Raw genomic sequence first — 144179 nt, 5'->3', positions numbered from 1 at the left:
TTGGCTATTCCTGTCACTTGTGTCATCTGCAGATTTGATGATCTCCCCATCTATTATCCAAATCATTCATGAAAATGTTGAAGAGAACTGGGCCTAAAATGGAACCTTGGTGTTGCCAACTGCTTGTTTCCCTCAATGCAGACCTAGTTCCATTGAGGACCACAGACTGACTCCATCTGGGGGGTGATGCTGTCTCTCCCACATATTTTCAGCTTCCCGAGAAATTGGTTGTGGTTTACTTTGTCAAAGCCTTTCTGAAATCCAAGTACTGTATACTACATGCACTGCATTTCACTGGTCCACTAATTTAGTCAGTTTTGTCAAAGAATGAAATAACGTTTATTTATGATCTGATTTTGGATCCTTCATTAGTTGAAGTAAGTCATTCATATCTAGACCTAATAATAAGGGTTCAAATATGCACCTTTCCCTTTCCCCTTGGTAAGCATAGATCCTTCTTCTCAAGGCTCCATTGAGCCCAAACCTCCCTCTCAAACAAGGGCTTGGATCAGGGCCAACAGGCTGAGCTCCATTTTGAGGGCCATCCATTTTCCATATAATATTGCTCTGTTAATTGTGACAAATGCCGCACTAACTTCTAGAAAGCCTGCAAACCTTGTTTTACTTCACTGATATAGATTAGATATTTCAAGACAAATTTGTTACTAATATTAGATTATTAATTTATGCATTATTTCTTTTAAAATCTTTATAACTTTTCACTCTACCTAAAACCTTCTGGGTCTTCTGCAAGGAATGCATTTTCCTCAAATTTAACTAAGAGGATCATGGCATAAATTTTAGCCACAATATCTGCTAGTCTATTTGGACTATAATGGCTAAAGTCCTTTTCATTCCACTTTTTAGATGGATAAAATGCTTCTATTGCCAACTTCAGTCTGACTGGATAGGGCAGGCATCGTTTATGTGTGAAAACGAAGATGCCAATAGAGGCCCCAACAACCAGGGATGCTTTTTGATCAGTTAAATAGTTGTTAGAATATCTTCTCCAGGGAATGTATTGCTTACATTTCAGGCCTTTTATGATTAATCTCAACATGAACATAATTGGGTAAAATATTGACGTTTTTGCTAAGAAAAGCAGCTCTTGAATTCCATGAAGAAGACATGATTGCATCTATTGCTCACCCACCACCACCCACCCCTCACTTTACCAGAAGGAGAAAGACACACACAAACCTGTGGGACTTTGTAGGTGCCTCCTAAAGTTGACATCTGGATGGAGATGCCCCTTCTAGTTCCATCAAGAAGAACCAGGAGGTTCTCCTTCCTTCCACAAGCATAGTTGGGGACATTGGCTTCTCCAATGGAGAGAATGTCCAGCAAGGCATCTGAAGTGCAGAAAGTGCTCCAATAGTTGTTATAGATGTTGTAGCCAAGCGTGAGATTGTGCAGGAGATGGGAATTCTTGTTGACCATTTGAATGGCGAAAATTAATCCTAAGCCATATAAAAAACCATAAGAATTCCTATTGTAAAAAAAATATTATAATCAATAGCAACAACAAATAATATTTTTAATATATAATCCTCCAGAAGCCTACTGAGCCTTAAGACAACATTGATCCAAAAGCAAAGATCAGTTACACAAATATGGGAATGGGCTGAGGTACAGCAACTACAACTGATTCCACCACTACTTTAAATACAATTCATTCAAATGATAAATTAAGGATTAGACTGAGAAATGAAAACAATCTGCAACCCTTTCAGCTTTTTTTCAGACCCATTTTTGGATGTGAGTCTCTTTCACAAAATCAGAGAAAAGAGAGAAGCCATGGAAATCTAAATCATCCAGGAAATTAGACATATTCCCCAATATAGGAATAAATGAAAAAAAGCAGAAAAGAAGGAGAGTGTTAGAATGGAGGGAGTGCAACTCCATCACCCTGAATGACTTACGGATCATAGAAAACAAACTGAAGAGAAGGAGCCATGTTGAAAAGCAACTTTATATACAATATTTTATTTCCAGTGGTGATTATACTAACAAGATGGTCTCCTGGCCTGTAAAAGCTCTGTGGTTGTTTTTCATTCTGGTGCTCTGAACTCAGCGGGCATTTCTTTCTCAGCTTCCCAGAGACTGGATGGGACAAAAGCAGCATCAGAATCAGAAGCAGGAGATCCATAATTCATGGGGTGAATCAATCAATCCTTTTCCTGTTTCTAAAGAAGAATTAGAAGAATTCAAAGGACTCTCACTAGGTGGAATCTCCAGTTGCTTTTCTTCTTCAAACACAGAGACACACTCAGTTTCATCTGGAAAGGAGAGAGATGGACATTCAAGAGCTGAGACTCTGCCTGTCCCAAAATTTCATATTTCTTTGCCCAAAGCCTCTCCTGGAGGATTCAACAAAAGAGTAGAGCTGAAACATTTATCATAATTCTCCCTCTCAGGAGGGATCCCTGGATAATTCAACTAGTTCTTGGATGCAAAGATTGTTGGGAAATTCTCTGGAGAGAAGTGAAAGGGAAATAATCCCCATATGGCACATAATGAGAGGGACAGAGATTGAATTAAATCTGTCATCTAGAATCGAGAGGTTTGGGAGCTCCATCCTTGAAATTGGTCTCAGAGACAATATACAGCATTTGTGGCTGAAAATAAAAGGAAATGTGACATTTGTTGACATTGTGGTTAAAGAGAAAATCCCAGGGGCCAGTTAATGCCTGTGACATTAACATGTCACATAGCTGCCTGCTGAGTTGGAGGCAAAATTTACTTTATTTTGAAAGTTAATGTTCAAGGGCATCACCACAAAAGTACAGCCATTCTCTATGAAAAAAATCAAGTTTAGTTTAAAACTAGTTACAAGAATTTAGCAGTTACAAAAAAACAGAGAGAGAGAGAGAGAGAGGGAAAGAGAGAGAGAGGGGGGGGGAGAGAGAGGGAGAGAGAGAGAGAGAGGGAGAGAGAGAGAGAGAGGGAGGGAGGGAGGGAGGGAGGGAGAGAGAGAGAGAGAGAGAGGGAGAGAGAGAGAGGGAGAGAGAGAGAGATATTTCTGCCAGTGTCTATCAAGCTTTGTCCAGAGATTGTGGGAAATCCCTGACCCCCCTCCATCCATCCACAAAGCTTCATTTCTGTCCCCCTCCATTCATATTAAAGTTTGAAAAACACTGATGCATGCCAACAACTCTCCACATGTTGCCTCCATTTTGGAAAACAACTAACAGACCTGAAGAGACCACAAGTCATTGGCCGTGTAGGGAAACAATAATAAGGATAGAATATAAAATATTGATATACTAGATTTAGTAAAAACTTGTTATTCTGTAACCATTAGGTTCCTGTAACATATATATTGTGCCTTCATATTTGTATCACATATATTATTCCTTTATATTTGTATCTCCTGTTACAAACATATTGTTATTAGGCCTCTGTAATATATCTGGTATTTGTCAAACATATGTCCCTACCATTTGACCTGAACTCATATCAATATTCTTCCTGTTTTTCTTGTGCCATTTAAGAGCATGGTACCTATCTCAGTTGGAACTGCAAACATCAGCCAAGGGGTAATTTACACCTCAGCCCTAATTTATACCTTTGATCTGGATAAGCTCGTGCCTTGCAGAACCACGGGGTCAAATGGACAATTGAGAAAACAAAGGAATGCTCAAGGACGAGATAAGACTAATTGGGAAGTTTCTATTCCCTTGCAGGGCAACAAGGAATACACAAACATAAATTAGGGGGGCAGAATTGGGGATTAAACTGGTGTTTTAAGGGTATAAAAAGAGGTCACATCTTCTCTGAAGTTGTTGGCCCTTCCATATACATGTCTCTTTGTATGTGTTTGGAATGGTTTTACCCAGCCTTTTGCTTTTGATCAAAAATTAAATGCTGATTCTTATTCAAGCCTCCATTTAAGTCCTTCTTTTTGGCTCACTGTGGGCTTAAGCGTACAGCCGGACCTTTCATTTCTGGTGCCCAACATGGGGCTTGAAGGCACCATTTTCCTTCAAGGTTGCTACATTTGGCTCCCCCTACAGCCAACCCCCTTGTGGTTTGGCGGCCTTCACCAACGCGGACAGAAAAAACCGGCAAGGACCAGGGATGACGTCAAGAGCACTCCCGGCAAGTTTAAACTGGTGACTTTGACCTGGTCGGACGTCAGCAGATTCTGTTTCCAGCTGAACCTGAACACCCTAATTGAGGCTTGAACTGGGTATTGGGGAAGATTGTACTCTGCTAGGTCAGTAGAGACTTTTTCTTTTGGGTAGGGTCGGGAGTGTTGCTTTGTGAGTGTGTGAATGAGACGAGGGAAATTCCTCAGAGGTTTGCCCTCGAAGCAACATGCGGAGATCCAATCTGCATTTCTAATTATCCAAGAGGAGATCAGCCAGAGACGAACACTTTGAAAGGCATGTGTCTGGTGGAATATTAAAAGTGTGTAGTGTAGGAGAGGGCTCAAACTTCAGACCGGCATGGGAGGTCTAGGAAATCTCTTAGAGTTTGGTCATGCTGGTGGCTCAGCAGACTAATAGCATTGTGATTAACACCATCTGTCTGCAATTACTGTAAGTTCGAATCTCACCAGGCTCAAGTTTGACTCAGCCTCCATCCTTTCTAAGGTAGGTAAATTGAGGACCCAGTTTGTGGGGGCAATAAGCTGACTTTGTATAAATATACAAAAGTATGAAGGCTATTGCTTAACGCATTGTAAGCCACCCTGAGTCTCCAGAGAAGGACGGCATATATACAAAAGTATGAAGGCTATTGCTTAACGCATTGTAAGCCGCCCTGAGTCTTCAGAGAAGGACGGCATATAAATAAAATTCACTGCCCTGAGTCCTTCAGGAGTAGGGCGGTATATAAAGTCAATAAATAAAATAAAATAAAATAATGCTTCACACCGACGGAAAGGTGTGGGAAATCTCCTCAGGAGACAGAGAAAGTCTAGTCAGGCTTTGAGCTGACAGAAAGGAATCCCCTAGAAAATGGGCAACCATGCTGGTAGCCCATTCGGAATAAGTACCTTTGTAAGAAAAACAGAGCCGTGTTCCCCTCTGGACTGCATGTTAGCCCATTGGGACACAGTAAAGCCTATTGCAGGAAAAAAGATTGTTCTTAAAAAAAAAAGCTGAAAGCCCTCTGCATATCCATCTGGCCAACCTACTTAATTGGTCCTAACGTAGGAACCTGGCCTCCAGAAGGCAGCCTTGATTTAGATTTTGTCAACAAATTTGCTGAATTTCTGGCTGTCATCGGATGAACTGAAGAGAAGCTCTACATTAGCTTCTTCTCCAATCTCCTTTGTCGCCCAGACATCCAGAAAGCATGTGGGCTCACTCCAACACCCTCTTCTAAAATTTGCCCCATTGTCACTTTTGCAAAAAAGAAAAAGCTACCCAAAGTGACTGAAGAAGAAGAGGAGTTTCCCCCACCATATTATGTTGCTCCCCCTTCCCCTGATGTAAACGCTGTGCCTTTAATGGCTCAGGTACCTCAGGCAACAGCACAAACTGCTGTGCGGGATCAGGTGCGTCCAACTGCCCCTCAGATTAATCCACAAGCTCAGGTGCTCCCAACAACATCACAGCCATCCCAGGCTAATCCACAAAGTTCAACATCCCAAGCAGCCCAAGCTCTGTATCCAGATCTGACGGCTTTAAGTCCTCCTCACACTAGGACGGGACAGACTTACGCACCTGCTGATCAACCGGGTCCCTCAGTCCTAGCCCACCTTCGACAAGTTCCTATGAAAGATGAATTGGTGTTTGTTCACACACCTTTTACTACCAATGATCTTTTCAATTGGAAAGCAGGACTTCCCTCTTACAGGGAATCCCCCCAAAGTTATGTTGAACTCGTTCAACGTGTGATGGCCACTCATAGACCTAATGTGCTTGATATTTTTACTCTCTTATCGGCACTCCTGTCTACTGAGGAAAAACAACAAGTTCTTAAAGCCACCACAGCACACTACAAAGCTGCTAGAGAACATGGCATTCAAACTAATAACGATGCCCCAGCTTTATGGCCTGAACCCCTGATTCTTTTTAGCCCCAGCTATGAGGTTGATCCCAACACAGATCAGGGTGCCCTCATCCTCCAGAGAGCCAGGGATGCTATCCTTCAAGGACTGAGGCTCGGTGTTCCAAAAACGGTGAACTTTCACCGAGTTCATCAGATCCTTCAAAATCCAAAGGAATCCCCCACTGATTTTTTGAACCGTTTGAAAGATGGATTTCGGAGGTTTACTGACCTCGACCCTGATAGCCCAGCTAATGATGTTTTGCTGAAAATGACCTTTGTGGGACAAAGTGCTCCTGATATAAGAAGGAAATTGCAAAAACTAGAGACCCCTACTGCTAAGGACTTAGAGGCCCTCATTCAAACAGCTTTCACTGTCTATTCCCAAAGGGAGGAAGAGGAAGAAAAGAAAGAAGATAGGAAAATGAGAAAGCAAGCTGCTCTTTTAGCAGCGGCTTTGAGCCCCCAAAATAAAGGCAGGGGGAGACCCCTCCCGAAAAATCAATGTGCCCGGTGTCATCAAACTGGCCATTGGTGGAGAGAATGCCCCAACGAACCACAACGGCCCAATAGGGGACGTGGACAAATGAGGGGAAGGGGAGGATACAGACCTCATCCCCCGCAAGCCCCCCTCATGTCAGCTCAGGCTCCTGAGTTTTATCCAGAAACCTACTGAAGGGGCTCTGGAGGGCCAATTGCTTCCCCAGACCCTCTGATGGAGCTCAAAGTGGGGAACAAATCTTATTCCTTTTTGATTGATACAGGAGCTACCTTTAGCGTCCTGAACAATAAATCCATTCCTTGCCTCTCTTCTAAAACCACCCCCATTGTTGGAGCAACCGGGATAGAAGAGAATGCCCCGATCAGTCACCCAATGGCGGTTGAACCAACCAAGGGACCATCACTCCAGCATTCCTTTCTAATATTGCCACAATGTCCTATCAATCTTTTGGGGAGGGATCTGCTAGGAAAATTGGGGGCAGTTATACAATGCTCCCAGCAGGGAGTTTCCCTTGAAATTCCCCCAGAAAGAGCTTATCTTTGCTTCCTAGAGAAAGAAACAATCCTTAGAGGACCTGATTCAAATAAAATAAATCCCCAAGTTTGGTATCAAGGAATCCCTGGGTTTGCAAAATTTGCTACACCCCACATGGCTCAGCTCCTCCCAGGTGCCCAACCTATCTCTATTCGCCAATACCCTATCAAACGGGAAGCCCGGCTTGGCATTAAAGCACAGATTGAACTTTTTCTGAAAACTGGGCTCCTTGTCCATACACAATCATATTGGTCAACGCCAATTTTTCCCGTTCCTAAGCCTGATGGGACTTGGAGATTTGTGCAGGACTTAAGGGAGGCGAACCGTAGGCTCCGCCCACTTCATTCAGTAGTGTCCAATCCATATACGTTACTGACTACACTCTCTAGTGACCAGAATTGGTATACGGTCATAGATTTAAAAGACGCCTTCTTCTGTATCCCTCTGGCTAAAGAGTGTCAGTCATACTTTGCTTTTGAGTGGGAAGATCCTTCTGATGGTTCCAAGTGCCAGCTGACTTGGACTCGCCTACCACAGGGCTACCGTAACAGTCCAACTGCTTTCGCTGCAGCCCTTGCCCAGGATCTCAAAGACTTTGACACCCAACAAACTTCCCTCTTACAATATGTGGATGATTTATTAATAGCTGGCAAAGACCAGAAAGATGTTGAGGATACTTCAATCGCCCTCCTCAATCACTTGGCTGAAAAGGGCTACACAGTATCTAGGAAGAAAGTCCAATGGGCCACTCAGGAAGTACAGTATCTGGGTTTTGTTCTGCGCAAAGGCTGTCGGCTCCTACATGAGAGCCGCCTACAGGCTATTTCAGCCTTACCTACACCCACTAACGTTAAACAGCTACAGACCTTTTTAGGCATCACTGGCTATGCCCAGCTGTGGATTCCAATGTATTCTGTCATTGCTAAACCCCTTTATCAATTAACTCAAAAGGACATGGCCTGGGAGTGGACAGGGGAACATCAGAAAGCATGGCAGGACTTGAAAGATGCATTGGGCCGTGCCTCTGCCTTGGCTTTACCCGATCAAATGAAAGGCTTTGAACTCTTTGTTTCTGAAATGAAGGGTTGTGCCCTGGGCGTTTTATTGCAAAAACTGGGCCCCGAAAGAGTTCCTGTGGCTTACCTTTCAAAAATCCTGGATCCAGTGGCCAGAGGCTGGCCAGCCTGTCTCCGATCTGTTGCAGCCACAGCCATCCTCATCCAGGAGACTCATAAAATAACTTTGGGGGCTCCCCTTAACATTTATACGCCTCATTCTGTTCAAGCTCTCCTCGAACAGAAACTCCCAGCATGGGCCACCTCATGCCGGATTTCTAAATATGCAAGCCAGATTTTAGAATCAGACTCTGTTCAGCTTCATAGATGTGAAAGGCTGAATCCAGCTACCCTTTTGCCTTGCCCCCCCGAGGATGGTCCACAGCATGACTGTTTAGCCGTCTTGGAATCCGTGGTAGGCATTCGTGCAGATCTTAGGACTGAACCTTTTGACAATCCTGAGTCCCAACTCTGGACTGATGGCTCTTCTTTTGTAAAAAATGGGAAAAGATACACAGGACTGGCTGTAGTTTGCAGAGATGGCCCCCTCCTCCTACGACAACTCCCCTCTCACTGGTCCGCTCAAGCAGCCGAGCTTTTAGCCCTGATCGAGGCATGCCATCTGTCAGCTGGACTGCGCACTAATATCTATACTGACAGTCGTTATGCATTTTTGGCTGCACACACTCATGCCGCTCTATGGAAGGCTCGTGGCTTTACTGGTGCAGATGGGAAAAGTCTAAAGATGAAGCCCTTGCTAGAAAAACTTGTCACAGCTGTCAGACAGCCATCCCAGCTAGCTATCATTCATTGTCGAGGACACCAGACAGACCACAGTGAAATGTCTCGTGGGAACCGGGCTGCTGACTATTGGGCCCGCCAAGCTGCTGAATCAGGCCCTGCTGTCAATCCCAAGAATCTCTCAGCTTTGCTTCCCTGTGACCCCACGCAACACCTTCCTGCCCTATATGATACTAGGGACCAGCTACACCCTGATGGCAAGTGGTGCGATGGGTGGTGGGTTGTTCAAAACAGAATCCAGCTCCCTCAACAAATGGTGTGGAAACTTGTTCAACGAGCTCATCGCATGTCTCACAGCAGTCCTCGCCCACTCCAGAAGTGGCTCACATCCCGCTATTGCAATCCAAACTTGCGTGGCCTTTGCAAGACTGTTGTTTCTCAATGTGACATCTGCCAAAGGAACAACCCCCGAGGGGGCAGTCCGCTTCCTCTCGGTCGTCTTCGAACTGCCCGATACCCAGGGGAGGCTTGGCAAGTAGACTTTACTGAACTCCCAAAAAGGGGAGCAAAATCTAATCTTCTTGTATTTGTGGATTTATTCACTGGATGGCCAGAAGCCATCCCTACCTCCACCCAAAAAGCCAGAGAGGTGGTGAATGCCTTAGTTGATCACATTATCCCAAGATTTGGGGTCCCTAAGGGTCTTGAGTCTGACAATGGCAGGCATTTCACCTCACAGGTTACTCAGGATGTCAGTAAGTTTTTAGGCATCCCTTGGCACCTCCACTCTGTTTACAGACCACAGGCTTCATCAAAAGTGGAACGTTTGAACAGAACCCTGAAAACACACTTGTCTAAATTATGCCAAGAAACCCAACTCCCCTGGCCTAAGGTACTACCACTAGCCTTAGCAAGAATTAGAGCCCTGCCTTCAGGGAAATTAGGATTGTCACCCTTTGAAATGATGTATGGGAGACCCTTTGTTGCTTCTGCCCTGCCAGATTCTAGTGAAGGGGAAAGAAATATCACCTCATATTTGCATAATCTGGCGCAGGTTTTGTCCTCTATCTCTAAACAGGTCCAATCCGCTTTACCTCCAGCTGCTGACGTGCCACCATTGGCTGAACCGGGCCAGTGGGTAAGGATCAAAGAACTCTCTCCCACCTGCACTCAGCCCAAGTGGTCTACACCCCATCAGGTTCTTCTGAGCACCCCCACGGCTGTGAAAGTGGATGGCGTCAAAGTGTGGGTCCACGCATCACGAGTCAAGCACGTCCCCGAGCCCCCTGAGCAGTGGCAAGTCCAACAGCTGGAAGGACTCAAGCTGAAACTTCACCGCTCCCCAGCATCGCCTGCTGACCTGTTCACTGATGAACTGGATAGACTGGACACCCATTGAATATATTTGGTTTGCTGTTTTTGTTGTCTTTGCTGTTTTTCTGCTCTGTTGCTGCTGGTTTCCCCGCACATTCTTTGGAAAAGGTGACAATGACTCTGCTCTTTATTTTGGTTCCACAACTTGTCTCAATGTTTTTGATCCTCGGGACTTTTATACCCGCAGCCAAACTCTTCCAGTCCCAGTGTGAACAATGTTTGGTTACCACTCGCCATGGCAATCAAGTTACCAGAACTCTTGTCTATCACTCTCATTATGATTGTCAGGACAGCAATAACACATTTTGTGTCCACAACACTACTACCTATGAGATCTGTCCTAATAACAGAAACCCCATATGTTTTAACCCCCAGGGTTCCCGTTTCATCCTGAACATTAAAGTTACTGGTTATCGAGGTAGTAAAAAATCTGGTGTCTCTCTTGGGAGGAATCAGAGTACTTCTCAGAATCCTCAGGTTCAAATCTGTTTTGATGCCTGTTATGCTATTGAATGTGGTTCTTTAGATTGGCACAAGTCATATCGTACCTTAGAAAAATACCTCTATGAGTTCTGTTACAACCCTCCTGCTATCTCATATGGTGTTTCTTCTCAGTCTTATACATACTGGCACACTAAGAAATCCCAACCTCAACCAGGACCACCCCTAAGTGGTTGTTATGGTTCTAGCTTCTTTAATATCTCCCGGGGAGAGGCCACATCAACTTGTCATCTTTATAAATGCAACCCTATGTGCCTACTTTTCAATGCTCCCCCTCCAGGCACGATAAATGTGGGTCTTGGGATAAACAGACGGGGAACTGACCCCTTTGGCCAGATTGAAATTAAGGTTACCAGAACAGTGCATCAGCCTGAGCGCTTCACAATTTTCCATTCCTTTTATGAGGAAATGGAGAAGAAAGTAGAAATTCCTCCAATAACAAAAAACCTTTTCATAGACTTAGCTGAGAGGATTGCATCATCCCTCAATGTGACTAATTGCTACGTCTGTGGAGGCACGAATATGGGGGAACGATGGCCATGGGAGTCCAGGGAACTAAACCTGAACACTCTTCCCCAACTGAACCTCACATGGTCCTCTCTAGACCGACCCTGAGAATGGATCCTACAAACTTCCATTATTGGAGATATATGTTTTCAAAGACCTGTCTCCCGACTTTTTACAATCCCTTTAGGGGATTTAGTCTGTCAAAACCTTATTGTAGCTGCTAATGCAAGCACCACTTGGTGGTCTGGTGTGAATGCTACTCAACCAACAAACCCCTTTTCTGAGTACAAACAGCTCTCCTCCCTCTGGGATCGTCTCCATGATGCCTCTTCATCTTGGCCTGCCCCAGATGGACTCTTTTGGATTTGTGGAAGAAAAGCTTATGTGTCCCTTCCACGTAAATGGAGTGGTACTTGTGCCTTAGGGACCGTTAAACCTAGTTTCTTTCTTTTACCCATCACTCAAGGAGAGAGACTTGGTGTCCCAGTTTATGATGAAGTAGGACACAGGGATAAAAGATCCGTTACATTTGGGGATCTCAAGATCACAGATCAGAAAACTTGGCATGATGAAGACTGGCCTCCTGAAAGGATTATTCAGGTATATGGCCCAGCCACGTGGGCTGAGGATGGGATGTGGGGTTACCGCACACCAATTTATTTACTCAATCGTTTAATCCGGTTGCAAGCGATTGTTGAACTCATTACCAATACTACAAGCACTTCCCTTACTCTGCTTGCTCAAACTAACACCAAGATTCGCACTGCTGTCTATCAGAATCGTCTTGCCCTCGATTATTTACTTGCTCAAGAAGGAGGAGTTTGTGGAAAATTCAATCTCACTAATTGTTGTTTAGAAATTGATGATAATGGTAAGGTCATAGAGGAGCTTACTGCCAGGATGAGAAAACTCGCACACGTCCCTGTCCAGAAATGGACTGGAGCGGTAGATTTTAACTGGTTCGGCAGTATCTTCTCTGACTGGAAACGAATTGGGTTCATGGTGCTATTGGCTTTTGGGAGTCTCCTTTTTCTCCCTTGCCTCATTCCTTTAATCCAAAAAATAGTCACATCGACTATCTCTGGGATTACAGTCTTAGCATCCTCAGTGCCAACAAGTTCTCGTCAAAAGCCTGCAAATCTCATGATTCTTAAAACCATCCCTACTAAATATGTACCCCTCTTACAGCATGATGGAAAGCATTCCATCGTTTAAATAAAAAGAGTGAAATGTAGGGAAACAATAATATAGAATATAAAATACTGATATACTAGATTTAGTAAAAGCTTGTTATTCTGTAATCATTAGGTTCCTGTAACATATATATTGTGCTTTTGTATCACATATATTATTCCTTTCTATTTGTATCTCCTGTTACAAACATATTGTCATTAGGCCTCTGAAATGTATCTGGTATTTGTCAGACGTATGTCCCTGCCATTTGACCTGCTCATATCAATCTCTTTCTGTGCCACCTAAAAACATGGTACGTTTCTGTTGGAACTCCAGCCATCAACAAAGGGGTAATTTACATCTCAATCCTAATTTATGTCTGATGTGGATAAGATCTGGTCTTCAGGAGCCAGGCGCTAAGTGGCCAAGTAAGTAAACAAAGATAAGACTAATTGGAAGTTTAGATTCCTTTGCAGGGCAACAAAGAATACACAAACATAAATTAAGGGGCCAGAATTGGGGATCTAACTGATGCTTTAAAGGTATAAAACGTGGTTACATCTTCTCTGAAGGTGTGAACCCTCCCATATACATATCTCTTTGTATGTGTTTGGAATGGTTTTACCCAGCCTTTTGTCTTTGATCAAAGATTAAATGTTGATTCTTATTCAAGCCTCCGTTTAAGTCTTTCTTTTTGGTTCACTGAGAGCTTAAGCGTATAGCCGGACCTTACAAGCCGAACCGGTCCGAACCGGTAGCATTTCACCCCTGGTTCAGAAGATTAACTGGTGACTTTGATGCTCTTTCTCCTGCTTGGAACCTCACAGATGCTTTTGGATGCTGGTTTCCAGACTTCCCAGTTAGGCCAGGTCTAAGAATACTGGAGTTTCTCACCACAGCAGAAAGGCTGGGTGTTTATGAAGCCAAATTTAAAAGGGGAATGTGGTTATTACCCTCACTGGGTTCAGCTCTCTCTCCTGCCAAGCGTTGGAAGAAATCATGGGCGCTGCTTGCTTTAAAGAATCTTTTTCCAAGTCCAAGTTCCAGGTTTCTCATAATCCTCAGCCACAGCTATGCAGTTAGCAGAGACAGTTAGATTTTTTTTAACTCTGCAAAGTTCAAAGAACTAGTTTTTCATTAAAGTTGATTTTGTTCTTGGAGTCTGGCCACACTATTGCATCAACCCTTTTGTGCGGTGCCCTTGAGCATTAGCTTTCAAAATAAAGTAAATTTTGGTTCCAACTCAGCTGGCAGCTATTTCAGATCTGTGGCAGGCTCTGGCATTAACTGGCCCCTGGGATTTTCTCTTTAATCACTATGCAAACAAATCTCAGATTTATTTGTTTCTTCAGCCACAGGTGCCGTGTATTTTCCCCAGGGCCACTTTCAAGCATGGAGACCCCAAACCTCTCAATTCTAGATGACTGATTTAATTCCATCTCTGCCCCTGTTATTATGAATCACATGAGGATTATTTCACTTTCATTTCTCTCCAGAGAATTTTCCAATAATCTTTGAATCCAAGAACTACTTGAATTATCCAGGGATCCCTCCTGAAAGGGAGAATTATGATAAAAGTTTTAGCTCTGCTGTTGGGCCGAATCCTCCAGGGGAGACTTTGGGCAGAGAAATATGGAGGTTTAGGACAGGCAGAGTCTGTGCTCTTGAATGTACATCTCTCTCCTTTCCAGATGAAGCTGAGTGTTTCTCTGTGTTTGAAGAAGGAAAGCAACTGGATCATATTCCACCTTATGAGAGTCCTTTGAATTCTTCTAATTCATCTTTAGAAACAGGAAAGGGATTCACTGATTCATGCCATGAATGATGGACCTCCTGCTTCTGCTTCTGATGCTGCTTTTGTCCCATCCAGTCTCTGGGAAGCTGAGGATGAAATGCCCACTGAGTACGGAGAACCAGGATGGAAAACAACCACAGAGCTTTTACAGACCAGGAGACCATCTCATTGGTCTAGTCATCAGTGGAGATGAAAGATTGCATATAAAGTTGCCTTTCAACGTGGCTCCTCCTCTTCAGTTTGTTTTCCGTGATCTGTAAGTCACTCCATTCTAACACGCTCCTTCTTTTCTCTTTTTTATTTTTCATTTATTCCTATATTGGGGGATATGTCTAATTTCCTGAATGATTTAGATTTCCATGGCTTCTCTCTTTCGTCTGATTTTGTGAAAGAGACTCACATCTAAAAATGGGTCTGAAAAAAAGTTGAAAGGACTCCAGATTATTTTCTTATCTCAGTCCAATCCTTAATTTATCACTTGAATAATGGATTTACTTAAAGTAGTCGTGGAATCAGTTGTAGTTGCTGTACCTCAGCCCGTTTCCATATTTGTGTAACTGATCACTGGTTTTGGATCAAAGTTATCTTAAGTCTCAGTAGGCTTCTGAAGGATTATATAATAAAAACAGTATTTATTGTTGCTTTTGATTATAATAATATGTTTTAACAATAGGAACGTTTATGGTTTTTCACATGGCATACGGTTCATTTTCGCCATTCAAATGGTCAACAAGAATTCCCAGCTCCTGCACAATCTCACACTGGGCTACAACATCCATAACAACTATATGAGCACTTTCCACTCTTCAGATGCCTTGCTGGACATTCTCTCCACTGGAGAAGCCAATGTCCCCAACTACGGCTGTGGAAGGAAGGAGAACCTCCTGGCTCTTCTTGATGCAGCTGACAGGGCCATCTCCATCCAGATGTCAACATTAGGAGGCACCTACAAAGTTCCGCAGGTTTGTGTGTGTTTTTCTCCATCTGGTAAAGTGAGGGGTGGGTGGTGGTGGGTGAGCAATAGATGCAATCATGTCTTCTCCATGGAATTCAATAGCTGCTTTTCTCCATATTCTCAATATTTTACCCCATTATGTTCATGTTGAGATTAATCATAAAAGGCCTTAAATGCAAGCAATACATTCCCTGGAGAAGACATTCTACCAACTACTTAACTGATCAAAAAATATCCCTGGTTGTTGGGGCCTCTATTGGCATCTTCATTTTCACAGATAAATAATGTCTGCCATATCCACTGGGTTAGAAGTTGGCAATAGTAGCATTTTATCCATCTAAAAAGTGGAATAAAAATTACTCTAGCAATTATAGTCCAAATAGACTAGCAGAAATTGTGGCTAAAATTTATACCATGATCCTCTTAGTTAAATTTAAGAAAAATGCATTCTTTGCAGAAGAACCAGAAGGTTTTAGGTAGAGTGAAAAGCCATATAGATTTTATCAGAAATAATGGATAAGTTAATAATCTAATATTGGCAACAAGTTTGTCTTGAAATATCTCATCTATATCAGTCAGGTAAAACGAGGTTTGCTGCTTTCTAGATGTTAGTGCAGCATTTGACTCAATAAACAGAGAAATATGATGGAGAAAATGTTTTGCCCTCAAAATGGAGCTCAGCCTGTTGGCCCTGATCCAAGCCCTTGTTTGAGAGGGAGATTTGGGCTCAATGGAGCCATGAGAAGAAGGATCTATGCTTAGCAAGGGGGAAGGGAAAGATGCATATTTGAACCCTTGTTCTTCAGTCGAGATATGAATGACCTACTAGGACTAATGCAGGGTCAAAAAACAGATCATAAATAAATGTTATTTTGTTTTTTGACAAAAGTGACTAAATTAGTGGACCAGTGAAATGCAGTGCATGTAGTATACAGTACTTGGATTTCAGAAAGGCTTTGACAATGTAAACCATCATCTACTTCTTGGTAAGCTAAAAATATATGGGATAGACAGCATCGGCCCCAGATGGGCTCAGCCTGTGATCCTCAGTGGAACTACGTCTGCATGGAGGGAAACAAACAATTGGGGACCACAAGGTTCCATTTTAGGCCCAGTTCTCTTCAACGCCTTCATGAATGATTTGGATGAGGGGAGAAATGGGAAAATCAACAAATTTGCACGTGACACTAAAGTGGCAGGAACAGCCAACATCAAAATAGGCTCAAGATCCAGATAGATCTAGATAGACTTGAATCCTGGGCTTATTTAACTAAATGAAATTCATTGTAGAGAAAAGTAATATTTTACATTTAGGCTAGAAAAACCAAATGTACACTTACAGATTAGGTGAAACCTGGCTCCATAGCAGTAACTGTGAGAGGGATCTTGGAGTACTAGTGGACAATCACTTAAATATGAGCCAGGAATATGTGGCTGTAGAAAATCAGAGGCCAGACATTTGCTCTGAACAAAGATGTCTCTCCCGCTCTTGCAGAGAGCTTTATTTTTTATACAGTTTTACACAGGCAGATAAAAGGCAGGACAGCAACAGCGTTCTAATTGGAAAATCCTCCTCCCTATTCCCCCACTCAGAAGGAAGGTCAGATAACACAGACCAGAGCCAGAATGAGATCATCCAGGAAGAAGATACATGACACCAGAAACGGAAGCAGTTTGCTGCATTCTGTCCAAATTAATTCTTCCATCCCTACATGTGGTAGCAGCCAAAAAAGCTAATTCAGTCCTAGGCTGCGTTAACAGAGGGATAAAATCAAGATCACATGAAGTATTGGTACCGCTTTATAATGCCTTGGCAAGACCACACTTGGAATAGTGCATTCAGTTTTTGGCCACCATATTATAAAAAAGATGTAGAGACTCTGGAAAGAGTGCAGAAAAGATGATTAAGGGCCTGGAGACTAAAACATATGAGGAACAGTTGCAGGAATATCTAGTGTAGTGAAAAGGACTGGGATGTAATAATAGCAATGTATCAAAAAAAAAAATTGGAAAAGTTTTTCTGTTTTATTTTTTATACACATAATATAAAATGTACATTTTCTTATACATAATTAATCCTACATATACATGTTTTCCTTAAAGAAAGCATTAAAATAAGGCATTTTAATTACATTTGGAGTTGCTCTTCTACCTTTTCTTCCCTCAACCCTTCTTCTTCTCCTCCTCTTTCCCTTCCCTCCCTCCCCTCCCCTCCTACTTTCTCCTTCCTTCTCTCCTACCTCATCCTACTTCCCCTTCCTTTCCCCCATTTCTCTCTTCTTTCCGCCCTACTCACCTTGTCTCCTACTCCTATCCCCTCCCCTTCCTTCCTCTCCTTTTCTCTTTCTTCCATTCCTCTCCCTCCCTCTCCTCTTCCTACCCTCTACTCCTCTCTCCTTTCTATCTTCTTTGCTGTGGAATATTCTCCTTCTTTGGTATCCGAACAACTCCTGTATTCTAATACTATATACTTTCTTTCAATTTCTTTTCAGATTTATTCTCTCTATCAGTATTATCATCATAATTGTACACTTATTCTTATTATCTTCTTTCTTCCCCCCCCTCCCATCCCCCTTTTTCATTTACTCTGGTGTCATCTGGGTTTCTTTTTTATCCTCTCCCTCGTTTAACTTTCTATTATCTAAATCCTTTATCTATCCTCTTATCTTCATATTTCTTTTCTAACCATATATAAATGTCTTGAAATACACTGATTCCTCTTTATCTCTTATTCTTAGAGTTAATCTATTCATTTCCGCACAGTCTAAAATCTTTTTTATTACTTCACCTTCTGACAGAATTTTTTCTGTCTTCCAATTTTGTGCAAACACAATTCTTGCTGCTGTTATTATATGTATAGTTAAATACACATCTTCTTTACTATATCTCTCTGGGAGAATACCCAATAAAAAAACCTCTGGTTTTAATTCTATAGATTTATGTAATATTTCTTCCAACCATTTCTGTATTCTAGACCAATAATTTTTTGCTTCTAAACATGACCACCACAAATGATAGTATGATCCTGGTAAATGCAAACATTTCCAACGTTTGGCTGATTTATCCTTAAACATCTTTGCTAATCTTTCTGGTGGCATATGCCACCTATAAAACAGATTTTCTTTATATGCAGTTGCCATTGTCAATTTATAATTCCTTTCCCATAGTTTTTGCCATTTCTCTAATTCTATTGCATATCCAAAATTTTTCACCCATGTTATCATTGTCTCTTTTACCTCATCACCTTCCAATCTAATTTGCAACAAATAATTATGCAGTCTTTTAATCATTTTTTCATCTTTTCCAGTCATTATCTGATCCAACTCTGATTCCCCCAAATTAAAACCATATTGTTTCAAGTCTTTATCATATCTTGATTGTATCTGCAGCCGTGTATACCAGTCAGTCTCAATCCCTTGTTTTTCTAAGTCTTGTTTCTGTTTTAATTCTCCCTTCTCTGTTAAAATGTCTTTATATCTTACAATCTTGTCCATGTTAATCATATTTGGATGTGTCAACGCTTCTATTGTTGAAAGCCACATTGGTACTTCCATATAATGTTTTTCTTTCACTCTTTCCCAAACTACCAACAAGCCATTCCTTACACAATGTCTCTGGAAATATCCATGAATCTGATTTTTTCCATACCATAAGAAAGCATGCCATCCTAGTTGTAGGTCATGTCCTTCCAAAGTCAATAGTTTTGTATTTCTCAATAAGATCCATTCTTTAATCCATGTTAACATCGCCGCTTGATGATACAATTCCCAATTTGGTAGACCAAATCCTCCTCTAAACCTGGAGTCTTGAAGCAATTTAAGGTTAATTCTCGCTTTTTTCCCTTGCCGTATGTATTTCCATCATTTTATTCAAACTTTCAAAGTATTTTTTCTCCAACTTTATCGGAATTGTTTGAAAAAGAAACAACAATCTTGGCAATACATTCATTTTGATTAACGCTATTCTCCCCATTAAAGATAATTGTAAATTTTTCCATTTTTCCAAATCTTTTCAACCAATTTTCCAAAGTACTAGAAAGCAAGACAAGAAACAAAGGATGGAAACTAATCAAGGAGAGAAACAACCTAGAACTAAGGAGAAATTTCCTAATGGTGAGGAATGGAACGTCTACCCTTCAGAAATTGTGGGTGGTCCATCACTGGAGGCTTTGAAGAAGAGACTGGACAGCCACTTGTCTTGAATAGTATAGATAGATACAGATTAACAGAGTTGGAAGGGACCTTGTAGGTCATCTAGTCCAAGCAGACCCTACACCATTTCTGGCAGAGGGCGGTCCAGTCTCTTCTTGAAAGCTTCCAGTGATGAAGCTCCCACAACTTCTGAAGGTAACTTTATCTCTTTATTTCCAGGTTGAATCTCTCCTTGTTCAGTTTCCATCCATTATTCCTTGTCCGGCCTTTGGGTGCTTTGGAAAACAGCTTTACCCCCTTCCTCTCTGTGGCAGCCCCTCAAATATTGGAAAACTGCTATCATGTCTCCCCTGGTCCTTCTCTTCACTAGACCAGCCATGCCCAGTTCCTGCAACCGTTCATTGTATGTTTTAGCCTCCAGTCCAGTAGTGGGTTCCTCCCGGTTCGGCCCAGTTCCCGCGAGCTGGTAGTGGTGACAATATGATGTCACCGAACCGGTTCTCCCCCCCCACCCGTCCACCCCCCACCCCCGCATTATTCTTACCTTTTATTTGGCCCCACTCCCAATCTATTGCTGCCTCCTGAGTCCCAGCTGATGGCTAGAGGGAAAAAACTGTTTAAACTCTTGCCCCGGGGCTTCAAAGGGCTGCCCTACAGCTGATCAGTGTTAAAAGAAGACAAATGAGTAGACCGGTGTCTTCAAAAATAAATGGGTAGACCCAGTGGTGGGATTCTACTTCGGTAGAACCGTAGTTAAGTAGTTAAGCCAGTGGTTCCCAAAATGGGCGGTACCATGCCTTGGGGGGGGCGAAAAGAGGCAAGGGGGCGGCAGGGGGGCGCTAGAGGCAAAAGGGGGCGGCAGGGGGGCGCTAAGTGGCAAGTAGGGTGGCCCCCACCCTTTGGCCTGTGCCTCACAGCAGTTACCTCCTTGCAAGCAAACAGCAAGAAAAAACAACTCCTTTCAGCTTCAGCATAGGCTAATTAGCCCATTGATTAGATCGGCCTCCTGACTCTCAGCTGATTTGCTCTCAGCTGTTTTGCGCAGGGCTCAGCTGCTTGCTACAAAGAGCTAAATTGCGGAAGCAGATTTTTTTTTCTCCTTATGCAAATCAAGCTGAAAACAAAATTGAAAGTAAAGCAGGGTGTTGGCTGTTAGGTTGGAAAATTAGGCAGAGGCAGATTTCTTTTCTTTTTCCTCACCAAAAAAGGTAGGTGCAAACAATGGGAAATTTAGGGCAAAAGAGGTGAGTTCAAGATTTTAAAACACAAAAGAAAAAAAGCTCTATTTAACTAGGGAATTGTAATAATTGAGATATGATTAATTGTATATTGTGTTGAAAGCAGGAATGGTTAAGTTGTGGTTTGGAGGAATATATGGGGGAAATTATTTGGTTTATTATTATTGGTAAATATAATTAATTGATTTGTAAGAAATTGGATTGCATGGAAATAATTGGAATATTCATATTCATATTGATTAATATACAAAAAAGATAGTTATATAACTAATTGATTTATATTAAAATGTTGAATTTGTATTAAACAACTGTATTACATAATTACATAATTAACCAATGTGAAGATGGATATAAAAATAGAAGGGGTATAATATAGAATAGAAGGGAAAAAATGAATTTGATTAAGATTAGAGATGAGGATGAAGGGTAATATTGGTTTTTTAAAAAAATACATGAGGAATAAATATGGCAAAAAGGAAATATAGAAATTGTAAATTTAATTGAAATGACTAAACACTGTTTAAATTTGTGAACCGGCCAAATACTCTGTTCAAAGAAAATACATTGTATGTTTGTATGTGTGTTTCTAATTATTGCTCTTTATTCATATTTGTTCTCTTTTATTCTTTAAAGTTTAACAATTCATCCTTTATCTTAATATCTTTATATTTGTTTGGGGTTGGCTTTCTTCCCTTTTGTTGTGTATGTATCTATTTTGTGCGGGAAATTCAAATGCTCTGTGAATTGTGATTGGTTAACGGTTGCCCCTGAAAAGTATATAAAGAAGGCTGTTGCCTGTGTTCCTTTGCTGAAGTCTCACCCTGAATTAAAGAGCTGTTGTCACTTGCTTGCTTGTGCCTCTCGTTATTCCCATGCTACAACATTGGCGACAAAGGTGGGATTGAGGCCACAAGAAGCAAATCAAAAAGAGCTCTGAGTTTCAGCCAGGGTGACGAGCGAACACGGAGACACGGCAATGTCTGCCTACGTTCTGCCAAAACCCTTCGATCCGACCCGAGAGAAGTGGGGATCGTATCTGACCAGGTTCGAATGTTCCCTGGAAGCAAGCGAGATGCAAGGGCTCTCCGCGAACCAAAAAAGAGCCCTATTCTTAAGCCACTGTGGGCCTGACATATTCGAGATGGCTGAGTCCCTCTGCGAGCCAACCCCAGTACAGACGGTCCCCTGGGACGTTCTTCAAGCAAACCTGAGAGCCCACTACGCTCCAGTTCCTTCAAAATTTGTACAGCGCTACGAGCTCTGGCAACGTGTACAAAGAGAAGGAGAACTGGTCAGCACATATGTGGCCGCCCTTCGAAAAGCCACAACACATTGCGACTATCGAGATCTGGACGATGTGCTACTCGAGCAATTGATTTGTGGCGTTAGAGACACTCGCTTACAGAGGCGCCTTTTGGCGAAGCCAGATCTAATGTTAGCCGGCGCGCTCGATGAAGCCAGAGCACACAAAGCATCCACGAAGGCTTCTGAAGTGCTACAACGGCCACTGCCAAGCAAAGACGGCCCTAAAACAGCCCCCGTTCACAGAGAGGAGGCACAAACCAGCATGGAGGAAGAGTCAGACAAAGACGTCTTCCACACGGAAAAGAAAAAAGCGAACAAAGCCGCCGCCATGAGAACTGTCCTAGCTGTGGCGGGGATCACGAGAGACAATCCTGCAAATACAGAGATGCCATTTGCAGGCGCTGTGAGAAGAAGGGCCACCTAGCAAGAGTCTGTAGAGCTCAATTTCTGTGTAGTCGCAAGCCACGTGACTACCGTGACCAACCAGAACTGGCACGTTCAAAACAGCCAACCAGGGATGACGGCGCAAGAAAACGGCGTGAGATTCAAAAGCGGGAGACTTACAGCACGAGAATCGGCCAAGCCAGCACGACTGACGAAGAGAAAGTCTATACGAAAGTAGAAATCGAAGGGAGACCATGCGAAATGGAAATCGACACCGGGTCTACCCTGTCCATCATGTCCTGGACTACACTCAAGGCGCTCCTGCCAAAGATCCAGAAAACCCAGCTGTCACGACAAAGAGTTTGCCTCCTCGACTACCAAGGAAACCGAGTTCCTGTGGAAGGCGTGGGCACGTTCTGGGTCACCTATGGCGAGTTCCAGAAAGAGCTTCCCCTGACCATCGTCAGCAAGCCGCTACCAAGTCTCCTGGGCATGGCGTGGTTCCGAGCCCTCGGCATGGGCTTCACGGGCGTCCACAGCATCGGCGGGCCATCACTCAAAGAAAACCTCCTTCACGAATTTCGGGACGTTTTTGAGGAGACACTAGGCAAGTACGTGGGGACCCCTATTTCCTTTAATTTAGACCCCAACGTGGCCCAAATCAGACTAAAAGCAAGACGGGTTCCATTTGCTTTAAAGCCCAAAATTGACGCTGAGCTCGACAAGCTAATCAGACAGGGGGTGTTAGTTCCCGTAGATCACGCTAAGTGGGAAACTCCAATAGTCACGCCAGTAAAATCAGACGGATCAATTAGAATTTGCTCTGACTATAAATGTACAATCAACAAGGCGTTGCAACAGAGCGCCTATCCCGTTCCGATCGTCCACCATCTACTACATTCCCTGGGCCCTGGCAAGCTATTCGCCAAATTAGACCTTGCGCAGACGTACCAGCAGCTGTCAGTAGATGACGCTATGGCAGAATCACAGACCATAGTAACTCACAGAGGTGCGTTTAAATGCACTAGACTACAGTTTGGGGTTAGCATTGCCCCAGGGCTCTTCCAGAGTACCATGGAGCGCCTTCTACAAGGCCTCCCAGGAGTCGTCCCCTATTTCGACGACGTCCTCATTAGTGGCCAGAACGAGGCACAGCTTGGGGATAGGGTTAGACAAGTCCTAACCAGGTTCAGAGAAGCGGGACTTAAACTTAAAAAGTCCAAATGCAAGATAGCGGTACCCTCCATAGAATTTTTGGGATTGACGGAACGGGTATTCACCCCATGGAAAGCAAAGTCAGGGCCATTCAGAATGCGCCCACTCCCAAACTGAAGTCCGAACTGCAGGCATTCTTGGGACTCCTCAATTTTTACACAATGTTTTTAAAGGACAAAGCCACCATTGCAGAGCCTCTGCATAGACTCTTAGGAAAAAAACGTTCCCTGGGTGTGGGGCAAACCAGAAGCGGCTGCATTTAGGGCAGTTAAAAGACTTTTGTCCGAGGACAGTTTCTTAATACAGTACAACTCTGAACTGCCGCTCGTACTCGTGTGCGACGCGTCCCCTTTTGGTGTGGGCGCTGTGTTGAGCCATAGACTACCGAATGGGCTAGAGGCGCCCATTGCATATTACTCTCGCACTTTGTCTAGTGCAGAAAGAAATTACAGCCAGCTGGACAGGGAGGCATTAGCGGCTGTAACTGGGGTCAAAAAATTTCACGAGTACTTGTTTGGCCGGACTTTTGAACTTATTACAGACCATCAGCCTCTTTTGGGACTTTTGGCTGGTGACAAACCGACCCCGGCTGCACTCTCCCCCCGGATGACTAGATGGTCCATTTTCCTGGCTGCATATTCATACAAACTGCTCCACCGACCGGGCCGAACCCTCAGCCAATGCCCCTTGCCTGAAATATTAGAAAACCCGACTCCGGAAGTGTCCCCGGGCCCCATTTCTTCTGGCGAAGTGGCGAAGGCTTCTGCCAAAGACTCTGTATTGCGCACTGTAATGGGCTGGGTAATGCGGGGTTGGCCTACCAAGGTGGACGGTGGGGATTTTCAATTGTATTTTACTAAGAAAAATGAACTGTCAATGTTGGGGGGTTGCTTACTGTGGGGAGACAGGGTGGTCATTCCTTCTCGGTTAAAGCATAGAGTTTTGGAAATGCTGCATGAAGGCCACCCTGGTATTATTCGAATGAAAGGCCTAGCTCGAAGCTATGTGTGGTGGCCACATCTCGACCAAGATGTCACTGAGTGGGTGGGGAAGTGCAGGCCCTGCCAGGAGTCCCGCCCGGATCCCCTATAGCTCCCGTTAGGGAATGGGAAAAACCAAACGGACCATGGGGGAGGATCCATATTGATTTCGCAGGCCCGTTCCATGGCCAGAATTTCCTCATAATAGTAGATGCCTTTTCTAAGTGGCTAGAGATCACTTTGATGCCCTCGACAACTTCTGAGGCCGTAATTAAAGTCCTCAGGAAACTTTTTGCAACTCATGGATTACCAGAAACTTGGTTTCGGATAATGGGCCCCAATTCACAGCAACCCAATTCAAGGGATATCTGGCCGAATTAGGCATACAACACACATTATCTGCTCCTTTTCATCCGGCTTCGAATGGCCTTGTAGAGAGATTTGTACGAACGGCCAAGGAAGCTCTGTCCCGGCTTGATGCAGGAGATTGGCAAGCTAGGATAGATCAATTCTTAGCAATACAACATGCAACCCCGTTCTCTTCCACAGGGCGCAGCCCAGCCGAGCTATTAATGGGCCGAAAGCTCAGGTGCATTCTTGATCGTTTACACCCCAATTACTCCTCAGATAATTACAAGGGGGAAGGGGGAGGATTAAGACAATTTCAAATCGGAACCCCGGTATTCGCCAGAAACTATGCCAATTTCCTGAGGGAATTATCGTAGGAATCACCGGTCCAAAATCATACACGGTAGATGTAGGGCATGGTAAAATTTGGAGAAGACACATAGACCAATTGCGTAAACGTTTGCATTACGAAAACCCCAACACGGTAAATCCTAACTTCCTAAAGTTTCCCTGAAAGAGCTATCTCAAGCCCGAGTAAGCCGGAATACTTATCAGGCAAGCCAGAGTTCCAGCACCGCCCCAGCGAGCCGACACTCCCAGCCGGGGATAACCCCGCCTCTGGAGAAATCCAGGAGGTTCCATTGGCGGAGCCAGGAGAGACGGGAGGTCCCTCTGACTGGCTCGACGCCTCTCCAGCAACTGAACTGCGCAGGTCAACCAGAGTAAAGACACGCCCTGGTCACCTGCGTGATTTTGTATGTAAATATGTAAATAGATAGGATAAGTGCCTTCTGGGAGTGGAGGGGTGTTGTGTATGTATCTATTTTGTGTGGGAAATTCAAATGCTCTGTGAATTGTGATTGGTTAACGGTTGCCCCTGAAAAGTATATAAAGAGGGCTGTTGCCTGTATTCCTTTGCTGAAGTCTCACGCTGAAGTAAAGAGCTGTTGTCACTAGCCTGCTTGTGCCTCTCGTTATTCCCGCGCTACAACACCTTTCATCTTTTTTATTGTACAGCAATCTTTCTCCTCAAACCTACCACCTCTCTCTTTTCTTTCCTTCTTACTTTCTCTTCCCCCACTCTTCTTCTCCTCCCTACTTCCTCTTCCTTTCTCCTTCTCCTCCTCTTTTCCTCCCTCTCTTACCCTCCCTCCTACTCTAATTTCCCTTCCCTTCCTTCCTCCCTTCTCTTCCTTCCCTCTCTCTCCTTCCTTCTTCCATCTCTCTTCTCCTTCCTTCATCCCTCTCTATTGCTGTATTCTTTTGTGCATATGCATTACTCAGAGGGCTGAAAAAGTTATTTTTGACTGGTCTTCGCACTTTTGACCAGTCCTCGAACTTACGACTGTCCTTACATGTTATGTTTTTTGCCCTATCTTGTCACCATGGTGAAGAGAAGCAGTTGTGAAATGAATGACATGGTTGTTAAGAATGCTGCACGGGCATAAATGTGAGGATGGTCATAGGTGTGAGGACCAGTCAAAAGTGCGAGGACCTGTCAGAAATGACTTTTTTCAGCGTAGTAGACTTTTTTCTGAGTAGTCCCTATACACATAGCCATGGCCACCCGGTCACATGACCAGATAGCCACGCCCACCCAGTCACATGACCCCCAAGCCACGCCCACAAAATAAGCCGCGCCCACAGAACCAATAGTAAAAATATTTAGAACCCACCCCTGCTCCAGTCCCCTAATCCTCTTGGTTGCTCTTCTCTGCACTTTTTCTAGAGTCTCAACATCTTTTTTATAGTGTGGTGACCAAAACTGGATGCAGAATTCTAGGTGTGGTCTTACTAAGGCTTTATAGGGTGGTATTAATATCTCTCTTGATCTTGATTGTATCCCTCTGTTAATGCAATTTAGGATTCCATTGGCTTTTTTGGCTGCCGCTGCACACTCTTGACTCATATTTAATTGGTTGTCCACTAAGACTCCAGGATCCCTCTCACAGTTACTGCTATTATGCCTGGTTTCCTGCTTGAACAGGGGGTTGGACTAGAGGATCTCCAAGGTCCCTTCCAACCCTTTTATTTTGTTATAAGTTCTGTTATAGGTACACATGTTTAGCCTGCTAAATTCCTATTGGAATAGACTGATTTATACAGATAATGTGATTTTATCATACTTACACATTGGATTGTATAGACTTGGATTGTTTTGTCTTAATAATTATCTGATAATTTATAAAGCAAGTTGAGGAGTGAAAGTGGTGCTTAAATGAAAACCTCACAGCTCTCCAGCTTCCTCAGCCCCAATTATTAAAGTATCTGAGGCCCAGTTTTCCCCCATGTTCTTACATCAATCTGATGTTTGGGGCTCCAGAGAGAAACCACCAGCAGAACTAACCCAATCTCAGCCTCTGAGGAGGATCTTGGGGTGGGTAAAAGGACTCCAGCTGCTGCCCTCAGAGCTGATTTGGGAATTTCCACAATTTCTGCTTTGTCTAAATTCAGAAAATATGGGCATTGGCACAAAATTTAATCTATGGGAACTGAGAGTCTCTGAAAATTGTAGCTGTTGGAACAGAGAAAAGTTCAATTAAAGACCAAACTTGGATTATGCAACTGACAAATCTTATTAGTCTTTGAGGTCTGCCTGTTTCTTGTATAACTGGAGAAAGAAGTTAAAAAATTTCCTCCAGAAAGAATCTGAGATAGAGAAGCAAAAAAAGATGCAGCAATCTTCGAAATTTATAATAAGCCCTTTATTGGAATAGAATACTCCAGTTGGCATTTGCACGTGTTAATCTAATTGTGATTAATTGTAGGGGTGATACAGTAATATGATTTACATTTTTATTGTTTTTTAATTTGCTTATTATTTTCCATTATTACGATACAATCTTGCTAATATTCTGTCTTTAATATTTTAAACAATGTCTGATTAACAAACTATTCTAATACATTCATGAGAATCAGGTTGGATTTATTAAAATCTAATATTTTGGACTTGATCTGATCCCAAATGTAACACAGCATTCTTCATTGCTTTTTCAGATCAGTCATGAGATTGTTTCAGAGGCTCTGAGTGATAAAAGTCAATTCCCCTTTTTTCACCAGGTGGAGCCCAAAGAAGGATTCAACTACCCAGCAATTGTCCACCTGCTCCTCCATTTCAGATGGACCCTGATTGGTCTCTTTGCTTCAGACACAGAAAATGGAGAGAATTTCATGAGGATTTTTCCTCCTGTGCTTGTCAGGAGTGGAATTTGTGTGGTTATATCACAACTGTTCTCAACAAATGGATACACAACAGCCCTCAGGGATTCCCTCTCTGAGTGGAGACAAGTCAACGTCTTTGTTCATTTCATGGAACTTGATTCCATTTGGGGCAGAATTCTTCCTTTCCATTTGACATTTATGCGTCTGCCAGGACCCATTGAAGGGAAAGTCTGGATCCTCACAAATTTTGCAGGGTATCCAATGAACAAGCGCAGACTTCTCAAATACATCCATAGTATTTGGAACTTTGGTTATCTGTTAAAAAAAAGGCCAAGGGATTCTGCCTATAAACCCAATTTCTTTGTGGAAGAAAAGTTTCAAGATCCTTATTTCCGCTGTTCTCTTTCAAAGAACGTTTTTTCTGTCAAAGGCCGCAGAATATGCACCCAGAAAGCCCCACTGGGGACCCAGAAGAAAAGGGACAGGATCTGGGTCCCAAATGACTATCAGTATTACAGTCTCATGAAAACTCTGGCCCAGGCCTTGAATGCCGCTTATTCCTCCAGATCGAGGAGAAGGAAGGAGGGAGAAAAGAGTTTGGGGTCTCCAAGGCTGCAGCCGTGGCAGGTATGGGGGTCCCAATATGGATCCATTAATCTGAGATCCTTTGGAGGAGGAATCGAGAGAAGGAGGGGAACCATCTCAACAGATCTGTCCAATTCAATTACTCAGGAAATAATGGTTCCAAAGAGTAGATACCATGGCATTTTGTTTTTGTTTTTTGTTTTAAAATTAATTTTTATTCAACATTTATATCTTTAACATCCTTGTTACATTTTTACAGCTTTCCGATACCGGCATCTGTAATAATATGTATAGATATTCTTGGTAATTATCTTTGTTTTCTTTTTATTTATTTTCAGGCCTGCTACTATTCCCAATTTCTCTATTTCTAGTAGGAGTTTCTCTCCTGTTTCCAAAGGGTCTTCTAATATAAATGCCATGTCATCTGCAAAGGCCCAGTTTTGTATTCTCCTCTTTTAATTTTTAACCCTTTTATTTCCTTACTTCCCCTTACCTGTGCCAATAATATTTCCAATGAAAGGATGGATAAGAGGGGGGACAATGGACAGCCTTGTCTAAGCTCTTTGTTTATGTCGACTTTTTCAGTAAGATCTCCACTGACCATAATTTGTCTGTTTGCTTAGAATAAATTGTCTTCATCATTTCTATAAATTTTTCACCAAATTTCATCCCAATTAATGGCTTGCAAATACTTGACAATTAAAAACCGCCAATTCAAGTTGTCAAACGCCTTTTGTGCATCTATCATTATTACTGCCAATTGTTTTTCTGGATGAGCCTCATAGTATTCTAGAATATTCATGATAATCCGTGTATTGTTCTTAATTTGTCATTTGGGTAAAAACCCGTTTTGATCCCAATGAATTATTTTATTTAATATCTTTTTTAGTCTTTCTGCTATTGTTGCCAGGATTTTGTAGTCGGCATTTAACAGTGAGATTGGCCTATAGTTTTGAATGAATTGATTGTCTGTACTTTCCTTTGGAATTAATGCTATATATGCCTCCATCCATGAATTTGGCATTTTGGATTTCTCTAATACCTTGTTATATATATCCAACATAATTTCTTCCAAAACTTCCTGAAATTTTTTATATACTTCCGCCGGAATTCCATCTGTCCCTGGTGTTTTGTTATTTTTCTGTTTTTTAATTGCCTCTCTTAACTCTGTTAATGTAATTTCCCCATTCAACATTTCCCTATCTTCATCTGTTATACTTGGCAGGTTCCTCTCCTGTAGGTAATTTATAATATTTTCTTCTTTAATGTTTTCTTGACTATACAGTATTTGAAAATAATTTTGAATAATATTTTTTCCCCTCAATTCAATGGAGCAAATTTCCTTGCTCGTCTCGTAAATATTGTACCAATTTTTTAGCTTTTTCTTTTTTCAATTTGTGGCCGAGCCATCTCCCTGGTTTATTTGCTGATTCAAAATAGTTTTGTTTTGCCAATTTTCTATTCCTTATCATTTCTTCCTGTTCTAGTATATTAATTTTATGTTTCATTAACTCCATTTCCTTTCTGATTTCCCTGTTTTGGGGATCTTTCTGAAGTGATAATTCTAATTTTTTCAGCTTCTCCAATGTTGACATTCACTGTTCCTTCTTCTCTTTGTTTCTCCTCACCATATACGCAACAGTTATCCCCCTTATTCATCACCTTCAGGTTTCATAGGAAAGATTAAAAAGGGTTAAAAACTATTTCAGTATCATTTTGAAGACAGTTTTTATCCACTTATTATCCAGGCCTCAGGTTTCTAATCACATCACACACTTGTTTGTGAGTCCTTTACTGAAATCCAGTGATACCACCAGAGTTCCCATAATCTATTTAGGAAGTGTGATGATGTGTGAGAATGACTTTTTGGATGAGGGGAAGAGAGGCTGCCTAGGGAAGGATCAGAGAAGAGGGGAGAATCCTGCAGCTGCATAATGGGAGAGAAAGAAACTCAGAAAGGATCCTGGCTAACTTTTCAGGCTGAGAAAAGAGTTGGTGGGAGATTTGTTCTTTGAGATCTGCAACATTTTATTAATGTTGCATTACAATTAATTAGAATTAGCACATCTGGATTTGTTTTCCATCAGGATGACCAGGTAGAAGATTAGCCTTACAACTTTCTTCTGGATAATCCCATGCTTTCTGGGAATCAACCTATTGTTTTCAAAGAGTTTGTGAATAATCTGTTTTTTCCTCTGTTCGTTTTATTTGTCATCTGCTCTAGAATGTTCCCTATAATTGACCAATTGTGTCAATTATCTCTATATTTTGTCAGTATATGATTGATAAATCTTTCTCAAACTTTTTCATTCAATTATGAAGATGATGGCAGTATTTGTATCCTAATTAAGCATATTTGGAGATGAGACAATTGTAGAACAAAGTTTCAATGTGGGATAAGAAGCAAAGTTCCCTGTTTTTCAAATTCCTTGGTGTTCCCATTCTAGTTTCATCCCTTTCTGGAGAAGAACGAATTTTGGAATATTTCTCAAAGAAAACTGTACTTGGACCAAAATGGAGAGATAACAGCAGATCTGAGCATTGACAGCTTCTTGGTTCTCCCCAAGAAGGATGTCACAGAAGAGATTCTGGCGTATTTTGAAAGACAGAGACTTACTATCAACCAAGAGGCTCTTTCACAGCTAAAGTTGCTCAATAAGGTGAGAGAAATGTTGGTGTCTTTTCTCTGTTTTCCAAAGGTCCCATTTCAAATGGGCAAAGCCTAGAGTCTCCAGGGTGGTTGGCCTCCCATGCCAGGTGGTGTCATCTCATGGAAGTTCTTCAAGAGACGGGACCTAAGTGGAGTGACTTTGCCATGTTTTATGGAAACCTTTCAAGATCTTACTGGTCAGAGGTTTCTTTCTTTCTTTCTTTCTTTCTTTCTTTCTTTCTTTCTTTCTTTCTTTCTTTCTTTTTTTATTGTAAAAGTTTTACAATTACATTTTCACCCCATTTTCACCCCCCTAACCCACCCCAAACTCCCCAACCCCCCTCCCTAACCCCCCCTAACCCTCCCCTCCCCCCCGGACTTCCATAGAATATACCCCATCATTATCCCCTTTATATAAAAACCTTGAACCCCCCAACCCCCATATCATTTTTCATCTTCACATAGTTCAAATATTTCTATCTTAATATAATATAATACTATCAATGAAAAGCTATTTGATACTTCCTAGTTTGATATTTGTTCTGCACATAAGCTATCCACTTTTTCCATTCACATTCATAAGTCTCTTGTGAGCGATCTTTTAAGTATGCTGAAATCTTCGCCATCTCAGCGAAACTGGCCATCTTCAAAGTCCATTCTTCTACAGTGGGCAAAGCTTCATTTTTCCAATATTTGCCTATCAACAATCTCACTGCTGTAATCATATACAAAATCAACTTTGTTTCATCCACTGTAAAACCCTTAGCTATACCCAATAGAAACAATTGTGGAGAAAATTGAATTTTTTTCTTTAAAACATTCTGCATGACCCACCAGATTTTTATCCAAAAAGCCTTAACTTTCTTACAGGTCCACCAAATATGATAATACGTAGCATCCAAACATTCACATCTCCAACATTTTGGCTGAACATTAGGGTACATACATGACAACTTTTTGGGATCTAAATGCCATCTATAAAACATTTTGTAAAAGTTTTCCCTCAAATTCTGCGACTGTGTAAATTTAACATTCTGAACCCAAATTTTTTCCCATGTTTCCAACATCACTGGTTCTTCAAAATTTTGAGCCCACTTAATCATACAATCTTTGACCAATTCAGTTTCTGAATCCCTTTCTAACAAAACATTATAAAGCCTTTTGATATGCATTGGACCTTTCTCTTTTATATGTCTAACCAGTTCTTCCTCGTGCAACATAATACCAGTTTTTTGGTCCTCTTTCCATCTCAATTGTAATTGATTATATTGAAACCAAGTTAAGTTAATCCCTTCATCCAACAGTGTCTGTAATGTCTTCAACTGCCATCTGCCCGCATCTGTAAAAAGAACCTCTTTGTATAAAAACCCCCCGAGTGACATTATATTTGTATTCCACATAATATGACCAAGATCCAGCCATAGCGGTATTTTATAATCCCATTTGAATCGGTGCTTCTTCCAAACTCTCATCAAAGAGTCTCTAAGTATATGGCTTTTGAATACTTTATCCACTTTGTTGTCATAAAATAAGTAAGTATGCCATCCAAATTCAAGATCAAAACTTTCTATATTCAGTATTCCAGTCTTTTTCCTTCCAAACCAATCGCTTGCTTGAGTCAAAGCTGCTGCTTCATAATATAACTGTAGGTTTGGAAGTTTAAGACCTCCCCTTTCTGGAACATCTTGCATAATTTTCAATTTCACTCTCGGTTTTTTCTCGTTCCAGACAAACTTATTCACTCCAGTTTGCCAGACTTTCAGTTGTTTATCACTTTTAAGCACCGGAATCATTTGAAACAAAAAAAGAAATCTTGGCAAAATGTTCATCTTAACTGCTGCTATTCTCCCAAGTAAAGACAGCTGCAGTTTTTTCCACGTCTCCATATCTTTCTGTACAACTCACCACAGTACTTCGTAGTTATTTTGAAACAATTTAATATTTGATTCTGCAACCTGAACTCCTAGATATTTAACCTTTGGTACGATCTCAAAACCTGCCTTGTTTTCAAGTTTATGTCGTCGATCTTGTGTCATATTTTTAACTATCATCTTAGTTTTTTTCTGATTCAATCTAAAACCTGATACTGTACCATAATCTTGTATAATGTCTTTCATCTGGATTATTGATTCCATCGGCTGTGTTAGGGTAACAACCAGATCATCTGCAAATGCCCTTATTCTGTAATCCTCTTGCCTTATCACTATACCTTTCAAGTTATTCGAATCCCGTATTGTATTCAACAAGACTTCTAGTGTTAAAATAAATAACAATGGGGATAACGGACAGCCTTGTCTGGTCCCTTTTTCAATATTAAACTCTGATGTCAAACTTCCATTAATAATAATCTGTGCCTTTTGCTCTTGGTAAATTGCTGAGACCGCCTGTATAAATTGGTCTCCAAATCCCATTTTTCTTAAAGTCTTTAGTAGAAAATTCCAGTCCACTCTATCAAAGGCCTTCTCCGCATCCAAAAAAACCAGCACTGCAGAGATCTGTTTATTCTTCTCAAGATATTCCAATAAATCTATAACTTGCCTTACATTGTCCTTCATGTATCTGCCCTCTATAAATCCCACTTGGTCATCATGAATCACCTCTTGAATTACTGGCATCAATCTGTTAGCTAATACTTTTGCATAAATTTTATAATCATTATTTAAAAGAGATATTGGTCTGTAATTTTCCGGTTTTTTAGGACCTACTTGTTCTTTTGGTATCAAAGTAATATATGCTGATTTCCATGATGGGGGTATTTTACCCCCTTGTTGTATATTGCAAAATAAATCTCTAAGTTGTTCCACCATTTCTGCTTGTAAAGTTTTATAATACACTGCAGTCAATCCATCTGTTCCAGGAGCTTTAGCTGTTTTCAGTTGTTTAATTGCTGCGATTATTTCCTCGACTGTTATAGGGTAATTCATTCTTTCTTTTTGTTGGCTAGTAATTTTTGAGACTCTTTTCTCTTCTAAATATTTTTCTATAAGTCCATTCTGTATATCATCTTTAGCATATAATTTAGCATAGTAATCTACAAAGACTTCTTTAATCAGTTTTTGTTGAGAAATTTCTTTCCCTCCAATATCAATACTCTCAATAGTCCGTATACTCTGCTTCTTCCTTAAGGTGTAAGCCAACCATCTCCCCGGTTTGTTAGCATTACAAAACGTATTATGCTTCGCATATTGTAGATTTGTTGCAGCTTGCTCCACCAAGAACATTTGAAATTGATCTTTCAAAAGTTTTATAGCACCACGTATTCTTTCATCTGTTGGGTTTTTAATGAGTAACTGTTCCTTATTCTTTATTTCTGCTTCCAATTCGAGTCTTTTCTTTTGTCGGTTCTGTTTATGTTTAGAGTTCATATAAATGAGTACCCCTCTCATATACGCTTTGCTCGCATCCCAAACAATTTCAATTGGGGTACCCTTATTCAAGTTCATTTCAAAAAATTCTTTCATCTGTTTTTTAAGTTCTGTTATATTTTTTTCATATCTGAACAAATTTTCATTTAATCTCCATGACCTTCTCTCAGTCTTTCCCATCTCAATTTCTATCCATACAGAACTATGATCAGTTAAAGTTCTTGGAAATATCTTTGTTCTTTTTGTTTTAACAAGTAAATCATCTGATAACAAGATAAAGTCAATCCTGGAAAAAGATCTATGTCTATCAGAGAAAAAAGTATAGTCCAGTTCTTTTGGGTTATGAATTCTCCAGATATCTTTTAATTCCAAATCTTCTTTCATATCAAAAAAGGTCTGTGGTAGTCTAATCCTTAATTTCGCCAAACTCTTCTTATCTAGTTTAGAATCAATTACTCCATTCCAATCTCCCATTATTAAAATAGATCTGTAATCCCATTGCAATATTTTATTATGTAGTCTTATAAAAATGATCCTGTTGTTGGTTCGGAGCATAAATTCCAATCAAAAGAATTTGGCCATTTGCTGTGTGCAATTTAATTGCGATAAACCTACCACCTTCATCTGCTTCTATAATTTTAGCGGACAATCTTTTATTTACATAAATAACCACACCATTCTTTTTTTCCGAGGTTGAAGCTATAAAATGTGTTCCTAATTTAGAGTTTATCAGGTATTTGTGATCTTGAGTTCGAATATGAGTTTCTTGTAGACAAATTATGTCATTATTAAATTGTCTCAGATATGTAAATAACTTCTTCCTTTTTTGTGGTGAATTTAATCCGTTAACATTCCAAGATAAGAGCCTAATTGTCATCTTGACCTTTCTGAAGCGATGAGCTGCCTTGCCTAGCTTCTTCTGAGGTCTTCGGCCTTGCTCCCCCCATGGCTTCACTTTGTGTGGTGCTTTTAGCTCCCCTTTTATATTGACTTTCTTGTTGTTGTTTTTCTTTTATTTGCTTGGAAATTGCACGAGTTATACGCTGGTCTTTAACTTCAGGCATCTGAGCTAGATCCAAAGCAGCATCTCTTGTTGACAGAATTGGGGAAGGTTCTAACAGGGATTCCTCCATAAGGCCTCCTCCTCCTACAGCACCCTGCATTTCCACTAATTCCATCTGCTTGGACTGTTGTTCCCTCTCATGCTGAGGTTGCTTTTCTTATCACTTTTTATCTCCAACAATGTAGATGTACGTGGGGATGATGATCTTTCTTTAAGAATATTATAATAAAAATATTCCGCCTTCTGAAAAGTATTCAATCGGTGTCTCTCTCCATTATATTTCAAAATTATACCAGTTGGGGCATCCCACCGAAATGGTATTTTTTGCTTTTGCAATTCATTCACTAAAAACCTATACTCTTTTCGGTCTTTTAACATCTTAGGTGGTAATTCCTTGTAAACTCCAATTTGAGCTCCCTCCACTTGCACAGAGAAAAGAAAGGATCTTTGCAAAATATCATTTCTTATTCTTCTGTCAGTAAAGTAAAGTCTGCCACCGGCGAAGATGGTCGCTTTTGAAGGACCGCCAGCCCCGCCGCCTGTAGAGCCGCTCCGAGTGAGGGGAGCGGCTTGAAAACTCCAAAATCCTGAGGATTTGAGGAGAAGAGTGAAGCAAGAGGCAGGTCGAGCCCCCGTGAACCCCCAGAAGTCTGCTACTGGGGAGGAAATGGGCGCAGCTCCCTTTCAACTTGCGGAGACTCCGGACGGCATGGGACGACTCTGCTTGTCAGAGCAAGCCAGCTGCAGCAAACATTTAAACTGATGGGAAAATAACTTTGCTACAAAACAACCTCAACCCCTAAACCAAGAAACTGCAAGTATTTCTCTTCTTTAGAACTTCTGATTTGGGAAAAAGCTAGAACGAGCGGAAACGGCTTGAAAAAATGGCGCCGTTCCAGCGTTAACGAGCTGAAAGGGAGAGTGATCTCGCAAAGCTATTTCAATAAGTTACATTGTAGCACTGCTTGTAGCAAGCGAACAGAGAAGAGTGGAAGAAAAATTCCTTTTAAAATAAACCTGAGCTTGCTTCAGCTTATTTAATTTTTAATTTGATTAAATCTGGGGGACTTTTTCAAAGGACTTTGTGGAGGTGCAAAGGAAAAAAAAAATTCCTTTTTTTCAGAAAAGTTAATTTACGTGGTAGAATGGCTTCAAAGAAACAGGAAGGAAAGGTTGCAGGGGAGGGATCTCCCACTCACAAACCGGAACAGCAGCCCCCTCCCAGTCAGCAGAGTGAGGGAAAGGACTTTGATGTTCAAAGTTTAAAAGATTTTATTACCCAGGCTCTGGATGATAAATTTCAAAAATCACAACAGGAAATGAAGAAGGAAATTAATGAATTTAAAGAGGCAATGAAAGAGAATTATGATAAGGTGTCTGATAAATTGTCAAATGTGGTTTCTGATTTGGCAGAAACCATTACTAAAGTGGATTCCAAATTGGAAGAATTTAAATCAGAAGTTAATGTTAAAATGAAGGATACTGATTTTAAAATTGCTGATGTGGATAATAAAGTGCAGAGAGTTGAAAATGAAATTACAATGATAAAGTTTCGATCCATGGAATTCGCTATTAGGCTTCGAGGAATAAAAGAGAATGATAGGCAAGATTTGAGATAGATTTGTTCTGATGCCCTGGCTGTATTGCTAAAAATTGATCCAGCAGATGTGGTCTATAAAATAGACAAAATTTACAGAGTGAACTCATGGGTAGCTAGACAAAGAAAATTGCCCAGAGATGTGGTGATATACTTTACTGACAGAGGTTTCTTTCTTCATTGCAGTTTAATTTCATATTAAAAAACCTAATAGAATAAAATTTCCTAAATCTTTTACTGTAAACTTCATTATCAGTTTTAATAAGAATATATCATCATATTTAAATCTTTTTTCAATTCCATCCCTCTAGACTACATTAAATAGAAAAGTACTTTAATGTAATGTTAAATTCCGAAAGCAAAAGGAACTAAATGAAGAATCTGCCAGTTGTTTTACCTCCTGCATCTGTTTCGAAGTAGTCAGAGGTTTCATATTTACCTCAATGAAGACCAGAGGCTACTTGTCTCCATCCATTTCTCCCTCCATTTTCCATGGACGGAGAGTCCTAACATATTTTCTTTGCCATTCCTTGTTTTTCTGCTCAGTCCCTGCCTCAGTCCAAGTGTGTGGAAAGTTGTCATCCTGGATTTGTCAAGAGGGCTCGAGAAGGAGAGCCAGTTTGCTGCTATGACTGCGTTCCTTGTCCGGAGGGGACCTTCTCCACTCAGGAAGGTGGGTCACACTGAGGAAAATGGGAGGCTTTGTGGAACTGGATCCATCCAGAACATTTTCATGAAAGTGCAAGTTAAAAGACAGATTGAAGCTCACCTGGGTTTTTTATTTTTAACCTGCACAATTTCTCATCTAAATGGAAGTAAACCAAAAAGGCTTGGAAGGAGGGGCTGGGAAGAGATGGGAGGACGGGGTGGCCAACTGGGAAATCTTTACTAACAGCAGAGAAAATATCTCTTATGCCTTTTAGTTTGGATATCACGGGTGGGTTCTGAATACCTTTACCACCGGTTCACAATGGGAGCGTGCGCACTTCTGCACATGTGCAGATCGCCTATGATGACGTCCGGGTCAGTGGGCAGATGAATATCTTCGAGACCGCCTGCTGCTACTGACGACCTCCCATCGACCCGTGCACTCCCACAGAGAGGGCCTCCTCAGGGTGCCATCAGCCAGATAGTGTAGGCTGGTGACCCCCAGTGGGAGGGCCTTCTCTGTGGGGGCACCTACCCTCTGGAATCAGCTCCCCCCAGAGATAAGGAGAATCCAGGACTTCAATGACTTCCGTCATGCCCTTAAAACCCATTTTTTCAAGCAAGCCGGGCTGGCTTAAGATGAAATTTTTAACTGTTTTTAAATGTTTTAAACGTTTTAATTGGTAATGAGTTTTAATTGGGCCAAATTTATATATCTTTTAATTGTTTTTTAATATTTGTCCTGCATGTTTTTTAATTTTGGCTGTACACCGCCCTGAGTCCTCAGGGAGAAGGGCGGTATAGAAATTCAATAATAAATAAATAAATAAATAAATAAATAAATAAATAAATAAATAAATAAATAAATAAATAAAATTGTTTTAGGTCCACCTTCTTAAAGACCTTGCAATCAACTGTATATTGGATCCTCCCCTTGAGGATCACTGAGAAGGTGATCGTTATGGGGGGAACTCATTACACAAATTGTCTGCCATATAGATCAATCAATCAATCAGTCAATCAATCAATCAATCTATCAATCAATCAGAATAGAGTAGAAGGAACTTTGGAGGTCTTCTAGTCCAGCCCCCTGTTCAAGCAGGAGATTCTATACCATTTCAGACAAGTGACTGTCCAGTCTCTTCTTAAAAACCTCCAATGTTGAAGCACCCACAACTTCTGGAGGCCAGCTGTTCCACTGGTTAATTGCTCTCACTGACAGGAAGTTTCTCCTTAATTCCAGGTTGCTTCCAGATGTTACAAGATACTGTAGATATCCTTCAAGTCCAGGATATTAACTGCCATGTGGCAGGACTCAGGATGTTTGCCTAAAAAGATTATATGATTTTTTTTTTAAATTTGATTTATATGCCGCCTTTCTCCGGAGACTCAGGGCGGCTTACAATGCGTTAAGCAATATTATTTTTCATTATTTCATTATTTACCTCTAATAGTGTAGGTTCCTATGAAGATTCTACACATTACACTTGAAATAACACCCTAGAATTTCACTCAATTTAATATATCTGGCTACATTTTTTTAAAAAACCTTTCTTATACTCTGTCAGCCTCCACCTTTACTGCTTTGGCTGCCATAGAAATGGGTGGGAGAGAATTAGAGAGCGTGGGGGGCGGGGGAAGCGTGCTGCAGGATTTTTGAAGAAACAAAATCTAATCTCCAAAGTGGCTATCGGGTCAACCGTCATCGCGTTCCTGATTGATGACGATGCCAGACGTGCTTCCACCTGACCTCTGGGAGACCTTTGGATTGGGTGGTTGATGATGGACAGTGGGAGGGGATGCTTTCTATATGCAACGTTCGCGCCTATTGCTTCAGTTTCAGCTTTTCTTTGGTAGTGTTCACTTCATTTTCTAGTAAAAGTACATTACTCTATAAATAATGGAGTTTGGCTCATTCTTTCCTGGATTTTGAAGGAAGCACACCTGACATACTCTTTTTAATGAAATCTTTAATAAATACTTCTTGGAAAATCAGCTGTTATCCAAAGGTTTTTCTTGAAAGAGAAAAGAACAGAATATTCAAGATATATTGCTTTTTTGCTTTCTCAGATACAGAAAAATGCACCAAGTGTCCAGATGATAAATACCCAAATGAGGAAAGAGTTCACTGTATCCCCAAAGTTATAACCTTCCTGTCTTATGAAGAACATCTGGGCATCATTCTGGTCTCTTTTGCTCTACTCTTGTTCCTAAACTCAGGCTTTATTTTTATCATCTTCATGAAATACAGAGAAACTCCCCTTGTCAAAGCCAACAACCGGGACCTCTCCTACATCCTCCTGGTCTCCCTCCTGCTTTGCTTCTTGTCTCCTTCTCTCTTCATTGGTCAACCAAGGAAAGCCACCTGCCTTCTCCGACAAATGGTTTTCAGCATCATCTTCTCAGTTGCCGTTTCTTCTGTCTTGGCCAAAACCATCACGGTGGTGCTGGCCTTCCTGGCCACAAAACCAGGAAACCGAGTGAAGAGATGGTTGGGGAAGAGCTTGGCCAACTCCATCATCCTTTCTTGTTCTGCTGTCCAAATTATCATCTGCTCCATCTGGCTGGGAGTTTCTCCCCCCTTCCCTGACTCTGACCTCCACTCCCAGCCTGGAGAGATCATCCTGCAATGCAACGAAGGGGCCGTTGTCATGTTCTACGTCACCCTCAGCTACATGGGCTTCCTGGCTGCCATCTGCTTCACGGTGGCTTTCCTGGCCAGGAACCTGCCTGGGGCCTTCAACGAAGCCAAGCTGATCACCTTCAGCATGCTGGTCTTCTGCAGTGTCTGGGTGACTTTTGTGCCCACCTACCTGAGCACCAAAGGGAAATCCATGGTGGCTGTGCAGGTCTTCTCCATCCTGGCCTCCAGTGCTGGTCTGCTGGGCTGCATCTTCATCCCCAAGTGCTACATTATTCTTGTGAGGCCAGACCTCAACACAAAGGAGCAGCTCACAGCCAGAACAAACGTAAAAACATGAGATATAACACCATTATGATATTGGAAGAATTGTTAAAATTTCTTTTATTTGAAAGGAGATATTCTTTCCATTTAGATAGTATGCAGGAGTCAAAGAAAATCATATTTATATGTTTCAAATTTGGAAATTATTGAATTCTTCACAAAGGAGCAGCTTACAGCCAGAAGAAATGTGTAAATGTGAGACAGGAATTTCAACTTTTAACATTTTCCACAGTTCAAACATAGAAAATGGTCCAAGCTCTTCTCCATGCCTGAGGGCGCCAACTATTTTTCTTGAAAGAAATAAAGGGTGTGTGGAAGATTGTGAGGAGACAAATTTCTTGGAGAAATGGGAGCATGTTAGCAAGACAGAAATATAGAAGGAATGTATGGAGCAACGTTGATGCCCTCATTTCTCAGTACATTTCACCTAAACTGCTGTGGCAACGCAACTGAGACGGTTCTTTCTGTTTACACTATAACTCTTTCTTGAGGGTAGCAACAATACAAGGCTGGGGAGGTAACTTGAGTCTCTCTAATTCTGAATATTCATGCTTACATCATCTATTAAATGAAATATGCATATATATGATTGTCCTTTTCTCCTCCTTTCCTGGAATGTATAAATATGAGTACATTCTTTTGTCTGTAAGATTTCCTCCCATTATTTTCTGGGGAGAAATTCCTCCAATGGACACTGAATAAATAACAACTTCAGTGAGCCTGGATTATTAGTTTTTTGGCTCGTGTGTTTGATTCCAGAGAAACTGGTGTCAGGAGTAGGATTCAAAGTCTTCCATCTGCCACCAGGGACAACAGATGGGGCAGCCCTATAGGGTGAGTGTTGTGAGATTGATCTCATAACCCTTCCCACTGCCACATAATGGCACCATAGGAGCTTCTGTCAGACCACAGTCTGTGTCCAAGTGTCTCTTGTGGCTGGAAAGGTTTGTGGTCTCTCCCATCCCAATTTCTCAGCCGCCCTGGCCCTGCTGTGAGCTCAGCCGAGCGATGTCTGGAGGTTTCCAGGAACTGAGGGGGAATTTGGCTTTGCAGAGTGAATGGGGCCCTCTGTTGAAGAATGGAGACTGACCCAGAGGTTCTGTGCAAACACCCCTTTTCCTCTTGTCTGAATGGAGGAATTCAGATGATCCTAGGCAGGGAGTGAAGTGGATGATGGGTGTTATGTATATACCTTTTGGCGGGAGATTCAAACAACAATGGGTCATTTGTAATTGGTCAGTTCCCTGGCCAGCAGAGTATAAAAGGAGGGCTGTTTGCCTGTAACCTTTGCTGAAGTCTCATGCTACATTAAAGAGCTGTTGTCACTACCTTGCTTCTGCCTCCTCAATCGCCCAACTCAACATTGGCGACGAAGGTGGGATTGAGGCACTGAGAAGCAAGCCGAAAAAGAGCTACCTACAGCGGATTCAGCCAGGCTGACGAGCCGTACACAGCAGAACGACCACGATGTCTGCGTTCGTACCGCCAAAGCCTTTCGACCCAGCCAGAGTGAAGTGGGGGTCGTACATGATCTGGTTCGAGTGCGCTTTGGAAGCCAGCGACATGCAGGGCCTCCCTGGGAACCGAAAGAGGGCCCTGTTCCTGAGTCATTGTGGGCTGGAGGTCTTCGACATGGCAGAGTCACTCTCGGAACCGACCCCAGTCCAGACCGTCTCGTGGGAAGTGCTACAAGCCACGCTCAAGGCACACTACGCCCCGGTACCATCGAAGTTTGTGCAGCGCTACGAGCTCCGGCAATGAGTACAGCGTGAAGGAGAGCCAATCAGCACGTACATGGCCGCCTGCGTAAGGCTGCAATGCACTGTGAGTACCGGGACCTCGATGATGCGCTCCTAGAACAACTAATCTGTGGCGTGAGAGATATACACTTACAGAGGTTGCTCGCAAGGCAGAACCTGACTCTACCCATCGCCCTCGATGAAGCCAGGGTGCACGAGTCATCTACCAAGGCTGCGGAGACGTTGCAATGACCAGCTAACCTGAAAGAAACCCCGAGGTCGGCGCCGGTACACCGAGAAGCCACCCAGACCAGCAGTGAGGAAGAGTCAGAGGAGGACGTCTTCCAAACAGAGAGACAGACACGGGAACAGAACGAGTGACGTGGCAGCTGCTCGAACTGTGGAGGAGCACACCAGAGGCAAACCTGTAATAAGAGCCTTGGTAGTACAGGGGTTTAAGGCACCCTGTTATTAAGCTGGTTATTAAAACCAGCTGCCTGCAATTACTGCATGGTTCGAATCTCGCCAAGGCTCAAGGTTGACTCAGCCTTCCATCCTTTCTAAGGTAGGTAAATTGAGGACCCAGTTGTGGGGGCAATAAGCTGACTTTGTATAAATATACAAAAGGATGAAGGCTATTGCTGAGCACATTGTAAGCCGCCCTGAGTCTTCGGAGAAGGGCGGCATATAAATCAAATTAAAAAAAAAAAAAAAGTTCAGGGATGCCATCTGCCGGCATTGCGAGAAGAAGGGGCATTTGGCGAGAGTCTGCAGGGCAAGCCTACCGGTCAGCCACAAGCCCCGGAACAACTTCACCCAATCAGAGCCAGCGCGGCACTAGCGGACCAATAAAGATGGCGACCAGAGAAAACGGCGCAAATTTCAAAGCCACGAGGCCTGCAGCACCAGGATCGGCCAGGCCAGCGTGATCATCGAGAAGAAGGTCCACACAACAGTTGAGATTGAAGGACAACCCTGTGAGATGGAAATCGACACCGGGTCGTCCCTGTCCATCATGTCCTGGGCGACCCTGAAGGCCGCCCTCCCCAACTTCAAGAAGAGCCGACTCCAGATTCAACGAATCCGGCTTCAGGACTACCAGGAAAACAGCATTCCTATCATAGGAGTCGGCACGTTCCAAGTCACCTATGGCAAGTACCGGAAGGAGCTACCCCTCGCTGTGGTCAGCGAGACACTTCCCGAGCCTCCTAGGGCTGGACTGGTTCAAGGCCCTACGACTGGGCTTCACCGGTGTCGACAGCGCCAGTGGCAGCACCCTGAAGGAGGACCTCATGCTGGAGTTCCAGGACATCTTTTATGACCAGCTGGGCAAGTACATGGGGACCCCTATCTCCTTTAATTTAGACCCTAATGTAGCTCCGATCAGACTGAAGGCCAGGCGAGTGCCGTTTGCACTAAAACCCAAAATTGACTTGGAGCTGGATAAGCTAATCAAGCAAGGGGTGTTAGTCCCAGTGGATCATGCCAAGTGGGAGACCCCAATAGTGACTCCAGTCAAGTCAGATGGGTCTGTGTGCATATGCGTGGACTACAAATGCACATTAAACAAGGCTCTTCAGCAGAGCGCTTACCCCGTCCCAATTGTGCATCATTTGCTCCATTCGCTGGGCCCTGGCAAGATCTTTGCTAAACTCGACCTTGCGCAGGCGTACCAGCAACTGCCGGTAGATGGTGCTACCGCGGAAGCACAGACTATAGTCACCCACAGAGATGCAGACTTCAATTCGGAGTCAGCATAGCCCCCGGACTTTTTCAAAGTACCATGGAGTGTCTGTTACAGGGTCTGCCAGGGGTGGTGCCCTACTTTGATGATGTACTCATTAGCGCAACAGACAAAAAACAGCTAGGGGACAGATTCCGGCAGGTTTTGCCCAAATTCAGGGAGGCTGGATTTTGCGTGAAACGAAATAAGTGCATGATTGCAGTCCCCTCTGTGGAATTTCTGGGGTACCAGGTGGACAGGTCGGGAATACACCCCACCGAGAGCAAAATAAGGGCCATCCAGAACGCGCTCATACCCAAGAACAAATCGGAGCTACAGGCTTTCTTGGGTCTCCTTAACTTTTACGCCATATTCCTATGGGACAAGGCAATGGTCGCCGAGCTGCTACACCGGTTACTGGCCAAAAATGCACCTTGGGTCTGGGGGAAGGCTGAAGCTGCCGCATTCAAAGCAGTGAAAAAACTCCTATCGGCGGAAAGCTTCCTAATTCAATATAATGCGACGCTACCACTTGTACTCATCTGCGATGCATCCCCTTTTGGCATGGGAGCCGTCTTGAGCCATAGACTGCCGAACGGCCTCTAGACGCCCATCGCCTACTACTCACGAACCCTGTCCAGTGCAGAACGGAATTACAGCCAGCTGGACAGGGAAGCCCTTGCAGCCATGTCGGGGGTCAAGAAATTTCACAAATATCTATTTGGCTGACATTTCGAATTGGTCATGGACCTACATCCACTTTTGGGCCTCCTGGCTGGGGATCAGCCCACCCCCGCTGCCTTGTCTCCATGCATGACACAGTGGACTATCTTCCTGGCGGCTTACTCCTACCAACTTGTCCACCGACCAGGACTGAGTTTGGGCCATGCTGACGCCCTCAGCCGCTGCCCGCTACCGGACCTTTTAGAAGACCCGACCCTGGAAGCACCAGTTCTCTTCATTGATGTTTTGGACTCAGGGCCTCTCACTTCGACGGAAGTAGCGAGAGCCTCAACTAAAGACCATGCACTGAGAACTGTCATGAGTTGGGTCACGAGGGGTTGGCCAGCAAAGACTGAGGGCAGGGAATTCAAAGCATTCTTCAACAAAAAAAATGAACTGTCCATGCAAGGGGGTTGTTTGTTATGGGGTGATCGCGTCATTGTACCCTTATGCTTAAGGGAGGAAGTTTTTGAAATGTTGCATGAAGGGCACCCTGGAATTGTACGAATGAAGGGCCTAGTTAGGAGCTATGTGTGGTGGCCCCAAATGGATAACAACATCACCGAGTGGGTGGGGAAGTGTAACCCCTGTCAGGAATCCAGGCCAGATCCCCCCACAGCACCAGTCAGGGAATGGGAGTGTCCCCAGGGCCCCTGGTCAAGGATACACATAGATTTTGCAGGGCCATTCCATGGCCAAACCTTTATGGTGATCGTCGATGCCTTTTCAAAATGGCTCGAGATCATCCTCATGCAATCCACGACTGCCGAAGCAGTCATAAAGGCACTACGGAAACTCTTTGCCACCCACGGATTGCCCGATACCCTAGTTTTGGATAAGGGGCCCCAATTCACTGCCACCCAGTTCGAGGGGTACCTGGTAGAGTTAGGCATCTGGCACGCACTCTCTGCCCCATTTCATCCCACCAGTAATGGACTGGTCGAAAGATTTATGAGAACAGCCAAGGAGGCCCTGGCCTGGCTGGACATGGGAGACTGGCAGTCCCGAGTAGATAAATTCCTAGCCGTCCAACACACCACCCCTTGTACGGCGACAGGGCGCAGTCCAGCCAAACTCCTCATGGGTAGGAAGCTCAGGTGTACCTTGGACCGATTACACCCCAACTATTCCCCAGACGGGTTTAAGGGAACCGACCAGAAGCTATGGGAGTTTCAGATAGGGACATCGGTGTTCTCGAGAAACTACTCAGAGGGTCCCCTATGGGTGGCCAGGGTGATCTCTGACATCAAGGGCCCAAAGTCATACACAGTGGACATGGGAGACGGAAGAATCTGGCGCAGACACATTGAAAGGTATTCAGAAATGCCAGGCCCTGACTACCAAGGTTTTCCCACAACAGCTAACTCAAGCCCAAGAAGGTCGGAAGACTTAGCTGCAAACTCCGGGGTCCAGCACCACCCCAGTGAGACGCCACTCCCAGCCGAGGACATCAACGCCCCCAAAGAAATCCAGAAGGTTCCATTGGCAGAGCTGGGAGAAACAAAAGGTCTCTCCGACCGGCTCGACGCCACACCTCAGACTGAACTGCGCAGGTCAACTAGGGCCCGGACGCGCCCTGGTCACCTGTGCGATTTTTTTTAAAATTTGATTTATATGCCGCCCGTCTCTGGAGACTCAGGGCGGCTTACAATGCGTTAAGCAATAGCCTTCATCCTTTTGTATATTTATACAAAGTCAGCTTATTGCCCCAACAAACTGGGTCCTCAATTTACCTACCTTAGAAAGGATGGAAGGCTGAGTCAACCTTGAGCCTTGGAGAGATTTGAATCTGCAGTAATTGCAGACAGCTGGTGTTAATCACAATGCTTTTAGTCTGCTGAGCTATCAGGCATTTTGTATGTAAATGCATTGACTAAGTGCTTTCTGGGAGGGGAAGGGTGTTATGTATATAAATTTTGGCAGGAGATTCAAACCACAATGGGTCATTTGTAATTGGTCAGTTCCCTGGCCAGCAGAGTATAAAAGGAGGGCTGTTTGCCTGTAACCTTTGCTGAAGTCTCATGCTACATTAAAGAGCTGTTGTCACTATCTTGCTTCTTCCTCCTCAATCGCCCAACCCAACACGTTTTATGCTTCAAAAATTCCAGAAGGAACAAGCTGGGATTAAAGTGTTTTGTTAAAAAAGAATTTTGGGCTATGATCCTTGATAAACTGAGGAGACTAAAAGTTTCCTGAATATGCAGCACCCATTATTAGATGAGATTGCCCAAAAGAAGAAAACCAGTAACACTTTCCTCCTGATTATCTTTTATGGTGAGTGTGAAAGATACTGAAATATTATGTAGATGTTGGGGCAGGTGTCACACTCACTCAGATTCTAGCATAAAAATTGATATGAAAGAAAGCAGCAGTAAAAACTTGCCTTTTTAAAAATCATACCAGCTTCTATTTCTTACAACTATAAAAGCAGCTTTGGAAACATGTAGACGTTTATTGAAATCTCAGAAATCTGGGGCAATTGGGTCACAGTTGTGCAGATGCAGGATTAAGAGTAGTGTTATGTATATAGTTTTGGTGGGAGATTTAAACTACAATAGGTCACTTGTGATGGGTCAGGCTGGCTGGGTATTTAAGGAGAGCTGTTTGCCTGCAACCTTTGCTGAAGTCTCACTATATATTAGAGAGCTGTTGTCACTACCTTGCTTCTGCCTCCTCAATCGCCCAACCCAACAAGTAGAGTAAGAATGGCCATGATTTATAATGTAGCAAGAGCCCCGGGGTGAAATCCAGCAGATTCTGACAGGTTCTGGAGAACCAGTAGCGGAAATTTTGAGTAGTTTGGAGAACCGGCAAATGCAACCTCTGGCTGGCCCCAGAGTGGGGTGGGAATGGAGATCCCATTCCTTCCCCCAGGAGTGGGGAGGGAATGGGGATTTTGCAGTATCCTTCCCCTGCCACACCCACAGAACCGGTAGTAAAAAAAATTGGATTTCACCACTGAGCCAGAGTGCAAACATTTGCAGCTTCTTGAAAGAAATTTTCTGTTTGTAAATCTCAAGATGCAGGGACTCCACTCATACCAGGATCCGGGTGGAGGAGGGAGAGTAACTTTAACCCAGGGTATGTGTGTGTCTGATTTTGGCAACTTGTGGACTTTTTAACCCCCAGAATTCCCCATCCAGCCATGCTGAAGTTGAAGTCCACAAGACTCCTTTCACACCCACAGCCAGGCAATGACTGAAAATAACCGGAAAGATGCGAAGCGTGTATGTGATGCCTCTCCAAAAGACAGGAAAGCCGGCAAGTTGTGCTTGCCTTGATGGGATCAGAAAAAGCACAATCTCTGCACACCCCAAAGGAAGAGAAAAGGCTTAATTTAATCCCACATCATGTCAGAAGAAGACAGCACAACGCCCTCCGTACCTTTGGGCTGCAATTCCCACAATGCCGGCTGATCGGAGTCTCAAAATATATGCAAAGTATTGGCTTTCCTCAAGCTCTAAAATGCCGACTGGGCACCATAGGAACTGTAGTCCAACACATGCGGGGGCAGAAAAGAAGGGCTGTCCTGGAGAGATTGCACTGGCTTGCCGGGATTTCTTTCTAGGGCCTCTGCAGCGGGACTGCCTACCTGGTCAGAGGGAAGCAGCTTCAAGAGGAAGCATGTGAGCGCCTCCTCGCAGTGAAAGGGTGCATGCGCATTGCGGTGGTTGTCCGACCATAGCCCCCCCGCCTGATTGCCGCCCCCAGAGCCTGATTGACGGCGGCGCTTCCACGTATTTCTGCAAGTTGGGGCGCGTGGAGTTCTTCTCCCCAAATACTTTCCTCGCAAGACAATGTTCATTCCTTTCACGGGGAAAGAAGAAGAAGTAATCCTGCAGATGTTTCCGTATCAAAAGTTGTGCAAACCTTACACGTATCCGACAATCCCTTTCAATTTGAAATGTAAAATTTGTTACTACGTGGCTTGGTGGGGGTGGGGTAATGGGACTGGGTGGGCGTGGCCAACTTTTTTTATTTTAACTTTTCAAAGCATTTGTTCTACAACCTCTTCAGCCGAAGAGGTTGCAGAAAAAAATGCTTTGAAAAAGCCTCTGCCAATCAGGCAACTCAGCTGGGATCATCAGAGAGGCTTTTAAAGGCATTTTTTTTTCCTACAACCGATTTGGCCGAAGAGGTTGCAGAAAAAAATGCTTTTAGAAGCCTCTGACGATCCCAGCTGAGCTGCATGATCATCAGAGGCTTTTTTTTTTTTTTTACTTTTAAAAGCATTTTTTTTGGCCGAAGAGGTTGTAGAAAAAATGCTTTTAAAAGTTTTTTTAAAAAAAGCCTCTGATGATTTCGTGGCTCAGCTGGGCATGGGGGGGGCAGGGATTTTTCTACCGGTTCTCCGAACCACCCGCCGCCATCGCTACTGGATCGGGCGATCCGGTCCGAACCGGGAGCATTTCACCCCTGATTGTGGCCTATGAAGAATTGTTTTCTCTTTTCGGAGACTTTTCATGGAGTCCCATTTTCTGAAGGAAATTGCAGGCCTTCACCAAATAGTGACAGTTGTCAGCCAGAAGACAAAGTAATAGCATTAATATTTTGTTTGGAAAATCAGAATATAGGTTTAGAGAGAACCTACCCTATATTCCAGAACAGGACATAATATTGTACATGTGTTTGTCTTCCAGTTTTTATAATCTCAATGATCCTTTAGGACAATTGTTGAACAGTGAGGGCAAATTATAATTTAAAGGAATCGAGGAATAGTGACAATAATGGAAAATGCAATCGGTCAATTAAAATCCAAGCAATAAAACGTGTAGCTATTCCCAGCTTTCCCCCCAAAGTTTGGTCAGAAGAGGTCAAGGAACAGCTGAGGTCTCCTTAGTGTTACCTGCTTCCATCCTCCAATTCCTCTGCCTTTCAGATGGGGATGGGCAACCAGAGTTTGACAGGCGTCCCCCAAGGTCTCTGCCACCTGATTTGGTTGCAAAGAAGGAAAGTCAAAATGTAACCCAGACTTGGGGTGCTTAAAAGCAGAGTGCCAGTCTCTGTCAAAGCTTATTTCCAGGAAGGCTTCTGGGGCTTCTGGAGCATTTTTAGGAAACACAGGCTGGGTGAGGGCATCTCAGGGCTTTCTCCAGAAGTGAGGCTTCCTGCTGAAAAAGGCAAAGGGCCAAAGGTGGAGGAGAAGTCATTGTGGGCAAGGAAAGATGAACTGGGATCTCTGTGGTTGTCAAATTTAATTTTAAATGTCTAGTAAGTGACCAGTGACCTGCTGGATCCCCTTTTCAGATCTGCTTCCTTCCCAATATTGTCCAATATTGTATGGTGTGATGGAGGAAACTGAAATTGTGGGAAAACACCACTTCCATGTTGGGCAAAACCATAAGTCTCTCTGCCTTCTGCTTGTGGGAGAACCAGAGGGATTTGTGTGGTCTCTGTGAATCTTAGACTGACCTTTGTCTGAGCCATCAGAGCTTTTCTTATCTCCTTAAAATGGAATTTGCAAATTATTCGCAATTAGGAACCATTCTGAGACTTAAACAGATTCCCAATTGATCAGCAATCTGTGTGGTTGGAGAGCAGAACAGCTTCCATGGGTGCCTCTTCCTAGAAACCTGGAAGTCCCCCCCCCTCTATTCATCCCCTTCTTGGACCTGGATGAAATTATGCAGCATTGAAGGTTTGTGACCTGGTCAGTGATGCGGCTGCCTTTAGACAGGATCCCCTCAACCTCCTCCTGGGGAGAGTCTCCAGGTCCCCTTTCTCTGGGCATCTTCTCCAGCCCTTCACAGACAAGACAAGCTTGGAAAAGGAGCAGAGAAAATGCTTTAGGTAGAAATTATAGAGTGAAAAATTAAAGGGCCTGAAAACTATTATTTTAATTCTATGGTTGATGAAAGGAAAAAAATACATTGGCAATTTCTTAAAACACTTTAATATTTATTTATTATTTTGGTGTGAAGCACATACAAAAAAAACCCCCAATCCAATCCCAAACTGAAATCCCAGAAGCTCTTCTGCTGAACACTTTCTGCAAAGGAGGTTTTTATGAGGAAATCAAGAAAGAATTATATAAGAGGGATGAAGATTTCCCTCCCCAGCTGAGAGCCGGTCAAACATGGCATTTCACATCATTCCGGCATTCTCACGGAGGTGATCAGGCAACCAGGATGTTCCCGCAGCTTCCTCCTGACCTCTTTTCCTCTTCACTCTCTCTCTCACACACTTTTAGCTGTAGGAAGAAGTGCCCGAATTATTTTTTATAAGGTGTCACATTCAATAGCTGTTGCTGAACAGCAAATTTCTCTGAATGACTCTTACAGAATTCTCTTTATTGAGCTGAAAGGGAAGAGAGCTAGAAGAATTCCAGTCATCCAAGAATTTCCCATTTTGAAACATATAAATATGATTTTCTTTGACTCCTGCATACTATCTAAATGGAAAGAATATCTCCTTTCTAATAAAAGAACTGTTAACAATTCTTCCAATATCATAATGGTGTTATATCTCATGCTTTTATATTTATTCTGGCTGTGAGCTGCTCCTTTGTGTTGAGGTCTGGCCTCAGAAGGATAATGTAGCACTTGGGGATGAAGATGCAGCCCAGCAGACCAGCACTGGAGGCCAGGATGGAGAAGACCTGCACAGCCACCATGGATTTCCCTTTGGTGCTCAGGTAGGTGGGCACAAAAGTCACCCAGACACTGCAGAAGACCAGCATGCTGAAGGTGATCAGCTTGGCTTCGTTGAAGGCCCCAGGCAGATTCCTGGCCAGGAAAGCCACCGTGAAGCAGATGGCAGCCAGGAAGCCCATGTAGCTGAGGGTGACGTAGAACATGACAACGGCCCCTTCGTTGCATTGCAGGATGATCTCTCCAGGCTGGGAGTGGAGGTCAGAGTCAGGGAAGGGGGGAGAAACTCCCAGCCAGGTGGAGCAGATGACAATTTGGACAGCAGAACAAGAAAGGATGATGGAGTTGGCCAAGCTCTTCCCCAACCATCTCTTCACCCGGTTTCCTGGTTTTGTGGCCAGGAAAGCCAGCACCACCGTGATGGTTTTGGCCAAGAGAGAAGAAACGGCAACTGAGAAGATGATGCTGAAAACCGTTTGTCGGAGAAGGCAGGTGGCTTTCCTTGGTTGACCAATGAAGAGAGAAGGAGACAAGAAGCAAAGCAGGAGGGAGACCAGGAGGATGTACGAGAGGTCCCGGTTGTTGGCTTTGACAAGGGGAGTTTCTCCGTATTTAATGAAGTTGATTAAAACAAGGCCTGTGGTTAGGAAGAAGAGTAGAGCAAAAGAAATCAGGATGATGCCCAGAAGTTCTTCATAAGACAGGAAGGTTATGACTTTGCGCATACATTGGACTCTGTCCTCATTTGGGTATTTATCATCTGGACACTTGGTGCATTTTTCTGTATCTGAGAAAGCAAAAAAAGCAATATTTCTTTAATATTCTGTCATTTTCTCTTGCAAGAAAAACCTTCTTTGGATAACAGCTGATACCACAGACATTTTCCAAGAAGTATTTCTTAACGATTTCATTGAACAGTCACTCCTTTGAAATGGCATAAGGTCTCCTGCTGGAGCAGGGGGTAGGACTAAAAGACCTCCAAGGTCCTTTCCAACTCTCTTCTGATTATTGATTGATTGATTGATCTACAAGCCTGGCAGACTATTTGTGTAATGAGTTCCCCCCATAACTATCTACAGCACCAGATTGTGCACCAGGGACACCTTCTCAGCGATCCTCAAGGGGAAGATCCAATATACAGTGGTGTCAGCCTCCGCTTCTATATTGTTTGCTTGCTACGGCTGCCATTGTAATGGGGGGAGTGGGGAGCTGTCTGGGTAGTTGGGAGTGGGGAAGCAAGCTGGTGGAGATGTCTCATAACAGGGAGTGAATTGGAGAAAGTTTCTCTGCAGCTGGAAGGTGTGCTGATAAGCAGTCAAGGTCAACCGTCCTGGCATACCAGAAGGATGGTGTTGTGTCTCCGACCCCCGAGCCCGTCTTATCGGAGGAAGAAGGCTCCAAAAGGGAAGGAGAGGAGTTGGCCGGGCCTCCCTCTCCAGGACCCTCCTCTCTGGCAATGCCTCAGGTGTCTCCCGACGGAGCAGAGATTGGCCAGGAGCCAGGTATCCCCGCGCATGCGCAGTTGGACAGTGACGGGGATGAGTCTTGGCTGGATCCATGCTAGCGTCAGAGAGATAAGCGCACGCAACAGAAGAGGAGGTGTGCCAGAGATTAGGCTGAGTCACTGGACCACACCCCACAGGGTATAAAAGGGAGGGTGGTGCCCAGTCAAGCCTTGTGACGAACAAAGCTGAAAGCTTCCATGCCATTCTGCATTGCCGGACTTTTGCTATAGGCTTTGCTGGACTATATTTGTGAACTGGACTTAATTTACTCTGTAATTATTGAACATTTTACTTTGATGTACAGAAGTGGAGAGAAGTTATCTCTTCCCTTTGTGAGTAAAAGATTCTTGGCAGGCAGCCACTAGGTTGCTGCCAAGTTCCGTTATCAAAAGGATAAGGATTTTGTCGGCTGGTTTTGTTTTTAACTCTTGGACGTCTGTTGGTGTGTGTGTGTGTGTGTGTGGGATGGGGACAGAACAGATGGAGCCATTGGAAGCTGCACCCCACATGACACCCTGGGGGGATGTGAATTGGATAATCCTGACTGGACCCTTGGGGGAAGGGTTTTGCATTCAGTTGCATTCAGTTCATACTCAGTAAAAGTACCTTTCTCTGTGAAAATGGAGTCGGGGTTTCTCTTTCTTGAGTACTGAAAGGAGGCATACCTGACATTAAGCAAGGTCTGCTTTAACAGCCATCCCGGATAAAACTACCGTGGCGGCTGAGCAAAGAATGTCTGACCAAGGCAGCGACCAGGAGGACATGGGAGCTGCTGGATCCACTACCTCCCAGTCACGCCCCAACTGGGAAGCTTCGGAGTGGATGGCTGATTTACAGCTTGAGGAAAAGCCAGTGAGAGCCAAATGGTCGCTGGGTGTGGGGAGGTTGCCAGAGCCGGAGGAGATCCTCCCTGGAGTAACAACTACCAGACACCGACACGGAGACGCTGCCTGGCAGGAAGAGCAGAAAGAAGACCTCCTGCTGACCCAGGCTTTACAACTACTGAGCGAGGCTTGTGAGAGTCGAAGAGCCCGCAAAAGGTATGGATTGCCTGCCATGTGTCTGTCTGTGTGTGTGTGTGTGTGTGTGTGTGTGTGTGTGTGTGTTTGTGATTGCCCTGGGGGGAAATTGAAGCTTCTGCTTGCTTAGAAGAGAGACCCAAATCCCGGGAAGAGGCAGCTCAGGCTGCGATCCAGGGCCCCCCTGCTGGGCAGGCATTGCCACGGAGGTGAAAAAAGCCCCAAATCCCCCTGCTATGAGTAAAATACGGGGGAGATTCTAAGGGATTGGGATTCTTTCTAACCCAAGTGTGGAACCACATGCAAGAATGGGGGGGGGGTTTCACCTCAGATGCTGCACATGTGAGGTGCATTCCCATGGCCCTGGTGGGGGTAGCGGCTGAGTGGATGGTGGGACTCCATAATGAAGATTCCCCTTTGATGAGAAATTATGACCAGTTTATGGCAGCCCTCATAGCGCGCTTTCAGGACCCATTAGCTGATTGTTGCGAGAATCAGGATGAAGTCCATAAATCAGGGGCGGAGATCAGTGGCTGAATACACCCAGGAGTTCCGCGAGCTGGTGTGCCACATGAGAGGGTGGTCAGAAGTTGCCCTGATGGAATGCTATAAGGATGGCCTCAATGATGGCCTTGAAAGAGGCGGTGGTGAGGCCCCTCCTCAAGAAGCCCTCTCTCGACCCAGCTGTTTTGGCAAACTATCGTCCAGTTTCTAACCTTCGCTTTCTGGCGAAGGTTGTTGAGAGTGTGGTGGCGCCACAGCTCCCGCAGTACCTGGATGAAACCATCTACCTAGATCTGTTCCAGTCCGGCTTCAGGCCCGGGTACAGCACGGAAACGGCATTGGTCGCGTTGGCTGATGATCTCTGGAGGGCTCGGGACAGGGATTGCTCCTCTGTTCTGGTCCTATTAGACCTCTCAGCAGCTTTTGATACCATCGACCATGGTATCATGCTGTGCCGGCTGGAGGGGTTGGGAGTGGGAGGCACTGTTTTACGGTGGTTCTCCTCCTATCTCTCCGACGGTTGCAGTCGGTGTTGGCTGGGGGGCAGAGGTCGACCTCAAGGCACCTGGTTTGTGGGGTGCCGCAAGGGTCGGTCCTCTCGCCTCTCCTGTTCAACATTTATGTGAAGCCACTGAGTGAGATCATCTGTGATTTTGGGGTGCAGTGCCATCTGTACGCTGATGACACCCAGCTATACATCTCCACCCCAGACCACCCCAATGATGCCCTTGAAGTAATGTCCCGGTGCCTGGAGGCTGTGCGGGTCTGGATGGGGAGGAACAGGCTTTGACTCAACCCCTCCAAGACTGAGTGGCTGTGGTTGCCGGCGTCCCGATATAGACAGCTGGTGCCATTGCTGGCTATTGGGGGCGAGATATTGGCCTCCACGGAGAGGGCGCGTAACTTGGGTGTCCTCCTGGATGCACGGCTGTCTTTAGAAGAGCATATGACGGACTTCCGCTTGGCTCCGCAAGCTTTGAAGCTTTGAAGCCCGATCCCTGGTTCCGTAAAAGCCCCAGAACAGCTGAAAAACAGCTGTCTGGAGGCTTGGAACCCTCTCCCCGGGCAAAGGGGAGAGAGAAGAGTCGACAGGCAGAGGTAGAGCCCCCCAAGTGCGCTAGGAGAAATCCTGGGGCGCAAAGGGTGTGGGCTCCCTATAGAAGCCTGTCAAGCTGTTCCAGACCAGGGACGACTCCACCAAAGCGGAGCTAGAAGCTGCGACCAAAATCTGCTGAAAATCAACGGGGGGACTTTTAACATCTTTACTTTGATAGCAGACGGAGCAAATCAGGAGAAAACAAAAGGAAAACTTGCAAGTAACACTTAAACTCCGTTTTAAAATGCAGAAAATGGCGCCTGAGGGCGGGAGGAGGAAACTACCAGGGAAAGTGCTTGTTAAGGCTTGTTAAAGTTTGCAACAGTGATACAGCTACTGGATTACACCCTAAGAGAAAGTTTTAAAGGGGAAGCGTCCATGGAAAGAATTTGGTATTGAGGAAAAGAATTTGGTACTGACTTTAACTAAAATCTGGTTTTTATACTGTGTGGAAAAGAGTTGAATTGTTGTCCTGATAGCTGGATGAATACAAAGTGTCTGAAATATGGCTGACAACAGGGCTGGTGAATCAGCAAATTCCCAAGCCGTGACTGTCCAGGCTTTTCAAGATCTTTTAGACTCTTTTACTTCAGCCCTGTTGAATACAATTGAAAGGGCTTTTTCAAAAAACAGCTTGGGAAAATATAAGCAGTTGTTAGAGGGACAGCAGGAAATTATTCAGAAGAATTTGTTTTTGGAAGATCAGGAGATGGACAGGATTAAGAGACTGGCTGGCACAGTTAAAACAAAGATTTTGGTGGACGTTTCCAGTCAAATGACAGAAAAGCAACAAATAGTTTCTTTATTGCAAGCTGACAATCTTTATGGCAACAAATTTTGGCTATATGGACAAAGAAATGGACTGAATGATTATACAAGCAAGAAGAGACGAAATGGGGATTTCAAGTTAGAAAACATGCATCAACCTCAAATCACCATTCTAAAAGCTTCAAAAATAAAACTGGGGGGACTGTTGACAGAATTTATTAAAAAAAAGGATTGGAAAAAATATAGAAAGAAGAGAAGAACAGAAGATTAAGAAAGATATCTACCTGTGGATTTTGAAATTGGCATCGGGCAAATATGTGTTTTAATGGCATTAAGAGATTTTTAAAATGTTTAATATAAGGTTATATTATTTTACAAGATATATGAGATAAATTGTATAAGTTTTTAAGATGTCTAACCCTTTGAAGCGAAGAGGATTAATGTTAAATTCCGAATTTTATTGCAAAATGATAATTAGTTTTGGATAGTTAAGGGTTGCTCTCTAAAAAGTTAGAGGTATTAAGACGGTTAATTGAAAAATTGAAAGACACCCTCCTGTAGATTCTGAAATTTATATTTGGTAAATAAGTGCTTTAAAGGTATTAAGAGATTTTTAAAATGCTTAACATAAGACTATATTATTTTAAAAGATATATGAGATAAAATGTGTAAGATTTTAAGATGAAAAATTTTTCTTTTTTTCTTTTTTTCTGGAATAGAAATGGAATTTATTCATGATTTCTACTGTTTGTAAGACTGCTAAAGTATCAGATTATACATCAAGAAAAAGTTTTTTCTTTTTCTTTTTTATAAGTAGGAAGAATGAATTTAATTTAATTGGTTTTGAGAATTTATAAAAGGGAGGTTGATGAATTGGAGCAAGGGAGTTAAAGAACATGTGGGAGTTTTGAACTTTATAATTTGTTAGTTTATTTTAGTATATGTTTGTTAGATGCTATACCCTGTTTTTGCTCTGGGAAGTCAGGGTGGGTGGGGAGGGGGGGATAAGGGATGGGGGGGTGGGAAAGGTGGTGAATAGAGAAATGTTTTAGCAGAAGAAAGTATATTCTATGAGCAGAATACAGGAGTTGCTACGACACTAAAGGAGGAAAATATTTCACATCAAAGAAGTTAGAAAGCAGAGAGGAGGAGGGGGTAGGAGGAGGAGAGGGAGGGTGAGGAATGGAAGAAAGGAGAGGAGGAAGGGAAGGGAAGGGGACAGGAGTAGGAGTGAAGGTGAGAAGGGGGGAAAGAAGAGAGAAGTGGGGGAAAGGGAAAGGAAGTAGGATGAGGTGGGAGAGGAGGCAGGAGAGAGTAGGAGAGAAGAGGAGGGAGGGAAGGGAAAGAAAGGAGGAGAAGATGAAGGTTTGTTGTGGAATGAGGGAAGAAAGAGAAGAAGAGCAACTCCGAATGTAATTAAAATGTCTTATTTTAATGCTTTCTTTAAGGGAAACATGTATATGTAGGATTTCTTATGTATAAGAAAATGTACAATTTATGTGGGGAAGGGGAAAGGGTGGGGGGAGAAAATTGTTTGAATTTCTTATAAAACTTTTCAATAAAAAAAAAAAAAAAAGAAGAGCATATAACGGCCATGGCCAGGGGGGCTTTCTATCAGGTTCGCCTGATATGCCAGTTGTGGCCCTTTCTGGATCGGGACTCCTTATGCACGGTCACTCATGCCCTCGTCACTTCCCGCCTGGACTACTGCAATGCTCTCTACATGGGGCTCCCCTTGAGGAGCACCCGGAGGCTCCAGCTGGTGCAGAATGCAGCCGCACGGGTACTTATGGGGGCGACATGGCGCTCCCACGTGACACCTCTCCTGCGCGAGCTGCATTGGCTTCCGGTGGTCTTCCGGGTACGCTTCAAGGTATTGGTTCTCATCTTCAAAGCGCTCCATGGCTTAGGGCCTGGTTATTTACGAGACCACCTTCTGCCACTGATAACCTCCCACTGGCCAATACGCTCCCACAGAGAGGGTCTCCTCAGGGTGCCGTCGGTCAGACAATGTCGGCTGGTGACCCCCAGGGGAAGAGCCTTCTCTGTGGGGGCACCCGCCCTCTGGAATGAGCTACCCCCAGGGATACGACTGATCCCGGACCTCCGGACCTTTCGCCGGGCTCTGAAGACTTTTTTATTTCAGCAAGAGGGGCTGGCTTAAAATTTTTTAATGGGTTAATTTTATGAGTATGGGGTTTTAAATTGGGGAAGCCAACATAGATTTAATTATGTTTTAAAGTATTTTAATGTTTATATTGTATGTTTTTTAATCCTGGCTGTTCACCGCCCCGAGTCCTTCGGGAGAGGGGTGGTTGAAAAATTACTTAATTACTTAATTAAATAAATAAATAAATAAATAAATAAATAAATAAATAAATAAAGATGTCTACAAGGATTGCTGCTCCTGAGGGGCCCCTCTGGATCTTCAGAAGGTGGACCTAAAACAATTCAGCAAGTTTCAAAGAACTCAGATGTTCCTAGAAAGGTAAACCTAGCAGCACATATCCAAACTAAAAAGCAGGAGAGATATTTCATCTGCTGTTAGTAAAGCTTGCCCAGTCTGCCACCCCTTCCTCCCATCTCTTCACAACCCCTTCAGAGTGGAGATGGTCCCCTCCGGACAAGGAACGCTGTCCTAGCAGCAAACTGGCACAATGACAATTTTCCTCCATTTAGACAGGGACTAAATTTAGGCAGGGACTAAACAGAAAAAAGGGAATGCCAAAGAAAAGATGTTAAGATTCTCCATCCATGGAAAATGGAGGTAGAAATGGATGGAGACAAGGGTTCCACAAAGAAATGGGGTTCAAAGGCATCATCTTTTGGCCTTTTTTAAAAAAAGTCTTTGCTTGTTTATTGTATAGTCTTTAAAATTTGTGAGGATCCAGACTCTCCCTTCAAGGTGTCTTGGCAAACACCTAAGTGTTAAATGGAAAGGAAGAATTCTGGTCCAAGGGGAAACATGTTCTATGAGGAGAACAAAGACATTGACTTGTCTCCACTTAGAGAGGGCATCCCTGAGGGGGGCTGTATGTTCAGATGGTGAAAATTGTTGCGATATATCAAGACAAATTCCATTCCTGTCAAGTACAGGAAGGAAAGTCCTATTGAAATTCTCTCCCTCTTCTGTGTCTGAAGCAAAGAGGCCAATCAAGGTCCATCTGAAAAGGAGCAGCAGTTGGACAATTGCTGGGTACTGGAATCCTTCTTTGGGACGCATCTGGTGGAAAAAGGGGAATTGTATCTTGTAACATCTGGAAGCGACCTGGAATTCAGGAGAAACTTCCTATCAGTGAGAACAATTACCCAGTGGAACAGCTGGCCTCCAGAAGTTGTGGGTGCTTCAACATTGGAGGTTTTCAAGAAGAGACTGGACACTCATTTGCCTGAAATGGTATAGGTTCTCCTGCTTGAACATTGGGTAGGACTAAGAGACCTTCAAGGTCCCTTCTAGCTCAATTCTTAGCAGCACATATCCAAACTAAAATGCAGAAGAGATGTTTCCTCTGCTGTTAGTAAAGCTTGCTCAGTCTGCCACCCCCTCCTCCCATCTCTTTCCCAGCCCCTCCTTCCAAGTCTTCTTGATTTACTTCCGTTTAGATAAGAAATTGTGCAGGTTAAAAATAAAAAATCAGGTGAGCTTCAATCTGTCTTTTAATTTGGAACCAGTTCCACAAACCTCCCATTTTCCTCAGTGTGACCCACCTTCCTGAGTGGAGAAGGTCCCGTCCGGACAAGGAACGCAGTCATAGCAGCAAACTGGCTCTCCTTCTCGAGCCCTCTTGACAAATCCAGGATGACAACTTTCCACACATTTGGACTGAGGCAGAGACTAAGCAGAAGAAAAGGAATGCCAAAGAAAATATGTTAGGACTCTCCGTCCATGGAAAATGGAGGGAGAAATGGATGGAGAGAAGTAGCCTCTGGTCTTCATTGGGGTAAATATGAAACCACTGATGACTCCTAAACAGATGCAGGAGGTAAAATAACTGGCAGATTCTTCATTTAATTCTTTTTGCTCTTGGAATTTAACATTACAATAAAGTAATTTTCTATTTAATAAAGTCTAGAGAGATGGAATTGATTTTTTTTTAAGTATCATGATATATTCTTATTAAAACTGAGAACAAAGTTTATTGTAAAACTTTTAGGAAACTTTTATTCCATTAGATTTTTTAATGTAGAGTAAAACTATGATGAAGAAAGAAAACTCTGACCAGTAAGATCTTGAAAGGTTTCCATAAAACATGTCAAAGCTTCTCCACTTAGGTCCCGTCTGTTGAAGAGCTTCCATTAGATGACACCACCTGGCATAGGAGGCCAACCACCCTGGAGACTCTAGGCTTTGCCCACTTGAAATGGGACCTCAGGCTTTGGAAAACAGAGAAAAGACACCAACATTTCTCCCACCTTATTGAGCAACTTTAGCCATGAAAGAGCACCTCCTCTGATAGTAAATTTCTGTCTTAGAAAATATGCTAGAGCCTCTGTCCTGGGATATTCCTTGGGGAGAACCAAGGAGGCCTGAATGCCCAGATCTGCTGTTATCTCTCCATTTTGGTCCAAGTACAGTTTCCTCTCAGAAAAATTCCAAAATTCATTCTTCTCCAGAAAGGGATGAAACTAGAATGGGAACATCCAGGAATTTGAAAAAGAGAAAACTTTGTTTCTTATCCCACATTGAATCTTTCTTCCACAATTGTCTAATCTCCAAATATGCTTAATTAGGATACAAATACTGTCATTATCTTCAAAAGTGAATGAAAAACTTTTGTCAATCATATATTGACAAAATATAGAGAAAATATAATGGACACAATTGGTCAATTATAAGGAACACTCTAGAGCAGATGACAAATAAAATGAACAGAGAAAAAAAAGATGATTCATAAACTCTTTGAAACCAAGAGGTTGATTCCCAGAAAGCATGGGTTGATCAAGAAGAAAGTTGTCAGGCTAATCTTCTCCCTAATCATCCTGATGGAAAACACCTCCAGATGTGCTAATTTTATTTAATTTTAATGCGAAATTAATGCGAGGTGGAGTTGGGCTAGATGGTCTCAGGGTCTCCTCCAAATTTATAAAGGTTGTCATGCCACAACATGTATCTATTGTGCTGTTGTTGCTCTAGCCCCACCTAGTGGCCGGGGGCAGATAAGCCTCACTGTATGGTCTGAAGCCAGACTCCCTTTTCTCTCAGCCTTTGGAGGAGACGGAAGCAGCCGGTTTGACCGAGACACATGGTCATCCGGAGGCCTCCGTCCCTCACACGGAGCATCGCTGGAGAGGTTCCAGCTGCTTCTTTGTTGGCTGTTAGTTAATGCTGCCTTTGCATTTCCTCAGTTTCTCCGTGCCCTTTTCTCCCAATGAAACACCCAGATCCACCCCAGGCTCCCTTTCACTGGAGGAGAATGGGGGGTTTAGCTGCCTGCTGAGCTGCACACAGACCCACCTACAGCGGGGACGGAACCAGAGTTGGTATTCAGCCGGTTCCCACTGGTTTGCATGAACTGTTGGTGGAAATTTGGCCAAATTCACTGAACCGGTAGCAATGGCCGCCTGGCCATGCCCACGAACCAGTCCCCCAGTCGCCACTTGCTCACCCTGGCCGCCATGTTCATCGCCACTATGTTCTTCACGCACGTGCATCCCATTTCCTTGCAAGTCTAACATGGTGATGACAGCAGCAGCTTTTTCTGCCGGTTCTTTTCGGCAGCCTGTGGCCAGCAGCCGCAAAGCGGCTCTCAAAGAGGCTTTTTTGCCAGCCACTTTCCATCAGCAGTGGCTGGCTGGGGGCTGCCGAAAACTCTGGTCAGCTTGCCTTCTGGACACTGGACCAGCTGCTGCGGAAGGTAAGCAGCCCGAACAAAGAGGCGGTGATTGGGGAGGAAGGTGGCTAGGGCCAGGGCCACTAAAGTAGGGGAAACGGGGGGAATTGGCAAAGGGAGGGCGGGGAAAATAGTTGGAAATTCCCAAAACAATCCTACCTATGTGGCTAGATGGGTGTGGCTAGATGGGGGAGCCATGTGATTGAGTGGGTGTGAGTGTGAGCAACATCACACCCACTCAGTCACATGCCCCCCCACTTAACCACGCTGACCAACCGTAGTGAAAATTTTTGAAACCCACCACTGGACAGGACAAAGGTGAAATTCCACGATGCTAATAACAAACTCATGCATACAGGAATTTATTTAAAAAAGAATACAGCATTTTCAAATTAACAGTGCAAAATATAAAAATGCCATGCTATCTATTCTTTGGAACCATTATTCCCTGAGTAATTGAATTGGCCAGATCTGTTGAGATGGTTCCCCTCCTTCTCCTCTGGATTCCTCCTCCAAAGGATCTAAGATTAATGGATCCATATCGGGACCCCATACCTGCCATGGCTGCAGCCTTTGAGTCCCCAACCTCTTTTCTCCCTCCTTCCTTCCCCTCCTCCTCGATCTGGAGGAATAAGCGGCATTCAAGGCCTGGGCCAGAGTCTGAATATAACTGTAATGTTGATAGTAATTTGGGAACTTTCTTCTGTTCTCTTTCTCCTGGGTCTCCAGTAGGACATTCTGGGTGCATCTTCTGCGGCCTTTGACAGAAAAGACATTCTTTGAAAGAGAACAGCAGAAATAAGGATCTTGAAACTTTTCTTCCAGAAAGAAATGGGATTCAAAGGCAGAATCTTTTGGCCTTTCTTTTGCCAGAAAACCAAAGATCCAAATACTATGGATGTATTTGAGAAGTCTGCGCTTTTTTAGTGTATACCCTTCCAAACTTGTGAGGATCCAGACTTTTCCTTCAACGGGTCCTGGCAAACGCATAAGTACTAAATGTAAAGGAAGAATTCTGCCCCAAATGGAATCATGTTCTATGAAGTGAACAAAGACGTTGACTTGTCTCCATTTAGAGAGGGAATCCCTGAGGGATGCTGTATATCCAGTTGTTGACAATCGTTGTGATATAACCACACACATTCCATTCCTGACAAGCACAGGGGGAAAAGTCCTCATGAAATTCTCTCCCTCCTCTGTGTCTGAAGCAAAGAGGCCAATCAGGGTCCACCTGAAATGGAGGAGCAGTTGGACAATTGCTGGGTACAGGATCTCTTTTTTGGGATTCATCCGATACAAAAAAGGGAATTGACTTTTATCACTCAGAGCTTTTGAAGCAGGTTCCAGACTGATCTAAAAAAGCAATGAAGAATGCTGTGTTATATTTAGGGTCAAATCAAATCCAAAATATTAGGTTTTAATAAATCCAACCTGGTTCTCATGAATGTATTAGAATAGTTTGTTAATCAGGCATTGTTTAAAATATGAAAGACAGAATATTAGCAAGATTGTATCATAATAATGGAAAATAATAAGCAAATTAAAAAGCAATAAAAATGTAAATCATATTACTGTATCACCCCTACAATTGATCACAATTAGATTAACACGTGAAAATGCCAACTGGAGTATTCTATTCCAATAAAGGACCTATTATAATTTTCGAAGATTGCTGCATCTTTTTTTACTTCTGTATCCCAGATTCTTTCTGGAGGAAATTTTTTAACTTCTTTCTCCAGTTATACAAGAAACAGGCAGACCTCAAAGCCTAATAAGATTTGTCAGTTGCATAATCCAAGTTTGGTATTTCATTGAAGTTTTGTCTGTTCCAACAGCCACAATTTTTAGAGTCTGTCAGTTTCCATAGATTAAATTTTATGCCAATGCCCATATTTTCTGAATTTAGACAAAGCAGAAATTGTGTAAATTCCCAAATCAGCTCTGAGGGCAGCAGCTGGAGTCCTTTTGTCCACCCCAAGATCCTCCTCAGAGGCTGAGATTGGGTTGGTTCTGCTGGTGGTTTCTCTCTGGAGACCCAAACATCAGATTGATGTAAGAACATGGGGGAAAACTGGGCCTCAGATACTTTAATAATTGGGGCTGAGGAAGCTGGAGAGCTAAGAGGTTTTCATTTAAGCACCACTTTCACTCCTGCCCTTTCTCTAACTGAGCTCCTTGGATGACGAGGGAGCCAAGATTCAGGCTCAGAGAAAACAACCCCAGGTAAGGAAAGGTGTTACTTGCTCTAATGGCTGACCATCTATGGCTATGATGTCATTTCACAAAGACCAGAACTTTTGAACTTGCTTTGTAAATTATCAGATAATTATTAAGACAAAACAATCCAATGTGTAATTATGATACTATCACATTATCTGTATAAATCAGTGTATTCCAATAGGAATTTAGCAGGCTAAACATGTGTACCTATAACAGAATTTATAACAAAATAAAAGGGTTGGAAGGGACCTTGGAGGTCCTCTAGTCTAACCCCCTGTTCAAGCAGTAAACCAGACATAATAGCAGTAAGTGTGAGAGGGATCCTGGAGTCTTAATGGACAACCAATTAAATATGAGTGAAGAGTGTGCAGCGGCAGCCAAAAAAGCCAATGCAATCCTAAATTGCATTAACAGAGGGATACAATCAAGATCAAGAGAGGTACTAATACCACCCTATAAAGCCTTAGTAAGACCACACCTAGAATCCTGCTTCCAGTTTTGGTCACCACACTATAAAGAAGAAGTTGAGACTCTAGAAAAAGTGCAGAGAAGAGCAACCAAGAGGATTAGGGGACTGGAGGCTAAAACATACAATGAAGGGTTGCAGGAACTGGGCATGGCTGGTCTAGTGAAGAGAAGGACCAGGGGAGACATGATAGCAGTCTTCCAGTATTTGAGGGGCTGCAACAGAGAGGAAGGGGGTAAAGCTATTTTCCAAAGCACCCAAAGGCCGGACAAGGAATAATGGATGGAAACTGAACAAGGAGAGATTCAACCTGGAAATAAAGAGATAAAGTTGCCTTCAGAAGTTGTGGGAGCTTCATCACTGGAAGCTTTCAAGAAGAGACTGGACCGTCATCTGTCAGAAATGGTGTAGGGTCTGCTTGGACTAGGTGACCTACAAGGTCCCTTCCAACTCTGTTAATCTGCATCTATCTATACTATTCCAGACAAGTGGCTGTCCAGTCTCTTCTTCAAAGCCTCCAGTGATGGACCACCCACAATTTCTGAAGGGGAGACGTTCCATTCCTCACCATTAGGAAATTTCTCCTTAGTTCTAGGTTGTTTCTCTCCTTGATTAGTTTCCATCCATTGTTTCTTGTCTTGCCTTCTAGTACTCTGGAAAATAGGTGGACCTCCTTTTCTTTATGGCAGCTCCTCACATATTGGTACATTACTATTATGTCACCCCTCGTCCTTCTCACTAGACTAGGCATACTGAATTCCTGCAACTGTTCCTCATATGTTTTAGTCTCCAGGCCCTTAATCATCTTTTCTTCACTCTTTCCAGAGTCTTTACATCTTTTTTATAATATGGAGACTAAAACTGGATGCACTATTCCAAGTGTGGTCTTGCCAAGGCATTATAAAGCGGTACCAATAATTCATGTGATCTTGATTTTATCCCTCTGTTAATGCAACCTAGGACTGAATTGGCTTTTTTGGCTGCTGCCACACATTGCTGGCTCATATTTAAGTGATTGTCCACTTAAAATAAAGAGAAAAAACAATACACATTCTATTCTAGTCCACACCAATCATGGTCTAGAATAGACATGATATGGATGACGAAAGAACTTAGAAAAGATGTAGAAGAAGTGGAAATAATGATAAATATGTGGGTAGATCATAACCCAGTAAAAGTAATATGGAAAGGACAACGGACAAGAAAAAGATGGATGATGAATAAAGAAATATTAAAAGATAAAGAATACGTTCAGATGATTGAAAAAGAAATGAACATATTCTTCAGGATAAACACAAAAGAGGAAACTTCTCTTCAAAATCTATGGGATACGGCAAAAGCATACATAAGAGGTCTAACTATTGCGTATATGGTGAAGAAAAATAAAAACAAACAACAAGAACGAGACAACTTGTTAAAAGAGCTTAAAGAATGCGACTCTGACCTGCAGAAGGATCCTCAAAATAAAACGACCAAAGGAAAAATAAATTTGATAAAACATAAAATTAATTTGACCACACAAATAGAGATAGCACGGAAAATTAAGTCAGCAAAGCAAAACCATTTTGAATGTGTGAATAAAATGGGATGTTGGTTGGCGTATAAACTGAAAAAAGAAAAAGAGAAAAGAACAATACACCAATTACAAGATGGGAAAGGAGAGACGCATTATAGAAATGAGGATAAAAAAAATATAGCAAAACTTTTGCTCATATTTTGCTATATGAGCAAGAGGAGATATTTGAAGAAGACATTAAACAATATTTAAATAAATCAGATCTAAGGGAATTAAAAGAGACACACAGGGAAATATTGAATAGGCCAATTAGTATGATTGAATTAATGGAGGCAAGGAAAAAATAGAAAAATAATAAAACTCCAGGTCCAGATGGCACCCTGGCAGAATTTTATAAGTCTTGTCAACAACCACTGGATGAAATTATACTCAAAACTTTTAATGATGCACTTTTGAAGGCCAAAATACCCAATTCTTGGACGGAAGCCATTATCATGCTTATCCCAAAAGAGGAGGACAGACCAATCACAAATCAAAAATTATAGACCAATATCGTTACTAAATGTACAAATTATTTACATTGATTATTGCGGAAAGACTAAAAAAAGTAATAAACGAATATATTCACTCTGATCAGAATGGCTTTCTGCCAAAAAGACAAATAAAAAATAATATGAGAATTATAATTGATGTATTGGAATACTACTAAGCAAACCCAGATAAACAAATCGCACTAATATTCTTGGATGCACAAAAGGCCTTTGACAATTTAAATTGGAAATTTCTTACTTTACAATTGGAAAATATGAAATTTGGTGATAAATTTGTAAATATGATAAAGAAAATATACTCATCTCAAACAGCAAAAATAAATAATAAACGGAGATATGACTGAACAATTTATAGTAACAAAAGGAGTGAGACAGGGATGCCCTCTATCCCCTTTATTGTTCATATCATATCCTTAGAGATACTGTTAAATGAAATTAGAAGAAACAAGGAAATAAAAGGACTGAAAGTTAAAGAAGAGGAATATAAACTTCAAGCCTTTGCCGATGACTTGGTCTTCATCATAGAACAGCCAATATCGACAGGACCCAAATTTTTATCACGAATAGAAGAATATGGGAAGATAGCAGGACTCAAAATTAACAGGCAAAAAACAAAGGCATTAACGAAAACCTCACAAAACAACAAGAGAAAGAACTAGAAGACAGAATGGGTATACAAATGACAAAAAAAATATAAAATATTTAGGAATATGGCTAACAAATAAAGGATCATCGATTAGAGAAGACAATTACAACAAATTAACAAGACAGATAAAGAAAGATCTAGAAATCTGGAGCAAACTACAGTTATCATTTCTTGGGAAGATAGCCTCAGTTAAAATGAATGTGCTACCAAGAATGTTATTTTTATTCCAAGTGATACCGATAAAATTGGGGAAGAATTTTTTTTAAAGATTTTAACAAACTTATAGCGAATTACATTTGGCAGGGGAAGAAAGCAAGGATCAAAATAAAACATTTACAAGACACGAGAGAGAGAGAGAGGAGGATTAGCACACCAAGACTGGGAAACGTATTACAAAGCAATTTCATTGATATGGATTAAAGATTGGATGGAACTAAAAAACAAAAGAATATTTTCATTAGAGGGGTTCGAGCTACAAAGAGGATGGCATGCTTTCTTCTGGGAGGGAAAAAGTAGACAGCATGGATATTTTCAATGACATTTGATCAGGGAAGCATTGCTACATATAAAAAAATTATAAAAATTATAATTATAAAAATTAAATAAATAAATAAATAAATAAATAAATAAATAAATAAATAAATAAATAAATACAGACATGGCAGGGGATAAAAAAGAAACATAATGACAAAATTCCGGAATGGCTATCCACTATGGAGGCACAAATCTACACAAATGCTCTAGATATTGGCAAAATGAAAACTTACAAAGATCTGTTGAATAATCAAGGGGAATTAAGAAAAAGACAGGAATTGAAAGAATTGGGTACAGACATTGATTGGTGGCCCTATATGCAAATAAAATCTAGATACAGGACAGATTTGGCACAATTTGGATTTCAAAAGGGAACATACGAATTAGATAAAATTCTTCATGGAACAGAGGATAAATTGATAAAAAAATACCCTATAATTATTTATTAAGATACAAATTGGAAGAAGAGGTAGTTAAAGAAAATATGATAATTTGGGTGAAAAATTTTTGATACAATATTGAATTAGATAAATGGGAGAAATTATGGAATATAAATTACAAACTAACAATGTCTGTACCTTATAAAGAAAATATGTATAAAATGTTTTATAGGTGGCATCTCCCACCTGCCAGATTGGCAAAGATGTTTCCAAATGCCTCCCCGCTATGTTGGAAATGTAAACATCAAAAAGGAACTTATTATCACATGTGGTGGTCCTGCCAAAAGGCAAAACAAATTTGGCAAACAATTAAAACACAAATAGAAGAAATTATAAATAAACAAATAGAAATGAGGCCAGAAACTTTTTTACTGGGAATAATTACCGGGTCATGTGAAAAAGAAATAAGATACTTAATTATTCACATAATGACAGCAGCACGAATAGTTTTCGCCCAAAACTGGAAAAACAATGACATACCATCAGAAGACAAAATGATTAGAAAACTTATGGAGTGTGCGGAAATGGATAAACTCACAAAGGAGATACAAGAAAAAGATGAAACAGATTATTACTTAGTCTGGGAGAAATGGTATAAATGGTTGGAGGAGAAAGGGGGGGAAAAGGGGGGGGATGAAAGAAAACTAAACAATGGTTAAATTACATGGAGAAATATGGAAACAAATGGGAAGATAAAAATTGTGGGAAGGAAACTAGGTACCTGTTTATGTTAAATGTAAATAAAATATTTAGATTAAGAGAATATATATATATATATGATATACTAGAAATATATGTATATATTTCTAGTATAAAAGATAGATTGAGATAAGAAAGAGAAAATGTATAAATATAGATTACTGATGTGAAGATGTTGAAAAGAAGATGTAAATATCTGTTTTTGTTTGTTTTTTATTTGTTTGTTTGTTTTTTAAAAAATGTTTAATAAAAATTATTTTAAAAAACTAAAAAATAAAGCCATACAATACTTCATGTGATCTTGATTTTATCCCTCTGTTAATGCAACCTAGGACTGAATTGGCTTTTTTGGCTGCTGCCACACATTGCTGGCTCATATTTAAGTGATTCTCCACTAGGACTCCAAGATCCCTTTCACAGTTACTGCAATTGAGCCAGATTTCACCTAATCTGTAAGCATACATTTGGTTTTCTAGCCTAAGTGTAAAACCTTACATTTCTCTACATTGAATTTCATTTTGTTAGATAGGCCCAGGGTTCAAGTCTATCTAGATCCAGCTAGATCTTCAGCCTATCTTCTGGGGTGGTGGCTATTCCTGCCACTTTAGTGTTGTCTTCAAATGTGATGATTTCCCCATTTCTCCCCTCATCCAAATCATTCATGAAGATGTTGAAGAGAACTGGGCCTAAAATGGAACCTTGGGGTCCCCCACTGCTTGTTTCCTTCCATGCAGACGTTGTTCCTTTGAGGACCACAGGCTGACTCCATCTGGGGGTGATGCTGTCTATCCCACATATTTTTAGCTTACCAAGATATAGGTTGTGGTTTACTTTGTCAAAGCCTTTCTGAAATCCAAGTACTGTATACTACATGCACTGCATTTCACTGGTCCACTAATTTAGTCATTTTTGTCAAAGAATGAAATAACATTTATTTATGATCTCTTTTTTGATCCTGCATTAGTCCTAGTAAGTCATTCATATCTATACTGACTAACAAGGGTTCAAATACACAGCTTTCCCTTCCCCCTTGCTAAGCCTAGATCCTTCTTCTCATGGCTCCATTGAGCCCAAACCTCCCTCTCAAACAAGGGCTTGGATCAGGGCCAACAGGCTGAGCTCCATTTTGAGGGCAAAACATTTTCTCCATCATATTTCTCTGTTTATTGAGTCAAATGCTGCACTAACATCTAGAAAGCCTGCAAACCTTATTTTACCTCACTGATATAGATTAGATATTTCAAGACAAACTTGTTGCCAATATATGATTATTAATTTATGCATTATTTCATATAAAATCTATATAGCATTTAACGCTACCTAAAACATTCTGCTTCTTCTGCAAGGAATGAATTTTTCTCAAGTTTAACTAAGAGGATCATGGCATAAATTTTAGCCACAATATCTGCTAGTCTATTTGGTCTATAATTGCTAGAGTCCTTTTTATTCACATTTTAGATAGATAAAATGGTACTTTTGGCAACTTCAATCTGAGTGGATAGGGCAGGCATTATTTATATGTGAAAATGAAGATGCCAATAGAGACCCCAACAACCAGGGATATTTTTTGATCAGTTAATAGTTGTTAGAATATCTTCTTCTTGCTTGCATTTCAGGCTTTTTATGATTAATCTCAACATGAAGATAATGGGGTAAAGTATTGACATTTTTGCTAATATACAAAAGCAGCTTTTGAATTCCATGGAGAAGACATGATTGCAACTATTGCTCATCCACCACCACCCACCCCTCACTTTACCAGAGGGAGAAAAAGACACACAAACCTGTGGGACTTTGTAGGTGCCTCCTAATGTTGACATCTGGATGGAGATCTCCCTCTCGGCTCCATCAAGAAGAGCCAGGAGGTTCTCCTTCCTTCCACAGCCGTAGTTGGGGACATTGGCTTCTCCAGTGGAGAGAATGTCCAGCAAGGCATCTGAAGTGCGTAAAGTGCTCAAATAGTTGTCATGGAGGTTGTAGCCAAGTGTGAGATTGTGCAAGAGATGGGAATTCTTGTTTACCATTTGAATGTTGAAAATGAATAGTAAGCCGTATGAAAAACTATAAAAATCCCTATTGTAAAAAAAAAGTGTTATTATAATCAACAGCAACAATACCTTTTTTAATATATAATCCTCCAGAAGCCTACTGAACCTTAAGCCAACTTTGATCCAAAAGAAATGATCAAATATGGAAATTGGCTGAGGTATGGCAACTACAACTGATTCCACCACTACTTTAAATAAAATTCATTATTCAAATGATAAATTAAGGATTGAACTGAGAGAGGAAATCTGCAGCCCTTTCATCTTTTTTCCAGACCCCTTTTTGAGTCTCTTCTACAAAACAAGACAAAAGAGAAAAGCCATGGAAATCAAAATCATTTAGAAAATTGGACATATTCCCCAATATAGGAATAAATGAAAAATATAAAAGAGAAAAGGAGGGTGTTAGAATGGAGGGACTGCAACTCCATCACCCAGAATGACTTACGGATCATGGAAAACAAACTGAAGAGAAGGAGTCATGTTGAAAAGCAACTTTATACCCAATCTTTCATATCCAGTGAGGACTATACCAATGAGATGGTCTCCTGGGCTGTAGTAGCTCTGTGGTTGTTTTCCATCCTGGTGCTCCAAACGCAGCGGGCATCTCATTCCAAGCTTCCCAGAGACTGGATGGGACAAAAGCATCAGAGGCAGAAGCAGGAGGTCCATAATTCATGGCGTGAATCAATGAATCTTTTTCCTGTTTCTAAAGAAGAATTAGAAGAATTCAAAGGACTCTCACAAGGTGGAACATCGAGTTGCTTTTTCTCATCACAGAGAAACACTCGGCTTCACCTGGAAAGGAGAGAGACGTACATTCAAGAGCAGACTCTGCCTGTCCCAAACCTCCATATTTCTCTGCCCAAAGTCTCCCCTGGAGGATTCGGCCAAACAGCAGAGCTGAAACTTTTATCATAATTCTCCCTCTCAGGAGGGATCCCTGGATAATTCAGCTAGTTCTTGCAGTCAAAGATTGTTGGGATATTCTCTGGAGGGAAATGAAAGGGAAATAATCCCCATGTGATTCAAAATAACAGGGGCAGAGATGGAATTAAATCCATCATCTAGAATTGAGAGGTTTGGGAGCTCCATGCTTGAAAGTGGCCCCAGAGGGAATACACGACACCTGTGGCTGAAGAAACAAATAAATCTGATATTTGTTTGCATAGTGATTAAAGAGAAAATCCCAGAGGCCAGTTAATTCCAGAGTATGTCACAGATCTGAAATAGCTGCCAGCTGAGTTGGAGCCAAAATTTACTTTATTTTGAAAGCTAATGCTCAAGGGCAACACACAGAAGGGCTGTGTAAGGATCGCCTCTCCTTCCAACTTAAGAAAGTACGAACTCTTGAAACGTGGTTGTTCAAAAGGATTTCTTTTATTAAGCAGAAGTGAAAGCCATCCAGCTAAAGCACAATCTGAATACCCTTAGGCAAGACAAGTAGGATTAAAGCAGTAGAGACCCCCTCCCTTTAAATCAGAATGCAGATTTTAGTCAATACACAAGTGTGAAGCTGTTTTCTTTATTATTTCCTCTGGGAACCCAAACAAACATGCATTCCCACCATTATACTTTAAAGTGAAGCAACGCACATGGCTATCATATAAATTCCTCCAAGTGCCGTCGGCTAGACAATGTCAGCTGGTGACCCCCAGAAGTACAGTAGAGCTTTCTCTGTGGGGGCTCCCACCCTTTGGAATCAACTCCCCCTGGGGCTCCGGTTGGCCCCTGACCTTCACACCTTCCGCTGCAAACTAAAAACATGTCTGTTCACATTGCCCAGCCTGGACTGATGGGGTTTGGATTATCTTAATATGTTTAATATGTGTTTAATATGTATTTTAACATGTTTTATCTGGTTTGATTTTAATTGTTGTGAGCCGCCCTGAGTCCTATGGAGATAGGGCGGCATACAAATCAAATAAATAAATAAATAAATAAATAAATAAATAAATAAATAAATAAATAAATAAATAAATAAAATAATAAAATAATAATAATAATAATAATAATAATAATAATAATAATAATAATAGTAATAGTAATAGTAATTGTAATTGTAATTGTAATTGTAATTGTAATTGGAGCCCTTGGAACAATACCCAAAGGGCTACCCCACTACTTAGAAATTCTAAATTTGCTGGACTTGAACATTTTGACTTTAAAAAAAACCACCTTACTCGGAATAGCTTACATCCTCCGACGATACCTTAACAGTTCCTAGGTCCTTGGTTAGGACTCGAGCTGCTGAGCTATTAACCAGCCTCAAAGGCAGTGAATCTCACTAAAGATTAAATAATAATAATAATAATAATAATAATAATAATAATAATAATAATAATAATAATAATAATAATAATAATAATAATAGGAATCTCAGGCTTCCTTGGCACCAGGATATAGGTTGTAAAATATCTGTTGACACAGGCAATGCTAGTAAATCGAATCCAAGTCCCCCCTTCCTCCACTTGAATGGCAGTATCACTTTTAGGGATCTGACATGCTACCCTCCTTAGAAAACAAAAGGGTCCACCTGTAAAAAAAACAAAAAAAAATATACACAAGATTTCAAGATTTCATGATAGTAGATCAACAAGGTTTGTTAGGGTATTGGGAGTGAAATTTTCTCAGTAAGATTGGAGCCCTAACGTGGTGTTTAGCAACCCATTCATTGTGTGCTGATGGTAAATGTTTCCAAGCAACTAAGTATTGGACTTTCCCTCTGTGGATCCTAGAATCAAGGATTTCCTTGATTTCAAAGTGTTGTTCACCTTCAATCATGATGGGAACGGGTGGTGTAGATGCAGGTGGTCTGAGGGATGAGATTACTTCTCGCTTGAGTAAACTGATATGGAATACTGGGTGGACTTGCCTGACTGTCTTTGGAAGAAGTAGTTCAACTGCTACTGGATTGATGATTCTAGTGATGGGGAAAGGTCCAATGAACTTTGGCCCTAGTTTTTTCGATGGTTGTAATGATTTCAGGAATTTTGTAGAAAAGTATACTCTGTCTCCAATATGAAAAAGTTTGGGTTCCATCCTTTTCTTGTCAGCTTGAATCTTAAAAGCTTCTCTAGCTTCCTGTAAGGCTAGTCTAACCACTGGCCACGTGTTTTGCAAATTATCCATCCACTCCTTAAGTGAGGGGATGGTGGGTTCTTCCATGGGTAGTTCAGGCATGGGGCTGAAATCCTGGCCTGTTGCTACTCTAAAAGGGGTAAAACCAGTGCTTGAATGGACAGCATTATTAAACGCAACTTCAGCAAAAGGCAAAAGTTCGGTCCAGTTATCCTGTTGAAAATTAATGAAACATCTTAAATATTGTTCTAGTTCCGAGTTCAAAATTTCAGAATTGCCATTAGTACACGGATGAAAAGATGTGCTCAACCCCTGGCCAGTACCAAGTAAGCCCAAAAACGCCCTCCAAAAGTTGGAGGTGAATTGAGCCCCTCTGTCGGAGATGATCCTTTGTGGAGCACCATGAAGTCGATAAATGTGTATTAGGAATAATTTGGCTAAACTTTTAGCAGTTGGGATCTTTTGGCAGGGTATAAAATGTGCCTGTTTTGAAAATAGGTCTGTCACAACCCAAATAACAGTATTTCCCTCACTGTTTGGCAATTCCACAATGAAATCCATAGCAATCTCTCTCCAAGGCGCTGAAGGTTCAGCTACCTTCTGCAATAGACCTGGGGATTTCCCCTGGCGTCTTTTTGCTGCTGCACAAATGGGGCAGCTAGCTACATAGCTTTCTATGTCCTTTTTTAGTGATGGCCACCAAAATTGTCTTTTAATCAGGTGTAAAGTTTTCACAAACCCAAAATGTCCAGCTAATTTGGAGTCATGGCACCGTACCATTAAGCATAGTCTTTGGCTTGCAGGGACATACAACTTCCCCCCCACCCAAGCCAAGTCTTCTTTCATCAGACAACTGGATTTGTTGTTCAAAAACCATTCATCAGTGGCCAATGCTTGTTTAAAATTTTGGGTGATGTCATTGTCTGTCACTGTTTCTTGTTTTTCCTGGGATCTGGTGACTACTTTAGCGGCTAGTTGACTGTTTTGTACTATAGGTTTGATTACGTCTGACCTTGCACGAATGTATTGCGGTTTTCTGGATAGCGCATCCGCCAGGAAGTTTTTTCCCCCCGGGAGGTATTTTAGAGTAAAATCAAACCGTTTAAAGTACTGAGCCCATCGTACTTGTTTTGGGGAGAGTTTCCTTGGGGTCTTTAGGGCTTCTAGATTTTTATGATCAGTCCAGACTTCAAAAGGGGTCTTACTGCCTTCTAGGAAGTGCCGCCAGGTTAACAATGCCCAATGAACTGCATAAGCCTCTTTCTCCCAAATAGCCCACCTTTGCTCAGTCTCATTCAACTTTTTGGATGTGTAAGCGCAGGGTTGTAGTTGGTCTTGCTCATTCTTCTGAAGCAGGACTGCTCCTATTGCCACATCGCTGGCATCTGCTTGTATGACAAATGGTTTCTCCGTGTCCGGGTGTTGTAGAATTGGTTCTGCTGAGAACAGCCATTTAAGTTTTTCAAATGCTGCCTGGCATTCCATAGTCCAGTTCAATGGTTGCTTTGGTTTAGGGTTGTCCTCCCCCTTTGTTTTTAAGAGCTTGGTGATGGGGAGGGCAATCTGAGCGAACGCAGGGATAAACTGGCGGTAAAAGTTGGCAAACCCCAGGAAGCTCTGTAACTGTTTACGTGTGCGTGGAGGGTCCCAATCAAGTACAGCCTGCACTTTTAGAGGATCCATCTCAACCCCCTGGTGTGAAATGCGGTATCCCAAATAGTCAATCTTCTCTTGATGGAATTCACATTTGGAAAGTTTGGCATAAAGTTTGGCAGCACGGAGTTTGTTTAAAACTGCCCTGACTAGTTTTACATGTTCTGCTTTGGTCTCGGTATAGATTAAAATGTCGTCCAAATAGACCAGAACCCCCTTATATAAATGCTGATGCAGCACTTCATTTATTAACTGCATAAACACTGCAGGAGCTCCTTGTAACCCAAAGGGGAGCACCTTGAATTGGTAGCAGCCGAGGGGGGTGTTAAATGCCATTTTCCACTCATCCCCTTCCTTAATTCTGACATGGTAGTAAGCCTCCCTTAAGTCCAGCTTTGAAAAAAATTTCCCTTTAGCGAGGTGTGCTAACATATCTTTCATAAGGGGGAGAGGATACACGTTCTGCACACTGATAGTATTAATGTTTCGGTAGTCAACGCATAAGCGTTTTGAACCATCTTTTTTCTCTCTAAACAACACTGGGGCTGCAATTTTTGGTCGGGCTGGCTCGATGAAACTCCTTGCTAGGTTTTTCTCAATGAATGTTCTCAGCTCTTCCAACTCCCTCGGTGACATGCTGTACATCTTGGGTTTAGGGAGTTTCGCGCCGGGTAAGATTTCTATTGCACAGTCAGTGGCGTGGTGGTGGGGGGAGCTCATCTGAGGCTTTTTCGCTAAAAACCTCAGCTAAATCCTTGTATTCTATGGGTATGCCCTCAGTTGGTGTGGCGTGACCAGGCATGGCTGTTTCTCGATTCTCTGCCCCCTCAAGTCCTTTATGTGGATACTCAGCGAAAGTCACCTTCCGCTGAAATTTTATGATGCCTTGTTTCCAATTGATTTGTGGGTTCCATCTTTTTAGCCACGCAAGGCCCAGAACCAACGGCCATTCCATGCCAGGTGCCACTATAAAGGTAAGCCTTTCCTCGTGGCTTCCAATGCCAATATGTAGAGGCACGGTGGCCAGAGAAGCTGGCTCCCCTCCTGCTATTGACCCATCTAGTTGGCAGAAAGCAATGGGGGTTTTCAGCTTTCTTACGTTAATCCCTAACTTCCCTACTAAGGTTGGGCTGATCAAACAACGGGTGCACCCCGAATCCACTAGGGTGGGGATACTTATCTCCCTGTCCTGGTTTGGGATAAATAGTCTTAAGGGGAGGGTAAGCGGTTTAATTGGTTTGCTTACCAGTGGCTCATCATCTGGATTGCTTCCGAATGACTGCGATTCCTCCTGTTCAGATGCCAGGGTTTCCTCCCTAAAGAGGTTAGAAGATGGAATTTCAATGGTCTCCCTGCTCCTCAGGACAGTCTCCTTCCCACGCCAACCCGGTTTTGCAGGGCCCTCCCCCAGTGGGTGGTTCCGGGCGGGTGTTTGCGAATGACACTCTGCAGCTCGGTGCCCTTCTTTTCCACACTTGAAAGAGGCTGAAGATCTCAGAGAGAATGCAGTTTGTGGTTTGAGGGGCTCGTGCTTCCATTGGGGTGGGGATTTCTTCCATGCTCATCCCGCTCGATACTGGTTTCTGGCCATATCGATCTCAGCTTCTTCAGCGGTGACATACCATTCATGTAGGTCATTCGGTGCCCCTCGGGCCACACAGGCATTGTATAGATCATCACTCAGCCCGTCCTTGAAACAGCTCACCAAAATATCTTCCGGCCAGTGCACACGACACGCGAGGTCCCAGAATTCTTCAGTATACTCTGCTACTGGCCGTCGCCCCTGCTTCACCACCTTAATGTGGTTGCGTGCTTTGCAATCTGCCAGTGGGTCCTCGAAGTGACGTCACAGGGCCATCATGAAATGGTCAAAATTCCACAGTTCTGGTGCGTTGGCGTTATGTAGGGTCACCGTCCATCTGGCTGCAGCACCCTCTAGGGCTAGGGTCACAACTCGCACTCGGGAGCCTTGGGTTTGGAAATCACGCCCATACTCTTGCATGTAGGTGAGCATGTGTGCCACAAAGAATCCTAATTACTGCAGATTCCCATCAAATTTCACCCCAAGGGGGGGAGATTCTCTTTCCAGTTGCGGGACTCATAGGTGGTTGGGAATGGGCGCCGGTATGCGTGCAGCCTGGGGGGGAGGCTTTGCTGGGTCTTCTCCCGCAGCTGCTCCACCATCTGTTCGATAGGCAGGCTCCAGAAGGGGGGTGCCTCCCGTGGCATCATCCATGACTGCTGCCCTTTCAGTGCTCTTTGGTTGTTGTTCTGGCTCCCTTCGGATGTTAAGATTTTCCAAAGTTTCCATCACCAATTGGGTTATATGCCTCTTCAGATAGTCCTCCCTCAGGGGTGCTTCAATCAGCCCCCCCTGGTCAGTAAGGGCTTCTAGTTCCAGTTTCCACCCCGGTTTTCAGTTGCCACGGTTGAGGGTGACTCCTCTGGTTCTCTCATCCCAGCTATCTTTCTTCCCAATGCCAATTGACCAGCAGGGCTTTTCAGGATTCTCCAGGGTTACCTCATCCTCTCCGATGGGTTGCACGAGACAGGCATCTGACTGGATGGCAGTTGCTGTCTCTCCCCAGCAATCGGTTTCTCCCAGCTCTCTGCTTTGTTCAGACATGGTTTGCAAGGTCCCCTCAGTAGAGCAAAGATTGCTTCTCTGGGTTGACCATTTTGCAGATTGTGCTTTCTGTAAGGATCGCCTCCAACTTAAGAAAGTACGAACTCTTTGCCCTTAGGCAAAGCAGTAGGATTAAAGTGGTAGAGACCCCTCCCTTTAAGTCAGAATGCAGATTTCAGCCAATACACAAGTGTGAAGATGTTTTCTTTACTATTTCCTTTGAGAACCCGAACAAACATGCATTCCCACCACTTCCCTTTAAAGTGAGACAACCCACATGGCTATCATATAAATTCCTGCAGGTAAAGGGAATCTCAGGCTTCCTTGGCGCCAGGATATAGGTTGTAAAATATCTGATGATACAGGCCATGCTAGTAAATTGAATCCAAGTCCCCCCTTCCTCCACTTGAATGGCAGTATCACTTTTAGGGATCTGACAGGTAGGCTGGTAAAAGAAGAAGTGAATGAGCTGTCCGGCAGCTCCTTCTTTTAAAGGGAGCTGTCTGACATCTCAGCTGCTGAGATCTCTTGAATTTCCCACCTGTAGTGTGAACCAATCAATTTAAACCACCTGTCAGATCCCTAAGAGTGATACTGCCAATCAATTGGGAGAAGGGGGAGACTTGGATTCGATTTACTTAGCATTGCCTGTGTCAACAGATATTTTACAACCTATATCCTGGTGCCAAAGAGCCCTGAGATCCTCTTAATGTGGAGGAATGTTTATGATAGCCATGTGGGTTGTTTCACTTTAAGGGATAACGGTGGGAATGCATGTTTGTTCGGGTTCTCAGGGAAACTAGTAAAAAAAACATCTTCACACTTGTGTATTGGCTAAAATCTGCATTCTGACTTAAAGGGAGGGGTCTCTACCGCTTTAATCCTATTTGTCTTGCCTAAGGGTATTCAGCTCTTACTTTAACTGAGTTGCTATCATTTCTGCTTAATAAAAGGATCCTTTTCAACTATCATGTTTCAAGAGTCTTTACTATCTGAAGTTGGAAGGAGAGGCAATCATTACAGATGGAGAAGAGGCTGAAGGAGCCAAGCCAAAAAAAGGGGGGATGTCAAATAAAGAGCAAAATTCAAAGCTTTCGGGGGGGGGGATGAGAAAGAGGCAAAAGCTCCCAGAATTGCAGAGGGAGGGGGACTTAAGCCCCTTCCTCAGAAAATCCTGCAATGAAGAGACCCTCCTCAGTCGGGGGCTCTGGACAGGCCACAGGGGACCCCCACCTTCCTCAGAGTTTCAGAGGGTCCCCTCCAGGGTGAGGCTGGCTGTCTTTTCCCCCAGGGCAACCCCGAATCCCCCTCGGAAGACCCAGCCTTGCATGGCTTCTCCCCACAGGAGCCTCTCCTGGAAAGACACGGAGCCCAAGCAAAGCTGGAAAATCCCCAGGGGCTGCGTCCCGCCCCTCAACATTCAACCCTGGGACCCATAAACAAGGTTAGTCTCTTCCCAGGAATGCCCCAGATCCCCTCCTCCTTCCTGGCCATCCTGGGCTTTCTCCGTGGGTCTGGGCTTTGCTTTCCCCTGAGTGCCCCATGCATGGAAAGAGGTGGCTGAGCAACATTGGATATGGTCTCCCCCGTTTCCAGGACTCAGAAGATGGAACCTGGGAATCTGCTTCCCTTCCTCACCACGAGGCTCCCCAGCTTCCTTCTCCCAAGAGGGGCTCCCCACTCAGCCGGGCAGAGGCCTGTCTGGCATCCCTGCAAGAGCCCCCTTGTCTGGCCTGTGCATGGGAAAGGGAGGCAGGGGAACATGGGATATGGGCTTCTGCATTCCTGGGTTACTGAAGATGGAAGTTGGATTTTGAAGATCAGCTTTGCACCTGCAACATGAGAGTCCTGAGCTCCCCTCCCCTCCTTCCCTACATCCCTCCCCTCCCCACATGGGGTGAGAGGCAGCCTTGATTTCTCCATCTCTTTTCACTTGGTTTTTTTCTAACGTCCCTCTCTCTCTTTCTCTCTCTGATTTTTTTTTAATTCTGCAAAGTTCGAAAAACCAGTTTTTCACTAAAGTTGATTTTGTTCTAGGAGTCTGGCCGCACTATTGCATCAGCCCTTTTCTGCGATGCCCTTGAGCATTAGCTTTTAAAATAAAGTAAATTTTGCTTCCAACTCAGCTGGCAGCTATTTCAGATCTGTGACATGCTCCGGCATTAACTGGTCCCCGGAGTTTTGTCTTTCATCACTATGCAAACAAATATCAGATTTATTTATTTCTTCAGCCACAGGTGCCATGTATTCCCTCTGGGGCCACTTTCAAGCATGGAGCTCCAAACCTCTCAATTCTAGATGATGGATTTAATTCCATCTCTGCCCCTGTTATTATGAATCACATGAAGATTATTTCCCTTTCATTTCCCTCCAGAGAATTTCCCAACAATCTTTGACTGCAAGAACTAGCTGAATTATTCAGGGATCCCTCCTGAGAGGGAGAATTATGATAAAAGTTTCAGCTCTGCTCTTTGGCCCAATCCTCCAGGGGAGACTTTGGGCAGAGAAATATGGAGTTTTGGGACAGGCAGAGTCTGTGCTCTTGAATGTACGTTTCCCTCCTTTCCAGGTGAAGCTGAGTGTTTCTCTGTGTTGAGAAAAAGCAACTGGATGTTCCACCTTGTGAGAGTCCTTTGATTCTTCTAATTCTTCTTTAGAAACAGGAAAGGGTTTCATCGATTCACGCTATGAATGATGGACCTCCTGCTTCTGCTTCTGATGCTGCTTTTGTCCCATTCAGTCTCTGGGAAGCTTGGAATGAAATGCCCGCTGAGTTCGGAGAACCAGGATGGAAAACCATGGAGCTACTACAGCCCAGGAGACCATCTAATCAGTATAGTCACCAGTGGAGATGAAATATTGCATACAAAGTTGCTTTTCAACGTGGCTCCTTCTCTTCAGTTTGTTTTCTATGATTCGTAAGTGATTCAGGGTGATAGAGTTGCACTCCCTCCATTCTAAGACTCTCCTTCTTTTCTGTTTTTTCCCCATTAATTCCTATATTGGGGAATATGTCTAATTTCCTGAATGATTTTGATTTCCATCGCTTCTCTCTATGGTCTGATTTTGTGAAAGTGATTCAAAACGGGGTCTGAAAAAAAGCTGAAAGGGCTGCAGATTATTTTCCTCCCTCAGTTCAATCCTTAATTTATCACTTGAATAATGAATTTTATTTAAAGTAGTGGTGGAATCAGTTGTAGTTGCCGTACCTCAGCCCATTTCCATATTTGTGTAACTGATCTTTGCTTTAGGATCAATGTTGGTTGAAGGCTCAGTAGGCTTGTGGAGGATTATATATATTATATATAACAAAAGTATTTGTTGTGGCTGTTGATTATAATAACTTGTTAATTTTTTTTTTCAATAGGACTTCTTACGATTTTTCATATGGCTTACGATTCATTTTCAATATTCAAACTGTCAATAAGAATTCCCATCTCTTCCACAATTTCACACTTGGCTACAACATCCATAACAACTATTTGAGCACTTTCCGCACTTCGGATGCCTTGCTAGACATTCTCTCCACTGGAGAAGCCAATGTCCCCAACTACAGCTGTGGAAGGAAGGAGAACCTCCTGGCTCTTCTTGATGGAGCTAGAAGGGGAATCTCCATCCAGATGTCAACATTAGGAGGCACCTACAAAGTCCCACAGGTTTGTGTGTGTGTTTCTCCTTCTGGTAAAGTGAGGGGTGGGTGGTGGTGGGTGAGCAATAGATGCAATCATGTCTTCTCCATGGAATTCAAGAGCTGTTTTTCTCCATATTAGCAAAAATCTCAATATTTTACCCCATTATGTTCATGTTGAGATTAATCATAAAAGGCCTGAAATGCAAGCAATACATTCCCTGGAGAAGATATTCTAACAACTATTTAACTGATCAAAAAATATCCCTGGTTGTTGGGGCCTCTATTGGCATCTTCATTTTCACAGATAAATAATGCCTGCCATATCCAGTCGGATTGAAGTTGGCAATAGTAGCATTTTATCTGTCTAAAATGTGGAATAAAAGGACTCAACAGGCTGGCCTGGCCTAACTTCCCTTTTTAATTGTAAATTTTTAAATTTGTCTTAAAACATTGGGGGTGTTTTAATCTGTGTCAGGCCAAATTATTTAATGGGTTTTTATATTATCTTTTAAATTTTTTAGTCTTTGTGTTTTATCTCTTTGGCTGTTCACCGCCCTGAGTCCTTCAGGAGTAGGGCGGTATATAAATCTAATAAAATGAAAATGAAATGAAATGGCTCTAGCAATTATAGGCCAAATAGACTAGCAGATATTGTGGCTAAAATTTATGCCATGATCCTCTTTGTTAAACTTGAGAAAAATTCATTCCTTGCAGAAGGTTTTAGGTAGAGTTAAATGCTATATAGATTTTGTAAGAAATAATGCATAAATTAATAATCTAATATTGGCAACAAATTTGTCTTGAAATATCTCATCTATATCAATGAGGTAAAACAAGATTTGCTGCTTTCTTTTTTTTTTTTTTTTATAAATTTTTTATTATAAACAAACATACACATATAGACATAAACGTTAAAACAAACTAGCCATAAACTAACTATACAGTGAAATCAAGTCACATAACTTGAACTTTGAAAGTTGACCTACTTCGGTAATTATATATCAATATATCTATATATATTATCTTTCGTCTTGTATCAATGTTTATATAACGATATTTCCTTTTATTTCCTTATTTTTGTGTCATTGGGTGGTAATCTCTTATTTCGTGTCTTTTTTGTCTAACCAATTGTACCATTCTTGCCAAATTAAGTAAAAGTCTGTATCTTCTTTTCCTTGTATTTCTTTGGTCAATTTGTCCATTTCTGCACATTCCATAATTTTTTGTATTATTTTTTCTTCTGGTGGCGTGTTTTCCAATTTCCACATTTGTGCGAAGACGATTCTAGCTGCAGTTAGGATGTGTATTATCAAGTATTGTGTCTCTTTTTTATAGTCCTTTGTCAGTATACCTAATAGGTAAGTTTCCGGTCTGAGGGGTACTTTTTGGGCGGTAATTTCTTCCAGTTGACTTTGAATTGTTTTCCAAAATTTTTTGACTTTGGGGCATGACCACCACATGTGGTAGTAGGTCCCCTTCTGTATTTTACACTTCCAACAGTTCTGATTAGTATTGGGAAACATCCTTGCCAACCGTGCAGGGGGGAGATGCCACCTATAAAACATCTTGTACGTATTTTCTTTGTAGGGCACGGACATTGTCAGTTTAGTATTTACTTTCCATATTTTTTCCCAATTCTCTAGGTTAATATTATATCCAAAATTTTTGGCCCAAATAATCATATTTTCTTTCACCACTTCTTCTTCCAATTTGTATTTTAATAGATAATTATATATTTTAGTTATTAATTTGTCATCTGATTGCATTATAATTTTATCTAATTCATTTCTTTCTTTTTGGATTCCAAATTTTTCCCTGTCATTTTTATATCTTGATTTTATCTGTAAATACGGCCACCAATCAATATCCGTGCCCTGTTGTCTCAGTTCCTCTCTTGTTTTCATATCTCCCTCTGTGTTCAACAATTCGTCATAGGTTTTCATCCTGTCTGTGTCCATTGTGTTCGGGTAGATTTGGGCCTCCATGGTTGATAGCCACCTTGGGATTTTGTCGTAGTGTTTTCTCCTTATTTCAGTCCAAATTTTTGCCAGTGCTCCTCTGATATAATGTCTCCTGAAGTGTTCATGTTGTCTGGGCTTTTCCTCCCATAAAAATGCGTGCCAGCCTTTTGACAAGTCAAATCCTTCTAATGCTAGTGTTCGTTTATCTTTGAGTGTCATCCAATCCTTAATCCAAGTTAAAGCTGTTGCAGTGTAATAGGTTTGCCAATCTGGTAGTCCCAGGCCACCCCTTTCTTTAGTGTCCTGCAAGTGTTTCAATTTAATCCTGGCTCTTTTTCCTTGCCATAAATACTTTAATATCATTTTGTCAAGGTCTTTGAAGTATGATTTTCCTGGGTTTATCGGTATTGTTCTAAATAGATATAGTATTTGTGGTAAAATTGTCATTTTAATTGAGGCGATTTTGCCTAGTAGTGATAGTTTCAATTTACTCCATACCTCTAAGTCCTTCTGGATTTGTTTGGCCAATTTGATGTAATTGTCTTCTTTGAGGGATGATACCTTATTGGTGAGCCAGATTCCTAAATATTTTATTTTTGTAGTTGTTTGTATTCCTAATGTCTCTTCCAATTCTTTCTCCAGGGTTTTTGTCAAATTTTTGGTTAGTAGTTTTGTTTTTTGCCTATTAATTCTCAATCCTGCCACTTCGCCATATTGATCTATCTTCCTTAGTAAATTCAGTCCTGATTGTTTTGGTCGTTCTAAAATGAATACTACATCGTCCGCGAATGCTTGTAATTTATACTCCTGGTTTTTGGTTCTTAATCCTTTTATTTCATTGTCGTTCCTGATTTCATTCAACAGTGGTTCCAATGCTAATATATATAATATAGGAGAGAGAGGACATCCTTGTCTCACTCCCTTAGATATTTTAAATTGGTCTGTTGTCTCTCCGTTTATCCATATTTTTGCAATTTGGTCTGAGTATATTGTTTTGATCATATTTAAAAACTTGTCGCCGGTTCCCATTTTTTCTAATTGCAGTATTAAGAATCCCCAGTTAAGATTGTCGAACGCCTTTTGTGCGTCAAGGAAGAGTAGGGCCATCTTTTCATTTGATTTTTGCTCATAATATTCCAGTATATTAATTATTGTTCTTGTGTTCTTATTAATTTGCCTGTTTGGAATGAATCCATTTTGATCAGGGTGGATGTAATTCACGATAATTTTCTTCATTCTCTGGGCCATGATTGATGTAAATAGTTTATAATCTACGTTTAGAAGTGATATGGGTCTGTAGTTTTTGGTTTGGGTGAGATCTGAGTCTTCTTTGGGTATCAGAGTGATGATTGTTTCAGTCCATGATTTAGGAATTTTGGCTTCTAATATTGCTTCATTTAGGACTTGTAATAAAATATCATCTGTTGGCTGGTCTTCGATTTTGTAAAATTCCGCTGGAATGCCGTCTGGACCTGGTGTTTTATTGTTGTTCAGCTTCTTCTTTGCTTCCATTAATTCTGACATCGATATTGGTTTGTTCAAGAGTTCTCTTTGAGTTTCCTTTATTTCTTGAATGTTGGATTTATTTATATATTCTTTCACTTTTTCCAATTGAATTTCTTCCTGTGCATATAGTTCCTGATAAAAATTTCTTACGATTCGCTTTTTTTCTTCGTCCATGTGCTGTAATTGCCCTTGTTCATCTTGTAGTTGGTGTATTATTTTTTTTTTCCTTTTCTTTCTTTAGTTTATAAGCCAACCAACGTCCTGTTTTATTTGCGAATTCGAATTGGTTTTGTTTTGCCATTTTGATTTTCCTAGCTATTTCTGTTGTTGTTATTAAATTTATTTCATGTTTGATGAGATTTATTTTCCCGATGATCTCTTTCTTTTCGGGTCTACTCTGTAATTCTGCTTCCTGTTTTCTGAGCTCAGTCAATAAATTATTTCTTCTTTGCTGTTTCTCTCTGTTTTTCTTCGCCTTAAATGAGATTGTTAATCCTCTTATATATGCCTTTGTAGTGTCCCATAGGACTTGCAATGATGTTTGTTCCCTGTTATTTATTTGGAAAAATATCTCCATCTCTTTCTTTATCATCTCAATATATTCTTTGTCTTTAATGATCTCTCTATCCATCATCCATCGTCCCCTTTTTGGCTGGCCTTTCCAGACTATTGTTATAGGACTGTGGTCCGCCCATGTATTCGGTGTGATTTCAATTTCTTTTATATTTTCTCTTAATTCTGCAGTCATCCAGGCCATGTCTAGTCTGGACCAGGACTGGTGGGGATTTGAATAATAAGTATACTGTTTTTTAGTTTTATTCAGTTCTCTCCAGGCATCTTTCAATTGTAACTCTTGAATCATGTCCTTAAAAGAATCAGGTAGTGTCTTTTTCCTAGAATTATTTTTTTTATTACTTTGGTAGTCATAGTCCATGTCAACGATTGCATTATAGTCCCCTATTATACATAGATGTTCGTAGTCTAATTCTTTAATTTTATCATGTATCTTTTTAAAGTATTCTTTTTGGCTCCCGTTCGGGGCATATATTGATATCAATAACATATTTCGGGTCTCCATCTTAATATCTATCATTAGTATCCTGCCATCTTCATCTGTGTAAATTTGTTTTGCCTGGATATGGCTTTTAATGTATACTGCGATGCCTCTTTTTTTTTGATCTGATAGTGAGGTGAATAGTGTTCCAAATTTTCTGTTTTCTAGTAACTGTTGATGCTGTTTTTTGATATGTACTTCTTGTAGGTTGATAATATCTATATCTAATTTTTGAAGTTTTCTGAAAGTGTGTGTTCTTTTGGTTGGTAGATTAAGGCCATTTATATTAATTGAGATTAATTTCAACTCTCGTCCCATTTCCTTTAGTTTTTCTTTATTAGTTTAAGTTTACTTGTGTTTCTTGTTACCATATGCGTTTTCTCCCTAGCCCCTTCTCTCTCCATCTTCTCCCTTTCCCTAGGCTCCTTCTCTTCCTTTCCTTTTTTTGTTTCCCCCGTGGGGTGTTCCTGATTTGCATTATCTGAATCACGTCTAGCTTCCTGTTCCTCTTCTATTATAAAGTGGGTGTCAAAGAATTCTTGTGCCTTCTCTATCGTATCGATTTTGTATTTTTTGTCGTCCCAAGATATTAAGATTCCTTCCGGCACCAGCCAGCGGAACATTATTTTGTGTTGAATCAGTAGGGTTGTCAAAAAATTGTAGTTTTTTCTGTATTCTCTTATTCTTCTTGGAACTTGTTTTAGGGTTATTATTTCTTTCCCTTGGTAGCAGGGTTTTCCCTCTCTCATGGATGTATAAATCTCTTCTTTTACAGTTTTGCGTGCGAATCTGACATGTATTTCTTTAGGTAGTTTGTTCCTACGAGCATAGTTCGTATGAACTCTATATATTTCGTCAATTTCCCTACTAATATCGCTTTTTTCCTTTTGGGTAGCCTCTACTAATATATCTGTCATCAGGTCTCTTAGATCTTCTCCTTTTGTTTCTGCAATATTTTGAAATCGTAAAAAGAATGATGCTTTTTCTAATTCTAAGTGGGTAATTGACTCTTCGAGTTCTCTATTTGACTCCATTTGATTTTGTTCGATATTGTCCATCTTTTTCTCCGTTAGAATCATTTTAGCTTCCATGTTTTGGATTCGTTCTTCGTTTTTGACTATGTTTTGTTGTATTCTCTCGATCTTATCGTCCATTTTTTTAATATTATCATTTATTTGTCCTACTTCTGATTTCAATTCCTCATGATTCTTTTTTGTTTCTTCGTGATTATTTGCAATTGTTTCTTGGGTTTTGTTCATCCCCTCCTGAATCATAGCTAGTATAGACTGTATATTCTGTTTGCTGTGTGCACTGGCAGCTTTTTCTTTATCTGTAGTTAGCATCATGTCTATGGTTTTTTGTTGTGCGGGTGAAGATTGTGTAGGTATTGGGTTTGTTGTTAATTTTTTCCCTGATTTAGTTATTGTTAGTGAAGATGTTGCCATCGTCGTCTTTTGTATTAATTTTCCCCAAATTTTCATATACTAATTAATTGGGGGTGGGTGAAATATCGTTATATAAGGATCGGGTTAATTAATTCGAAGAGGTTAGGGAGAAAAAACAGTATTTTAACAATTCATTCTTCTATTCTTGTCCCTAAACAGTATAATGCAATTAATACTTAAATACTAAATAATCACAATACTTAAATTCACTTTAAAATTAAACAGTCTCTATATAACCTTTCTATGGTAGATCAATGGGATTTAAAGTTCTCTATAAATCATCTAAAGTATTCTATTAATTTATATCACCGTTACCAATATATGCTACCTATATTAATTATTACAATTATTATTCCTTAATGATATCTATAACAATCTCTATGCAGTGTCTATTTTAATATCTAACTTTCTAGTCAATATGCAATGTAATTCCACTTAATCAATATAGTATTTTGCAATCTATATAGTTATTTCAATAGGGTAGGAAACAGTAAGACAATAAGAGAGAAGACAAAAAAAATAATGTTAAATCAATTCCTTAATGTATATTATAATAATTTGATATTAATATTCTTTAGGCAAAGTTAAATAAGTTTTAAAGTAGATGAAATTTAATAGTTTAATATTTAAAGTTCTCAAGTATATCACTATCAGACCAATTGGGGTTGCTTCCTTCTCCTTTCCTTCTTCCTTCGTTCTTCAGTCCGCCCTCTTTTCACTCAGCTGTCCCAGTTCTATTTCAATATCCTCTATTAAATCCGTAAGTAAATCAATTGTTCCAATATTCCTGTGTAGCAAGTTGTATCTCCTTTGGCAACAGCGTCAATGTATCTGATGTCCCACTACGCGTCTCGTGTCTGTAGTTGAATTTATTATTGTCGCTGGATACAAAGTGAAAGTTTCCTTCTCCAAATCCTCAGTCCGCCATTCGCTACTGTTCAGTTGGTTTCCTTCCGCTCACAACGATCTTAAAAAAGTCTCAGTTCTTTAGGTTTACTTTCTACGATCTTTCTCTTAAATAATCCTTTTTCCTCTGTTAAGTCAAATTGTGTTATTTTAAAGTTATAATCCACCGCTTACTTATAATTCTCTTTGTCTGTCACTCGTTCCTTTCGCCTGTCAGATCTGCGTTGTCATTGTGTGTATTGAGCTTCGCTCCGATCACTGTCTCTCGCCGCTTGCTTGACGATCTTGCCGCCGCTTTTTGGAGTCCTGTTCTCGCCAATGTATTTAGGTCCTTATAGTTATACCTTTATATCTCGATCTACTTAGTCTTTACCGATGTTTCTCTTGAATCTTTGCTTCCACACTTATCGGTTGACAGCGCTCCGGCCAGCCAAGGGACTTCCGGCGGTGACGTCAGCGTGTAAGGAACGAGGGGAACGAAGCTCCGTCCCCGAAGTTCCAATTTTCTTGATTGGAAGCCGTTTTTGGCACTATCGACCACGGAGAGGTCGACAGAAAAAGGAGGATTCTCTAGGACCTCGGGGTGACAGCAATCACCCCGAAGATTCAGAGGAAAGCCTCCTAATTCCAGCCAGGAAAAAAACCAGCCAAGATTTGCTGCTTTCTAGATGTTAGTGCAGCATTTGACTCAATAAACAGAGAAATATGATGGAGAAAATGGATGGCCCTCAAAATGGAGCTCAGCCTGTTGGCCCTGATCCAAGCCCTTGTTTGAGAGGGAGATTTGGGCTCAATGGAGCCACGAGAAGAAGGATCTATGCTTATCAAGGAAGAAGGGAAAGATGCATATTTGAACCCTTGTTATTCAGTATAGATATGAATGATTTACTAGGACTAATGCAGGGTTAAAAAACAGATCATAAATAAATTTTATTTCTTTTTTTGACAAAACTGACTAAATTAGTGGACCAGTGAAATGCAGTGCATGTAGTATACAGTACTTGGATTTCAGAAAGGCTTTGACAAAGTCTTCCACAATCCTATTTCTCGGGAAGCTAAAAATATGTGGGATAGACAGCATCACCCCCAGATGGAGTCAGCCTGTGGTCCTCAATGGAACTACGTCTGCATGGAGGGAAACAAGCAGTGGGGGACCCCAAGGTTCCATTTTAGGCCCAATTCTCTTCAACATCTTCATGAATAATTTGGATGAGGGGAGAAATGGGGAAATCATCAAATTTGAGGACAACACTAAAGTGGCAGGAATAGCCAACACCCCAGAAGATAGGCTCAAGATCCAGATGGATCTAGGTAGACTTGAACCCTGGGCCTATCTAACAAAATGAAATTTAATGTAGAGAAAACAAAGATTTTATACTTAGGCTAGAAAAACCAAATGTCTACTTACAGAAGAGGTGAAACCTGACTCAATATGTGTAACTGTGAGAGGGATCTTGGAGTGAAAGTGGACAATCACTTACATATGAGCCAGCAGCAGCTAAAAAAAGCTAATTCAGTCCTAGGTTGCATTAACAGAGGAATAAAATCAAGATCACATGAAGTATTAGTACTGCTTTATAATGCCTTGGCAAGACCACACTTGGAATAGTGCATCCAATTTTAGTCTCCATATTATAAAAAAGATGTAGAGACTCTGGAAAGAGTGCAGAAAAGATGATTAAGGGTCTGGAGACTAAAACATATGAGGAACAGTTGCAGGAATTCAGGATGTCTAGTCTAGTGAAAAGGACTAAGGGTGACATCATAGCAATGTACCAATATTTGGGGGGCTGCCACAGAGAAGAGGAGGTCCACCTATTTTCCAAAGTACTAGAAGGCAAGACAAGAAACAATGGATGGAAACTAATCAAGGAGAGAAACAACCTAGAACTAAGGAGAAATTTCCTAATGGTGAGGAATGGAACGTCTCCCCTTCAGAAACTGTGGGTGGTCCATCACTGGAGGCTTTTAAGAAGAGACTGGAGAGCCACTTGTCTGGAATAGTATAGATAGATACAGATTAACAGAGTTGGAAGGGACCTTGTAGGTCATCTAGTCCAAGCAGACCCTACACCATTTCAGGCAGATGACGGTCCAGTCTCTTCTTGAAAGCTTCCAGTGATGAAGCTCCCACAACTTCTGAAGGCAACTTTATCTCTTTATTTCCAGGTTGAATCTCTCCTTGTTCAGTTTCCATCCATTATTCATTGTCCGGCCTTTGGGTGCTTTGGAAAACAGCTTGACCCCCTCCTCTCTGTGGCAGCCCCTCAAATATTGGAAGACTGCTATCATGTCTCCCCTGGTCCTTCTCTTCACTAGACCAGCCATGCCCAGTTCCTGCAACCGTTCATTGTATCTTTTAGCCTCCAGTCCCCTAATCCTCTTGGTTGCTCTTCTCTGCACTTTTTCTAGAGTCTCAACATCTTTTTTATAGTGTGGTGACCAAAACTGGATGCAGGATTCTAGGTGTGGTCTTACTAAGGCTTTATAGGGTGGTATTAGTACCTCTCTTGATCTTGATTGTATCCCTCTGTTAATGCGATTTAGGATTACATTGTCTTTTTTGGCTGCCGCTGCACACTCTAGACTCATATTTAATTGGTTGTCCACTAAGACTCCAGGATCCTCTCACAGTTACTGCTATTAAGCCTGGTTTACTGCTTGAACAGGGGGTTGGACTAGAGGACCTCCAAGGTCCCTTCCAACCCTTTTATTTTGTTTTAAGTTGTGTTATAGGTACACATGTTTAGCCTGCTAAATTCCTATTGGAATACACTGATTTATACAGATAATGTGCTATTCTCATACTTACACATTGGATTGTATAGACTTAGATTGTTTTGTTTTAATAATTATGTGATAATTTATAAAGCAAGTTCAAAAGTTATGGTCTTTGTGGAATGGCATCATAGCCATTAGAGCAAGTAACACCTTTCCTTACCTGGGGTTGTTTTCTCTGAGCCTGAATCTTGGCTCCCTCACCATCCAAGGAGCTCAGTTAGAGAAAGGGCAGGAGTGCAAGTGGTGCTTAAATGAAAACCTCACAGCTCTCCAGCTTCCTCAGCCCCAATGATTAAAGTATCAGAGGCCCAGTTTTCCCCCATGTTCTTCCATCCATCTGATGTTTGGGGCTTCAGAGAGAAACCACCAGCAGAACCAACCCAATCTCAGCCTCTGAGGAGGATCTTGGGGTGGCTAAAAGGACTCCAGCTGCTGCCCTCAGAGCTGATTTGGGAATTTACACCATTTCTGCTTTGTCTAAATTCAGAAAATATGGGCATTGGCATAAAATTTCATTTATGGAAATTGACAGACTCTGAAAATTGTGGCTGTTGGAACAGACAAAACTTCAATTAAAGACCAAACTTGGATTATGGAACTGACAAATCTTATTAGGCTTTGAGGTCTGCCTGTTTCTTGTATAACTGGAGAAAGAAGTTAAAAAATTTCCTCCAGAAAGAATCTGGGATATTATTATTTATTATTATTATTATTATTTCTATTTCTATACCGCCCTTCTCCCGAAGGACTCAGGGCGGTGTACAGCCTATTTAAAAACACAGAAACAAAAACAACAATTAAAATTTAAAATCATTAAATAATTAGGCTCCAATTAAAATCCCAGAAATTTAAAATACCCCAATTTAAAACGTTATGTCGATAGCCCGGCCTGGCGGAACAACAGGGTCTTGAGGGCACGGCGGAAAGCATGGAGATCAGGGATATTCCGTATGTCCGGGGGCAGTTCATTCCACAGGGCTGGGGCTCCCACAGAGAAGGCCCTCCCCCTGGGTGTCGCCAGCCGACATAACTTGGCCGATGGCACCCTGAGGAGACCCTCTCTGTGGGAGCGGACTGGTCGGTGGGAGGCTATTGGTGGCAGAAGACGGTCTCGAAGGTACCCGGGTCCTATGCGATGGAGCGCTTTAAAGGTGGTAACCAACACCTTGAATCGCACCCGGAAGACCACTGGGAGCCAGTGCAGCTCGCGCAGGAGGGGTGTCACGTGGGCGCAACGAGTTGCACCCATAACCACCCGCGCGGCCGCATTCTGGACCAGTTGGAGCCTCCGAATGCTCTTCAAGGGGAGCCCCATGTAGAGAGCATTACAGTAGTCCAACCGGGAGGTGACAAGGGCATGAGTGACCGTGCGCAAGGTGTCCCGATCCAGAAAGGGCTGCAACTGGCGAATCAGGCGAACCTGATAAAAGCCCCCCCTGGCCACGGCCGTCATGTGCTCTTCTAAAGACAGCCGTGCGTCCAGGAGGACACCCAGATGGCGAGCCCTCTCTGTGGGGGGCAAAGATTCACCCCCAATAGTCAGCGATGGCACCTGCTGACGATATCGGGGCGCCGGAAGCCACAGCCACTCGGTCTTGGAGGGGTTGAGTCTGAGCCTGTTCCTCCCCATCCAGGCCCGCACGGCCTCCAGGCAGCGGGACATCACATCAAGGGCATCGTTGGGGTGGTCTGGAGTGGAGATGTACAGCTGCGTATCGTCAGCGTACAGATGACACTTCACCCCAAAACCACGGATGATCTCACCCAGCGGCTTCACATAAATGTTGAACAGGAGAGGCGAGAGGACTGACCCTTGTGGCACTCCCCATGCGAGATGCCTCGAGGTCGACCTCTGTCCTCCTGCCAACACAAACTGCGAGCGGTCGGAGAGGAAGGAGGAGAACCACCGCAAAACGGTGCCCCCTATTCCTAACCCCCTCAACCGCTGCAGCATGATACCATGTTCGATGGTATCAAAAGCCGCTGAGAGGTCTAATAGGACTAGGACAGAGGAGCAACCCCTGTCGCGAGCCCTCCAGAGATCATCCACCAACGCGACCAATGCCGTTTCTGTGCTGTACCCCTGCCTGAAGCCCGACTGGTACGGGTCCAGATAGATAGCTTCATCCAGGTGCCGGGGAAGTTGTCGTGCCACCACGCTCTCAACAACCTTCGCCACAAAACGAAGGTTGGAGACTGGACGATAGTTGGCTAATTCAGCCGGGTCCAGGGAAGGCTTCTTGAGGAGGGGCCTCACTACCGCCTCTTTCAAGGCGGCAGGAAAGGCACCCTCACTCAAAGAAGCACTTATAATCCCCTGGAGCCAGCCTCGTGTAACCTCCCGGGAGGCCAGCACCAACCAGGAGGGACACGGGTCCAATAAACACGTGGCGGCACTAATCTTACCCAGGACCCTGTCCACATCCTCGGGAGTCACAGGATCAAACTCCTCCCAGATAACATTCTCAAGACCTGCCCTCGTCTCCTCCCGTGGACTCATCCAGTCGGAGTCCAAGCCATCCCGAATCCGAGCGACTTTATCATGCAGGAATTGCACAAAATCCTCAGCACGACCCTGCAAGGGATCTTCCCGCACTCCCCCCCCGAAGAAGGGAGTGGGTCACCCTAAACAAGGCGGCTGGGCGGTTCTCTGCAGATGCGATAAGAGCGGAAAAGTGGTTAGACTTTGCCGCTTTTATCGCCACTAGGTAGGTCTTGATATAAGACCTCACCTGTGTCCGGTCGGAATCGGATTGACTAGTCCTCCAAATGCTCTCTAGGCGTCTTTTCCGACGCTTCATCTCTCTCAGCTCCTCAGAAAACCAAGGAGCCAGTTGAGATCGGCATCGGGTCAGAGGCCGCAAAGGCACGACGCGGTCCAAAGCCCCGGCGGCCGCCCTTTCCCAGGCGGCCACCAGCTCTTCAGTCGAGTCGTGTGTCAGAGTCTCAGGGAACGGCCCAAGTTCCGTCAGGAACCTTTCGGGGTCCATCAGGCGCCTGATGGAGGATAGAGAAGCAAAAAAAGATGCAGCAATCCTCAAAAATTATAATAGGTCCTTTATTGGAATAGAATACTCCAGTTGGCATTTGCACGTGTTAATCTAATTGTGATAAATTGTAGGGGTGGGATACAGTAATATGATTTACATTTTTATTGTTTTTTAATTTGCTTATTATTTTCCATTATTATGATACAATCTTGCTAATATTCTGTCTTTAATATACTAAACAATGTCTGATTAACAAACTATTCTAATACATTCATGAGAACCAGGTTGGATTTATTAAAATCTAATATTTTGGACTTGATCTGACCCCAAATATAACAGCATTCTTCATTCTTTTTCAGATCAGTCATACAATTGTTTCAGAGGCTCTGAGTGATAAAAATCAATTCCCCTTTTTCCACCAGATGCTCCCCAAAGAAGGATTCCAGTACCCAGCAATTGTCCACCTGCTCCTCCATTTCAGATGCACCCTGATTGGGCTCTTTGCTTCAGACACAGAGAAGGGAGAGAATTTCATGAGGATTTTTCCTCCTGTGCTTGTAAGGAATGGAATTTGTGTAGTTATATCACAACGATTGTCAACAACTGGATACACAACATTATCCCTCAGGGATTCCCTCTCTAAGTGGAGACAAGTCAACGTTTTTGTTCACTTCATGGAAATGGATTCCATTTGGGAGAGAATTCTTCCTTTCCATTTAACACTTAGGCGTCTGCCAGGACCCATTGAAGGAAAAGTCTGGATCCTCACAAATTTTGTACGGTATAAAATAAACAAGCGTAGACTTCTCAAATACATCCATAGTATTTGGAACTTTAGTTTTCTGCTAAAAGAAAGGCCAAATGATTCTGCCTTTAAACACTATTTGTTTGTGGAAGAAAAGTTTCAAGATCCTTATTTCCGCTGTTCTTTTTCAAAGAACGTCTTTTCTGTCAAAGGCCGCAGAAGATGCACTCAGAAAGCCCCACTGGAGTCCCAATGGAAAAGGAACAGGATCCACGTCCCAAATGACTATCAATGTTACAGTATCATGGAGTCTCTGGCCCAGGCCTTGAATGCTGCCTATTCCTCCAGATTGAGGAGGGGAAGGAAGGGGGGAGAAAAGAATCTGGGGTCTCCAAGGCTGCAGCCGTGGCAGGTATGGGGGTCCTGATATGGATCCATTAATCTTAGATCCTTTGGAGAAGGAATCCAGAGGAGAAGGAAGGGAACCATCTCAACAGATCTGGCCAATTCAATTACTCAGGGAATAATGGTTCCAAAGAGTAGATACCATGGCATTTTAGCATTAAACTCCGTTGATTTGAAAATGCTGTATTCTTTCTTAAATGAATTCCTGTATTTGTGGGTTTGTGATGAGCATGGTGGAATTTCCCCTTTGTTCCGTCCCCACTGCAGGTGGGTCTGTGTGCAGCTCAACAGGCAGCTAAACCCCCCTCTTCTCCTCCAGTGAACGGGAGCCTGGGGTGGATCTGGGTGTTTCATTGGGAGAAAAGGGCACGGAGAAACTGAGAAAATGCAAAGAGTGAGAATCAAATATAAATAGGAGATAGGCAGCATTAACTAACAGCCAACAAAGAAGCAGCTGGAACCTCTCCAGGGATGCTCCGTGTGAGGGACGGAGGCCTCCGGATGACCATGTGTCTCGGTCAAACCGGCTGCTTCCGTCTCCTCCAAAGGCTGAGAGAAAAGGGAGTCTGGCTTCAGACCATACAGTTAGACTTATTTACCCCCGGCCACTAGGTGGGGCTAGAGCAACAACAGCACAATAGATACATGTTGTGGCATGACAACCTTTATAAATTTGGAGGAGACCCTGAGACCATCTAGCCCAACCCCTCCTCTCCGCAGGAATCCCAGTTAAAGCTTCTCTGACTGATGGCTGCTCAGTCTTTGCATTCAGACAATCCATGAAGAGAAGACTGAACTTCTCTGCTTCACTGGCTCAGCTCTAAAACAGCTCATCCTTTTATCATATTTTTTCTCTCCTTCAGCTAAAATCTCCTCTCTTGTAACTGAATTCATTTTTCTGTGTTTGACACTCTGGAATAATAGTGAGCAAATCTTACACTCATGTTTAACGTGTGTCAGTGATTGGAAGAGGGCTGCATCCTCCCTTCTCCAACCAAGAGATTGTGTCAGTTGGAAAAGGCTCCCAGACTCCTCCTGATCTTCAGCTCTCCTCCACTCGTGGTGCCTGCAAGGGGATCTGGTCCTTGAGTTGGGGTCCCCCCAATCCAGAGCATTCACTTCCTGAGATTTTATGGCTGCATTTGCCTTCTTTCCATGAACATCTCCCGGATGACTCAGATTCTGTTCCCAGTTAACTATGATTTTGAGATCATTTTCCCAAACATGCCTATCAAGTTTGGTATCCCTCATCCTTCTTCCAGTCCATCATTCATGTTCTTCTATGAGACTCAATTGTTAGTCAAGTCCTAGTTGCTGATAATCAGATATTTTTCTACTGCTTTTTACTCATGCACCTTTCTCTGTTTGGAAATCATAAATATTGTTTCTGAAAACTTGATATTCCTCTTATTTGTTGCGAAGGTTGTTGAGTGTGAGGTGGGGCGGCAGCTTCCCCGGTACCTGGATGAAGCTGTCTATCTAGACCCGCTCCAGTCCGGCTTCCGACCTGGGCACAGCACGGAAACGGCATTGGTCGCGTTGGTGGATGATCTCTGGAGGGCTCGGGATAGGGGTTGCTCCTCTATCCTGGTCTTGTTAGATCTCTCAGCGGCTTTTGATACCATCGACCATGGTATCATGTTGCGCCGGTTGAAGGGGCTGGGGGTGGGGGGCACCGTTCTGCGGTGGTTCTCCTCCTACCTCTCTGACCGGTCGCAATCTGTGTTGACAGGGGGGCAGCGGTCGACCCCGAGGCGCCTTGCATGTGGGGTGCCACAAGGGTCGGTCCTCTCGCCCCTTCTGTTCAACATTTATGTAAAGCGGCTGGGTGAGATCATCCGTGGCTTTGGGTGGCGTTCCATCAGTACGCTGACGATACTCAGCTGTACATCTCCACCCCAGGCCACCCCAACGATGCCCTTGAAGTAATGTCCCAGTGCCTGGAGGCCGTGCGGGCCTGGATGGGGAGAAACAGGCTCTGACTCAACCCTTCCAAGACCGAGTGGCTGTGGCTTCCGGCGTCCCGATATAGCCAGCTGGTGCCATCGCTGGCTATTGGGGGCGAATCACTGGCCCCCACGGAGAGCTCTCGCAACTTAGGCGTCCTCCTGGACGCACGGCTGTCTTTAGAAGAGCACATGACGACCGTGGCCAGGGGGGCTTTTTATCAGGTTGGCCTGATACGCCAGTTCCGCCCCTTTCTGGATCGGGACTCCCTACGCACGGTCACTCAAGCACTCGTCACTTCCTGCCTGGACTACTGCAATGCTCTCTACATGGGGCTCCCCTTGGGGTGCACCCGGAGGCTACAGTTAGTCCAGAATGCGGCCGCGCGGGGGATTATGGGAGCGACGGGGCGCTCACATATAACATCTCTCCTGCGCGAGCTGCACTGGCTTCCTGTGGTCTTCCGGGTGCGCTTCAAGGTGTTGGTGACCACCTTTAAAGCGCTCCATGGCTTAGGGCTGGGGTATCTGCGAGACCGCCTTCTGCCGCCAATAGCCTCCCACCGACCGGTTCGCTCGCACAGAGAGGGCCTCCTCAGGGTGCCGTCAGCCAGACAGTGGCGGCTGGCGACCCCCAGGGGGAGAGCCTTCTCTGTGGCAACACCTGCCCTCTGGAATGACCTGCCCCCTGAGATACGCACGATATCAGACCTCTGGACTTTTTGTCGGGCCCTGAAAACACACCTATTCCATCTAGCCGGGCTGGCTTGATCCCATCCTCTATTTTAATTGAATTTGGTTTTAATTGGGTTGTTTTTAATATTCTTGGGCCGAAATTATTTAATTGTTTTTTAAATTGTTTTTAAATTTTATATGCAATGTTTTATCTTGGCTGAATACCACCCTGAGTCCTGCAGGAGAAGGGCGGTATAGAAATAAAATAAAATAAAATAAAATAAAATAAATAAATAAATAAATAAATAAATAAATAAATAAATATTAAATTTTATTCAAAAGGGTAAAATACAAGTTTTGGAAAATAAAACTATTACAAAGACAAAACAAAACTAGACAAAATATTTTTTTAATTGTGTATTAAAAACAGACAAATCATGCATATTGTCCCCCCGGTCGAATATGATACAGCAATAATAGTTTCTCCCCCTTGCAAAATAGGCCCACAATTATAAACTACACATCTATTTGCAAATACTTGACTTGTCATCTATCTGCTCTATATTAAAAATGTAGTTAACAGGCAATCCAACAATATAGTTAAATTTCAAAACTTCAAAATGGTCTGTTATCTGCTATTATATTTAACTCACAGAATATTTACAGGAGCTTCTTATCTATCATAGACCACCACAATCATCATCTCTGATCTATCCAGAATCTGTCCAGGGTTAAACATCTTTGTTTGATTCTTAATAATAATGCATTTCCTTCAAATTTTAATTAGGATCTTTCCCAATAACTGCTTTCCATTCCCTAAAGTCATAGGACCTCCTATAAATTGAAACACAATGACTCTTAAGACTTGTTTTCCAGTTAAATATGACAAGTCCATTCCCCAATCTCCCTCAATCTCCTTGAAAGAATCCATTTCTTCAGTCATCCATTCTGCCCACTTTGGGTCTTCAGGGTCCATGGCCTCTCCAGCCATCTCCAAGCAGCCTTCCTTCAAACCAGACTCCTTCTTCAGGGATGCCAACAGCAAATTAAGTTCCAGTCCATCCATCCAATCCATCCGATTCAACAATTGTTGCTTGCTTCTGATTATCGTCTTTAAGTTGATTTAAAACCATTGTTATTTTATCAAACTTTTTAAATGAAGTTTCAAATAAGGCTTGTAAGTTGAAAGACTTTATATTCTTTAAATCAAATCAAATTAGCTTATTCTAAGATCGTATTAATTACCGTATTAATGACAACATAGAAAAATTGATGACCAAAGGCAAATTGTTATCCAATCACCTTCAGGTTTCCTAGGAAAGATTAAAAAGGGTTAAAAACTATTTGAGTATCATTTTTTTTAAAATCAAGTTTTATTGATTCCCCCCCCCCCCCCACATTCACCTGCATCTTTTTTTGAACAGAGTATTGGCCATATCTTATCTTATACAATTTTTCAAGTTCAAATACATTTTACTCAATTACAATTTTTGCCAAAATCTTCCTTTCCCCCCTATTTTTTCTTTAATTCATATCTCAATATTTCTATATTTATTTATATAAACAACATCTTCATTCGCTCTCAAATTCTAATTTTCCTGTTTGTTCACATTTATTCTCTTTTATTTTTTAACAATTTCTTCATATATTCATATTTGTGTTCTGAGTTGCTTTTCTTCCATTTCCTCTTTTTTGTTACACAGCAATCTTTCTTCTCAGTCTCTTCCCTCTCCCTCTCTTCCTTCCTTCTTACTTTATTTCCCTCTTCTCCTGCTCCTAAAAACTATTTGAGTATCATTTTGAAGACAGTTTTTATCCACTTATTATCCAGCCCTCAGGTTTTTAATCACATCACAAAATTGGTTGTGAGTCCTTTACTGAAATTCAGTGATATCACCAGATATCACTATTTAGGAAGTGTAATGATGTGTGAGAATGACTTTTGGGATGAGGGGAAGAGAGGCTGCCTAGGGAAGGATCAGAGAAGAGGGGAGAATCCTGCAGCTGCATAATGGGAGAGAAAGAAACTCAGAAAGGATCCTGGCTAACTTTTCAGGCTGAGAAAAGAGTTGGTGGGAGATTTGTTCTTTGAGATATTCAATATTTTGTTAATGTACCATCACAATCAAGTAGAATTAGCACATCTGGAGATGTTTTCCATCAGGATGACTAGGGAGAAGATTAGCCTGACAACTTTCTTCTTGATCAACCCATGGTTTCTGGGAATCAACCTCTTGATTTCAAAGAGTTTACGAATGATCTTTCTTTTCTCTGTTCATTTTATTTGTCATCTGCTCTAGAATATTCCCTATATTTGACCAATTGTATCAATTATATACTTTTTATATATTTTGTCAGTAAATGATTGACAAATTTTTCTCAAACTTTCTTGTTCACTTATGAAGATGATGACAGTATTTGTATCCTAATTAAGCATATTTGGAGATCAGACAATTGTAGAAGAAAGATTCAGTGTGGGATAAGAAACAAAGTTCTCTCTTTTTTAAATTCCTGGATGTTCCCATTCTAGTTTCATCCATCTCTGGAGAAGAACAAGTTCTGCAATATTTCTGACAAAAATCTGTGTTTGGACCAAAATGGAGAGATGACAGCAGATCTGGGCATCAAAATCCTCTTGGTTCTTTCCAAGGAGGATATCATGGAAGGCGCTCTGTTGTATTTTAAAAGACAGAGATTTTCTATAGACCAAGATGCTCTTTCACAGCTAAAGTTGCTCAATAAGGTGGGAGAAATGTTGGTGTCTTTTCTCCGTTTTCCAAAGCCTGAGGTTCCATTTCAAGTGGGCAAAGCCTAGAGTCTCCAGGGTGGTTGGCCTCCCATGCCAGGTGGTGTCATCTCATGGAAGTTCTTCAACAGACGGGACCTAAGTGGAGTGGCTTTGCCATGTTTTATGGAAACCTTTCAAGATCTTACCGGTTAGAGGTTTCTTTCTTCATCACAGTTTAATTTCATATTAAAAAACCTAATAGAATAAAATTTCCTAAATCTTTTACAATAAACTTTATTATCAGTTTAATAAGAATATATCATCATACTTAAATCTTTTTCCAATTCCATCCCTTAAGACTTTATTAAATAGTAAGTAAGTAAGTAATAGTATAGTTTATTGAATAGCCCGAAGGCCTTTTCAAACAAAACAGAAGAGAAAAAGGGAAAAAGATAAAACAGTTACAAAAATAGCAATCTAAAAATATATGATAGATGACATTAAAATTTTACCATATCAAATTTCAATAGGTAAGTTGCCAAGACTAGAAGACTAGATAACCCAAATAGGATAGCTCCTCTCTAACTGAGCTCATCTTTCTTACAATCGATAAAATTTTCCTTGATATAACTGGCTTGTATTGCCGTCAACCTTTTAAGGTATCGAGTGATCGCTCTTACCAGGGGAGGAGAGTCAGCCCTCAACAGAAATGCTAATTTTTGGCTTATATTCCAGTGGGGAAATTTATTTATAATTGGGGACAGATATTGATTTCTAACTTCCTGATAGAGACTACATTCGAATATTATATGCGCCGTGTCCTCCACGACGTTTACCCCACATATGCATATTCTTTTGTCATACGGGATTTTCCGATAACGGCCGAATCTAACGTTGGTATCTAGAAGTTCGAATCTAAACTTAACAAATAACTGTCTCTCCACTGATGGCATTTCTAAATATAAATACTTTTCCAGGGTGAAAGTTGTTTTAATTGCTGTCAGCAGTTTAAGGGAATGATTAGTTGAAAGGGTTGCCATATCCATTTGCCCATGTATATCTTTAATCCGTTGTTTAACTTGGTTCAGTGTGTCACACAACGGGAACCCTACGCCATATCGGTTCAATATTTCTGACAGCCGGGTTAGCCAGGAATACCTTTGAGGATTTGAAATCTGCTGTTCCTCTAGACATATTTTAGGGAGTCTGCTGGCATCCATCTGGGTCATTTTTAGCCAGTAGGCTACCGCCCTAGTGATTGTATAGGTGTCCCAATTCAGCTCTGACGGCTGCAGCTGAAGTGGAATTGTTTACCCCAAGCATCCTCCTTAACAGATTATTTTGAGTTCTCTCTAATATGGGGGCCTCTGTAAGACCCCAAATTTCAGCACCATAGAGCATGATCGGAACGAGTTTAGCCTGAAAGACTTTACGAAGAGGTAAAATGGAGGTTGGTTGGATTCGTTTACTTAATTTGGATACAAGGCTTGCTCCTGCTCTAACCTTTTGAGAAAGGTATTGATGGTGCGGAGTCCAACCTCCTGCACTGGAAAAAACAATTCCAAGATAAGTATATTGGGTAACTTGTTCAATTTTTGTGTCGTTAATCTGCCAATTGTGCTTTTCAATTCCATCGCTTTAGACTACATTAAATAGAAAATTACTTTATTGTAATGTTAAATTCTGAAAGCAAAAGGGAGGAACTAAAGGAAGAATCTGCCAGTTATTATACCTCCTGCATCTGTTTAGAAGTAGTCAGAGACTTCATATTTACCTCAGGGAAGACCAGAGGCTACTTGTCTCCATCCATTTCTACCTCCATTTTCCATGGACGGAGAGTCCTAACCTCTTTTCTTTGTCATTCCTTGTTTTTCTGCTCAGTCTCTGCCTCAGTCCAAATGTGTGGAAAGTTGCCATCCTGGATTTGTCAAGAGGGCTCGAGAAGGAGAGCCAGTTTGCTGCTACGACTGCGTTCCTTGTCCGGAGGGGACCTTCTCCACTCAGGAAGGTGGGTCACACTGAGGGAAATGGGAGGCTTTGTGGAACTGGATCCATCCAGAACATTTTCATGAAAGTGCAAGTTAAAAGACAGATCGAAGCTCACATGGTTTTTTTTAATTTTTAACCTGCACAATTTCTTATCTAAACGGAAGTAAATCAAAAAGACTTGGAAGGAGGGGCTGGGAAGAGATGGGAGGAGTGGGTGGCAGACTGGGCAAGCTTTACTAACAGCAGAGGAAATATCTCTCCTGCTTTTTAGTTTGGATATGTGCTGCTAAGTTCACCTTTCTAGGAACATCTGAGATCTTTGAAACTAGATGAATTGTTTCAGGTCCACCTTCTGAAAGACCTTTCAATTCATTGTTTATTGGCCTCCCTTGAGGATCACTGAGAAGGTGTCACTGGGCCATAATGTGCTGCTGTGGATAGTTATGGGGGGAACTCATTACAGTCATGTATATGCTCCTCTATCCTGGTCCTATTAGATCTCTCAGCGGCTTTTGATACCATCGACCATGGTATCTTACTGCACCGGCTGGAGGGGTTACGAATAGGGGGCACCGTGCTTCGGTGGTTCTCCTCCTTCCTCTCTGACCGTTCGCAGTTTGTGTTGGCAGGGGGGCAGAGGTCGACCTCGAGGCACCTTATTTGTGGGGTGCCGCAAGGGTCAGTCCTCTCACCCCTTCTGTTCAACATTTATGTAAAACCACTAGGCGAGATCATCCGTGGTTTTGGGGTGAGTGTTCATCAGTATGCTGATAACACACAGCTATACATCTCCACCCCGGACCACCCCAATGATGCCCTTGCTGTGATGTCCCGTTGCCTGGAGGCCGTGCGGATCTGGATGGGGAGAAACAAGCTCAGACTCAACCCCTCCAAGACCGAGTGGCTGTGGCTTCCGGCGTCCCGGTATAGTCAGCTGGTACCATCACTGACAATAGGGGATGAGATCTTGCTCCCCACAGAGAGGGCCCGCAACTTGGGTGTCCTCCTGAATTCACGGCTATCTTTAGAAGATCATTTGACGGCCGTGGCCAGGGGTGCCTTTTATCAGGTTCGCCTGATCCGCCAGTTGCGTCCCTTTCTGGATCGGGACGCCTTGCGCACAGTCACTCATGCCCGAGTTACCTCCCGTATGGACTACTGTAATGCTCTCTACATGGGGCTCCCCTTGAAAAGCACCCGGAGGCTCCAACTGGTCCAGAACGTAGCCGCGCGGGTGATTATGGGCACAGCTCGTTACGCCCATGTACCACCTCTCCTACGCGAGCTGCACTGGCTCCCGGTGGTCTTCCGGGTGCGATTCAAGGTGTTAGTTATCACCTTTAAAGCGCTCCATGGCTTAGGACCTGGGTACCTACGAGACCGTCTTTTGCCACCAATAGCCTCCCACCGACCAGTTCGTTCTCACAGGGAGGGACTACTCAGGGTACCGTCAGTCAAATTATGCCGACTGGCGACTCCCAGGGGGAGGGCCTTCTCTGTGGGGGCTCCAACCCTTTGGAATGAACTGCCCCTGGAGATACGGAATATCCCTGATCTCCGTGCTTTCCGCCATGCCCTGAAGACCCTGATGTTCCAACAGGCGGGGCTAAACATACGAACATGTGAATGATTTTTTTTTTTAAATGTTATCTAATTCTGGGTTTTATTTAATTGACCAAACTAAGTAATAATTTTAATTAGCAATTTTATGATGTTTGTGTGTCTATATTTTTCTTGACTGTACACCGCCTTGAGTCCTACAGGAGAAAGGCAGTATAGAAATATAATAAATAAATAAATAAATAAATATAAATAAATAAATAAATAAATAAACAAACAAACAAACCAGAATAGAGTAGAAGGAACTTTGGAGGTCTTCTAGTCCAGCCCTCTGTACAAGCAGGAGACCCTATACCATTTCAGACAAGTGACTGTTGAGTCTCTTCTTAAAAACCTTCAATGTTGAAGCACCCACAACTTCTGGAGGCCAGCTGTTCCACTGGCTAATTGCTCTCACTGATAGGAAGTTTCTCCTTAATTCCAGGTTGCTTCCAGATGTTACAAGATGCTGTAGGTATCCTCCAAGTCCAGGACATTAACTGCCATGTGTCAGGACTCAGGATGTTTGCCTAAAAAGATTACATGATTCATTATTTATCTCTAATAATGTAGGTTCCTATGAAGATTCTACACATTACACAGGAAATAATTAACATCCTAGAACCTCCCTCAACTTCATATACCCAGCTACATTTTTAATTTAAAAAATATCCTTCTTATGCTCTTTTTAATGAAATAGTTAAGAAATACTTCTTTGGAAATGCCTGTGGTATCAGCTGTTATCCAAAGGTTTTTCTTGCAAGAGAAAAGGACAGAATATTAAAGATATTTTGCTTTTTTGCTTTCTCAGATACGGAAAAATGCACCAAGTGTCCAGATGATAAATACCCAAATGAGGACAGAGTCCAATGTATCCCCAAAGTCATAACCTTCCTGTCTTATGAAGAACTTCTGGGCATCATCCTGGTCTCTTTTTCCCTACTCTTGTTCTTAATCACATACCTTGTTTTAATCATCTTCATTAAATACCGAGAAACTCCCCTTGTCAAAGCCAACAACCGGGACCTCTCCTACATCCTCCTGGTCTCCCTCCTGCTTTGCTTCTTGTCTCCTTCTCTCTTCATTGGTCAACCAAGGAAAGCCACCTGCCTTTTCCGACAAACAGTTTTCAGCATCATCTTCTCAGTTGCCATTTCTTCTCTCTTGGCCAAAACCATCATGGTGGTGCTGGCCTTCCTGGCCACAAAACCAGGAAACCGAGTGAAGAGATGGTTGGGGAAGAGCTTGGCCAACTCCATCATCCTTTCTTGTTCCACTGTCCAAATTCTCATCTGCTCCACCTGGATGGGAGTTTCTCCCCCTTTCCCTGACTCTGACCTCCATTCCCAGCCTGGAGAGATCCTGCAATGCAACGAAGGGGCCATTGTCATGTTCTACATCACTCTCAGCTACATGGGCTTCCTGGCTGCCATCTGCTTCACGGTGGCTTTCCTGGCCAGGAACCTGCCTGGGGCCTTCAATGAAGCCAAGCTGATCACCTTCAGCATGCTGGTCTTCTGCAGTGTCTGGGTGACTTTTGTGCCCACCTACCTGAGCACCAAAGGGAAATCCATGGTGGCTGTGCAGGTCTTCTCCATCCTGGCCTCCAGTGCTGGTCTGCTGGGCTGCATCTTCATCCCCAAGTGCTACATTATCCTTCTGAGGCCAGACCTCAACACAAAGGAGCAGCTCACAGCCAGAACAAATGTAAAAACATGAGATAAAACACCATTGTGATAGTGGAATAATTATTAAAGTTTCTTTTATTTGAAAGGAGATATTCTTTCCATTTAGATAGTATGCAGGAATCAAAGAAAATGATATCTAAATGTTCCACAATGGAAATTTTTGAATTACTAGAATTCTTGTTGTTCCCTCCCCTTTCAATAAATCTTGCTAAAGAGAACTCTGAAAATTATTCAGAGGAATTTGCCAGCTACTTTATGGGACACTTATAGAAAATAATGTGAGCACTTGTTCCTACTGACAGCAGCTAAAAGTGTGTTTGTGAGAGAGAATGAGTAGGAGAAGAGGTCAGGAGGAAGCTGTGGGAACCAAGCACCAGCCTGGTTGCCTGATCACCTCCGTGAAAATGCCGGAATGATGTGAAATGCCATGTTTGACTGGCTGTCAGCTGGGGAGGGAAATCTTATATAATTCTTTCTTCTTTTTTTTTCCAAATCATTTTTTACTTTAAAACAAAAAAAGAAAAAGAAAACATACAAACATTGTTCATTCAATCAAGTACAGACAGTACATCGGTCGGTTTGCATCCCTAGTGCCCTCTCCTCTCTTCACAATAGTGCTACATATCCAAAATTTAATCTTACATAAAATGTATCAGTTGTATCATCATTTAAGTATTTTGACATTTGCTTACATATCACCATTTTTTATTATCTACCCAGTGGTAAAATAAATCCCATATCAAATAACATTGTTTTTCTTCCTGCTCTCTTATTTCAAATGTCAGTTTACTCATTGCGGCACAGTCCAACATTTTCCTAATAATTTCTTCATCCGAAGGTATCATTTCTTCTTTCCAATTTTTAGCAAATACAATTCTAGCTGCTGTTAGGAGATTCACAATTAAGTACTGCAGTTCTTTGTTATATATTTCTGGTAAGAGCCCTAATAAAAATATCTCTGGTTTAAAGTCTATGTGTCTCTTGGTCATTTTTTCCAACCACATGTGTATCTTAGTCCCATATCTCCTTGCTTCTAGACATGTCCACCACATGTGGTAATAGGACCCTGGGGTCTGATGACATTTCCAACACTTCTCCGATTTGCTCTGGAACATTCTGGCGATTCTCGATGGGGATAAGTGCCACCTGTAAAACATCTTATACAATTTTTCCTTATATGCTGTAGACATTGTCATTTTATAATTATGAGACCACAATTTTTGTCATTTTTCTAAATCAATCCCATAACCAAAATTTTTTCCCCCATGCTACCATCGATTCTTTTAACTTGTTCTTCTTCCAATTTTAACTCTAGCAAAAACCCATAGAACTTTTTAATAATATAATCATCCGCTCCCATTAAAATCTTATCTAAATTAGTCAAAGCCTTGTAAAACCCTTCTTGTTTACAATCTTCTCGATACCTAGAAAATATTTGCATATATGAAAACCAATCCATCTTAAATCCCTGTTCCTCTAGTTTCTGTTTTAATTTGAGTTTACCCTTTTCATCCAATAGTTCACTATACCTAATAGTTTCTTCCTTTCTAAATATTACAAAATATTAAGAAAAAGCCTCTGCTGTGGATATCCAAACAGGTTTTTTCAAATAATAAAGTTTTTTAACCTTCTCCCAATTCAACCATAAAGCTTCACGTATTTGATGTCTTCTAAAATACCCTTGTATTTTTGTTCCTTTATACCATAAGAAAGCATGCCAACCCATCAACAAATCATGTCCCTCCAAATTTAATAGTCTAGTATTCCTCAGAGTTATCCATTCTTTCATCCACATTAAACTTGCAGCTTGATAGTACCATTCAAAATTGGGCAGACCGAAGCCCCCCCTTGATTTAGCATCTTGTAACAGCTTTAACTTTATTCTCACCTTTTTCCTTTGCCATATATATCTCATTATCATTTTATCTAAGTCTATAAAAAATTCTTTATCCAACTTAATTGGAATTGTCTGAAATAAGTACAAGATTCTAGGCAAGACATTCATCTTAACGGTTGAAATCCTGCCAATCAAAGACAATTGCAAGTTGCCCCATTTCAACAAATCTTGCCCTATCTGTTGTTTAAGCTTGTTGTAATTGTTTTCTTTCAGAGCACTACATCTTGGTGTTAAATGTATCCCCAAGTATTTCACTTTGTTTGTGATCTGCATTTTTGAAATCTCCATCAACTCTTCTTTCTGTTTTTTCAACATATTTTTAGTCATTACTTTCGTTTTATCCTTGTTAATTTTCAAACCAGCTACTTTTCCAAAATCTCCAATAATTTCTATTAATTTACTTATTGTTGTTAATGGTTCTTCAATAATAAAAACCAAATCATCTGCAAAAGCTTGGAGCTTGTCTTCTTCCTTTCGAATCTTCATGCCCTTTATCGCTTTTTCTCCTCTGACACGCCTATTTAAAACTTCTTATGTCAATATAAACAACAGTGAGGATAAAGGACATCCTTGTCTCGTGCCTTTTTCTATTTCAATCGCATCCGTCAATCCTCCATTTATCATTACTTTTGCCGTTTGTTTAGAATAGATAGTTTCAATGGCCTGTACAAATTTCCTCCCGAAGAGAGCCTTTGAGCACAGAATAATAGGGCATTCTGATGCCCAGAGAGAGAAAAAAATGCACAGTACAGATTGGGGAAGAGCCGTGTAGTGTGGAGATTGATGGTGGATCCTAGATCTCCATAGTCTCCTGGGCAACTATAAAGAAGGCAGACCCATGATCAAGGAAAGAGCATCCCAGTCCTGGGAAGAGGATTTTCCCCTGTGAAATTCAAGACGTTCAGGGGCCACTAACAATCCTGGATAAGGACCTGCCCAGCCTGCTTGGGGTAGAAAGGTTTAAAGACATTGGCAGAGAAGGAACCATACACACCCTACAAGGAGAGGACTTTCATGTGGGGGGCTGGTGTCCTTGTTCCAACTTTCCCCGGGTGCAAAGGGAGGGGGACACGCAAGGGGCGGCCACCACGGCTGTGTCTTTGGGCAAGGCAAGAGGGGGGGGGTGAGGAGGCGCTTTGCTGTCCATCCATCCATCCGTCTGTCTACTAGGTTGAGTAGGTTGAGGCCCAGCAGCCCCCCAGCCCCTCCGCTGCCTTTGAAGCCTTTGCGCCGCGCTCCCCGAACCCCTCCCCACTCTTTGGAGAGGAGCCTTCGCCTGCCGTCGCCCCTCCAGCCTCCCACCCGCGGAGGACGCATCACGCTGCGCCGCCAATCAACCGACCCCCCCCAATTTTCTCCCCCCCCAGGCTTCCCTTGAATGGCCTCATCCACCCACCACCTCCTCCGCTCAGCGACTCCGTCTCTGAGTAACGGGGGAGGTTCTGCACCTGGAGGGCCCCGTCTCTCGTCTCTCCTCGCCTGGCCCAGATGTTGCCGCCTGGAGGTTGGGGGGCGGAGACGGGCTGAGCTTCCCCATCGCCCCCGCAGCTTCCCCACCAACAGAGGATGCGGGCCTTGGGGGGGTCTGGAGGGGCCTCAGCGCAGCCCTTGGCGGAGGCAGGAAGGGGCTTCTCAGTCCTGGGGGGGGGAGGGACCTCCGGGGCTTCTGGGCAGCAGCTGCCAGGCGGGAGGAGGGCCGGGTCGGAGGAAGAGCGGAGAAGCGACTGAGGGGGGCGGGAGGGAGAAGGGAAGCCCCTTATCTGGGTGCAGTTCAAAGGGGCGATTCCTCCTTCCAGGAGCCTCCGACTTCGCCCCTTCGGCCTCTGCGGGGAGCCGGGCGCCCTCCCTCCCTCCCTCCCTCCCCGCCCGACGGCCGCCACCTCGGAGGGGGCGAAACCTTCCAGGGAGCCCCGTGGGGGCCGATCCGCTCCCCCCAAGCGCGGCTTCCCCGCCGCCGCCCCCTCCGCAGCGACCGCCTCGCCCGCCCGCCTCGCAGCGTCTGTGGGGAGAGGGAGAGAGGCCCCCCCTGCAGCCCCCGGGGGTCCCTCGAGGGTTCAGAGCCCCAGAGGCCGCCCGCCTGCCCTCCCCCCCAGTCCTCTGGCCGCTCTCCTCGGTGGGGCCGCCGCAGCCTCTGGAGCCCCGACGTGGCCCGGGAGGGAAGAGGCGCCGGGAGCCCCACCAGCCACCCCCGCAGCCCGGTTGGGAAGAAGCCGCTCCAGGCGTTCGCTCGCCCGCTGCGCTCCGACCGGCTCCCTGGCGAGGCTTCCGGCCAGCCCCGAAGAGGCTCCCGTGGGGACGAGGCGGCGGGAGGGGAGGGGAGGGAGGGGCGGGGAGGGCCTCAGGCAGACCCCCTGCTGGGGGTGGCCCTGCCCGACCTGGGCGCGAGGGAGCGGGACAGGACGCTTGAGTGACAGCTGTCTGTTGGGGGGAGGGGGGAGGGGAGAAGGGAGGCGCAGGGGCAGGAGGAGCCTTTGGTGCTGGGGTGGGGGGGAGAAGGGGGGCCAGGAGCGCCCGGGGAGGGTGCAGAGAAGCAAAGGCAGCCGAGGGACTTTTCTCCCCTCACTAAAGTTTTCACACCAGCTTTAGAATAAAAGCCAAATGGGCGCCTTTGAGACAATCACGGGGAGATTGGGAGTTCTAGCTCTGCCTCAGTCATGAAAGCCACTTGGGGGAGTTTGGGCCAAGGTCCAGGAGGCTCTGAGTTCTAATCTTCCCACAGGCATGAAATCTTTCTGAGTGACTTTGGGCCAATCCCCAGGAGACTCTTGAGTTTTAGTCCCGCCTTAGTTCTTATTGAATGAGGGTGTGAAAGTTGGAAATATTTTCTCAGATATGTTTGGGATGCCAGAATTGGGGATTCCTAGAGTGTGAGATGGCCGAGTGTCCAATATTGTGTGGTTTGGAGGAGGAAAGTGAAATTGTGGGAAAACACCACTTCCATGTTGGGCAAAGCCATAAGTCTCTCTGCCTTCTGCTTGTGGGAGAACCAGAGGGATTTGTGTGGTCACTGTGAATCTTAGACTGATCTTGGTCTGATCCATCAGAGCTTTTCTTATTATCTTTAAAATGGAATTCACAAAAGGATTCCATTCACAATTAGGAGCCTTTATAAGACATAAAACTGATTCCCAATTCATCAGCAATCTGTGTGGTTGGAGAGCAGAACAGCTTCCATGGGTGCCTCTCCCTAGAAACCAGGAAGTCTCCCCCCCCCTCTATTCACCCCCATCTTGGACCTGGATGAATATTATGCAGCATTGAAGGTTTGTGACCTGGTCAGTGATGCGGCTGCCTTTAGACAGGATCCCCTCAACCTCCTCCTGGGGAGAGTCTCCAGGTCCCCTTTCTCTGGGCATCTTCTCCAGCCCTTCACAGACAAGACAAGCGTGGAACACGAGCAGAGAAAAAGCTTTAGGTAGAAATTGTAGAGTGGAAAATTAAAGGGCCTGAAAACTACTATTTTAATTCTATTGTTGATGAAAGAAAAAAAATACAGTGGCAATTTCTTAATATACTTTAATATTTATTTATTATTTTGGTGTGAAGCACATACAAAAAAAAAACCCCAAACCAATCCCAAACTGAAATCCCAGAAGCTCTTCTGCTGAATTTTCTGCAAAGGAGGTTTTATCAGGAAATCAACAAAGAATTATATAAGAGAGATGAAGATTTCCCTCCCCAGCTGAGAGCCAGTCAAACATGGCATTTCACATCATTCCGGCATTCTCACGGAGAGGATCAGGCAACCAGGCTGTTCCCACAGCTTCCTCCTGGCCGCTGTAGGAAGAAGTGCCCGAATTATTTTTATAAGGTGTCACATTCAGTAGCTGTTGCTGAACAAAAAAATTCTTTGAATGACTCTTACAGAGTTCTCTTTATTGAGCTGAAAGGGAAGAGAGCTAGAATTACAGTCATTCAAGAATTTCCCATTTTGAAACATATAGAAATGATTTTCTTTGACTCCTGCATACTATCTAAATGGAAAGAATTAATATCTCCTTTCTAATAAAAGAACCGTTAACAATTCTTCCAATATCACAATGGTGTTATATCTCATGTTTTCACATTGATTCTGGCTGTGAGCTGCTCCTTTGTGTTGAGGTCTGGCCTCAGAAGGATAATGTAGCACTTGGGGATGAAGATGCAGCCCAGCAGACCAGCACTGGAGGCCAGGATGGAGAAGACCTGCACAGCCACCATGGATTTCCCTTTGGTGCTCAGGTAGGTGGGCACAAAAGTCAACCAGACACTGCAGAAGACCAGCATGCTGAAGGTGATCAGCTTGGCTTCATTGAAGGCCCCAGGCAGATTCCTGGCCAGGAAAGCCACCGTGAAGCAGATGGCAGCCAGGAAGCCCATGTAGCTGAGGGTGACGTAGAACATGACAACGGCCCCTTCGTTGCATTGCAGGATGATCTCTCCAGGCTGGGAGTGGAGGTCAGAGTCAGGGAAGGGGGCAGAAACTCCCAGCCAGATGGAGCAGATGATAATTTGGGCAGCAGAAGAATAAAGAATGATGGAGTTGGCCAAGCTCTTCCCCAACCATCTCTTCACTCGGTTTCCTGGTTTTGTGGCCAGGAAGGCCAGCACCACCGTGATGGTTTTGGCCAAGAGAGAAGAAACGGCAACTGAGAAGATGATGCTGAAGACCGTTTGTCGGAGAAGGCAGTTGGCTTTCCTTGGTTGACCAATGAAGAGAGAAGGAGACAAGAAGCAAAGCAGGAGGGAGACCAGGAGGATGTAGGAGAGGTCCTGGTTGTTGGCTTTGACAAGGGGAGTTTCTCTGTATTGAATGAAGGTGACTAAAACAAGGCCTGAGTTTAGGAACAAGAGTAGAGCAAAAGAGACCAGGATGATACCCAGATGTTCTTCATAAGACAGGAAGGTTATAACTTTGGGGATACACTGAACTCGGTCCTTATTTGGGTATTTATAATCTGGGCACTTGGTGCATTTTTTGGTATCTGAGAAAGCAAAAAAAGCAATATTTCTTTAATATTCTGTCCTTTTATCTTACAGAAAATACCTTCTTTGGATAACAGCTGATAACCCAGGCATTTTCCAAGAAGTATTTCTTAACTATTTCATTAAACAGTCACTCCTTTGAAATGGCATAAGGTCTCCTGCTTGATCAGGGGGTAGGAATAAAAGACCTCTAAGATTCCTTCCAGCTGTATTCTGATTGATTGATTGATTGATTGATCTACATGACTGGCAGTCTATTTGTGTAATGAGTTCTCTCCATAATTATTCACAGCACCACATTATGGACCACTGACACCTTCTCAGTGATCCTCAAGGGGAGGATCCAATATACAGATTACAGATTAACAGAGTTGGAGGGGACCTTATAGGTCATCTAGTCCACTCCTCCCTGCCTAAGCAGAGACCCTACACCATTTCTGACAAATGGCAGTCCAGTCTCCTCTCGAAAGCCTCCAGTGATGAAGCTCCCACAACTTCTGAAGGCCTTTCAGAAGGTGGACGTATAACAATTCATCAAGTTTCAAAGAACTCAAATGTTCCTAGAAAGATGAACTTAGCAGCACATATCCAAACTAAAAAGCAGAAGAGATATTTCCTCTGCTATTAGTAAAGCTTGCCCAGTCTGCCACCCCCTCCTCCCATCTCTTCCCAGCCCCTCCTTCCAAGTCTTTTTGATTTACTTCCATTTAGATAAGAAATTGTGCAGGTTAAAAATAAAAAACCAGGTGAGCTTCAATCTGTCTTTTAATTTGGATCGAATTCCACAAAGTCTCCCATTTTCCTCAGTGTGACCCACCTTCCTGAGTGGAGAAGGTCCCCTCCGGACAAGGAAGGCAGTCATAGCAGCAAACTGGCTCTCCTTCTCGAGCCCTCTTGACAAATCCAGGATGACAACTTTCCACACATTTGGACTGTGGCAGAGACTGAGCAGAAGAAAAGGAATGATAAAGGAAAGATGTTAGAACTCTCCGTCCATGGAAAATGGAAGGAGAAATGGATGGAGACAAGTAGCCTCTGGTCTTCACTGAGGTAAATATGAAACCTCTGACTACTCCTAAACAGATGCAGGAGGTAAAACAAGTGGCAGATTCTTCCTTTAGTTCCTCCCTTTTGCTTTTGGAATTTAACATTAAAATAAAATACTTTTCTATTTAATAAAGTCTTGAGGGATGGAATTGGAAAAAGATTTAAGTATGATGATATATTCATCTTAAAACTGTTTATTGTAAAAGATTGAGGAAACTTTTATTCTATTAGGTTTTTTAATATGAAATTAAACTGTGATGAAGAAAAAACTCTCTGACCAGTAAGATCTTGAAAGGTTTCCATAAAACATGGCAAAGCCACTCCACTTAGGTCCCGTCTCTTGAAGAGCTTCCATGAGATGACACCACCTGGCATGGGAGGCCAACCACCCTGGAGACTCCAGGATTTGCCTACTTGAAATGGGACCTCAGGCTTTGGAAAATGGAGGAAAGACACCAACATTTCTCCCACCTTATTGAGCAACTTTAGCCGTGAAAGAGCATCTTGGTCAATAAAAAGTCTCTGTCTTACAAAATACGCCAGAGCCTCTCTCCTGACATCCTCCTTGGGGAGAACCAAGAAGCCATGAATGCTCAGATCTGCTGTTATCTCTCCATTTTGGTCCAAGTACAGTTTTCTCTCAGAAATATTCCAAAATTCATTCTTCTCCAGAAAGGGATGAAACTAGAATGGGAACATCCAGGAATTTGAAAAACAGAGAACTTTGTTTCTTATCCCACATTGAATCTTTCTTCTACAATTGTCTCATCTCCAAATATGGTTAAATAGTATACAAATACTACCATCATCTTCATAAGTGAACAAGAAAGTTTGAGACAAATTTGTCAATCATTTACTGACAAAATATAGAAAAAGTATATAATTGATACAATTGGTCATATATAGGCAACATTCTAGAGCAGATGAAAATAAAATGAACAGAGAAAAAAAAGATGATTCATAAACTCTTAGAAACCAACAGGTTGATTCCCAGAAAGCATGGGTTGATCAAGAAGAAAGTTGTCAGGCTAATCTTCTCTCTGGTCATCCTGATGGAAAACATCTCCAGATGTGCTAATTCTAATTAATTCTAATGCGACATTAACAACATTTTGCAGATCTGAAAGAACAAATCTCCCACCAACTCTTTTCTCAGCCTGAAAAGTTAGCCAGGATCCTTTTTGAGTTTCTCTCCCATTATGCAGCTGCAGGATCCTCCTCTTCTCTGATCCTTCCCCAGGCAGCCTCTCTTCCCCTCATCCCAAAAGTCATTCTCACACATCATTGCACTTCCTAAATAGATTATGGGAACTCTGGTGACATAATTGGATTTCAGTATAGGACTCACAAACAATTTTGTGATGTGATTAGCAACCTGAGGGGCGGATGGTATGATAACTAAGTGGATAAAAACTGTCTTCAAAGTGATACTCAAATAATTTTTAACCTTTTTAAATTTTTCCTACGACACCTGAAGGTTATGTTTGTTTACTTGATTGATTAGTCCATGGGCCAAATCAAAGTGCAGAGTTCCAAACACAAATTATTACTAGAATCCGATAAAAACAATTTAAAACGGAATTTGAATAGAATAAAATTCAAAATGAGATTGGAATAGAATACAATAATATATGGATAAATAAAATATGATAAAATTATATTTCAATATCACCCCTTCAGTCTACCCCAATCAGCCCCACATATGCCGATCTCAACCGAGCCATTTTGCTCAAGTACTGAGCTGTATTAAATGTTGTTTTCAAATTCTGGCTGCAGATAAGGTGAGTCGTTTTGATATGGGATTCCCAATGGGTCCTTCGTTTGGTCTATGGACCAAGGTACCTGCCTCTCACCCTCTTCTGCAGGCAGCAATCAAATAGGATGTGAGCCAGGTCTTCTGCCTCTGCCACTCTGCAAATGCAGAGACCTCCATTATAAGGTCTAGAGTGGAATCTCCCATATCTGACCATTGTGTCCAGCTGTTTGAATCTCACTCGCGTAAATCTCTCCCTAAGATGTTTTGGCAGTTGTAACTTTAAATAGTTGTCTAGTTGAAAAGTAGGTTTGTATTTGCTCAGCCATTTCAACTTACCCACCTTACTAAGAATAGCCATGACATTTTGAGCTTCTACATCCTTAATTCTTTGGGCAGCTGTTTTTTTGAATTGTTCTCCTGTTATGCAAGAGACAGGAAGGCCACAGCTACTTCCACAATTAATCAGTTTAGTGATCCAAGAGGTTTGTGATTGTGAGTTTATCTGCTCTAGTAAGCATAACTTGGGGAGTCTATCAGTCTCCATTTCATTGACTTTGTGCCAGTGGTTACATGCTTTGATCTTGGATAGTGGATGAATTGTATACATTCCCAATTCAGCTCTAACTGCTGCAGCAGATGTCCTTAGATCTACACCCACAATACAGCTCAGGTGCTGGGACTGTGTTTGTTCTAGTACTGTGGTTGAGTAGAAATCCCAAACTTCTGCTCCATACAAGAGCATAGGGGTAACCTTTATATATGTACATTAATGGGCCAGGGATTGAAGGTTAGGGATAACTTTTTGCTATTGGACATCAATTTTTCTATGTTATCATTAATACGGTCAAGTTGATGAATCCCCTTCACGCAAGATTTGATCTAAGATGTAGATCTTTTTTAAAAAAAAAAAAAATTCATAGTCAGCATACATCATATACACTTAAACAAAAAAATCAATCATATAGGACTTCCGGTTTGCTGCTGGCCGCCGCCAGACGTTCCTTTGGGATCGTCAGCTTCCATCGCCTGTCAGAGCCGCCTTCACAACGGAATGGCGGCTCGAAAAAACTCCGTTTCCATGAGGAAACGGAGATAGAGCCGGCAGGGGTGGGTAGAACTCTCTGCAGAGTCCCAAAAGTTTTTCTTTTACTTTTGGGACGGAGCGGATGAGATGCCCCGTATCCCCAGCCGCTGCTCCGGGCTTTGGGAGACCTCTGCTAATGCAGAGCCAGGCGTCAAGAGCAAGCCTGCGAATTTAACAGATTATTCAAAGAAAATGTGAGCTGGACCTGTAATACTGAATCGCAAGTATTTTACTTATCTTTTAAAAATTACTTAAGAGAAAAGAGGAAAAGAAAGGGGAAAAACCTTTTAAAATGGCGTCTGCCGCGGCTGGAGAAGAGGCTGAAAGGGAAAGTCCTTCCGTTTTCTACTATTACAATGTAGCGGAATAAATACCACTAGCTACATTTGCAGACAAAACTTCGCTCCTGTTTTTTTTTTTTTTTTCTCTTTTTCCCCTGGAGACTTGACATTGTTGTTGATTGGAAAGAAGTCTTTTTTCCTGTTTTTTTTTTTTCTTTTAACAAAGCCTGCCTGGGCGGAAACATGGCACTGAGACTTATAAAGTCAGATAAACAAGTAGGTGGGGGGATTCCCCCATTAACAACTTAAAGGAACAAGTTTTAACTCTTCAGTCTCAGAAACCTGATTTTAATATAATAGAATTTCTCTTAGAGGAGATTGAAAGAAGGGATGAGATTGTGAATCAGCATCTTGAAAAATTTAAGCAGGAAATTAAAGAATTGGTGAAATCTAAGTTTGATTTTTTTGGAGCGAAAAATTTTAAAAGTGGCTAATGGTTTTTCAGAATTTATGATACAGCTGGATACAAATACTAATTTACTAGAGTCTAAAATGGAAGAAATTCAAGATAAATTGGACAATAGAATTCAAAAAATTGAAAATGATTTGATAAACACTCAGGATAATAGCTCAGAAGAAAAACCTAAAATGGATGCTGTTCAAAGTCTGGTAATGTAGAAAATCTGCAACAGAGGATTGAAAAAGAGGTTCTAATGGTACAATATAATTTCACAGAATATGCGATAAGATTGAGAGGCTTGCAGGAAAATAACGGAGATGATTTAAGGAGAATATCTTCTGAAATTCTAGCTGGGATTTTAAAGGTTCAACCTGACGAAGTGTTTTGTAGGATTGACAGAGTTTACAGAATAAACTCCTGGATTGCCAAGCAAAGGCAACTGCCTAGAGATGTGGTGATTTATTTCACAGATAAAGAAATTAGGAATAATATTGTGCAAAATTCCTTCAATTCTAATTTGCAATTGTATGGAAGAAAGGTTTGGATTTACAAGGAACTCCCACCTAAGATATTAATGGAAAGGAAGAAATTTGGTTTTCTGGTGACTGAGTTAAAAAAGAGAAATATCCCATTTAGGTGGGATGCCCCAGTTGGTATTATATTGAGATATCAAGGAGAAAGATACCAGCTAAATACTGTTGAAAGAGCGGAAGAATTTTATCAAAATAGGTTGAAAATGAATTTAACATCTTCAGGTATAATACAGGATAAGCAGAAGGAGCTGGAAATAAAGGGAAAATATCGAATTACAGAGACTGTACCAGATAATTGCCTTTGGATTTATCGGATATCCCAGCTGGATTATCTACAAATTTGAGAAAAGTGGCATCTGACTTTAATGTGATGACTTATCAAGGCAAGGACAAGCATGGAAACCAATTAGGGGATATACAAGGGATAAAAAAGAAACATGAGACACAAAAACAAAATCAACAAGACCAATCTACAAAGCAGAATGAAAACCAACTAGGTGATACACAATCTGTAGAAAGGAAACCAGGATGGAAATCAAACCCACAAAAAGAAAAGAAAAAAAGAAATAGGTTGCATAAAAATAGAAATTTCTAAATCAAGCAACAGTGAAGCCAGTGACTTTAAAATATGAATGATTATGTGAAAACATAGAGGAGGCGACGTATTGGTCAATATCATCCTGAGGATAGTGGCAGATCTCTGCATTGCTGTAATCTTGGGACGTGATAAGAGCCTTAAACTGATGGATTTGAATTATCCACTTTGGAATTTCTTTTTGTGTTGATAAATATATTATAATTATCTTGAATCAGGCAAGAGAATTATGCTGGGGCACGCAGAAGATCGGGTTGTTACCCACTACGATGATGGGAATCAATAATCCTGATGAAACCCACAATTATTACTATATGGAATATAATTATAATGTCACTCGGGTGGTTGTTTTTACTTTTATACATATAAGAAGATAATTACTACTGATGGGGGCAGATATGATTGAAGATTTTGAATAAACTGTTGCATTAGCAAGCTATGTTACCCTATTATGGATGTTGGTTCTAACAATCCAGTGGAAAGACTTCAAAGAAGATATTATATGGACGATAAATTTAAAGTCATTGTCTTTTCTTTTTTTATTTAGATATAATGGAATATATATACATGTATTTTTAAGTAGTGTGGGCAGTGAATCAAAGATATTAAGAATTGTTGTGTATGGTAATTTTGCAGGACAGTGGGTGAATAAGTTAGTTTAGCAGACTGATTAGTTTAAGAAAAGGGATTTTAAGTGATATACTTAGGGGAGTGGAGGAAATGGATAGAGTGGAATAAATGTTAAACTAGATTTTATGGGGAAGGCCGCTTTGAAATGTTATAGTAATATATATAGAAGATTAAATGTTAAAGTAGGACTTATCGTATAGTCTTAAAGTGGAAGGTGGTTTTGAATTGTTGTAATAATATATAGATATAAGTTTGGGAGAGGAGAAAAAAGGGCAGATTATTGCCAAATTGGGAGTTATAATACTATTATGCTAAATTAGAAGTTATTCTACAATGTTATAGTATAATGTCTTTTTTTTTTCCTCTTCTCTGAAATGTATGGATAAAGGGGGATGTTATAATATTAATAATATTTTTAGTAAGTAAAGGTCAGTATTTAGAGGAGGGAGTAAGTAATCTGTTATGAATTAGGTTTTTTGTTACGAAGAAGTCACAGGGGGGGATGGGTGGGGAGGGGGAGTTAGGGAGGGGGAGGGGGAGGGGGAAAAAAGGGGGGAAAAATTTGTATTTGAAAACTTTTTTAATAAAAAAAAATCAATCATATATATATATATATATATATATTTGTTTATATATATATATATATATATATTTGTTTTCTCAGGTTTTCGCGGGTGTTTGTATGTAGGTCTTTGGTTATTCGGGTCTTCTCCCACGTAAAATTGGAAGTGTCTTGGCGACGTTTCGACGAAGTCTCATTCGTCATCTTCAGGCTGGTGTTCTCTACACCCACCATGAAGAGCTCGCACGGCCACAAACACGAAGCCAAACAACAACAACGCAGCTCACCAGCTCAAATCCCCCTGCAACTCAGACTAAGCTGAGCACAACCAACCCCCCATCCAATCAGAGCACAGCCAAGCCCCTAACCAATCAGAACACACCTCCACCCAATCAGAACACAGCCAAGTTCCCACCCAATCAGCTCACACCCCCACTAGCAGTTAAAAGGAAGAGACAGCTGCGATCTCACATTGCTCCTGGAAGCACAAAGCCGAGAACACCAGCCTGAAGATGACGAATGAGACTTCGTCGAAACGTCGCCAAGACACTTCCAATTTTACATGGGAGAAGACCCGAATAACCAAAGACCTATATTCCCCCCCTCCCTTCCCCCCTCCTATCCCTACCCCCACCCTCCTCCCTGGACTTCCCAGAACAAATACAGGGTAAAAACATTTAACAAACCTTAATAAAAGATCCCACAAACTAACTATCTATAGATTTATCTATCACTTGTACTTTAACTCTCCTTGTTCAAAACAAAATATAACTTTTCTTGCTTAAAGGTAGTTAATTCCAACTTGTTCCTCCACAGAATAACATTAATGTAAAACAAAATGTACAATTTAAAGCCCTTGAAAATATATTGAGAAATCTAAAACCTTAAATTTAACATCCAAAAGTAAGCTTCTTTTTTAATCCATTACTTGAAGTAATTTTTAGATATAATCCATCCAATCATAACCATCCAATCATAAATAATTTTTTTTTCAAAACCAAACAAATCATATCCTTAACAAAAAATTAATCATATCTTGAATACCAATAAAATCACCTCCACAGAATAACATTAATGTATATAACCTCAAATTTAACATAATCCATCTAATCATAAGTAAAAAAAATTCAAAACCATACAGATCATATCCTTAATAAAAATTAATCATGTCTTGAATACCAATACAATTATAAAAATTCACATTTATATAACAGTTGAAACATCCAGTCATAAGTAAGGAATTTTTTTCAAAACCAAACAAATCATATCCTTAATAAAAATCTTGAATACCAATACAATCGTTCACCATGTTATCCTGCCTAACAAAGAGGAGTAAAATTCTTCCACTTCCATTTCCCCCTGGTTTTTTTCCGAGCCTTCTTCTTCCGCTTTATTCCACCATCTTTTATTTTTACAAGCTTTTGTGTATTCAACTGTAATTTTATCTTCCAATCCTGTGCAGCTCGCAAAGTAATTTCTTTTAAGAAACACACCTCTTTAATTAGGATTAAAAGTCCATTTTTATAAAGAAATTGTAATGTTCCATTTCTAATCCTTCTTGATATCTTGAAAATCCAAGCTTCTCCCGGCACTTTTCCTCTCATCTGCATCAAAACCTCTGGATAGATCTCTCTCCATATCTCCAGATTAACCTCCTTCAAGCCCATCAGTTTATTCATAATTTGAGAAACATCCTTTCCATGTTCCTCAGGCGCTTTTACTTGAATTACTTCTTCTTCCTCCTCTTTCAGCATTGCAACTTTATTATCAATTTGAGTAATAAACTTCTCAAAGATCTCATCCAGTCTTTCCGTAAATGATTTTTGCCATGCTTCCAAAAAATCCACTGTCAGTGTTTGCACACTTGCTGAATTATGTGCTGAGAAACCTCCATTCTCTTCAAAAATCTTTGCCTCTGCCATCTTTTCTTATGCTGCAAACTTAAATTCCCACCTCATTCAGCAAAGCTTCAAAGTACTGACAGCTATAACAACCTTAACAAACGCAAACAAGCTTTAACAATCACTTTCTTCTTAGACTTCCGTTCTCTATCAGCGCCATTTTGGATCTCTTTAAAACTTTCACTCGAATCTGAAAGGACTCATTATTCATCAGAGTTAAAAGAAAGAAAAATACTTGCGAGAAGCTCTCCTGTTTTGTTCTGTCTGCGTAAAAATCAATCCTTGAAATCACTTGTTTTGCAGGGATGGTCGCGGCGCCTTGTTCTGTCAGAGACGGAATCCCGAGTCTGGAGCTGCTTTCCAGGCGTTTGGGGAGCCCTCACCCTCTGCACCTCCAGGATTAATCCTGGAGGTTTTGGGGAGCTCTACCCTATACACCTGAGCACTCGCCTCCCCCTCTTTGCCCGAGGGGGAAGTTCCAGCCGCCAAAACAGCTGATTTACGCTGTTTTGGCGGTTTTACAGATCCCGGGGTTAGGAGCTCACAAAGGAGCTGCAGCGGCGCCAGCGGTGCCAGCGGAAGTCCTAAGATGTAGATCTTAATGTAAGCTAATTTGATGTGATTTAATTTAAAGACTATAAAGTTTTTCTACTTAGAAACCTTATTTGAAACTTCATTTAAAAAATTTGATAAAATAACAATGGTTTTAAATCAACTTAAAGGCAATAATCAGAAGCAAGCAACAATTGTTGAATCGGATGGATTGGATGGATGGACTGGAACTGAATTTGCTACTGGCATCCCTGAAGGAGGAGTCTGGTTTGAAGGCAGGCTGCTTGGAGATGGCTGGAGAGGCCATGGACCCTGAAGACTCAAAGTGGGCAGAACGGATGACTGAAGAAATGGATTCTTTCAAGAAGATTGAGGGAGATTGGGGAATGGACTTGTCATACTTAACGGGAAAACAAATCTTAAGACTTATTGTGTTTCAATTTACAGGAGGTCCTATGACTTTGGGGAATGGAAAGCAGTTGCTGGGAAAGATCCTAATTACAATTTTAAGGAAATGTATCATTATTAAGAATCAAACAAAGATATTGAATGAAGAACAGACTCAGGATGGATCAGAGATAATGATTGTGGTGGTTTGTGGGACATAAGCCCCTGCAAATTGTCTGAGGGTTAAATACAGTAGCAGATAACAGTTTTGAAATTTTAAAATTTAATTATTATTTTTTTTTGATTGCCTGTTAAACACATTTTTTATATACAGCAGACAGATGACAAGTCAAGTGGTTGCAAATATATCGGTAGAAGATTATAATTGTGGGCCTATTTTGCAAGGGGGAGAAATGTACATCTGTCAGTATTCAACTGGGGAACAATATGTGCATATGTGGTTTTATCTGTTTTTAGTGCACAATTTTTTTAAAAAAATGTTTCATCTAATTTTGTTTTGTCTTTGTAATAGTTTTATTTTTTGAAGTTTCTATTTTACCTTTTTGAATAAAATAAAATTTAATGAGAGGAATATCAAGTTTCCAGAAAAAATATTTATGATTTCCACACAGAGAAGGGTGCATATGTAAAAAGCAGTAGAAAAATATCTGATTTTTAGCAACTACGACTTGACTAACGAAATAGAGTCTCATATAAGAACATGAATGAGGGACTGGAAGAAAGATGAGGGATACCAAACTTGATAGGCATGTTTGTGGAAATTATCTCAAAATTGTAGTTAACTGGGAACAGAATCTGAGTCAGCAGGGAGATGTTCATGGAAAGAAGGCAATTGCAGCCATAAGAATCTCGGGAAGTGAATGTTTTGGTTTGGGGAGACCCCAACTCAAGGACCAGGTCCCCTTCCAGAGGGAGAATTTGCACAAAGTCTACGTGAACTTCAGGGAAGGAGAAATAAGCCAAGGAAGAGATCAAAGGAGCCGCTCTTAGCCTTGAGGAAAGAGAACAAGGAGAAGAGCTGAAGATCAGGAGGAGTCTGGGAGCCCCTTTTCCAACTGACACAATCTCTCGGTTGGAGAAGGGAGGATGCAGCCCTCTTCCAATCACTGACACAGGTTACACACGAGCGTAAGATCTGCTCACTGTTATTCCAGAGTGTCAAACACAGAAAAATGAATTCAGTTACAAAAGAGGAGATTTTAGCTGAAGGAGAGAAAAAATATGATAAAAGTTTGAGCTGTTTTAGAGCTGAGCCAGTAAAGCAGAGAAGTTCAGTCTCCTCTTCATGGATTATCTGAATGCAAAGATGGAGCAGACATCAGTCAGAGAAGCTTTAACTGGGATTCCTGCAGAGAGGAGGGGTTGGGCTAGATGGTCTCAGGGTCTCCTCCAATTTTATGAAGGTTGTCATGCCACAACATGTATCTATTGTGCTGTTGTTGCTGTAGCCCCATCTAGTGGCCGGGGGCAGATAAGCCTAACTGTATGGTCTGAAGCCAGACTCCCTTTTCTCTCAGCCTTTGGAGGAGACGGAAGCAGCCGGTTTGACCGAGACACATGGTCATCTGGAGGCCTCCGTCCCTCACACGGAGCATCGCTGGAGAGGTTCCAGCTGCTTCTTTGTTGGCTGTTAGTTAATGCTGCCTATCTCCTATTTATATTTGATTCTCACTCTTTGCATTTCCTCAGTTTCTCCGTGCCCTTTTCTCCCAGTGAAACACCCAGATCCACCCCAGGCTCCCTTTCACTGGAGGAGAATAGGGGGGTTTAGCTGCCTGTTGAGTTGCACACAGACCCACCTGCAGTGGGGACGGAACAAAGGGGAAATTCCACCATCCTAATCACAAACCCACAAATACAGGAATTTTATTTAAAAAAGAATACAGCATTTTCAAATGAGCAGAGTTTAATATTAAAATGCCATGGTATCTACTCTTTGGAACCATTATTCCCTGAGTAATTGAATTGGCCAGATCTGTTGAGTTGGTTCCCCTCCTTCTTCTCTGGATTCCTCCTCCAAAGGATCTCAGATCAATGGATCCATATCAGGACCCCCATACCTGCCACGGCTGCAGACTTGGAGACCCCAAGATCTTTTCTCCCTCCTTCCTTCTCTTCCTCGATCTGGAGGAATAAGCGGCATTCATGGCCTGGGCCAGAGTCTTCATCACACTGTAATATTGATAGTGATTTGTGATCCTTCCTCTGTTCCTTTTCTTCTGGGTCTCCAGTGGGGCTTTCTGGGTGCATCTTCTGCGGCCTTTGACAGAAAAGACGTTCTTTGAAAGAGAACAGAGAAAATAATAATCTTGAAACTTTTCTTCCCCCAAAAAATGGGGTTCAAAGGCAGAATCCTTTTGCCTCTTTTTTTGTAGATAAGCAAAGTTCCAAATACTATGGATGTATTTGAGAAGTCTGTGTTTTTTCATTGGATACCCTGCAAAATTTGTGAGGATCCAGACTTTCCCTTCAATGGGTTCTGGCAGACGCATAAATGTTAAATGGAAAGGAAGAATTCTCTTCAAAATGAAATCAAATTCTATGAAGTGAACAAAGACGTTGACTTGTCTCCACTTAGAGAGGGCCTCCTTGAGGGATGCTGTATATCCAGTTGTTGAGAACAGCTGTGATATAACCACACAAATTCCTCTCCTGACAAGCACAGGCGGAAAAGTCCTCATGAAATTCTCTCCATTTTCTGTGTCTGAAGCAAAGAGGCCAATCAGGGTCCATCTGAAATGGAGGAGCAGTTGGACAATTGCTGGGTACTGGATCCCTTCTTTGTGATTCATCCGGTGGAAAAAGGGGAATTTCCTTTTATCACTCAGAGCCTCTGAAGCAGTTTCAAGATTGATCTGAAAAAGCAATGAAGAATGCTGTGTTATATTTGGGGTCAGATCAAGTCCAAAATATTAGATTTTAATAAATCCAACCTGGTTCTCATGAATGTATTAGAATAGTTTGTTAATCAGACATTGTTTAAAATATTAAAGACAGAATATTAGCAAGATTGTATCATAATAATGGAAAATAATAAAGAAATTAAAAAACAATAAAAATGTAAATCATATTACTGTATTCCACCCCTACAATTGATCACAATTAGATCAACACGTGAAAATGCCAACTAAACTATTCTATTCCAATAAAGGGCCTATTATAATTTTCAAGGATTGCTCATCTTTTTTTTGCTTCTGTATCCCAGATTCTTTCTGGAGGAAATTTTTTAACTTCTTTCTCCAGTTATATAAGAAACAGGCAGACCTCAAAGCCTAATAAAATTTGTCAGTTGCATAATCCAAGTTTGGTGTTTAATTGAAGTTTTCTCTGTTCCAACAGAGGCTGAGATTGGGTTGGTTCTGCTGGTGGTTTCTCTCTGAAGCCCCAAACATCAGATTGATGGAAGAACATGGGGGAAAACTGGGCCTCAGATACTTTAATCATTGGGGCTGAGGAAGCTGGAGATCTATGAGGTTTTCATTTAAGCACCACTTTCACTCCTGCCCTTTCTCTAACTGAGCTCCTTGGATGATGAGGGAGCCAAGATTCAGGCTCAGAGAAAACAACCCCAGGTAAGGAAAGGTGCTACTTGCTCTAATGGCTGACCATCTATGGCTATGATGTCATTTCACAAAGACCATAACTTTTGAACTTGTTTTATAAATTATCAGATAATTATTAACACAAAACAATCCAAGTCTATACAACCCAATGTGTAAGTATGATAATATGACATTATCTGTATAAATCAGTGTATTCCAATAGGAATTTAGCAGGCTAAACATGTGTACCTATAACAGAATTTATAACAAAATAAAAGGGTTGGAAGGGACCTTGGAGGTCCTCTAGTCCACCCCCTGTTCAAGCAGTAAACCAGGCATAATAGCAGTAACTGTGAGAGGGATCCTGGAGTCTTAGTGGACAACCAATTAAATATGAGTGAAGAGTTTGCAGCAGCAGCCAAAAAAGCCAATGCAATCCTAAATCACATTAACAGAGGGATACAATCAAGTTCGAGAGAGGTACAAATACCACCCTCTAAAGCCTTAGTAAGACCACACCTAGAATCCTGCATCCAGTTTTGGACACCACACTATAAAAAAGACGTTGAGACTCTAGAAAAAGTGCAGACAAGAGCACTTAATTTTAATTTTTCATATTATGTGTTTTTACGATGGTTGTACACCGCCCTGAGTCCTTTGCAGAAGGGCGGTATATAAATATAAATAAATAAATAAATAAATAAATAAATAAATAAATAAATAAATAAATAAAGAGGATTAGGGGACTGGAGGCTAAAACATACAATGAACGGTTGCAGGAACTGGGCATGGCTGGTCTAGTGAAGAGAAGGACCAGGGGAGACATGATAGCAGTCTTCCAGTATTTGAGGGGCTGCCACAGAGAGGAGAAAGGGGGTCAAGCTATTTTCCACAGCACCCAAAGGCCGGACAAAGGCCAGACAAGGAATAATGGATGGAAACTGAACAAGGAGAGATTCAACCTGGAAATAAAGAGATAAAGTTGCCTTCAGAAGTTGTGGGAGCTTCATCACTGGAAGCTTTCAAGAAGAGACTGGACCGTCATCTGTCAGAAATGGTGTAGGGTCTGCTTGGACTAGATGACCTACAAGGTCCCTTCCAACTCTGTTAATCTGTATCTGTCTATACTATTCCAGACAAGTGGCTGTCCAGTCTCTTCTTCAAAGCCTCCAGTGATGGACCATCCACAATTTCTGAAGGGGAGACGTTCCATTCCTCACCATTAGGAAATTTCTCCTTAGTTCTAGGTTGTTTCTCTCCTTGATTAGTTTCCCTCCATTGTTTCTTGTCTTGCCTTCTAGTACTTTGGAAAATAGGTGGACCTCCTCTTCTCTGTGGCAGCCCCCCAAATATTGGTACATTGCTATGATGTCACCCTTAGTCCTTTTCACTAGACTAGACATACTGAATTCCTACAACTGTTCCTCATATGTTTTAGTCTCCAGGCCCTTAATCATCTTTTCTGCACTCTTTCCAGAGTCTCTACATCTTTTTTATAATATGGTGACCCAAAGTGGATGCACTATTCCAAGTGTGGTCTTGCCAAGGCATTATAAAGCGGTACAAATATGATCTTGATTTTATCCCTCTGTTAATGCAACCTAGAATTGCAATGGCTTTTTTGGCTGCTGCCACAGATTGCTGGCTCATATTTAAGTGATTGTCCACTCGGACTCCAAGATCCTCTTACTGTTATGGAGCCAGGTTTCACCTCATCAAGTGTACATTTGGTTTTTCCTGCCTAAGTATAAAACCTTACTTTTCTCTACAATGAATTACAATTTGTTAGATAGGCCCAGGATTCAAGTCTACCTAGATCCATCTGGATCTTCAGCCTATCTTCTGGGGTGTTGGCTATTCCTGCCACTTTAGTGTTGTCTTCAAATTTGATGATTTCCCCATTTCTCCCCTCATCCAAATCATTCATGAAGATGTTGAAGAGAACTGGGCCTAAAATGGAACCTTGGGGTCCCCCACTGCTTGTTTCCCTCCATGCAGACGTAGTTCCATTGAGGACCACAGGCTGACTCCATCTGGGGGTGATACTGTCCATCTCACATATTTTCAGCTTCCCGAGAAATAGGTTGTGGTTTACTTTGTCAAAGCCTTTCTGCAATCCAAGTACTGTATACTACATGCACTGCATTTCACTGGTCCACTAATTTAGTCATTTTTGTCAAAGAATGAAATAATGTTTATTTATGATCTGTTTTTTGATCCTGCATTAGTCCTAGTAAGTCATTGATATCTAGACTGAAGAACAAGGGTTCAAATATGCATCTTTCCATTCCCCCTTGGTAAGCATAGATCCTTCTTCTCATGGCTCCATTGAGCCCAAACCTCCCTCTCAAACAAGGGCTTGGATCAGGGCCAACAGTCTGAGCTCCATTTTGAGGGTCATCCATTTTCTCCATCATATTTCTCTGTTTATTGAGTCAAATGCTGCACTAACATCTAGAAAGCAGCAAACCTTGTTTTACCTCACTGATATAGATTAACTATTTCAAGACAAACTTGTTGCCAATATTAGATTATTAACTTATGCATTATTTCTTACAAAAGCTATATAGCATTTAACTCTACCTAAAACCTTCTGCACGGAATGAATTTTTCTCAAGCTTAACTAAGAGGATCATGGCATAAATTTTAGCCAAAATATCTGCTAGTATAATTGACCTATAATGGGTACAGTCCTTTTTATTCTACTTTTTAGAAAGATAAAATGCTACTATTACTAATTTCAATCTAATTGGATATGGTAGGCATTATTTTTCTGTGAAAATGAAGATGCCAATAGAGGCCCCAACAACCAGGGGTATTTTTTGATCAGTTAAATAGTTGGTAGAATGTCTTCTCCAGGGAATGTATTGCTTGCATTTCAGGCCTTTTATATTAATCTCAACATGAACATAATGGGGTAAAATATTGAGATTTTTGCTAATATGGAGAAAAGCAGCTCTTGAATTCCATGGAGAAGACATGATTGCATCTATTGCTCACCCACCACCACCCACCCCTCACTTTACCAGAGGGAGAAACACACACACAAACCTGCGGGATTTTGTAGGTGCCTCCTAATGTTGACATCTGGATGGAGATCTCCCTATGAGCTGCATCAAGAAGAGCCAGGAGGTTCTCCTTCCTTCCACAGCTGTAGTTGGGGACATTGGCTTCTCCAGTGGAGAGCATGTCCAGCAAGGCATCTGAAGTGTGGAAATTGCTCAAATAGTTGTTATGGATGTTGTAGCCAAGTGTGAGATTGTGCAAGAGATGGGAATTTTTGTTAGCCAGTTGAATGTTGAAAATGAATAGTAAGCAATAAAAAAAATTGTAAGAAGTCCTATTGAAAAAAAAGTTATTATAATCAACAGCCACAACAAATACTTTTGTTATGTATAATATATATAATCCTCCACAAGCCTACTGAGCCTTAAACCAGCATTGATCCAAAAGCAATGATGTGTTACACAAATACTGAAATGGGCTGAGGTACGGCAACTACAACTGATTCCACCACTACTTTAAATAAAACTCATTATCCAAGTGATAAATTGAGGATTGAACCGAGAGAGGAAAATAATCTGCAGCCCTTTCAGCTTTTTTTCAGACCCCTTTTTGAGTCTCTTTCACAAAATCAGACCAAAGAGAGAAGCCATGGAAATCAAAATCATTCAGGAAATTATAGGAATAAATGAAAAATAAAAAAACTGAAAAGAAGGAGAGTGTTTGAATGGAGGGAGTGCAACTCCATCACCCTGAATGACTTACGAATCATGGAAAACAAGCTGAACAGAAGGAGCCACGTTGAAAAGCAACTTTGTATGCAAACTTTCATTTCCACTGGTAACTATACTGATCAGATGGTCTCCTGGTCTGTAGTAGCTCCATGGTTTCCCATCCTGGTTTTCCAAACTCAGCGGGCATTTCATTCTCAGCTTCCCAGCGACTGGATGGGACAAAAGCAGCAGCAGAAGCAGAAGCAGGAGGTCCATCATTCATGAAGTGAATCAATGAATCCCTTTCCTGTTTCTAAGGAAGAATTAGAAGAATCAAATGAGTCTCACAAGGTGGAATATGATCCAGTTGCTTTTTCTCAACACAGAGAAACACTCGGCTTCATCTGGAAAGGAGAGAGACATACATTCAAGAGCACAGACTCTGCCTGTCCCAAAACTCCATATTTCTCTGCCCAAAGTCTCCCCTGGCCAAAGAGCAGAGCTGAAACTTTTATCATAATTCTCCCTTTCAGGAGGGATCCCTGGATAATTCAACTAGTTCTTGGACTTGGAGATTGTTAGGAAATTCTCTGGAGGGAAATGAAAGGGAAATGATCCTCATGTGATTCAAAATAACAGGAGGAGAGATGGAATTAAATCCATCATCTAGAATTGAGAGTTTTGGAAGCTCCATGCAGGGAATACATGGCACCTGTGGCTGAAATAACAAATAAATCTGATATTTGTTTGCATAGTGATGAAAGACAAAACTCTGGGGGCCAGTTAATGCTGGAGCATGTCACAGATCTGAAATAGCTGCCAGCTGAGTTAGAACCAAAATTTACTTTATTTTGAAAGCTAATGCTCAAGGGCATCGCAGAAAAGGGCTGATGCAATAGTGCAGCCAGTCTCTAAGAACAAAATCAACCTTAGTGAAAAACTAGTTTTTCGAACTTTGCAAAGTTAAAAAAAATCACAGAGAGAGGGAGAGGGAGAGAGAGAGGGAAAGGAGGAGAGAAAGAGAGAGAGTAAGAGAGAGAGTGAGGGAGGGAGAGAGAGAGAGAGAAGTTAGAGATATCCAAGTGAAAAGAGATGGAGAAATTAAGGCTGCTTCTCTCCCCATGTGGGGAGGGGAGGGAGGGATGAAAGGAGGGAAGGGGAGCTCAGGATCCTCGTGTTGCAGATGGAAAGCTTATCTGCAAAATCCAACTTCCATATTCGGAGTCCAGGGAAGTGGGGAGACCATATCTCATGTTGCTCAGCCACCTCTTTCCACATATGGGGCACTCAGGCGAAAGGAAAGCCCAGACCTACGGAGAAAGCCCAGGATGGCCAGGAAGGAGGAGGGGATCTGGGGCATTCCTGGGAAGAGACTAACCTGGTTTATGGGTCTCAGGGTTGAATGTTGGGGGGGTAGCCCCTGGGGATTCTCCAGCCTCGCTTTGGCTCCATGTCTTTCCAGGGGAGGCTCTCGTGGGGGAGAAGCCATGCAGGGCTGGGTCTTCCAAGAGGGATCCGGGGTTGCCCTGGAGGAAAAGGTGGCTGGAGGGGACCTTCTGTGACTCTGAGGAAGATCGGGGTCCCCTGTGGCCCCTCCAGACCTCCCAGCTGAGGAGACCCTCTTCATTGCAGCCTTTTCTGGGGAAGGGGCTTAAGCCCCCCTCCCTCTGCAATTCTGGGAGGTTTTGCCTCTTTCTCATCCCCCCCAAAGCTCTGAATTTTGCTCTTTATCTGACCCCCCCCCCCTTTGGCTTGGCTTCTTCAGCCTCTTCTCCATCAGGCTGAGGGCAGGGAAGCTCCCAGGCAACCGTCTCTTCCCCCTCTTTGATTGGCTACAGGGTTGTCGTGATGAAGGGGGCGGGAATAGAAGCAGCCAGTAGAGAGAAAGAGAGGCGGGACTTTTGTCTTCCCTGAGAACTGGAGGATTTGAACGTGAAATCTGCTTTCTTTTACAAAACTATTTATATTATTATGGAAAGGTAAAAAGTTGAGATTCGATTTTAAGGCTTTATTTTACTGCAACAGAGGAAGTCTGAAATCAACGCTTTTGTTTTCTTTTCTCCCTCTCCCCCACTTCTCTTTCCTCTCCTTCCATTTCTTCCTCTCTGTTTTTTTTTATTTTTGTATTTTATTCTATAATCTAATAAAAAAAAATTTAAAAAAAGAACTGGAGGATTTGAATGCAAAATCTGATTTCTTCTGTTCAGATGCAGCCCAGAATCAGAAGGAGGGAAGGGTCAGAGAAAATGAAGGAATATTTAAAAATATATTTAAAAAAACAAAGGAAAACTTAGACTTTGACAGAAGAAAAATAAAAAGCGAACACCAAAAAAAAAAAGAGAAATTATCCAACTCTGTAGAAAAAGTTCTTTAGCTCTGTAGAGTGTGATCCGTGAGATATACAGCAATTAAAGGAAAGAATGATAAAAGTCAGCCTTAAGCAAATCTATTGGAGACGCAGAGCAGAAAGATTGGAAGATGAAGTGAAATTGGACGTTTAAAAAAATAGTGTCGTCAAACAGCTTATAGAAAATAGCTAAAATAGTTATAACGTTAACATTACTTTCTGCACAGGTTGAAAGGATTTACAATTTAGAATTTTTCTTTATTTTGATAAAAAAATGTGTAAGCTTTCCTATTTCTGAAATAAAAATCTCACCCCAGCCATTGAAGGGAGAGACAAAAAACCCAAATTAAATTCAAGTTTCTAATGCTTTGTGAGTATGGAGTCTGGGTCAATCTGGTCTTTGGTGATTTAAATATATATATATATACTGGCAACAATTGGTGGCAGAGGTGGGATTGCTCCAGGGGATTTCTAGGTACTCCCAGTGCAAAGGAAAAGAGCCTCGGCTGTCGGCTGTTGGAGGGAGAGAATTTGGTCCGGGGAGATCTCATCCCCTCCAGGCAACGGCCTCCCAAATACCCGGAGCTTCTCCTGGGCCACCCAAGACGGGAGAGGCTGAAGGGGAAGCTCTTCCAGGCCAGGAGACCATCTCATGGGGAGAATCCTCAGTTGAACAAGAAGATTGCATAGAACAAGGACTTCCAATCAGGCTCCTCCTTGTCAGTTTCATTCCTGAGTCATTCCCTGTGCTGGAGTTTCCTTTCCTCTGTTTGCATTCCTAACACTTCCCTTCTTTCCTTTTTATTTCACTTACTCCTGCATTAACGGACCTGTCTAATTTCCTGAATGGTCTGGATTTCCAAAGTTTCTCTCTTTTTGTCTTATTTTCTGGAAATCGCTGGAATCCAAAGATGGGACGGAATAAAAATCGTAAAAACTCCAGATTATTTTCCTCTCTCCATCCAAACTTGAGTTCATCACTTGAATGCTAACTTTTGTTTAAAGTAGTGATTGAAACAGTTGTAGTGGCCCCTCCCCAGCCCAGCCCCATATTTTTATGACTGCTGATTAATACACAATTCCTGATCCTTATAGAAACAAATGAGGTTTTTTTTAGAATTGGTAAATGTTTCTCACATTAAAAAAAAAACTTCTTCCTTTTATGATAGTTCTATTATAAGGATTTAATTATTTTGAATTCCCTTTAATGGCCAGAGAAAAATTAGTCCTTCTACAAATAATGGTTTGCTTGTGACTCTTAACTCTGGTGGAGAACTATCTCCATCCCACCTTCTCAACACTCATTCAATGTCACGGTGATGAGTAACCACCATTTGCCTCCGGTTTTGGATCAGGGTTGGCTTGAGACTCAGTCGGCTGGTGGAGACAAAGAGGATTAAATTGGAAAAAAAAAGGATTTTCTTGTTTCTATTCCTGATGATATAAGAATAACATGAGCATTTTTTGTAAAAGAGTTTCTCTATTAGTGACTTTAATATACTATGGTGTATATTTGCTGTACAAATGGTCAGTAAGGATCCCCAGCGCCTGCACAATCTCACACTTGGCCACAACCTCCCTGACAACTATCAGAATCCACCTGGCCCTTCAGACGCCTTGCTGGACGTGCTCTCTACTGGAGGAGCCCCTGTTCCCAGGGACGGTTGTGGGAGGAAGGACCACTTCCTTTGGCTCCTCTGGATGCAGCTGACAGGATGGACATCTCCATCCAGATGTCCACATTAGTGGGAACCTACAAACCTACAGGAAGTCCTCGATTTATATCCATTCATTTTGTAACAGTTCCAAGTCCCACGGCCATTGAAAAAAGCCATCTATGATGGGTCCTCGCACTTATGACTAGTGCAGCATCCCCTTGGACACAGAGTCAGGATTTGGGTGCCTGGCAATCAACATGGATTTATGACCAGTAAAGTCAGTGGGCGAAACGGTGTTTGTTTCATGACTGCAGGATTCACTCAACAACCCCAGTGATTCACTTAACAACTGTGGCAATAAATATTCACTTAGTGACCGCCTAGCTTAGCAATGGCATTTCTGGTCCCAATTCTGGTTGTAAGTCAAGGACTACCTGTAGGATGCAGCAGCAGGCTGATTAGGAAAAGCTTAAGCAGGGCTGGGAGACCACCAGGAGATGCCAGGGGTAGATTGAGGAGAAGGCAGTGGCCAACCTATCTTGCTATCAAGAAAATTAGGTGGGGGCCCTTTAATGACATTGAGCCAATCAGTAAGTGACTCTGAGTCCTAGTCCCGCCTTAGGCGTCAAAGGCAGCTGGGGACTTTGAGCCAATCACCAGGAGGCCCCGATTTCAATCCCCAGGGCCCAGCTAGGACTTCAGGGCCAGACTCTATGCTGCCCCCTACAGGCAGTGACTCTTAGCTGAACCCTGGCAAGAGGGAGGGGCTATGATGGGGGGAGGGGCTCTCTGTGTCCAGGAGTTTCTCTCCTTTGCTCTCGGATGGGGCTGCTCTACCCCAGAAAGACCCGGGGGAGGAGGGGACTTGCGGTCCTGCTGGAAGATGAGGCGGCAGTGGTGACCAGCAGGGCCTTTGCCCAAAATCCGCCCTGCCTTAACAGTGACAATGTTTAAGGCATCAGGCTAGGAAGCAGGAGATCCTGAGTTCAAGTCCTGCCTTAGCCCTGAAAGCCTGTTTGTTGACCTCAGGACAGAAACTCTCTTTCAGACAAGCCCACCTCACAGGGCGATTGTTGTGGGGAAAAGAGGAGGAGGAAGAAGAGTTGGACATGTTCACCTCCTTTAGTTATTTGAAAAAATAATAAAACAATGAAAATAAAATCTAACAAAAATAAAAACCGGCTTTCCTGCTTCTGTTTGCATGGAATCTGTCACAGCCTTGTGCAGATACAGGAATTTCTCTTCTCACAAGGACGAAGAGTTTTTTTTTTATCATGTCTTCCAATTTCACTCTCTCCCTTCTTTTGCAGCCTTTGGGGGCTTCGGACCCCCTCCCAGCCCTGGGACACAGCGGGTTTCCCTCTTTCTTTGGGAAAGATTCCTTCACCAATCAGAGTCTGCCTGAGCCCCATCATCCACTTCCCTCCCTGCCTGGGATCAGCTGAATTCCTCCATTCAGACAACAGGAAAAAGGGAATTTGCACAGAACCTCTGGGTCAGCCTCCATTCTTCCACACAGAGGGTCCCACTCACTCTGCAAAGCCAAATTCTCCCTGCCTTCCTGGATGCCTCCGGCCATCGCTCGGCTGAGCTCACAGCAGGGCCAGGGTGGCTGAGAATTGGGACGGAAGGGACCACAAACCTTTCCAGCCACAAGAGACTTAAACACAGACTGAGGCCTCCCACACACTCCTAAACAGTGGCTTTATGTGGCAGTGGGAAAGTTATGGGCTCAATCTCACAACACTCACCCTATATGGCTGCCCCATCTGTTGTCCCTGGTGGCAGGTTGAAGATTGTAAATCCCACTCCTGACACCAGTTTCTGTGGAATCAAACACAGGACCCTAAAACTCCAATAATCCAGGCTCAGTGCAGTTATTATATATTTAGCGTCCATTGGAGGAATTTTGCTCCATAAAATAGTGGGAGGAAATATTTAGAGACAAAAGGATGCACTCATATTTATATATTCCAGGAAAGGAGGAGAAAATGATAATCATACATATGCATATTTTATTTAATAGATGATCTGAGCATGAATATTCAGAATTAGCGAGACTCAAGTTACCTCCCCAGCCTTGTATTGTTGCTACCCTCAAGAAAGAATTATTGTGTAAACAAAAAGAAATGTCTCAGTTGTGTTGCCACAGCAGTTTGGGTGAAATGTACTGAGAAATGAGGGTATCAATGTTGCTCCATACGTTCCTTCTATATTTCTGTCTTGCTAACATGCTCCCATTTTTCCAAGAAATTTGTCTCCTCACAAACTTCCACACACCCTTTATTTATTTCAAGAAAAATAGTTGGCCCCCTCATGCATGGAGAAGAGCTTGGATCATTTTCTATGTTTGGAATGTGGAAAATGTTAAAAGCTGAAATTCCTTAGTCTCACATTTACACATTTCTTCTGGCTCCTCCTTTGTGAACAATTCAAAAATTTCCAAATTTGAAACATATACATATGATTTTCTTTGACTCCTGCATACCATCTAAAGAATACATAAAGAATACATTTGTTCTGCCCATAAGATGCTCCTTTGTGTTGAGGTCTGGCCTCAAAAGGATAATGTAGCACTTGGGGATGAAGATGCAGCCCAGCAGACCAGCACTGGAGGCCAGGATGGAGAAGACCTGCACAGCCACCATGGATTTCCCTTTGGTGCTCAGGTAGGTGGGCACAAAAGTCACCCAGATACTGCAGAAGACCAGCATGCTGAAGGTGATCAGCTTGGCTTCGTTGAAGGCCCCAGGCAGGTTCCTGGCCAGGAAAGCCACCGTGAAGCAGATGGCAGCCAGGAAGCCCATGTAGCTGAGGGTGACGTAGAACATGACAACGGCCCCTTCGTTGCATTGCAGGATGATCTCTCCAGGCTGGGAGTGGAGGTCAGAGTCAGGGAAGGGGGCAGAAACTCCCAGCCAGATGGAGGAGATGATAATTTGGACAGCAGAAGAAGAAAGGATGATGGAGTTGGCCAAGCTCTTCCCCAACCATCTCTTCACTCGGTTTCCTGGTTTTGTGGCCAGGAAAGCCAGCACCACCGTGATGGTTTTGGCCAAGAGAGAAGAAACGGCAACTGAGAAGATGGTGCTGAAAACTGTTTGTCGGAGAAGGCAGGTGGCTTTCCTTGGTTGACCAATGAAGAGAGAAGGAGACAAGAAGCAAAGCAGGAGGGAGACCAGGAGGATGTAGGAGAGGTCCCGGTTGTTGGCTTTGACAAGGGGAGTTTCTCGGTATTTAATGAAGATGATTAAAACAAGGTCTGTGATTAAGAACAAGATTAGGGCAAAAGCGACCAGGATGATACCCAAAAATTCTTCATAAGACAGGAAGGTTATAATTTTGGGGATACATTGGACTCTGGCCTCATTTGGATATTTATCATCTGGACACTTGGTGCATTTTTCTGTATCTGAGAAAGCAAAAAAGCAATATTTCTTTAATATACTGGTTTTTTTACATTTCAAGAAATACCCTTTTTGGATGACAGCTGTTACTATGGGCATTTTTCAAGAAGTATTTCTTAGCTATTTCATTAAAAAGAGCATAAGAAGGATATATTTTTTTAATTAAAAAATGTAGCTAGGTATATGAAGTTGAGGGAGGTTCTAGGATGTTACTTATTTCTGGTGTAATGAGTTGAATCTTCATAGGAACCTACATTATTAGAGGTAAATAATGAATCATATACCATATTTTCCGGTGTATAAGACGACTGGGCGTATAAGACGACCCCCGAATTTTCCTGTTAAAATATATTTAGGCTATACTCGCCGTATAAGACTACCCCTCTTCCAGCACACACCAAATAAAAATTAAAAAACATCAACTGGCTCACCCACTATGTAAAAGCAGCTGTGCTAGACCCAAAATGGCCCCTGCAACAAGCAGGAACCTCACACAGCCACAAAAAGCCCAAAACCCAACTTTCACACTTTACACACACAAAATTCCACATACAGCTTTGTGAGATTTTGTGTGTTTGTGTAGTGAGAGTGAAACACTACAAAAACATACTAAATCTCAGAAAGCTGCACAAATATTATTTTATTTTATTTTATTTTTATTTTTATATGAAAGCTAAATTTAAAACTTTCTAAACTTTAAATGGCTAGGTCTAAGAAAGAACAACTAAAAAAAAAACCCCAATTAACTATTTTTTTTTTAAAGCTCCCAAAGGGGAAAAAAACTTACCCAATAAAACAGGGGTCTCCAACCTTGGCAACTTTAAGACTTGTAGACTTCAACTCCCAGAATTCCTCAGCCAACTTTGTTTTGCTGGCTGAGGAATTCTGGGAGTTGAAGTCCACAACTCCCTGCCTGCTTGATTGCAGGCAGGGAGTTGCTTGCTGATGGAATGGATTCAGGCAAGTGAAGCAAGGCAAGCAGCTAAGGTAAGCAAGCTGGAGGGGGGAAACTTTTGCCCTTCTCCATGGCTCTGGCGATCCCAATTGAGTTGCCTGATTAGCAGATCGTCAGGGCTTGGATCGTCAGAGACATTTAAGGCTCGTCAGAGCATTTCGGGCTGGTCTGCCTGGTTACAGGAGAACGACACCCGGCGTATAAGACGACCCCCGACTTTTGAGAAGATTTTCATGTGTTAAAAAGTCGTCTTATACACCAGAAAATACGGTAATCTTTTTAGGAAAACATCCTGAGTCCTGCCACTTGGCAGTTAATGTCCTGGACTTGGAAAATACCTACAGCATCTTGTAACATCTGGAAGCAACCTGGAATTAAGGAGAAACTTCCTATCACTGAGAGCAATTAACCAGTGGAACAGCTGGCCTCCAGAAGTTGTGGGTGCTTCAACATTGGAGGATTTTAAGAAGAGACTGGACTGTCACTTGTCTGAAATGGTATAGGGTGGATTAAGAGACTCCAAGGTCCCTTCCAGCTCTGTTCTATTCTGATTGATCGATCGATCGATCGATCTACATGACTGGCAGAATATCTCTGTAATGAGTTCCCCCCATAACGATCCACAGCACCACATTATGGACCAGTGACACCTTCTCAGTGATCCTCAAGGGGAGGATCCAATATACAGTCGATTGAAAGGTCTTTCAGAAGGTGGACCTAAAACAATTCATCTAGTTTCAAAGAACTCAGATGTTCCTAGAAAGATAAATTTAGCAGCACATATCCAAACTAAAAAGCAGAAGAGATATTTCCTCTGCCATTAGTAAAACCTACTCAGTCTGCCACCCCCTCCTCCCATCTCTTCCCAGCCTCTCCTTCCAAGTCTTTTTGGTTTACTTCCATTTAGATAAGAAATTGTGCAGATTAAAAAAAACAATGACAGGTGAGCTTCAATGTGTCTTTTAACTTGCACTTTCATGAAAATGTTCTGGATGGATCCAGTTCCACAAAGCCTCCCATTTTCCTCAGTGTGACCCACCTTCCTGAGTGGAGAAGGTCCCCTCCGGACAAGGAAGGCAGTCATAGCAGCAAACTGGCTCTCCTTCTCGAGCCCTCTTGACAAATCCAGGATGACAACTTTCCACACATTTGGACTGAGGCAGGGACTGAGAAGAAGAAAAGAAATGCCAAAGAAAATACCTTAGGATCTCCGTCCATGGAAAATGGAGGCAGAAATGGATGGAGACAAGTAGCCTCTGGTCTTTACTGAGGTGAATATGAAACCTCTGACATCTTCTAAACAGATGCAGGAGGTAAAACAACTGGCAGATTCTTCATTTAGTTCCTCCCTTTTGCTTTCAGAATTTAACATTACAATAAAATACTTTTCTATTTAATGTAGTCTAAAGGGATGGAATTGAAAAAAGATTTATGTATGATGATATATTCTTATTAAAACTGAGAAGAAAGTTTACTGTAAAATATTTAGGAAACTTTTATTCCATTAGATTTTTTAATATGAAATTAAACTGTCGTGAAGAAAGAAACCTCTGACCAGTAAGATCTTGAAAGGTTTCCATAAAACATGGCAAAGCCACTCCACTTACCGCATTTTTCGGAGTATAAGACGCAGCTTCGTTTTTAGGGAGGAAAATAGGGGGGGAAATCTGCCTACCAGGTATTCTTCTGGCTAGCGTCCTTAGTCTGGTCAGCTCAGCACATTAGTTTGCTGGTTTTTTATTCCCTGCTTGGGGATGAAAAACAGCTTCTAAGGCACAGCTGAGAGGAAGCAGCAATGAGAAAAGCAGGCAAAGCACGGGGGGAGATCGCTTCACTCGGCTGGGGCCTCATTAGGGCTGAAAAAAAAATCTTCAAAAAAGCTACATTTGGAGTATAAGACGCACCCAAATTTTCAGCCTCTTTTAGGGGGGGGAAATGGTGCATCTTATACTCCGAAAAATACCATAGGTCCCATCTGTTGAAGAGCTTCCATGAGATGACACCACCTGGCATGGGAGGCCAACCACCCTGGAGACTCTGGGCTTTGCCCACTGGAAATGGGACCTCAGGCTTTGGAAAACAGAGAAAAGACATTAAAATTTGTCCCACCTTATTGAGCAACTTTATCTGTGAAAGAGCACCTTCTCTGATAGTAAATCTCTGTCTTTTAAAATACGCCACAGTCTCTTCTCTGGGAGACTCCTTGGGGAGAACCAATAAGCTGTCAATTCTCAGATCTGCTTTTATCTCTCCATTTTGGTCCAAGTACAGTTTTCTTCGAGAAATATTCCAAAATTCATTCTTCTCCAGAAAGGGATGAAACTAGAATGGGAACATCCAGGAATTTGAAAAACAGAAAACTTTGCTTCTTATCCCACATTGAATCTTTCTTCTACAATTGTCTAATCTCCAAATATGCTTAATTGGGATATAAATACTGTCATTATCTTCAAAAGTGAATGAAAAAGTTTGAGAAAAATTTGTCAATAATATACTGACAAAATATAGAGAAAATATAATCAACACAATTGATCAATTATAGGGAACACTCTAGAGCAGATGACAAATAAAATGAACAGACAACAAAAAAGGTGATTCATAAATTCTTTGAAAACAAGAGGTTGATTCCCAGAAAGCATGGGTTGATCAAGAAGAAAGTTGTCAGGCTAATCTTCTCCCTGGTCATCCTGATGGAAAACAAATCCAGATGTGCTAATTCTAATTGATTGTAATGCAACATTAACAAAATGTTGCAGATCTGAAAGGACAAATCTCCCACCAACTCTTTTCTCAGCCTGAAAAGTTAACCAGAATCCTTTCGAGTTTCTTTCTCTCCCATTATGCAGCTGCAGGATTCTCCCCTCTTCTCTGATCCTTCCCTAGGCAGCCTCTCTTCCCCTCATCCCAAAAGTCATTCTCACCCATCATCACACTTCCTAAATAGATTATGGGAACTCTGGTGACATCACTGCATTTCAGTAAAGGACTCACAAACAATTTTGTGGTATGATTAGAAACCTGACTGTATGGTCTGAAGCCAGACTCCCTTTTCTCTCAGCCTTTGGAGGAGACGGAAGCAGCCAGTTTGACCAAGACACATGGTCATCCGGAGGCCTCCGTCCCTCACACGGAGCATAGTTCCAACTGCTTCTTTGTTGGCTGTTAGTTAATGCTGCCTTTCTACTATTTATATTTATATTTTCACTCTTTGCATTTCCTCAGTTTCTCCGTGCCCTTTTCTCCCAATGAAACACCCAGATCCACCCCAGGCTCCCTTTCACTGGAGGAGAAGAGGGGGGTTTAGCTGCCTGTTGAGCTGCACACAGACCCACCTGCAGTGGGGACGGAACAAAGGGGAAATTCCACCATGCTCATCACAAACCCACAAATACAGGAATTCATTTAAGAAAGAATACAGCATTTTCAAATGAGCAGAGTTTAATATTAAAATGCCATAGTATCTACTCTTTGGAACCATTATTCCCTGAGTAATTGAATTGGACAGATCTGTTGAGGTGGTTCCCCTCCTTCTCCACTGGATTCCTCCTCCAAAGGATCAAAGATTAATGGATCCATATTGGGACCCCCATACCTGCCATGGCTGCAGCCTTGGAGACCCCAAAGTCTTTTCTCCCTCCTTCCTTCTCCTCCTCGATCTGGAGGAATAAGCGGCATTCAAGGCCTGGGCCAGAGTCTTCATGAGGCTGTAATATACATAGTGATTTGGGATCCCGACCCTGTCCCTTTTCTTCTGGGAATCCATTGGGGCTTTCTGGGTGCATCTTCTGCGCCCTTTGACAGAAAAGACGTTCTTTGAAAGAGAACAGCGGAAATAAAGATCTTGAAACTTTACTTCCACAAACAAATAGGGTTCATAGGCAGAATCGTTTGGCCTGTTTTTTACCAGAAAACCAAAGTTCCAAATACTATGGATGTATTTGAGAAGTCTACGCTTGTTTAGTGTATACCATAGAAAATTTGTGACGATCCAGATTTTCCCTTCAATGGGTCCTGACAGACGCATAAATGTTAAATGGAAAGGAAGAATTCTCTCCCAAATGGACTCATATTCCATGAAATAAACAAAGACGTTGACTTGTCTCCACTTAGAGAGGGAATCCCTGAGGGATGCTATATATCCAATTCTTGAGAACAGTTGTGATATAACCACACAAATTCCACTCCTGACAAGCATAGGAGGAAAAATCCTCATGAAATTCTCTCCCTTCTCTGTGTCTGAAGCAAAGAGGCCAATCAGGGTCCATCTGAAATGGAGGAGCAGCTGGACAATTGCTGGGTAGTGGATCCCTTCTTTGGGATTCATCAAGTGGAAAAAGGGGAATTGACTTTTATCACTCAGAGCCTCTGAAGAAGGTTGATAACAGATCTGAAAAAGCAATGAAGAATGCTGTGTTATATTTGGGGTCAGATCAAGCCCAAAATATTAGATTTTAATAAATCCAACCTGGTTCTCATGAATGTATTAGAATAATTTGTTAATCAGACATTGTTTAAAATATTAAAGACAGAATATTAGCAAGATTGTATCATAATAATGGAAAATAACAAGCAAATTAAAAAACAATAAAAATGTAAATCATATTACTGTATCACCCCTACAATTTATTACAATTACATTAACACGTGCAAATGCCATCTGGAGTATTCTATTCCAATAAAGGGCCATAATAATTTTCGAGGATTGCTGCATCTTTTTTTGCTTCTATATCCCAGATTCTTTCTGGAGGAAAATTTTTAACTTCTTTCTCCAGTTATACAAGAAACAGGCAGACCTCAAAGCCTAATAAGATTTGTCAGTTGCATAATCCAAGTTTGGTCTTTCATTGAAGTTTTGTCTGTTCCAAGAGCCACAATTTTCAGAGTCTGTCAGTTTCCATAGATTACATTTTATGCCAATAATACTCGTATTTTCTGAATTTAGACAAAGCAGAAATTGTGTAAATTCCCAAATCAGCTCTGAGGGCAGCAGCTGGAGTCCTTTTACCCACCCCAAGATCCTCCTCAGAGGTTGAGATTGGGTTGATTCTGCTGGTGGTTTCTCTCTG

The 144179-nt window shown here is 42.3% G+C and overlaps 3 protein-coding genes across 3 annotated transcripts; 1 reads left to right on the top strand and 2 right to left on the bottom strand.

The window, feature by feature from the left end:
- Positions 1–51486: 51486 nt before the first annotated feature.
- LOC139318745 (vomeronasal type-2 receptor 26-like) lies at positions 51487–62084 on the bottom strand (the record flags this gene model as incomplete). The annotated part of the gene is made up of 3 exons (XM_070946324.1): positions 62067–62084; positions 60169–60289; positions 51487–52355 (listed from the first exon to the last, which is right to left on the bottom strand). Coding segments are annotated over exons 1-3 (1008 nt in total), but the record flags the coding sequence as incomplete, so codon positions are not given.
- A 50-nt stretch (positions 62085–62134) lies between these two features.
- LOC139318744 (vomeronasal type-2 receptor 26-like) lies at positions 62135–106848 on the top strand. The gene is made up of 7 exons (XM_070946323.1): positions 62135–62315; positions 80114–80212; positions 82020–82026; positions 82136–82424; positions 95465–95599; positions 103423–103549; positions 105941–106848. The coding sequence occupies exons 1-7, from the start codon at positions 62135–62137 to the stop codon at positions 106846–106848; spliced, it is 1746 nt and encodes a 581-aa protein (XP_070802424.1).
- Positions 106849–109726: 2878 nt separating this feature from the next.
- LOC139318743 (vomeronasal type-2 receptor 26-like) lies at positions 109727–141106 on the bottom strand. The gene is made up of 5 exons (XM_070946322.1): positions 141077–141106; positions 140153–140279; positions 137240–138163; positions 110111–110713; positions 109727–109812 (listed from the first exon to the last, which is right to left on the bottom strand). The coding sequence occupies exons 1-5, from the start codon at positions 141104–141106 to the stop codon at positions 109727–109729; spliced, it is 1770 nt and encodes a 589-aa protein (XP_070802423.1).
- Positions 141107–144179: the final 3073 nt, after the last annotated feature.

The sequence above is a fragment of the Pituophis catenifer genome, unplaced genomic scaffold (assembly GCF_029215685.1).
Source record: "Pituophis catenifer annectens isolate HBS135680 unplaced genomic scaffold, rPitCat1.0.hap2 SCAF_6, whole genome shotgun sequence".
Lineage (NCBI taxonomy): Eukaryota > Metazoa > Chordata > Lepidosauria > Squamata > Colubridae > Pituophis > Pituophis catenifer.
The sequence above is the reverse complement of the archived record's forward strand: the minus strand, read 5'-3'. Positions and strand labels throughout refer to the sequence as shown.

Coding starts and splice junctions, on each gene's coding strand:
- LOC139318743 (XM_070946322.1), bottom strand. CDS start 141,106: ATGGAAGCTCTTCAACAGATGGGACCTATG. Junction 140,280..141,076: donor TTCAACAGATGGGACCTATG/GTATTTTTCGGA, acceptor TCTTCTTCTCAG/TCCCTGCCTCAGTCCAAATG. Junction 138,164..140,152: donor GACCTTCTCCACTCAGGAAG/GTGGGTCACACT, acceptor TTGCTTTCTCAG/ATACAGAAAAATGCACCAAG.
- LOC139318744 (XM_070946323.1), top strand. CDS start 62,135: ATGGTGATGACAGCAGCAGCTTTTTCTGCCGGTTCTTTTCGGCAGCCT. Junction 62,316..80,113: donor TGGACCAGCTGCTGCGGAAG/GTAAGCAGCCCG, acceptor TTCTCCCCACAG/GAGCCTCTCCTGGAAAGACA. Junction 103,550..105,940: donor GACCTTCTCCACTCAGGAAG/GTGGGTCACACT, acceptor TTGCTTTCTCAG/ATACGGAAAAATGCACCAAG.